Genomic DNA, 144179 nt, shown 5'->3' on the forward strand with positions numbered 1-144179 from the left:
CCCCGTACACATCAGGGGCAACATCTTCCCTTGCCGAACATGAGGCGCCTTGAGTGCCTTTCTTTCTGACTTGGTTTCTCGTGAGAATGCGAGCCAATGTGGACAGGTTGAGTCTCGGATGGTGTGGCTCCAGCGTTAGTGGTGGTTCGTGGAAAGTATTAGCTCGACATATTAGTGCTGTGTCTTGCAAACTTAATCGCTAGACTTATTTAACTGACAACCTGATGTTTGTTAGGATTAATATTAATCAAACACTTTACATTATCATGTTTATGAAACAAAATGATGAAGTATTCAAGCGCTGCGTTGTGCTTTTCATGTATCTTTTAGTCGGGATACTGTACACTCGTGCGTAATGGTGTTTATGATAAATGAGAAATGATATCCATCAATGTCGTGGCAAATAACAACAATATTGTTTGAAGTCAATAGCGGCGTGATGTTTTCATGCAATGATGGATAAATCTTTACTGGCTTCCACTAAATGTTTATTTCTAACACATGACTTCACCTCACCACTTTAAAAGTGCGTCGCCTTTTTGCCATGTCTCCAAAAAGCGCGTATACCAACTAGAAAGGTGGCGTAGCGCTGCGCACATTCTCACGGCAAGCTGTGTTTTTATAGGTCCCATACTGGCTGTGGGAAAACGGCGTACGCAACTTTTCGGTCCCATTTTGTGCGGACGCAGGCTTTATAGATGAGGCCCCTGGTCGTACACTGCGTGGCTCCAACTGTGTTATTTTTTTTTTTTTAATCAAAAGCATCCTATTAGCTAGCTAACAAAATGGCAACCGTACCCGGAAGTTACATAGCCCAATGATGTCATTAGAGGTTGACTCTCAAAAACGTTAACACAAAACACGTTTTTATAGATTTATTATTATAGTTTTACATGCATAAAAAATCTGGATGAATATAAATGACGAAGTTTAAAGTTAATTTTACACTCATTGATCCTCGGTTAGCGTCCGCCCTGGTTAGTGTCTTTTTAGGTCAAATATTGCCTCCACAATTTGTCCTCGGTTTTCGTGCATTTTCCAGTTAGCACACAATACGGTGCGCATCTTGTCGTGTTATTCATACACTGCGTGAGTCCAACTGTGTTCTTTTTTTTTTTTTATCAGAAAATAGCCTCCCCCGTTAGCATCCTATTAGCTAGCTAACAAACCCAGTTCACGCAAAACACGTTGTTATAGTTTTATCATGATGGTTTTACATACATAAAACGGTTCTAAATGCATGTAAATGACGACTGAAAGGGATAAATGAATATTTAAAGTTGATTTTACCCTCATTGAAGACGTGACTGTTCCCAAAGACACGATGTGGCAGCGAGACACCACACGGACATCACATCTTCCTGTTTTGTCATGAGTCATTTCCTGAATTCAATAGTGTTTCTCACCTTCGTTATCAAAACGCTGCCGCTCGCAACTGTCTTTGGCTCCATTTTGGGTTACAAAACCGTGATAGAGTGAAGAAGCAAAAGTCAAAGCACAAAGTGGCGGATTATTGTACTTAATGTTAAAAAATTCAATAAAAAAGAATCGTGAAAGCCTCCCTGGCTGTAATACGTGGTCATGCATCGTGTCAGTCCTGGGACTGCGCTGCTGCGCTATTTCGGTTCCGATAAACATGGCCAGTAGTGGACCTCTATCCATTAGCAGAAACTCATTTATGGCAGCAGTAGAGCAGGCCACCTTATTAAATAATTAATCACAGAGGAGTTCAAGGCACGCAATTTGATTAAAGCACCGTCTGTAGGCCGAAATGTAGCACTTGTAACGCTGCATTTTTATTGGCTTAGGCTGATCTGGCTTTCATTCCTCACTACCCCCCTTCCCTGTCCTCCATCCCAGTCGGGCCGTCTCTCTCTTCTTATCCTAAGTTTGAGGTTGTCAGCGTGTCAATTAACGTGAGCTGCTGCATGTTGTTTCATCACGTGGGACGTTTGATGTCCCGATAAAAGTGTTTGAAATCTGTTTATTTTGCCTCGGCGATGCTCTTTATTTAGCGTTCTTCTGGCTTGCTTGCTATGCTGTGGGGGTCCTCTTATCTTTTGTGCCTGTGAATTAAAGTTGGGAGGGAGACACAAAGCTATCTAGGAGTACCAGTGATGTCACATGTGGATGATGAAGACTTGAAAGCGCAAGTGCAGAAGCTCCACACGGACATGTAGACAAAGGAGATTAAGCCTATGTCCACAGAAACACGCATTTTTTCAAAAACGCACATTTTCCCCCACCCCGTGTTAAAGAAAATTCAATCCAGGCGAAAAAAAACACATTTCTATGCACAAAAAAATACATTCACCCGCTGTTGCTTGTTTGCAATAAATTGCTTACTCTAAAACAATTGTTGTCTGACTCTCATGTCTTCTTTTTGCATTCTCAACCTCCGTCAGATCCAACAGTGCAAAATGTAAATTCTTGCAAGTTTTCAACTGGTCTTAACATTTTGATCAGGAGTGTACATGCAGTGAAATGAACTGTGCTTATTTAGCATGTATTTCACTGCAGGTCTGCTGCGTGCAGCAATGTGAGGTGAGTTTGGCTGGTGAGGCACTTTTTTTATGTTAATACAGGTTGCTCATTAAAGGATAACAAGAAAAAAAAAGAGAATCATTCTCTCTTGTTAAAAACCTTCTTTTCATTCATTCATTGATTTTCTATGTCGCTTGTCCTCATTAGGGTCACAGGGGTTATGCTGGAGCCTATCCCAGATAACTTTGAGCGAGAGGCGGGGTGCACCGGGTACTGGTCAGCAGTCAATCGCAGGGCATATATCGGCAAACAACTATTCACACTCACGTTCATTCCTGTGGACAATTTAGTGTCTCCAATCAACCTGTGTGCGTCTGCGACCAACATTTGGGGAGCGACCCACCACAATACACCCGTCCGTCGCTACAGTAACATCACTGACACCTAGCGGCCCGTGCAGAACACCACATATCACGTCTTCTGAATGCCTTATGCTGTATGTAAGCCATTTTTATGCTCGAAAATGCTTAATTTAGGAGAAGAATACATGAAATTTGCAAAATTATGCATATTTCTTCATGAATAAGCCGTATTCAAACATGAAACAGTGATAATTTATTCATTTATTTTGAAAAATAAAAAGTGAAAGTGGTGAGGGACGACTGTATTCTTAACATGTATTTAAGGGTGCGATCCACTGTATTTTTCATAAACCATCAAGCCCAAAATGTATTGTGTGAACACATTTTGCTGCTTGATATTAACCTGGTTAGGAAGAAAATCCCTGGATTCTTATCGGAAATCCTGCTAATGTAATTCTATTCACCGTAGTTGAGAGAAGGTTCCACAGTGAAGACATAAGGCAGGATTAGACCTCATATAGCGGTGGCAAGATGAAAGAAGGTTCTTGGTTCTTGGATGACTTTATATATTTACTTCCCTCAAGTTACAATTGTTGAAAAGGGATTTTGCAGCAAATACACTTCAGACTGTGGAAGGTAATCTTTTTCAGGTGAATCATTTGAGTTTTATTAGCGTTCAACTGTAGTTCAGGACGGGTTAAGAGACAGAATTCCCTTTTTTGACAGTCTCCTGTGAGTAGATTATACCGTGACAATAACAATCTCTGAATTATTTATTTAAAATTTGTATCTGAATAAATGATCCTGTTGTTCATAAATCGTAGCCTTAAAAAGTGTCTGAAAATGTGACTCATTTGCTCTGTCTTAGTGGACCCTGCAGTCCCAGCCAAGTCCACTGAGCGGGGCCAACTCCAGTCTTTACCCTCTGCACATCAAAAGCTCCTTAAGGCAGATGTTAATATTTGCTCAGGTGCATCTCCCTTTAGGAGCACAGGCTCTTTGCACCATATAAATATAACAGAGGCCAAAAGGATGTCTGGCTGCACTGTCTGTGTGTGTGTGTGTGTGTGTGTGTGGGGGTGTGTGTGTGTGTAAACAGGAAGTGGACAACAGTGTCCAGTGTCGCCAAACACATATGCACAGCTAGACTCCACCTTTATTAAAGTCTGCAGCCTGAATTTAAAGCTGCTAAATGTCTTCTTCCCTTTCTTCTATCTTGTAGCGCTCACCTTTGGTCAAGGGGGTCGGGGTGACAACCCCAGGATAGCTGGGGACTGTCACGGTCTACATCCCGACAGACTCTTGTTTTGTTCAATTCCCGTTTTGCATCCGGCGTGTCCTGTTCTCTGTTCTTTGTTTCAGGCAGCTCGGTCTGTTGACGGGCAGGTGGCAATCATCACCAGCCGTGTGTCGACACCAGGAAGACTGAGGTAGAGTGTGGAATGGAGACGGTACAGGAGAGGAGGTTGGATGTGGCAGAGGTGAATATTAGGGATGCTCCGATAGATCCGCCACCGTATCAGTATCGGCCGATGGCCGTGAGAAGTGGTGATCGGCATCTACAAAGAAAGCAGAAATACCGTAAAAGCACAAATTCAAAGGTGATACAAAATCCAATGTGGTAGTGTTTTTAAAAATAAAATACAAATTCTGGCACTGTTACTGTTCTGGCAGTTTGCAGATGAGTGTGAAGCTTCTGGGATGAGACTCAGCACCTCCCAATCCAAGGGCATGGTTCTCAGTCGGAAAAGGGTGGGTCTTGGCCCACACCCAGTCAATGTATAATAATATAATAATATGCAGAAAGCCCACGGGACTATCATTACTTTTCTAATTAAACATATCGGCTTGTCAGAAACTCCAAAACATATGCACCATGACAGACTGTATAGTTTTCTTCTGTCATGGTCAGTATATCAGCAGGACCGAGAGGGACACATTTGAAGAAGTATTTTATCTGGTATCAATTTTTTTTCCGAATACCAGCTGCAGAAAATCCGTTAAGGCTGTGACTGTCCGTTAAACACCGATGAGTAAATATAGAAAAAAAAAATCATCAACAATTACTTAGTCTCGCTATCTAAACCCAACACCAGTTCAAGGACGTGTGCAGAAGGAAATGTCATTCTCTGATGTCATTTTCTTGTATTATCTGTGAATGATGATAACATTACCAAGCACAATCAAAACAGCAGTGTAAAATGACAATATTGATCCTCTGTTCTTATCAGTATGGACCAGACTCCTCGGTGTCCCCCACGCATAATTCATTGGAGAGAGTTCAACAATTTACCAAATAAATGTATTTGCTTTCCATCCATGTGGAGAAGGCAGGTTGAGTCAATAATACTCTATAAAAGTGAAGTTTAATCCTTGTTTTTGTCATTTTTCAGTGTCAAGTGCCTCTGATTCCTGACAAGGTTCAAAGGTGTCAATGTAAATCCGCTCCTCTGGCTTACTGCAATCTTTCCTTCGATATCAGACAAAAGTGTATCACTTGAAGTCTTGGTTGACACTCTGTTTCAAATGGCGCCATGTGTTTTTTTTGTTGTTGTTCAGAAGGCCAAGGGCTTGACAGGCTTGCTGTAAAAAGACATGTCCAAAATTAGTAAGAATTTTCTCTGCATCTACAAAGTCTCCGTGGATGATCTTAGTATGAAGGTACAGGAGAGAATTTTATGGTTGTAGATGTGGAAAGGTTGCCTATTGGACAAAGGGACGGATGTGTACATAAATGAGCATGTGACAAAACACAAAACCGACATGGCCAAGAAAGCATGTCACTCAAGGAAGCAGGAGGAAATTCAAGGCCCTTGGAGCGCTATAGATATTGTCATAGATAACAACATTATGTCAGAGCATCAGTCGACGCAGGCATCGAGTAAAATGCAAAAACCAGGGTCAGTTCTACCCATACATCCATCCATGCATCCATCCAACTATCTGTCGCACATCTGAGGTCGCGCGGGGGCGGCAGCCTAAGCAGGGAAGCTCTACTTCGTCCATGCATTCTTAATATATTCTTTTTATCAGAAAATGTCTATCCTTGTTAGCATCCTGTTAGCTAGTGAACAAAATGGCAATCAGATCGGGAAGTTAAGTGATGATGCCATCAGTGGTTGACTCTCACAAATGTTAAAACAAAACACGTTTTTATAGTTTTATAGTTATAGTTTTACATGCATAAAACAATTCCAAATGCATATAAATGATGAATCAAAGGGCTAAATGAACGCTGAAGGTTGCTTTTACCTTCAGTTATTTCTTGAATTCAAGAGTGTTTCTCACTTTCTTTATCAAAATGCTGCCACTTGCCACTTTCTCTGGCTCCGTTTTGGGTTACAGTATTGAGGCGACTGTACAACTCATGTCGAAAGAGGAAGATGTTGGTGGTTGATCATCATTGGAGGCATCCATTCATTCATTCATGTAGCGGGGGTCTGCTGGAGACTATCCCAGCTGACTTTTGGGCGGGGTCCACCAATCGCATGGCACATACTGTACATACAAACAACCTTTCACACTCTATTCGTTTTAGAGTCGCCGATTAACCTAACATGCATATTTTTGGAATGTGGGAGGAAGCTGGAGTACCCGGAGAAAACATGGAGAACATGCAAACTCCACACAGAGATGTCCAACAAAGATTCAAAACCAGATCTTCCAGATCTCCTGACATGCTAACCACTAGGCCACCTTGCGGCAACTACTGTGAGCGTTCTCATGTGTGATGCAATAGTTCCATTTAAAGAGAACCTTTGACCTCAAGCTTAGCAGCTAAAAGGTTTTTCTCTTGTGTGTGTTCTCATGTGTGATGCCGTAGTTACATTTAAAGACCATGGGGACAGTCGTCAAGAATCACGTCTTCAGTAAAGGTAAAAGTAACCTTAAATGTTCATTTATTCCTTTCATTCATCATTTATATGTATTTCTATTATGTTATTTATATTGGATTAGGCAATGCCCTGGTTTATTGCAGAATTCAGAAGAGGGAGACAGCAGTCCAACGTGGCCAGCAGCTGCCCGTCATGATTGATGTGGTGGGTAAAGCCGTGGCATTCTGACTGTGACTATGATTCACAACAAGGGAAACATCTTGCAGAAGTTTTTGGCTTTGCAAAGGCAGATGGATTGTTTATTGGAATGTGCCTACTCGCACTAACCCAAACAATGAAATTGATCTGCATTTGCCCTCCGCACCGGCACCGGCACCAGCACCGGCACCGGCCTCAGCCAAAGTCACTGCTAGAACAACTCCTCCAGGAGATTGCTGCAATGAGACATTCTGGATTCCTCCCTCACTTCCTTCACAGAAACCTGTTGATTGTTGACTATGTTGTTGTCTATGTACTTCCCCATAGGAGCATAGTTTGGAATTGATTTTTTTTCCTCCTACCCTCTCCTCTTGTTCCCCTTTTCTCTCCCCCTTTTATCACCCTGTCATCCTGTCCTGTCTACCCCCGTCGTAATGTATGGTATGTTGTATATGTGTGGATGGGTGATTGTACCTCTGTGTAAGGGACAAGTAAAGGCCGTTCTCTCGCTCTCTCGCTCTCATATGCATTTCCAGTTGTTTTCTGCATGTCAAACTAAACTGTAAAACCAAAAAAAAACATGTTTTATGCAAACATTTTTGGCTTTCTGCAGCGGATTAATTGGATTTACATTATTTCTTAAGGGGAAAAATTGATTCGGTTAGCTTCAGTTTCGGTTTGAGTCGGACCTTCTGGAACAAATTAATGACGCTAACCAAGGTTCCACTGTACGTGTAATATTTTGCACCTCTCATTGAGCTAAATATATCCATGCATCTCAGGATGAATCAGCATTATACAACAAAGAACTGCAACCATAATAATTAACATATTGCTCAAGAAAAAACAGTAAATCGAAAATGAGCATTATCATCGTTGTAAAGGCATCAAATCCAGCCCCTCAGATTGTGCTGGTGTAGGTGAGGGTTCAGCCAAAGAAGAAACACATGAGGCTTTGCTCTGTAGCTGCTGCCCTCGTTCTGTGTTTAGAGGAGTCACAGGTCGACCTACGCAGATGGAACTGAAGGGAGTCAAGTCTATCTGAGTTCAAACACACCCATGTGGGTGTCTAGTCTTTGGCATCCAAGAATCTTCAAATATGCTTTTAAAAACCACAGCGGTAAAGGCAAAATTGTGAAATCATTTTCCTCATAGTTTTTGTCCTCGCAAACAAGAAACAAAACAGTAACTAATAAAAAACAAATGAAAACTGACCAAATTAACTCACACAGAAATGATATTCAATCACATCTAGTTTCTTCTTGTAGACGGTAGGGACATGTTGGTTATATATTCAATCACAGCTACAGTATTTCAACTACGTGTGGGAACGGAGGCAGGGAGCGACTTACAGAAGCGATCCAATCACAATTACTGTCTGTGAGGTAGGGCTGTCACATTTTCCACCACAAAAACGTTATTGTATGCTGTAGTGATCGGGAAACTTCATTCCTTTTACTGACTGAAGTTCTTATGAGTCACTCTTTGAAGTGAATCGGGTACTCGAATCATTCAACTTACATGTCACAGAGTACAGAAAATTATTATTGTTATTCAAAACAAAGAAAATCTAACAGAAATGTAAATAAATAGATTATACTTGAATGGTGCCGCTTGTCCTTGCTGGGTGACGGCGGTATGCTGGAGCATATCCCAACTGACTTCGGTCGAGAGGCGGGGGTACACCCTGGACTGGTCATCAGCCAATCACAGGGCACAGATAGACAAACAGTCATTCACGTGTATTAAAAAAATTTTGAGTCACCAATTTACCTAACATGCATATTTTTGGAACGTGGTAGGAAGCCGGAGTACCCAGAGAAAACCCACAAAGGACATGCAAGGATGCACAGAGATGCCCAAACGAAGATCTTCCAGATCTCCTAACTGTGCTGCCAACATGCTAACCACTAGGCCACCATGAGGCCCTGGATAGTAAATAATTAACCTTAAATGAACTGTAAAATATGGCAACTCGAACTGTCCACAGGTATGAATGTGAGTGTGAGTGGTTGTTTGTCCTGGTTATGTGCCCTGCGATTGGCTGGCGACCAGTTCAGGGTGCACCTCACCTCTCACCAAAAGTCAGCCCGCATGAGGATTAAGCTGTTCATGAAGTCTATCCAGCATGTACAAGACTGAATTCTACTGTGTGTCACAGGCTCGATTGGACTCATCGGAAAAGGATTAATAAAAAAGACAAACGAGAGCAGAATATGGATAGCTTCATCATCATCATCAATGCCTGTTACCCCTTTTGGAGTTTAGACCATCAACAACGGTCCTCCAGCCATTGCCGTGCAGGGTAATAATCTCCAGCTGGCCCCAGGTGTATCCCATTCCCGTCATGTCAGCTTGGAGGTCACGCTGCCAGGAGTTCTTTGTGCGTCCTCTCTACCTCCTTCCCTGTGGGTCCCAGTTAATGCATATCTTGTTGTGTTGTCTATCATTTTTCTTAGCGTGTGTCCATATGTCTCTGGAGGATAGCTTATCAGCTGGTTCTTGGTTTGTTCATTGCCACAGTTCCTCGTTGCTTATAGTTTCAGGCCAACGGATAAATACGATATGGAGAAGAACTGGCGACCTCATCTGCTGCCATTCCTGCAAGACCACCCTGAACTGAGAACCTTTCAGCATGACAGTGCTCGTCCCCATGCTACTCGCTGCATTTTTCCAAGGCGAGAACATCAACACCATGCGGCGGCCTGCTCTTTATCACCTGATCTGAATCCCATGCAACTGTGGGATGAGCTTGGGAGACGCGTAGGTGGTAGGGCCAGGACACAGGCAGAGCTACTTCATCATTCATTGACACTGAGGACTGATTGGGAAAGAATCCATCCAAAGACTGGTAGCAGCATGTGCTGATGATATACTGCCTGTACCCAAAACAATGATGGCCACTGAAAAGGGGAGTGACATTGCACCCTGTTCCGTACCGAAGAACAAACCGATGGTGTATCTTGGTCATCAATATGATGCCAATGCTTCAATTGGCAACTGCTTTGTTTTATTTTTATAACATTTCAAACAAGTGATAGGTTTTTTCTGCATTTCAGTACGTGTTATGTATTTAATGCAGTAAATGGTTGACATATCTGCCAAGCACCACTTTTTAAAGCGCAGCTGTAATGGTATCACTGTCATTCCATAAATGTACTTTATTTAATTATTCTCACCACAAATACTCCCACACACACAGCACACGTATTGGCGTGCACGTGGATGCACACATTCAAAAGCAATTACGGGGCTGTTAAGATAATTGTGTCCTCTTTGACATGTTTTCTTTTAATAGCATACACCCATAGACACAGCTGAGAAAGGACTTTCTCTCTCATTTTCCCGTCTCGATCACACTGTGCCCTGCCCTTGAAAAAGACAAGGACAGGCTCAGACAGCCTGGGAGCGGCTAACTTCTAAAAGGTCCAAGCAGCAGACTTCAAAGGCCAGCCCTTTCGCACTGCAGCTTAAACACACCCACACATACACAAACAACGGCTTACATATTTGGGGTTGCTTCCTCTGAAGTTCATTACTAGTGACAGTACTCGTAATCTCTTTGACAAACATGCATGGGCATCAACTACAAAGAGAGGATACGGGCTCATTACCCAGCAAATAAAAGCAAAAAAGTGAAAGCTTTCTGTGTTTTTTAGTCAGGTTCGGTCCGATCGTTCGGTGAGTTTTAAATGTAGGATGTGAAAATGTTTAACAGTTAATAGCAGAAGCAAAACAAACCCCCAAAAAACAAGATTTTATGGCTTTCAAAGAAATTTTTCATGACTTGTGATTTAAGTTGGTGGAAAATAGCAAGAATCATCAGTATATGGATTAGCGCATATCTCCTCCCACTTCCTCTGATCTTTTACTGCAGTTTGCTTCCACAGTCATCTAGTACACTTAACCTCTTATACCCAGGGCCATTTTCCTCAAAAAAGACATGTCCAAAATAAATAAAGCTTTTCTCTGCATGTACAAGGTCTAAACCAGTGAATAAACCTGACAAGATTTCTCGTTTGGAGAAAAGCTGTATCGTGAGAACAGGGCAGCCAGAAGCCAATCAAGACTGTGAACTAGCGATGAGCGAGTACACCACTATCTGTATCTGCATCTGTATCTGTACTGTTCACCCATCGAAATCATCTGTGTCCGTATCTGTACTCGGGCGTGGGCGTGATTTAACCGGAAATGGGTGGGGCTTAAATCGGTAGATAATTTTTAGTCTGAAATTGACATGGATTGATCAGAAGTTGCTATATACAGTATATTGTTTATTTTTCAGCTACTGTATATGTGTACTGAGTATATGCGTAAGGGATCTACCTGCTACTTGTTGATGTCCAAGCAGAAACTGTAGCAATTCTACATTTCATCAAATTGCACGTAAGATTTGTCACATCAACCCACATATACGTGGGATCTTTAGTCACAGAGCACTTCTATTGACGCTTGTTGCATTTAGCTCAGCGCCAACGTTCACGCACCGGCGATCACCATTTCCGTTTCATAACACACCTCAAACATAGATGAGATCTCTGCTGACAATTTTATATTTAGCAAGTAAGGGTGCGCAGTTAAGTGTTTCTTGCATCATGCATTTATTTGGTAACTAAATACAAGCCATCAACAAAGGTGAAGAATCCAAGTAAATAAGAGAAAAACGGTGATCTATATTATTATTATTATTGATTTTTATTATTATACATTATTGTATAGTAGTTTATTTGGTCTTAAAAAATGTTGACAATAATATCTTTGCGTGTCTATTTGTCGGACAACAAACATTTCAAAACACACCTACATTGTTTTGTGACCCGGTTAAATAAAAAAGTCTGTTTGACCAGTCATATTTTTTTCATCTCTTCATTTATTCTACAGCATGACATTCTACAGACTGCATAATGTCTTTAATATAAGTGTAACGTCATTATTCTTGCTAATCGGACAATAAAATTTACAGAAATATAATATGGAAGGCACTTGCAGTACTCACTTCAACCTGAAGGGGTGGGGGCGCGCATGAGCTGGATGGTGCTTGTCACTGCCATCCTTCCATAGAGAGGAATAGCCAGTGTTATTTCATTTTTTTTGACACCAATAGCAGCAGCCGGAAAGCAGAACGTAAAAGATATTTTGAACGGATTTGACTGTCAAGATGAAGGATTATATATTCAAACGGAAGGTGAACAGAGGTTTTCCTGGAGAACGATACGGTGCATGTCTTCCAGTTACTAAAAAAACAAATCAATGGGACTTTTACCCAATTGAGTTATTTGCTTCTTTTTCTGGTAAGTTTGTTTGCTGGTCTGGGAGCGCTCGCTAGTTTCCAACATGTGCCTGTTTAAGTGCTTGCGGTCTGAATTGTCTTCTATTTTTCTTAAACTGGTTTTGTAGCCGACGTCGTTCCAGTTACGTGGATGTATACCACGTATACATTGGTACCAGTAGAAACATTGCAAAACAAATGCAACCATGCTTGGCCCTGTACTAAAAGTTAAAAGGTTCATCTCAACATAGCAATATAAGTACCCTGAAGAAATACACACAACTTGCTGTCCCCATAGGATCTTTGTGTTGCGTGTTGAAGAAAGTAAAGACAGAGATCTCACATGGGCAAAATGACTTGAGGAGAGTGGAAATGAAAAGGGGAGATTAACGTGAGAATGGAGCAAGGGACGATCATGTGGGAGGGAAAAATGATGAATACAAGAATTGGGATGATCCTTTAGGCAAGGATGAAAGAGTTGGAGAAGTCATTGAGTTATTACGATTAGACTGTAAGCAATATGATAATGACAGTGTGACTAAGAGAGCGGAGGTCGATGTGACATCAATAGAAGAGGGAAGCATGTGAAATTTCACCTCAAAAGTCAAAATGAATTCCAAGTCGCCTGTGGCACTTCTGTCTCTACTTGCCTCTACTGCTGTGGTTCAAACACGACATTGACGTCCACGTACTGTATGTCAGGAACACAGCTGTGGTGGTTTAAGAGGACAGAGGAAAAGACGTCATTGCCTTACTATGGTTTCCTAATACTTGGGACGTGATGATAAAACCATTCTAAGTGCATATGGACTGTGCACAGCAGGGGCGTCCTCCTCCCTGAACCAAACTTGCGCCTGGCCTGACACATCACTGGGGTTGTCTAGTGGGATCCTACTTTTATTAACGTTTTGCTGACTTGCGCACAACGTCTCCAGCTCAGCTTATCTGGCAGAGCAGTGAGGCTCTCTCCTCTTCAGCCATAACCACTGGCTACTCTTCTCTGCCGTCTCAGACATTTCGTTAATCGCCTGGCATAAAGATTGTCTCCTGGTCCCTAATCAGTCTTACAGTAGTTGTTGTGAGAAATCCCCGACCTCCACCTTCTACTGGGAAAACTTACTAGCCATCCTCTATCTTCAGCCTCTGCTGCAAGTTTGGAGTAACTGAGTATCTTTCAAAGGCCTCCACCAGAGCATCCTCCGAGGGAACTGTACTCGCCACCAAGTATGCCCTGTGCTGTGAGGTGGACCACAGGACCAGGTCAGACCTCAAGTTGGTTGTAGTTATCTCTGGTGGAACTGTGAGCCATTGGCCCACATTCACCAGCATCTGCCAATTCCGAGTTGCGTCCAGTTCACTCAATCTGGTCGTTCGAACAAAGGCAATTGGTACACTGGAAGCTTTTCTGGGCGGCAAGTCATTGATGGTGGCCCTCTTGCTTTCCAGGGTTGCTGCCAGGCATTTTAGCACTCGGTTATGTCACTTGGTGTATCGTCCTTGGGAGAGGCTTACTTTGTATTCAGTGAGGATTTGTAGCCGGTGTAGCTGGTGTTGAGCATCGGGGGCACGGTGGATCTTTAGGAGGATGGAAGGAAATCATTGGTGGCGCAAATGAGTAAACTTATCCTGCTCACCTCCATCTCCCACATGTCCTTCCAGCTGATCTTACACTTTTCCACACTCTCCCATCTCATGCACTGTTCCTGTTCGTCCCGCAACACTGCCTTGACACACCTGCTGGACTCCTCCCGTCGCCGGATTTCAGCAACAACCAGCTTCCTCCGTTCTGATGAAGATGATTTACGCCAGCAGGGTCTTCTCTCACGCAATCCAAACCGGCTTCTTCCACGTTGGACTTAGCCCATGATGTCACCGTGGTAGAGTGCGATTCTTGCCTGCTGGACTGCATCCTTTGGTGTACACTTCCTCCCTGTCATCAGGTTTGGGGCAGCAATTCAAATGCTGGGCAACGAAGTTTAGTTTGCATTCCAGTGTCCATTGTTGGCTGCATACAAGTCAACTCCCACATGTTGAAAGCATTATATGATGTCATGCTGGGATGATTTCTCACAAGCACCCGCATCTGTGAGAGAAAGTGGTGTCACAGGTTTAAGCCGGGCCCTACAGATGGTACTCCGATAGGACCAAGGAAGATATGTACTATAGATGTACTATTCAAACTATGCAATCAAACATATACCAGCATTGACTACGTAACTGAAGTGTTTGAAGATACTTCCCTTTGGGACACTTTTACTTTTACATATTTTTATATAACCTGGAACCTTGGTTCGTGTAACTCCTGTGGGCTCGAACGCAGGATGTTCAGAATGGGAGTCGAGGATGCTAACCGCCGGGCTAAAATTCCGGACAGTCAACCCGGCGTTCAGCACGGCTCTGAGGCTGAGGGAGTGGGTCAGGTTTACCAACGTAGACTGGCTGGCATCCGTTACACGCTCCTAGCTTGCATTTGATCTGTCAGTTTCAGAAAGTGAATCCCAACACGCTGTGGCGTCGATTCAGAAAACTTGCGTTCAGAAAACGCACGTGTCCAAATCACCACTTCATTTCACTCGTATTTCATAGTTGTTGACTTATCTATTGCAGCCGTATGACAAAAATGTTTTATTGAGTACTTTCATTTTCTTATTGTTTTTTTCCCAACTTTTTTGGAGTCATGAGTACTTCAAGGTCACTTTATCTTCACTGAAGACGTGATTCTGGACGTGACTGAAAACAATTGTGCCGTACATTTTCAATGTAAATCAAAAAATACGCTAACCGGGGTTGGACGCTAATATATTTATAACCAAAGCTTTGTGTTATGAATTAATTGTTAGTATCAATATTTCAGCCTTTTTTCTTTACATTGTGCCTTTTTGCTCTATTTTCATCATTTTTGCTGTTTTTTTGAGTGTTTCATGTTATTTCTCTATGCTTCTACAATAATAAACGAGACACTGGTTGCAGATGGCCCCCAAGCTGCATTTTGGACACCCCTGGTGTATCCAGTATGTAAAAACAAAAAACAAACAAACTGCAATTTATTATTCGTGTTTGATGAATGACCTGGGCATGTTCAATAAATCTGTAATCATCTTTTATATCGCAACAAAACCGTCACAATTGCATCATTCATCCAAATGAATCTTAATCCTGTTCATTATTTCTACAGTTTGTGGTTCATAGATCCAAATCCTTTATTTATGTACATTCCAGTCTTACTCAGTTAAAACCTGTAGCATGGTGGAGCAACATGAAACGGTCGGCAACAGCAAAAGCTGTATCACAGGCTTTCCAGTAACTTCGCCGTATACTCGGTGTACGGTGTGCCTCGTTGAGGAGCCACACACATAGATTAAAAAGCTAGCAACATTAAAGGAGTTGACCACCTGTCTCTCCAAGGCCCGAATGGGACCACAGGGAGATCCTTTTCCTCCAGCACACCACCTGCTACCACTACTTCCTCTTTAATGTGTGACACCTCTTTTAGGATCCAACAATGGCGCTTTGTGGGACTCTCCAACGTGGCATGTGCGAACCACACACACACAATACAGTATGCTGATGTGTTTGTTTCCCCACGAAAATCAGTCTTAATGAATAATACGGTTCAGACTCTTCATGACTCTTCGTGTTTCTTTGTTGCGATGTTCATATTGTTAAATAGCTGATATAGATAATACCTGTGGTGTGGCGGCACACGCCTGCACACTTACCTCCAAGTGTGTGGTGAAGCTAGTTGCTAGCCAGCTCGTAGCTTGCCGGTGTGGTGTGGCGACGTGTCACTACGCCAGTAACATAGTTCTTCAGCGTAACAATGTTAATAACAATAATAATCACAATGCCTCTGTAGCTCAGTTAATATGCAGGTCACATTAGATGTAAATTGAGCGTTGTTGGTGCTTTTTGGAGTTTTTTTCAGAAGGCTTTATAGGCGGAATAGGTGCGTCCCATTACGTGCATTCTTACGTGCCTCTTTTTTGTCTGTTTTTATATCTTTAGAATGCACTAAAAAGTGAAAGACGTGTGTTCATGTCTCACTGAACATCATTGTGGATGATGGGCAACATTTTTTATTCATTTTCTTGTGTTTTCTTTCTTTTTTTGGGAGAATGAACAGAACAAGAATTTCATTGCATAGCAGAACCACCTGTTTTACTGTGCATATGACAATAAAACTCTTGAATCTTGAATCTTTAATTTTTTAAAAAGTGCAATTTTCCTTTAAACTAAACTAAGTATAATAAATATTGATATTTATATATTATAATATTCATATTAATTAATATTACATTGATATTATTTATAATAAATATGTCTAAATACATTTATAAATATATTTTAATTTCCTTATATCCTTGTTCTGTGTTTTATTATAATTATAATCATGATCAACAAATGAAAGGTAAAATCACAAATTTAGTCAATAATCTTGAAAGTATTCTAGTAAAATGTGTCACTCGGCAGTACAGGCCCTGTATTTACTTGGTATAGGATTGATACCAAACTCGCCGGCCCCGAATAAATGACATGCAAGTGTAAACCATTGCCTTTTGAAGTAAATGCAAATGTACTCAAAGATTAACCAATCAATTTCCTTCATGTCAGAAGATTCTAGTAGCGATTCATCACTGCTTATTAAAAAAAAAAGAGCAGCATTTGCCCATTGAATGAGGTGGGCTGCATCAAATCCGGCACAGTGTTAATGTGAAAGTGAGTGGGGGAGAGGCATTGTTGAATTTAATAAAACAAATCAAAGGGCTTAACAGCATTAAAGGCAACGATATGCTGCTCTATCAAAAGCCAGACTGTCATCATCAAACTTTGGCCATACATTGTCTTTTGTGTAATTTCTGTCTACTGGCATTTAGGTCAGTGTCAGTGAATCAGATGTAACATACATGAAGGGAACAAATGAAGAGCCGTGGCCACACTCACACTGGCCATCTGGCAGTTCTGGCACATGAAAGTAGAGCCGGTCTACATTACGAGAGACACTGATGATGAGCCATTGAAACAGTCCAAGTCCAGAACCATCACTAACACTGCACTCTGCCAAAATAAGAAAAAAAAACTTCAGAAAATGTTTTTCTTCACTTCAGTCAGGTTGTGTTGTAGGGTAATCCAGAAATGTATGAACAATGACAGATTTTCAAATTTTGCCTTTAACTCATTCAGTGCCAAATATGTATTCATATGTTTTTATAATCCCAAACGCACCATCAACCCAACAACGTATTTATACGACTTTTACGTTTTTTTGCATGATAGGCAAAAAGAGGTGATGATGCAACTCTCCACTAATGCGTTCAGAGCACTTTTAAGCCATAAAAACGAAGTGCATTTGATAAGAGCTCAGCAGAGATTGTGTTAACGGACAAATCACACATGACAGGAAGGAAGAAGTGTAGTGTGCAGAAGGTTACGCATTGTAGGGAAATTCTAACGCATGCACGCGCACATGCGCACTCGTGTGCACACATACTTGTAAATAGTTCATGGTGTTATATTTGTAAATACATTGTAATTTTGATGTAAAACAACCCCTTTTTGTGTTCTTTATGTTATTTGTGGTATAGTTGTTTAGATATTTGAGCTGTCACAAACGCATAAAACATTTGTGTCAAAGTGAAAGTTATGCTTGAAATGTATGTTTTCACAAAAAGCTGTTTTTCTCCCTTTTCTAAAAGTTAATCGGCTGAGTTAATCGTCACCACAATTAGTCATGGTCACTTGTGCATTTTTTTTTTGGACATGCTAAACAAGTTACATTAAGTTACATCACCCGTCTTTGATATGACTATCCAAAATGTTAACCCAAAACACGTTTTTATAGTTTCTTTGTTGGTGATTGGTAATGCATGTAAATGAGTACCGAAAGGGATACATTTAAGCTTTTATAATTATTACCCCATATCGCCATACAATAAGTTAGATATGGTAATACCAAAGAACAGTAAAGGATGTGGAGTGATTTCTGGTCAGGAACAAATAAATTGAAGTAACAAATATTGAAGTATTTCTCGACACCTTTTGTTGTATATTTTTGGTATGAGATTTCCAACTCATTTTTTCATTTATTATGATCCCCAGAAATTTCTTTTCACTCACTCTTAGAAGGTCCATTCCGTCTATTTGTATTTGGTCGTACGTATCCTTTCTGCTATTTCCAAATTAATTTTAAATGAATACATTTCCTCCAATTAATTTAATGAAGTTGCAATTTGCACTCCAAGTAGCTTGGATCCTTCGTTGCTTCCTCAGATCTCGTGCTTTCGTGGCGATTTCAGCATTGCGCTTGGTCAGATGGTCATTCATGTAGACGTTTGTACCTTTCAGCTTCTTCCTTGTTTCAGCAGTGCAGTCTTGAATTTCCTGTTAGTGAACTTGACGATGATGACGGGTGTAGTTCTGTTACTGCCATACAGCGGGACACAAGTATCAATAGTTTGGATGTCTACGTCGACCTCCTTAGATTGCAAAAAGGGTGAAAACTTGTTGCTCCTTTGAAGTGACATCCATTTCGTCTGGTTTATCCTTATTCACAACTGCCCTGGCATAGGACCCAGGTTTGATCCGAAGCCCCGTCACAACCACGTCATTCATTCGCGTGTTCTGATCCATGTCATCTATCGTGGTTTTCGGTTGCTCAACCTTAAATGGATTTACATGGTTTCTTATGGGAAAAATTTATTCAGTTAACATCTGTTTTGGATAGAGTCAGACCTCCTGGAACAAAGTAATGACACTAACCAAGGTTCCACTGAAGTTGTGCCCAATGTACGAGTTCTGTCTTGAATTAACTAGTGTTTCTCACCTTCTTCAGCAACTTTTCTGGCCCCATAGTGGGTTATTTTGCCGTTGTACTCAGTAAAAAAAACAGACTTTCTGAACACTCAAATAAGCAGTCCGCTTGTACGCCTCATTAGCACAGAGTGCACAGTGCTTCTTCGGAGGATGAAAGTAGACAGGTACAGAGTTGTTCGTCATTATGTGTGCTTTTTATGAACAAATAAACCACCCCCACACAATAAAGGATTCCCTGGCCAGAATCTGTCTATCTAAAAAAAAAAACACAATCCATTCGTCACAGAGACTTGAGTCCCCAACACGTGGATGCTTTGTTTGTGCACCCAAAGGCTCACTGTTTGGCCGCACAATAACCGAGCCAGTGTGCAAGAATTAAGACTTTTTTGTGGCAATTTTTGTCCAAAACTGAATCCTACGAAATCGAGGTCAAGGTACCACTGTGTATAACACAGAAGATTGTACTGTTACACCCCTCGTTTTCATGAAATAGATGTATCCAGACAGGTTTGGAGACACCAGAAACCATGGTGTGATTATGGAGCTGCAAGGGAACGATTCCAAGGCCAGGTTCCAACCCCAGCACTTCTCAAAGGACCTGATTTGAAATTCATTATTTGTGTTCATCCCTTTTTTTTAAATTAAGGAAGGCCGTGTTCATTCATGTTTATTATAAGTTCAGGTAAAAAAAATTCTTAGTAAATCGGTCTCGCTCTGTGGAGCAAAGCGTTAATACTTCACTGGGATAGTTTTGAATGTTGAAAATGTTGAAAAAATGACTCAGAGCTATGCATGTAGTGTGGGTTTAGTCTGCCTACATTAGCATGCAAGGTTTTAAGGTTGTTAGGATGGGACTTTTCCCACTGGTAAGAATATCATGTACAGATATGTCTGCATATTATGCTTGTCAAACCAGTAGAAAGTCACACTGAGCTCTCTTTACCTACAGTATCTTTATACCATTGTTACTCCAAGTACCTTTGCATTTCCTCTGAAACTTGGCCATATCCCATGCAAAGCCCTGTGGGGAATGGCAAAGCCTCACGTCTGCAGCCGATTAGGCTGTGAGATTAAGGCCTGCCAGGAGAAACCGGGCCATGGTGGAGGTGTGGGTAGTGGGAGTGATGGAATGAATAAAAGACAAGTTCAAACCAAATAAGAGTTGCTGGGGCTTATCCACCATCAAATGAACACTTTCCTGATAAACATGCAAGGAACCATGTCAAGTAGGCATTGGTTTTAAGGCCCACCTGCCATTCAAAACCCGTCCAAAAGCCTGATTACTCTTTTCTTCTCATATCCAACAATGGCAGGGCCTCTTGGATTCCAGAATCATGTGGGTTGACAAATGAGATTTGCATCATTCCTCATGAGAAAATCTGTGTAATTCCCGTATTGATTGCATACCATATAGGTAGTTATTTTTAGTTTCAACATCTTTATCAAGAACCATGGTGAAAAGACCTGACTGTTCACCACGGCCATTGCACTTCGCCAGTGTTCTCACAGCTTGCAGTGGCTTAAGCCTTTAGCCTTCCTTCCTGTTGTTTTGGACCGCATCGCTATCTCAGAATTAATCAATGATCACACAATTTGAAAGGTTTGTAAGAATTTACATTTTGCACTGTTGGACTGTGCAAAAAGAAGAAACAGAAATGAGAGAAAAAACATTTTGAGTAAGCAATTTATTGCAAGCAACCATTAAACTCAAATATGCTGTTTGCCTCAAAAATTGGTCTGGGCAAGCTTGATGCCAGTGTTGCCAGGGCATCTACTGTCTGGAACTGACGTCCATTTATGTAAACTCCCTTTGCCATCCATCCCCAAATGTCCTCAATTGGATTAAAGATAAGATAAGATAAGACAAGATATGCCTTTATTAGTCCCACAAGGGGAAATTCCAGGTTTACAGCAGCAAAAGCAGAGGACAAAAGAACACAAGAGCATAGAAAGTGCAAAATCAAGGCAATAGAAATCAAGACGTTATATACACTATTTACAGCTACAGTATGTACATGTTGATCAGCCACGGTTATTGCACTTGTTTATTGCATTGTTATTGCACGGTTTATTGCACGGTTATTGTACAGGATTATTGGAGCATCTTGTATTATGGAGTGTGACAGCTGCAGGAAGGAAAGACCTGCCATATCTCTCCTTCACACATCAGATCAGATCAGCGGAACACGCAGACTGTTCCAAAAGAGTGAGTTTATCGCTCTGGAAGAAGTCCTTTGTCAGGCAGGCATTGTGAAGTGCAGTGCTGCCCTGTTGGAAAAGCCAGTCGTTACATCTCCACATAGCCAGCTGCCATTTGACACCCCTGCACAACCTGAAGCTCCATTGTTCCATCGAGGGATCATGATGGCGCTCCCTCCCTCACTTGACTTTTTTGTTCCATAGTTTTCAGGATTGTTGAATACGTTTCAAAAGTGTCAACAATCCCAAAGAGAGAAAGTTTTTTGCCTTTGCCATCAAGAGATCATCACCAATCCACATTTCATTTTTGCCAAGAGTTTGGTTTTTAAATGCTGTGGTCTTTGCAGTACATTGCTGACAAAAAAAATATTTTACTCCCATTTCTTGTTTTTGAATTTTACATCTCTACTCAGAACCTCCCTAAGATGCAACAGTGCAAAATGTAAATTCTTGCAATTTTCCAGCTGGTCTTAAAATTTTGATCAGTAGTGTGTATTTGGTTACAGCGCTGGACTCTATCACGAATGAGGAAGATCGAGGAAGAGCCCAGAATGAAAGTACACAGTCTACTTGGCAGAAAGTGAAAGTTAAGATTGTGTAAAAGTGAAAGTTAAGCTTGTGTGAGTGAGAACGATGCATCGATTGTGTATATTTGTCCACGTGTTATTTGTGAGTGTTGTGCAACTGTAGTTGTGCTATGTGAGTGCGTGCGTCAAGAAAGCCTTCTATGAGAAGCCATTAGACTGAAAATGCACTGAAGTATTAGACTGAATATATAGATATATAATATCTAACAGTATGGTCACCATTACCTGCAGTACCCATTTTTGTTTGTTTTGACTAAAGTAAAAATATGGGACATTTAGGGGAAGGAATATTCAATCAGAAAAAGGTGAAACATGCATTATGATGAGAATAAATGATCAATAATCGACATGGCGAAGGGGTAGGATTAAAGCCATATCCACACAAATATGGATATCATATGTAATAATAATTAATCATAATAAACTGCAGCCATGGGCTGCATCCCTGTGTTGTATTGCTCCAAACTGCAGACATTTGGTGACGGAGCTTTCAGTGTCACAGCCACCTTTTGAGGAAATGTTGGTAAAACCTAATATCTCATCTGTACGAGTTACATCTTTTTCAAAATGTGTCATTTATTCCTGAATTCTACTTTGCTTGAGGCACCTTATCTTCAATATCATAACTCTACCATCTGGTGGTTGCAGCTGCATGTGAACTTTCTTCAAATGCAACCGCTTCATTCACAGTGCAAGTCTGACTCCAGCGCAGAACAAGCACTCATGGTAAAGCTCATATCTGTAAGCCAGTCATTTGAAATTCATCCATATTGCAAGAATGAAGCTAATTACAGCTAATGACATAGAGGATCCTCTATTCTCCTTTCATGTGAGTCAATGCCTCCTTTGGACGGCACTGCAATCATTTTAGCTTCTCGGGTATGAGTGTGCTTTAAAAATCTAGACTAGGGCTTTTATCATTAGGCTAGTGGAGCAAGCCAAACACACCAGTCAGACTAGATAGGACAGCTCAAGTCTAGTTCATGCTCAGAGACTAGGTGGGACACACCACTCAGACTACAGCTGTCCTATCTACACACCAGTCAGACTCGAGAGGACAAGAGTGTGTCCCACCTAGTCTTTGAGAATGAACCAATGAAGCCTGTGAAACATCTTCTAAAACAACCTGAACAGTCCAGTTGCAGTTGATTGAATGAGAATGAGAATACAGTGACCTGGAATATTCACAGGCATTACTTGTCATTGTTTGAGCACAATAAAGTCAATAGTGCAAAGTAAACAGCGAAAAGTCGGTTACTGTTATTCAAATCCTTTGGATTTTTGCCCCCAAAGCTCACCTGTGTCTCAGTAGTACTGAAATTGTAAGTAATGTAAAATAACATGTAAAGGTGTAGTGGAGTATAGAAATAGTGAAGTACAAACATTAAAAAAAGACCTAAGTGCAGTAATTAAGTATTTATAACACTATAATTAAATAGAAAGTAATGTTTAAATTACTGTGGGGAAACAAGTATGGTTTATAAGGCAATGGTATTTTGTGAAACACTGACGTCCTGTGGCCATGACAGTATATCACAATGGTGTCCCATGGTTAGCAAAATGTTGCCAGATGAGAAACAACAAATGATCGTACCACAGGCTTATAATGATTGTATTATGAGAAAAAGTATGCTGCATAGCCAATTTGACATTGCCCAGGACCGTCTCCTACAGTGAAACACGAAAACACAGACCGTGTAGAATATAGCTTACAGTGCAGTTTTACCTTTTTATATAAACGAAAAGCAATGTTGCAAAAAAAGGTTCTTCTGGCAGAACAGCGCCTCAACCTGAGGTACGTGAAACGATGCACAACGTCAGGCCAGGATGTATCCCGTTTGTGTTTGGTAATGGCCATGTATTCAGCAGGTTTTATCGTACATTATGGGATTTTTTTTTAGTTATTTATCAATGATCATACGTCGTACAGAGGGTGGAATTATAGCGTAAACGCAACAATAATCATACTTCTGGCAACACTGACGGAGCTCAAAGAGTAGTGTTTTGACTTCTTCCACCGGGGGTCGCTAAAGTCACTTGCATGATTTGTTTGGCTCCATTTTGACGGACACCCTTCCTGAAGCAACTGCTCCCCCCCCCCCTCCCTTTTTTTTAAATTGGAGTTCGTTACATTGGATGTAGGGGAATATCTTTATTTGATCACACTGTTATGAGCATTGGTTATTGTATGCAACAACGTTATCAAAAGTGGGGAGGCTCGTGTCCAGTCAAACATGAAAAATGTCCCCAAAACGTTATTTCATAACGATGTCTGAATGGCGATATGACGCTGCTTTGCTCGTGGTTTAAATTAAGGACACTAGAATTCCTTTGATAGGGTCATAAATCGTAGATGATTGGAACAGAGTGTAGCAATGGAACGGGCAGTCCGCCATGATGGTGAGCAATAGCGGTGGGCGGGGCTAGGCGGGTAGTGTACATTTGTATTCACTATTTCTGAGCTAGGCTGCACGGTGGTCTAGTGGTTAGCATGTTGGCCACACAGTCAGAGTCTGGAGATTGGGAAGACTTTGGTTCGAATCGTGGGTTTTCTCCCACATTCCAAAAACATGCATGTTAGGTTAATGGCCGACTTTAAATTGTCCATATTTATGAATTTGAGTGTGAATGGTTGTTTGTCTATATGTGCCCTGCCATTGGCTGGCATCCAGTCCCGGGTGTACCCCGCCTCTTGCCTGAAGTCAGCTGGTATAGGCTCCAGCATACCCCCACATCCTAATGAGGAGAAGCGGTATAGAAAATGGATGGATGGATAGCTCAGAGCTGAGTATAAAATTGGTATTTTTAAAAAAGTTATACGCTGTGCGTACACTTTGATGAAATTAAATGAATATTATTTACTGACCTTCATGTCAATAAAAAACCTGAACAGCAGTATGAGAGAAACTTTCTTCTTTATTTGACTTTTTTCCTTCCTTACACTTCACAATCAACATACAAAATAATAATACTTATATTACATGGATAATAAACTAAAAAATTACAAATCTAGTCTTTTGGATCATCTATTCTATCGAGCATGTTTACAATGCAATGTTTCTGGATTCTGCTCACTATCATGGCGGCCAAACCCGCGCAGGGCATACAACGGAAGTGGCTACTTTGTTGTAAGCCCTCCATTTGTAGTGTCCTTGATTTCAAACCTTTTGGTTTCAACTTGTACTACAGTAGTTCATTGACGGCAAACGGCAGATTTCAAAATAAAGCACACCGCTTCCTGATGACAAAAAACAAACCTTTAAAATATGATACATTAATATGTCGCCGTACATGTTCAAAATAAATATATAAAATTCTTCAAATTAATAAAAAAATCGTATTTATCCACACGAGCGAGTGAATAACCAAAAATATAAACTACACGTTTTCTGGAAAATATAAAATCGTTGCAATACACGTTACTGTACGCTAGAAAGAAGCCGTAAATCGCATAAAATAAGGTACAATCAATATATTAAATATAATTAACTAACAAATCCGGGTGAATTCACTTCGTGTGTGTGTGCGTGTGCGTGGTGGGGGGATAAGGGTGTGCGCGCGCCTCAACCTTCCGCCTGCGTGCTCACCTGCTGTGGGATTTTCTAATCGCCAACAGTCGTCCTTGTGCAGCTTTATCGTTCATTTGGAATACTGAGTCCACTAACAGTGGAAGCTGAATTTGTTTCTTTTTCTTTCTTGTTTTCTTTCCTCCTGGACGCTGTAATAATAACTCCACGTCTGATGTGGTGTGGACCCCGTCGCTCTCCGGAGGGGATTAGAGACACGAACCCCCCCACCACTCGGTAAGGTCTTTAACTCATTATTACAAGGCTACCTAAAGTGATTAAGAAACTGTGCTCGAGTATGTAAAATACAGTACACGGTGTGTGTGTGTGTTCCTTTTTAAAAGTCCTGCTTGCATCACGGTCGGAAACAGGGTATACATAAAGGAGTGTACTGTACACCACATACTGTATGTACATTTTGCAGGACCAACTCGGAAGAAATATGACACCAAGCTGCAAAAGTACCAACAACAACAGCAGCACAGCTTCTGCTCCACTGAGCATGCATTAATGTACATCCCAGCTGAGCAGTTTTGTATGCTATCCACCAATATTTGGATAGAGAGTGCGGGTACAGTAGCAACTTTTGCATTGTGAATTAATACTACAACTCGAATGTAAGACCGTAAACCTACCACAAGTAACAAACATCACCATAACGACTTACAGAGTGATGAATTACCCATTAAAATGATTATAATTATATATTTAAAGTAGTACGACAAAAGAGAGATCCACGTTAATTGGCGACGCCGCAGTTTATTCGTGGATTTCTTAGCTTATAAAGAGTCTGGCGGATGGAATGTTCTGAAAAAAGAAAAGCTTTATCAGCAGGGTGATGTTAATGGCCTGGATGGCTTTCTGCAGTAAAAAAAGAAAAAAGAAAGTAAGTAAGCATTCTCTTTATTCAGCAACTTGATGAACAGTTGATGACTACGCAAATAAATCAAAGTCAGGGACAGATCGATAGTTTAATTCAAGCGTCTTTGCAAGTGACTGAGAGATGCTCCCTAGTCATGCATTTTACAGGAAAAGGTAGCTCTGATGAATATTTTGCTGCATCATGCCTCCCTGAACCAGACAGCCTGTATTGTTGCCATTTCATGTGCTCATCAGGGTGTGTATTTTATGCTGTGAGGTGTGAAGGCCCTTATTTACACAGCGTGTAAATGTGTATGTGAACTGTCTGTGTTGCGGCCATATTTGGGATGAAAGGGAGATGAAATACGAAACCTGCTGACTGCCTTACTAATTTATTATGTTATTTTTAGCCGCGGATACATTTTTGATGCATTTGCATTTGTCAGGTTTCATGGCGGTGATGGGTCAGGGTGTGTCTGTCACAATGAAACTGCTACAGTTTTCTGCACTGACACTCATGAAGAGTAATAGTGTCTTAAGGCTAAGTCTATGTTCTGTAAGTTCTCTATTTCATCTCCAAATGTTTCCTCCTCCTCAAACTGTTGACACATCGCTCAAATCTTCGCTATAATCACTGTAATCATCCTCTGTCTCATACACCGACATGTTTGTGTAGCTGAGCGGTGTTACCCAGATTACGTCACACCTGGAATAAGGCTGAGCTGCGAGAGCCAGTTGGTCATGGCTGGAGCCATGAACTACAAATTTCGGGTCATTTTGCATCATTTTTGCCAACTTGGCCGCATGGTGGCCAAGCGGTTAGCATGTTGGCCACATATTGCAATGTAGTAATTTAATTTCTAATACCTTACCTTGCGTTGCTCCTAACGAGGCTACACTCTTGTGCACTGTGTGCATGCTCCAGGCCCCGCCTCCACCCACCGAGACGAAGAGACTGTATTACTAAAAAAAGGGCTCACTCATGCCGTTGTTCTATGGAACAAACGTGCCAAGGTACTGAAAGCAAAGCACAGAGTGAACTCTCTCCCTGCCTGTTTGAAGGTGGGAGACGAGGAAAACAGACGCACATGCACATGGAAATATACTGAGGCCGACAAAATGATCAAGTTCATTTTCATTTATTGTGTGATTAATTGATTTATTTATGATCATCCCAGGCCTGGTGCCCACGAGACAGTTTTGTTTCTGTAAGAGACATTTTTTGTATCTTGTGAGCTCTTGTGACACCTCCACTCAGTATATACTGTACAGTATATATACAACACCTTCTCCGAACATGCTGACTAAAAACCTGACAACGGAGTCCAAATTTAATGTCAATGTGCACTCAAAACTTGCCTTTTTTTTTTTTTTTGCAGTGTCACCGCTATGTCATAAAAAATATGTAAAAAGGTAACTGCACAATGTTAAGTTCATGAAAAATACACATACATAATGCACATAGTACATATAGTCTGCTTGGGAAAACTGCCATGCACATTCCAATGTCCCAGTGAGCGATTAGAAATGATCCAGTGGACCTACAGCACTAATGAATAGCCTGAGGAGACACAGTACCTGTTTATTGAGTACCTGTGACCACAATCCCTTCAAATAAGTCTAGATAGAATGTTAGCACCTTGGCTGTGGAAGTGTTTGGACATTTTCTATCAGGAAACACAATCCGTCACTGCACTACACATATTTTTTCATGTGAATCAGTTGACCTGCCCTGAAGGAGGTTTGCATAAACCCCAACAACCTTCTGAAGTCAGATTCGTCTTCTTCTCTGTTCATACAACGGCCTGTATATTTTGGGATCTCCTTCCTCTCTCATTCCATGTCCTCATCTGTGTGTTGACATGACTGTAGGTCCTTGGCAAAGGGAAGCGGCCACATTATCCCGATACATTATTAATGCGTGCAGCACTTTGACTAAGACACATACACATTCACAGACCCTGACATGAAGTCAGAAACTAACCCAGAAAAAAGCACATTCACAAAAAACATCACACACACAAACACATACACACAAGGGGTGCAACGGTAAAGATAATCCACGGTACGGTGCTTTGGCGCAGCACCTCGGTATTTGGTTACGTTTTTGCGCGAAAAGACAACAACATTACCTATACCCTCCAATATATACAGTAATGCCTTGTTTATCACGGTGAAGTGGTTCCAGACCCGACTGTGATAAGTGAATTTCGGGGACATAGGATTCTTTCGTTATAAAGTGAGGATTTTTGTAGTTATTGTACCGAAAAACTGTTTACGACCTTCTAAATACAGAAGAGCAGAGCCCTTTAGGCATGAAATGACATACCATAGTCACCTTTGCGCTCGTGTTACCCAACATAGTAGATATAATCAGAGAAAATTAGCCACTTAAGAACAATTACAGACACCTAGTGGCCGATGTACTACATTGACAATTTGAAATCGTCTTAATTCCTTGTACAGTCGTCCCTCACCACATAGTGCTTCAAATTTTGCGACTTCACTCTGTCACAGAAAATTGTACCCGGTTTTTGCAGAACATTTTGCAAACATTTCCATGTATAAAAATGGCAAAATGATCTATATTACAAATATAAAGCATTGAAAATACGTAAAAAAGATGTTGATGAAATGTAGTATTCCACACTGGTCACTCAGTGTCACTAGTAATGTTAGTGTAATGTTTGGTGAGACACGCAAGCACAAGACTTGAAAGCCGAAACAAGATGCTTTTATAGCAGGTTTGAATGATCTCACAACAAGTACAACAATATTAACATAATAATAATAATCATAATAATAACATGGGCTGCTGTTGTGGCCGTAATCCAGCTCAAATTTAATTCTGAAACGCTAATGTCACTTCCTGTCCACACGTCTGGAACACATTTTTTGCAACACACACGAGTGTAAAATGGCTTATTTTCGCTTATTATGTCCACTATATTGGGTGTTAGGAGTGTAAAGGTGACTATAGGGGTGTTATTTCATCTCTCGAGGACCCTAATAATGTTAAAAAAAAACGTATTTAGAAGGTTATAAGCAGGTATTTGATTTATAAAAAAGGAATCTTTTTTTTTGTGACTTATGTTTTTGTTGTGTGTTTTATATTGTACTTCATTGTGAGTGAATTTTTATTTTTATAAGCTGTGTTGGAAGACAAATTTCTGTTCTATAGAACAGACAATAAAGTTCTATTCTATTCCATCCTACTTCACGGGTGTTCACTTATCACGGTCACGTCTGGAATCAGTTAACTGCAATAAGCGAGGGATTACTGTACAATGAATTAAGAAGCTGCATTCCATTCAACGTGTGAATGTAATATTTTACATTGGCCACTAGGTGTCAGTTATTGTTTGGTGAGACAAGCACAGACTTGATCGCCTGAACAACAGGCTTTTATTGCAGGTTTAAATGATCTTACAACAGGCACAATAATAATACCATAATAATCATAATATTAATAATAATCATACCGTAATGGCCGTAATCCAGCTTCCATATCTGGAACACATTTATTGCAACACACGTGAGCACGAGTCTTATTTATGTCTTAAATGTCTTATTTTCTCTGATTACATCTACTATATTGGGGAACAGGAGTGTAAAGGTGACTATATGGCTGTTATTTCATGTCTAGAGGGCTCTAATAATGTTAAAAAACATATTTAGAAGATCGACAAATAGACCGTCTTCAAGCAGCATGATTTATTAATAAATATATGTTTTCAAAAACTGTGATAGTGTGATGTGGCGAGGGACGACTGTACTCCGATATGTCCTCTGCCGCCGAATGCCTCGCCTTTTCGTCAGCTTTTATGCAGACTGTGTCTCAATTGAAATATGTACAGTATTCGGAAATGGGACGTTTCGTCCCAGGGAGGGCTTTTCGCCAGCCTGGATAGGCACGTGCGTGCAGACACACACCGTGTAGATTGCAAACCAGTCCAACTAACGATTATTTTCTTAGTCGATTAATCTGAAGCTAATCAGTTAGGCCCTAGATGGACCAAATCAACATGAACCAAACAGTTAGTGGTTTGTTCCGAGACATCAGAAAAGAGGCAAAAATGTCCATCGCTGTTTTCAAAGCTGAGTCAAAGTCAAAGCTGATGTGTGTGAATATTTGTTTTGCCTAAAAGACAACGATAATAATGTTATGGTTTTCATGGATGACTAAGGAAATGAGAAAAGATTCACATTTGTAAGATTTAAGTCAGAGGATATTTACATTTTAAAATTAAAAAAACGATTAATCAAATGCCAAAATAGCTGTTGATTAATTGGATAATCGATTAATCATTGATTCATCGATTAATTGTTGCAGCTCTAAGATATTCTGGAAAAAGTATGACATTTTGAAATGTCAAATCCGTAGGAACCCTGTATTCAGTAAAGCAGCGGGACAACCTACGCTAGGGACTAGTATTGAAATAACTGACAGCTGGGCTGATGAGACTTTTCCCAGGGCATTTTTCAAGGCCCTCATAAAATATGGATGGTGTTTGGAGTCGGGGCAAGTGCAACAGCACACGGAAAGCAGCCTTGCAGGACCAACATGCTTTTTCCTCGCCTGTCTCTCTGTCATTTTCCTGCTTCTTGTCTTTTTTTAACATCTTTGCTATTCCATGCTGACTACCTTTGTGTCTGTTGGCTCACTTTTTTCTCACTCCTCCTTGAACATACCGCAGTTGAGTAGATACGTTTTTTACGTGTATGCATTTGTCTTTCATATGTTTTGTACCCTCCCAACTCCAATTGATAACTTTGTGTTTGTCATCAGGTGAGGAAGACATGTCCCCTTGTTCCTCCGCAGTGCAATGATGGATGGAGAGACAGCAGAATGGGACTTTAACTGGCGACCTCATGGAGCCCTGACCTAAAGTGCTGAGAGCAGGTGTGTTGTTCTGCGAATGTGAAGCCATGTGTAGGTGTACACACAAAGACGGATGACCAGATGCGATGATTTGGAGAGTCCTGAGTGGGGCAGAGAGTGAGAGAGAAGTGAGTCGCAGATAAGAGACACTGTCTGTGATACCGTAGCTTAGTCTGTTGCCTTAAACTGACCTCGAAGGTTAAGGAGAAGCTCATTCTAATCTGGCTAAGTGCGGATGACGCACCAAGTCCCTGCCATTGCCTGTAGACATACTTTGTAATCTAATTTGTGTGACTGCGCCTTTGCAAATTCAGAACATTATGCAAACATTAATTGCAAGGCGAGATGTTGCACAAGATTGGGTCCACGAGAACGAGACGAGACGAGGAATAGGTGGTAGATCAAGTCAGAAAACAAGTCTTTATCTTAGTCAAAGGAACATAGAGGGGTGTCTGATACATATCAGTGTATCAGTGGTCAGTTCTAACTATATGCTTTAGCAAAAAGGTGAGTTTGAGTTGAGTCAGGGAGATAGTTCCATAACAGAGGAGCCTGATAACTAAATGCTCTATCTGCCATTCTACTTCTAATAATTCTAGGAGTGGCAAGTAAGTGTACATTGTAGGAACACATTGCTCCACTGGGTTGATAGGGTACGAGGAGCTCTTTAAGATATCCTGGTGCCTGACCGTATCGTGCTTTATATGTAAGAAGGAGAATTTTAAACTCAATTCTAAATCTGATAGGTAACCAGTGCAGTGAGGCTAATACGGGTGAAATATTATCTCTTCTTGTGGTTCCGGTTAAGACGCGTGCGGCAGCATTTTGGACCAACTGAAGGGTCTTTAAAGATTTCTAAGGGCAACCTATTAACAGAGACTTAATCATCCAACCTGGAGGTCACAAAAGCATGAACACGTTTTTTGGCATATGGTAGTGGCAGGAAGTTTCGTAAATGAAAAAATGCTGTTCTTGACACTTATCGTATTTGGGAACTAAAGGAAATATCTTTATCAAAGATGACAGCAAGGGTTTTGACCATACAGTGGGGGGTGAGTGCAAGGTGATCTAGGGCACTTATGTCATTTGCAAACTTGTCTCTGAGGCACTTGGAACCAGTTTAATAGTAAAAAGCTTGAGGTCATCCAGCTCTTGATGTCTTTAAGACACGCCTGGAGTTTGGACAGATGATTAGATTGGGTAGGTTTCATTGATAAGTACAGTTGTGTGTCATCTGCATAGCAGTGGAAGTTAATGGCGTTTTTTCTCTTCGTATTGCCTGGTGGACAAATAAAGTCTGAACAATACAGGCGCTAGCACGGAACCCTTTGATGGGTTGTTTAGTTGTGACGTGAAAGTGGTGGTATTAAAAGGTGGATTGAGTCAGTTAAATCCCCACGGAAGGCCCAGATGCCAAATACAACGCCCACCACCGATGTGTATTGGTGTAACTTGGAAGATTTTCATTGGCTCGTACTAGTGGCTATACAGTATAATGTGACCCAGGCAAATACATAAACACTGTGTCTCTCTGAAGTGAGAAGGGCGTGAGTGAAGAAGGGTCCAGAAATGTCAGGAAGTAGCACTGCAAGATTCAAAGGAGAAACAACAGTTTGAGGCAAGTGAGGGGTTTTCTAAGACAGATGGATAATGTGCTTATGGCACAAGATCCCACTGGAGACATTAGCAGCTGTGTCACTCAGCACTTGCATCCAAAGCCTTTGCCTCCTTGAGCTGTAATCAAAATATTTTCATTTTTATGTCCTGCTTTCTTGTTTCTCTCTGCTTTTTTTTTCAAATTAATGGGTAACTCCTGCTCTCTTGAACCGCGTGTGTCCTCTAATGGATGGCGCTAATGGCCACCATCAGCAAAGTGCGTCTATTAGAGATTGCTTCATACAGCTGTTTGGTACACCACAGCTTGCTAAGATTATCCATCTAACCACCCATCAATTATTTTAGTCATCTCAAAATATCGTTAATGGTTATTAAGGCCTGTAACGGTACGCCATGATTGTGGTTCATTATGTACTTCTGATTTAATGTCGCAGTTTGGTTGATATTAGGTACAGTAAGGGAACAAAATGCAAAACATAAAACTGCTTAGCTTTTGTGTTAACAACTTTAATGATTTTTGGAAAAAAAACTGCAGACAGAATAGAATCTGCCGGCTCTGCCCTCTCCTTAGCACTTTTGCTGGCTACGACTCCCACCTGGCCTGTCATGATAAAAGATTTTGCTGGACAGTAATTGTCCTACAATTTATTGCCGATAAACAATATGATTGTCAACATTATTTTGAGACGTTTTTTTCATAAATGTAATGATAATATCCATCCATCCATCTTCTACCGCTTATCCGAGATTGAGTTGCACGGACAGCAGCCTAAGCAGGGAGGCCCAGACTTCCCTCTCCCCGGCCACTTCGTCCAGCTCCTCCCGGTGGATCCCGAGGCGTTCCCAGGCCAGTTGGGAGACATAATCTCTCCAACGTCCTGAGTCTTCCCCAAGGCCTTCTACCGGTCAGACTTGCCCTGAACACCTCCCCAGGGAGGCGTCTGGGAGGCATCCTGAACAGATGCCCAAGCCACCTCATCTGGCTCTTCTCAATGCAACCCAATTCAGGTTGTCTTTGAAGACCTTTCGCCTGTCGTCCGAGCTGGTTTAGTTCATTCAGTTCATACTCAATGACAAGGTAAGACAGTCACTAGTCAGACTAGATAGGGCAGCTCTCCTCTGAGAAATTGGTGCAAGATCCAGTGTATGCATCCTCTAAAGAAGGAGGCATGTCCAGACAGGAATGGTTTTGCTCTTCAACGACCGTGATTTCACACCACGAAAGATATAACCATATAAATTACAACAAAAACACACCCAGGTACGCTGTCGATATTTGGATTGATCTGCCTACGTCATGCGTTCGTGAAATCTGCGTTCTGCAAAATCTATCTCTCATTCCTGTCTCCCATTCCAACATTTTGATTGTTTTAATTCCTTCTTCGTACATTAGGTGTACTTCCTCATCTGTGCTGCTTGATCTTGGTGCATATACTGTATCCGAAAATGTTTCTGCTTCTTCAGTAATCTAATGATTACTTGTGCTTTGGAAGTTGATTAGATTTGCTGCTAATCAATGGTGTCTAAGTTTTCAGCACGCTCTATGCACCCTCCGCCCTCTTGTGGTTTTTGAGAGCTACTGGCTTATTTGCGCTGGCCGCAACCAGTGTCACCAGTGGCCATTCAAAAGTCCATCGTCCTTCTCAAGATACTTAAGTTGTTCAGGTTGTTTTCCACTGATCAGTTGGCCGCATTTTGTATTGGCTCACCATACCCAGTATGCTGGAATGCCAATCTTTAACTGTGTATCCCAGCACGGGGAACACCACTGGCCTGGATTACTAGTCAAGGAATCAACAATTCTGTGTTGTATTGTGATTCTAACTGACTTCTCTTTTAGATAAATGGAACTGCAGGACAGGAGTTACTCCCCATCCCGTAGGACCAGCAGGGTCGAGCAGGTGGTAGGACGATGGCTGAGACGGTCCCGAGAGTTGGGCAGCAGGTCTTTAAGCAGGTAAACTACCTAACTTACTAAACATGCACAGATCTGGTGCTGATTTCCTTCATTTTGGGGTATCGGCGATCGGCTGATTCTTACATATGAAACCAATCTTATTTATCAATCTTATCTACCTCCGCAAAGGCGTGTCTGCTGTACGGGTAAACAACAATCAGTCGGAGCATGGCTATGTCGTCAATGTGGCAGTATTACACAGTAAAAGAAAAAGATCAAAGGATCGCTTTTTTTGGGGGGTGGGAAATTTATGTAAGGCCAGAATGAGTCGTGGTGGGGCTGCAAACAAAACGTTCAATACAACAAACCTCATTTGCCATTCAAGAAACCACCACACTAGAATAAGCAGAATTTGAAGCTAGCAATCAAGCTAAGGTTAAACCTAAAGCTAGCGAGTGTTTCACTCGACAGTCCAAAAGGAGTAAGGAAGAAGCAAAGCTTATGTAATCCTACCCACCATCTGTTTTACAACAATTGCAATGCATTTGTTCACTTCCTGTATTCCAAACACACTCTCTTCTGGTTGAATACATTGAAAATTAATGAGATGATGTAGTAATGTGATAAATAGTAGAAAAAATTGTAGTCAACTTTCAAATCAAATGTTCACATTGCATTCTCTGAGGATATACTTTGGAGCGGAATTCTGACATAAAAGTGTTTTTTTTAATCTAACAAATTAGACACCGGTCAATATCATCACATCAGGCCAATATCGTATGTCACGAGTTTGTGGAATACAGAAATTTTGAGCGGTGGGCACAACAATAACAACCAGTAGCAAACAAGCAATAACTCCTGTGCTCTTTTCTGCCCATCCCAGAGACAGAGTTGCAATAGATGGCAGGACAGCAGAGTGCGGGACCTCAGACCAGAGGAACTATCCATTCCGCTTGAATGTATTGATCCAGCAGGACCCAAACTTCAAATCTCATGGCCTCACTCTTTCCTCCCACACACCCATCCTGGTAGAAGAGGTCACCCCAGGTATGCCAAAAAATATGTCTTGTTTGCTTTTTGTTCACATTAAAATAAGTTCTACAAATATAGTAACCCTTTGTTTATCACGGGTAATTGGTTCCAGACCCGACCGTGATTTAGTGAAGTGAAAGTAGGATTCCTTACTTATGAACTGAATATATTTGTAGTTAAAGTATAGAAAACCTGTTTGGACCATCTAAAGATGTTTTTTTAACATTATTAGAGCCCTCTAGACATGAAATAACACCCCGTAGTCACCATTACACTCCTATTATTGTATTATTGTATCCCACAGCAGGGAAATTCACTCATATAAATATTACCCAATATTGTAGACATAATAAGAGAAACTAAGCCATTTAAGACATAAATAAGACCAGTGCTCGTGTGTGTTGGTGTAATTGTGTTACAGTGCTAAGGGAGCTTAGTGGGAGGGAGGGAGGGAGGGAGGGAGGACAGGAAGTGAGGTTGAGAGTTGGGTTTTAGCTTGCCGTGGGTTACGGTGTTACGGTGTATCATTCAAACTTGCAGCAAAACACAGTGGTTCTGCTGATCAAATCTGGTGCTTGTGTGCCTCACCCAACATTACAGTAACCTTACTGACACCTAGTGACCAGTGTAGAATACTACATATCATTATGTCTTTGAATGCATCTTCTGAGTGCCTTACATTTATATTTTATTTCATTTATCAATTTTTTGCTTAAAAATATTTAATAATTAATAATTTGTACAATTTGGTTAAATATGTATACTTTTGTTATTACATCAGTCCCTAAATGTGGTTAATTAACCATTACACTAGCTACATTAGCTACATTAGCTGCATTGGGGTGAAGAGGAAGCTAAACCAAAAGGCAAAGCTCCCATTTTACCTGTCGATCTACGTTCCTACCCTTACCTATGGTCATAAGCTTCGGGTATTGAGTGGAAGGACAATATTGTGGGTACAAGCGGCCAAAATGATTTATCTCCGTAGGGTAGCAGAGCTCTCCCTTAGAGTTTAGGTGAGAAGCACTGTCATCCGGGAGAAACTTGGACTAGAACTGCTGCTCTTCCGCACTGAGAGGAACCAGATGAGGTGGCTCGAGCAACTGGTCAGGATGCCTCCCTGGAAAGGTGTTCAGGGCACATCTGATCGTTAGGAGGCCTCGCCCTTTTCGAACTGACTGTGTCCACAGTCAACAGAATGTCCATTCCATTCCATTGAAGTAAATACCAAAATGAAATATCCAAACCTAATCAAAGCTGTTGCCCTGAATATTTGTTTGTTAATGTTGTGAAAAAGAATGCAAATTGAAAGAGACAACATTCACTAAATTGTCGTGCTCTGGAGATCTTAAAAAAATATGACAAATATTTCAGTGAGATGAAAGGATACCTGATGAGTAAACATATTTCGCAAGCTGCAATATTAACACAAGCAGTATATTACACTCCGCCAAACATGACATCACAAGGACATTTTGTGAACCCAGGTGGTCCTGCAGATGGCCGGCTCGTCCCTGGTGACCAGCTTGTGAAGATCAATAACGTCACTGTTGATGATCTGACCTCTGAGCAAGCTGCTGAAATAATCAGGTCTACACTCACGTTGTGTGAACAAGTATCAGTATACACACTTCATTCACACGAACAAGGTGTCTGTGAAATGTATCTGAACAGCTGCTCTCTGTTTTTCTTTTAGGGAGTGTGAAGATACGTTATCAGTGACTATTCTCAGAACAATGTTGGTAAGTCACAATATCACAATAAGTCACAATATCTGAACTGTCTGAACTATGGCATATTCAGCTGGAATAATGTATACAATCTTGGCGTGTAACGGTTCGCATGGATGTATTGAACCGTTTCGGTTCTGCATGTTCAGTTTGGTTATATTTTATACTATTTTTTTTTTTAGATATCAGCTCTTAATTAAACTCTTATGAGCTATATTTGTTGTCATCGTTATATTTGTCCGAACCAATGTAGTTTTAGTACAACTAAACTGAAGAAAAACTGAAGAAACAAGGGTGGTCTAATCATTTTTTACATGACTGTATGTGATTAAAGTTCTTGAGCCTCACTACGAAATACCATCACGTCCTCACTTTAGCCAGAAAGTTATACCAGCACTTCATGAAAAAGCTAAAAGTGAAGTCGTCAACGAGCTATCACATGTGTCCGCTATTTCACTTACGACAGATGCTTGGACTTCACTTGCAACAGAGAGCAACAGGGTTCTGTTTGCATTTTTTTAAATAAAAGCATTTGAAGTCATTTTTTTCTTCCTTTTTTGTACCGAAAATTAATCGAACCGAGCACTTAAAAAAAACTGAACCGAACCGAAATTACATTTTAGTGTACGGTTACACCCCTAAAACATTCCATATGATACTGGTAGTTTTGAGCACAGTTGTCACAAATATTAATAGTGGTAGTACCAGACCACAACAGTACCACATACTATAACGAGGGAAGGTGGGGACGATGTAGCAGTTGAATTAACACAATTTTTGCAGTTCAAAAGCTCCTTTGACATTCATTCGTCACACATACTTTGACAATTTTTCACATTTTAAGAGATACTGACTTTGGGGTTTTTATTACCGTCTCTAATTATTACAATTATTAAGAAGTACACTCTTGAAATATTTAACTGTGTGTGTAGTAGGGTTGTCACGAGACACCCAACTCACGAGACGAGAGGGTGGACGAGATTGGGTCCACGAGACGAGACAAGATTTTTCGGTTAATTTTAAGAAAATTACAATGAAAAAAATAGACGGTCTAAGATATCATTGCCTTACATTTTTTGCAATCAAATGAACCACTGTTATGTAAATATGTGTTTACTGTATATAATATCTAATAACAATAATACATAATAATATGTCATAATAATGCAATTTTTTTTTTTATATGTCATCTTTCACTCCGTAACGTTTGGCAAATAATTGTCATTTGTGACATGTATTTTCTCTCACGCATTTGGCACTGTCTGTCAAACATTTGCAGCATTTCTTGAAATGCTGGCTTTTCAATCGGGGTGTCGGCATTAATAGTTCCAACTTGTAGTTGAACAATGCCTGCTCACTGTTTTTTGTTATCATATTGTCAGGGCTGTCCAGCTGTCCTTTATTTGTATTAAAAAAAAAATTGAATAAGAAATCAACATTAAAAAAAAAAAATGGCAAACGGAAGTTACGTCACCCGTAACTTAAATTGTAAAACTTTAAAAATGTGCTATGTGTTGATATTTTTGGCTTTCTGAAACGGACGAATTGGATTATTACATTGTATTTCTAACAGGGAATATTGATTCGGTTAGCATCCGTTTTGGTTAGAGTCAGACTTCTGGAACAATGCTAACCAAGGTTCCACTACAATACAATAGAAGATACAACATATGCAGTACTGGTACATCAATACATGTTATGTGAGCACGTGCTCAAATTGATTGACATATGACTGGTCAACATTTCATTCCTGTTTTAATATTACTTATTTGTGCATCTCTTGGTGACACGTATGACGTTCACAAACGTTTTCCGACTGTGAAGATACTCATAAATCAACGTGTCAACTTGGCTTGGGTTTAAGTATCATACCGCCCCATCACCAAGGTCCTACACTACTGTATGTCTATATCTCTGCCTGGTTGGTGTGCAAGTGTCTAGGTCCTGCACTTCAATCAGCAGCCCCGAACCAGATTTATATGTTTCCACTTCGTTGAAGGAGATCCTAAATGAATGTGACTGAACCTCAATAATTCTCCTTTCTGCTTCTGCTGATGGAAGCAACTCTCATCTCATTTGATTCATGGCTCCCAGCCCATATAAATCCATATGAAGCTTTAAGTAATCATGGGCGTTTATACAAAGTATTTATTTTTGTTTAAGACTGTCTGCACAGTTGTAAATTAATGGTCATATTATATTTATTGCCTAGGGTAAGTGCATCTGATTATTTTCTTTGCAGGTTCACATTGTTAAACTGCTGAATGCCCACACAAAATCCAAAGCCTGTTCATTTTTGTAACTTTTATTTTACTGTACATGGGTGACTTTATGAATTGCTTAAAGCAGGAGTGTCCAGACTTTTTCCAACAAGGCCCATGTACAAAAAAATTGGTTACAGGTGTCAGGCTCCGTCCTCCCTTCACCTGTCTTTCATTCCCTTAATTGCAGATCTCCAAAGGATCCACCCTGATGTGGAATCATTGCTGCTGTCTTTCATTCCATTGATGGCAGCTCCTTAAAAGGCCCGCTGGGTAGGGCTCAGGCAGGGAAACACAGACTCACACACTAGTTGACAACAATCAAAGTTCCGCATCAGAGCAGGCCTTTTTTAAATAGCTGCCAGATTGTGGCGATGATTCCATATCAAGGTGGATCTTCTATGTCAAGTGGGTGGTTCTACAACATGGCGGGGTGCCCTCAAAGAGGAGATGATCATTCATCCCTTTTCCTCCCCTTGCCTGTCTTTCATTCCTTTAAATGCAATAGATTTTGTTGCTGGACTAGATCTGATTAGACTGGACTAGATTGTTTTTCCCAATGCGTACATTCCATCTCCCTAGAAAAGCTCCCTTTAGCCTTTAAGACAGCCCAACTCCTCGTAGATCATGTCTTCAGACATCATGGAATATCTACAGACATTGTCTCAGATTGGGCAGTCCAGTTCACATCCTTTGTGTGAAAGGAGCTAATTCCGGTCTCACTTCTGGTACAATACAATCACTGCTCATACGCAATGCATTGTGGGAAAACTTTAAAATATATATTTTTTTGATTTTGCACGTATTGGAACTTGTTTGTATATTTCTTACCTTTTGAGTGTTAAGTTGTTGTGTGATGAGTTTAGTGTTCTTTGTAAGATGACACCGTCGGTCAGTCGTGAGTCTGGAGTGCACTGATAGCTCATGATTGGCTCCTGTAAAAGAAAGAGCTACCGTTTCCTCACTGACTTGCAAGCGGCACGGTATTTAAATAACTAGTCTCTATAATCTGAAGTAAAGGAGACGTCACAAGATTAGAATTTAGCCATAAACTAGCCGCACCAACTGCAGGCTTAAAAGTTTAAGAAAAAAGTAGCGGCTTATACACCAGAAATTAACTTTCCGCTGTGCTCCTGTTAATGACATACATTACCTCAAATGACTGAAGAAATGACTCAAAGTGTCTAGATTTTGATTCAAGAATTGATTTTAGAGCATGAAGAAGTGGTATCAGAGTTATCGCACATCACTACTGCCCACCAAGGTTTCCATGGACCTCTATTCACAAACTCTTTGACGAAAGAAAATACTGTCTTTTGCCCACGCTGAAGTGTGTGCATTTTGGAGTTTAGTTCAGTAAACGCTCCTGACAGGGAACCATTTGGATATTTTTAATTTTCTAAAAAGGCTAAAGTGCTAAAAAGTCATATATAAATATAAATATAAATATAAATCATATAAATCAGCCTGCATCTCAGCTTTGCAGTACTTGTGACAAAGCGTATTATTATTATTATTATTATTATTATTAGTGTTATTAGTATCAACATTTCATCATTTTGTTCTTTTTTTCATTTTTCATGTTGTTTTTTGGAGTTTTCTTGTGTAATTGTAATTTTAGCGGGCTAATATTTGTGTATTTTCTAGGGCCCTAAGTCATCATTCATCACGCCAGAGAAGAGGGCCAAGCTAAAGTCCAACCCAGTAAAAGTCCACTTTGCTGAGGAAGTTGAAGTCAATGGACACGCTCAGGTGAGTGAGGCGAGGTTACTTTGGCCGTCTTCCACCATCACCCGAGTCCCCAGACTCCAGTTTGCTGTGTGTGGGAATTGAGAGTTTGCTGACATTTGCAGATGTGGCATTGATTTGTCACGTCACATGGAGTTTATCTTAAGAATGAAGAAATATGGCCAGTGTGACCAAGAGTACTGAAACACCTGACTGACAAACCCCCATTGGATCAGTACATTCTGCTCAACAGCTTGTCCTATTAGGCGTGGCCACAGTGGATCACGTGTTATCTGTCCTCTGCATCTTCCTCTGTCAGTCCTACCACGTGTATGTCCACTCTACCTACGTTTTATACGCCTCCTCTTTGGTCATCCCCTTCTTTTCCACTCTGGCAGCCCCATCTCCAGCATCTTTCTACCAAAATAATCACAATCCTTCCTTCTTACATGAGCAAACCAGCCCAGTCAGCTACATATACAATCAAATGGGCTGTAAATAGGCTATAAAAACCCCTTTACGTTCATTAAGAAGCCCATTTAAAAGAATAATTGAAGGATAAGCAACTAGAGAGTAATTGACACTTAGTATTCTGTGTATTACAAATGTTTCTTCCTCCTCGAAAACTGTTGACACATCGCTCGAGTCTTCGCTATGATCACTGTAAACATCCTCTGTCTCGTACACCGCTATGTTTGTTTACCTGAGTGATATTACCGCAATGGCGTCACTTCCAGAAATGAGGCTGAACTGTGAGAAGTTTGTGGTACCATGAATTATAAATGTCATTTTGTCGAATTTACAGTTTGCTTTCAAAAATCAAACAATGTAAAACATAATTACAAACAATATGTAACATATTTAAGCAAAGTTGATCAATCATGGCAGGGACCCTTTATCACGTTGGACCCCTGTTTTTATTTTTTTAATAATTACCTATTCTTTGGGACCCATGGCAGTCAGGGGAACTTGGAATTGTCCGTTTCCCCCTTATACGGCACCCCTGGCCAATAGCACTCATCATAAGTAAATTGAAAAATTTACAGTTAATCCATGTGATCAGTATGGGCCGATTTCATTCATGGATGATTGGAAATGGCAGCATAAAACCCCGATTGTAGCCTCCCTACTACAGACCCCTCACACCCCGGACACATACTCTTGAAACTCTTCCCCCAGGTAGGCGCGACACAGTACTGTGCGCCAAAACAACCAGGCAACAGCACTTGAATGCAATGTAATCCTGTTTTTTTTTTAATGCAGATAATGTCCTGGTCTTTTAATCACACGCCCACTTGGTTGAATTGTACTGTCATTATATTATCCCTTTTGAACATCTTAATCTTTCTTTTTAATTATTTATTTATTTAATTTTCTTTATTTAAGTAGATTACCGGAGTCAAATTCCTTGTCTGTGTAAGTATACTTGGCCAATAAAGCTGATTCTGAACCTTGAGTAAACTTTGAATCTTTCCTGTCCGAAAATTAGGTTGAGTTATCATCATGTACACTGTCCCTACAGTGTATGCGCTTCAGACGGGTAATGCTTGGCTCTGCCTGTTCCCATCCTGTTAGCGGATGTGAAATTAGCTGGATGGGGAAAACCACAGAGGCTGGAGTGCCCATTACTAATCCCAGAGAAAATGCTGGTCGATATTTGTCCTGTTTCCCAATAACGACTCTGATTACGTGACTAGAAGATCCTTGTTAGGAAGAGAGACTTTGAGAGATAAAGTGGGTGTGACGGCCAATTTAAATACAGGAATGGCAGACAATGGTACATCGAAATGCACTGGAAAAACAACACAACAAATACAAAATGAAATCGAAGAAGTGAAAAAAGTATTCCATATGAGCAAACACTAGTATTCCTCATGTCTAACCTAGCTTTCGGTTTGACAAATTTCGATTTGTAAAAATGCAGGACCGATGAACCCGTCGTCTCAAACACATGCAAATGCTGTTCTGGGAGTCTGTCACAGTGAATCTACTTTTTATGGCAGGTTTTATGATGCTCGTTTTTTAATCTCATCCTTTGACCGTGACTTCTTGTTTGGGTTGCAGGGCAACTCGCTGCTATTTCTGCCTAATGTTCTGAAGGTTTATCTGGAGAATGGGCAGACCAAGGCCTTTAAATTTGAGCCCAGCACAACGGTCAAGGTAAAGTGCAGTTAGTTCACCATCGTTTGCTTGCGTGGTTTTTCTCTGGGTACTCCGTTTTCGTCCCACAGTCCAGCAACATGCATGTCAGGTTAACTGAACTCTAAATTTCCCATGAGTGTGAATGGTTGTCTGTTTATGTGTGTGATTGATTAGAATATGCCCTGTCCGTTACAGCCACGGTTGCGGCATGCCGCGCGACGTTTGGAAGTTTGGATCCGATCGGAAGGGTTATGTTTACAGGGTTCCTACGCAAGTATGGAAAAGTATGGAATTAGATTTGATAAATTTCCAGGTTTGAAAAAGTATGGAAAATAGAAACTGAAGTATGGAGGAATATTCATGTTTACAAGACTGTTAACACTGTTCTGTTTTCGAAAAGATAAAATTATAAATAACTTAAAAAAAAAAGCAATAGATCAATCTGTTTTTCTAAGGCGCTTGCTAGGGCAGCTAAGTTGTTTGTGTGAGAGCACTCAGTGGGAAGATTGACAAGATGAACAGCCAGCCCTCTGCTCTTGTCCTCCTCTAACTGTTTGTATGAGCTACATTACCAAGCTATAATCTCCTGGAAGTACATAAGAATCAGAATAATGAACACAAACAATTAATTCCATAGTTTTTTTTACATGATACTAGGGCTGCAACTAGCCATTATTTTCTGAGTTGATTTAATCAGAAGTTTGTTGTTTCAATTACTCGAGTAATCAGTTCGGACCTGTCTCGACGGACCAAATCAATATCAGATATCAGAAAAGAGGCAAAAATATCCATTAGTCTTTTCCAAAGTCAAAGCTGATGTGTGTGAATATCTTGTTTTGCCTAAAACACAAAGACAGTTGGTCAGATTTCATGGATGACTAAGGAAATTTAAATATATTCACATTTGAGAGGCTAGAATCAGAGGATATTTACATTTTAAAATAAAAAAAAACGATGAATGGAATCCCAAAATAGTTGTCGATTAATTTGATAATTGATTAATCAATTTCATTCTTGATTCATTCTTGCAGCTCTACTATGGAATTTTGAAATATCATATCTGTAGGAACTGGGGATGTCCCCATCCCGCTGTATTTTGATGATCCGATAATATCGGCTTCCGCCACAAGATCGGGCCGATCCGGTTGCCATACAACGTTTGTAACTCTGGGCCACACTCCAACATGGTAGGTGCGGTAATGTGCCTCAAAGCTGGTTCCCACTCGACTCCCGCCACCCGCAAGAAGAAGAAAAGGCAACACCACCATGCAGACATGTCCGGGGTGTACCGAGCTGAAGTTAGTTTCACGTTGGATGTCGGATATTCAGCTCCATAGCTGCAGCGGTACATCCCCCTCACTGTGCCTGGACTGCTGTGTCATGGCACGGGGAGCTTGCACGGGAAGCGCTGCTCTCATCGCTGGTTGTTTATACTAGTGGCCGTCAATAAATTACTATTGCGTTGAAGAGTTTGTTAAAAAAAAGTCATATATTCTAAATCACACCACAAATTGATCTATAACCATTCCAAATGATTAGCCCAACCCCAAAAAGTACTTTGCATGTCCATTTTTTCCAATTTTATCTTTTATTTGATGTTTTTATTGGATCTTTTATTGGATTAGGGACCTGACTCACAGAGGTTTGTTACAAAAGCCAAACAATATTGTTGGCCATGCTGTGTAATAAAAAAGTCAATTCAGCAATACTTGGCTTGCATTATTTGTAATGCTTTGAAGAGCTAGTTTCATAATCATAGTCAATTACACAAATTTTACAAAAAAAAAAGGATCGGTATCGGATCAGCAGGAGTATTAAAAAAATTGGATCGGATCGGAAGCTGAAAAATGCGGATCGGGACATCCTTAGTAGGAACCTTGTATATATATATATTTTTTGACAATATCCAATCCAGTAAATTTGTCCAATATCACACCATCACTGATACTTAGTATTGGATTGGACCATCCCTAGTTTCTAAATGAATACTGTCTCTCCAACTTTTATTCTAATGTTATGTTTGCATCAGGACATCGTGATGACACTCAAGGAAAAACTTTCTCTGAGGAATATTGAACATTTCTCCTTGGTGCTGGAGCAGCAATACAGTGTCACTAAACTACTGCTGCTACATGACGAGGAGAAGATCCAACAGGTATACAAACATATAAATAATACAGTTCACTGTATATAGCACCTTTTCTTCAGGTGAATATATTGAGTATGCATACAGGCAATACAGTGCTGACCTGCAGTGTTTTTTTTTAGCATAATACATTTATGTGTGTGTGTGTGTGCGTGTGTGTGTGCGTGCGTGTGTGTATGGGCGTGTGTGTGTGTGTCTGTGTGTGTGTTCAGGTGGTCCAGAAGAAAGAGTCCCATGACTTCAGATGTCTGTTCCGTGTTTGTTTTGTCCCTAAAAAACCTGAGACTCTACTACAGGGAGATCCGACTGCCTTTGAGTATTTTTACCTTCAGGTAAATAGCACTGGGTGGGTTTTCATTTAAAAACATTTATTTGTTATTATTAATTGTTTTAATTGTTTTGCTTTAATATACAATAATTATCCCAGAAATATTCAAACTTTACCTGTTAATCACACCTTTGACCGCTAGTTATAATCTACTAAAGAATAGAACAAAAACAAATACAATATAATAGGTCCGTGTTGGAACATGTAAATGGAGTGGATTTAGATTCAGATTTTGATTTTATTTACTATTCAATGCTAAATGAATCCTCCTAGGGTTCCCTCAGTCATGAGGTTTGAACCAGACAGTTGAAAGGGGCCCATCTGAGAAATATTATCGGGATCAGCCATTCACGTAGTTAAAAATCAATAAAACAATCTTAAAATTAGATTTGTGGAAGACAAGTCCTGTACATGCTGTAGTTGTGGTAGCCTTCCTAAAGTAGACAGAATAGCCTGGCAATAGTCCCTCGTATTTAAGAAATAGGAATAGAAATAGGAGCATATCAAGAATTATGACACTGACTGTTGGAGTTACGTTTGTGTCAGGGAGTGAATGATGTTCTGCAAGAGCGCTTTGCGGTGGAGATGAGGTGTAACACTGCTCTGCGACTTGCTGCACTGCACATCCAGGAGAGGTTGGTGAGCTGTGGACTGCCACCAAAGACCAACCTGAAGACAGTCACGTAAAGACACACATACGTTTTGTCAGGAACTGTGTCCTGCATGCAGTAGCGGTTCAAGCTTCTATGGTGCCCCGTGCAAGCCCCCTCGCAATCCCCACTCCTCCCCCCCAAAGATTATATCGCATTAGCTTTGAAGTAATGTTGCGAGATTTGGATGAAAGTACTCACCGATGTAGGCAAAAGTTCTACTTGTCATCTGAAAATTATTTTTAAAAAGTGTCAGTGATGCGGCTCACAGTAATGTCCCACCACTCCTGGCTCCGACATCCACCCACATGCTCCTCGGAACAGACTTCGCAGCAAGTTCTCTACGAAGTGCCATAGTCAAAATTCTTGCCCTCTTTCTTCTTAATAATGTTTTGGTGAAGAAAATAATACATCCCGTTGCACAAAATCCTTGAAATTGCCACATACGCGCCAAGGCGAGACAATGTTTTCTTCTGTAAACACACGGCAATGCGTGTGACGTCGTGCTTTTGCGTATGTGCGTCACTCCTGGATGCTTTCCGTTCACATTGCCAAGTCACATTTTTGGGTAGTGTGAACAACCACATTAAAAAAAAATCAGATTTTAACAAAACCATTCTAATTGAACGTGACCAGTATATTTGAGACTCTATCTCGATCCCGCTTGAAGACGGCGCCAAAGAAGCACCCCTGGGCAATTGCCCGTGTGGCCCATAGCTAAAACTGCCACTGCCCGCATGTATACACCAATTAACAAAGATGAGTTCATCAACTTATTCTAAATTTCTGAGTAATGTTACTAATCAAGTTTCTGTGCTTTCTCCAGTAAGACGTGGGGCATGGAAACCTTTGTGTCCTCCACATTGTTGAGAAACATGCGAGAGAAAGACATGAAAAAGACCATAACCTTCCAGTTGAAGAAGAGCCAATCGCAGAATGATCCCAAACAGAAAGGACTGACAGTTGACCAGGCACGCATAAACTACCTGGAAGAACTAAGTGAGCTCAAGTCTTTTGGTGGAAAATCCTTTAGTGCAACTATGATGGTAAGACTTTAGTATTCTTATGTACTGTACACTGTACTGTATAGAGTCTACCCGACTGTCTGCATTGGATTGTGAAAGCTTCTACTTCTGAAGAGTTGGCAAAACATGTACCCTTACTGTGTTGTCTGCACTGTTATTTTCAGACAAAGACACCACATGGTGGCACTGTTATTAAAACCCAAAGTTTGAATCCATCAGTCAAACTGACTTGAAATTTCTCACACAGTTCAATGCACACACGTCTGAAAGATTGGTTGGACAGTACATCTTTCTAAGGGCATGTTGGGGCTGATCAACTAACTGCCCATCAGTCATTGCCCATTTGTCTAATGATAATACAACTTTGAGGACATCTGGATGACATGTATGGCGCTATGTCTTCCAAAGCATTTTGAGTAGAACCCATTGGGCGTCCCACAAATGCCAGTTACTGTGATGTGAAAAAAGTAGGACACGCAATGTTGTTATTCACTCCTAACCATACATCAATCCTATCTTCAGCTGCAGGACAGAGAGTCCACAGTAACCCTGTTGGTGGGGGCACGCTATGGCGTGAGTCAGGTGGTCAACCACAAAATGAGCATCCTGTCCACCCTCACAGAGTTTAACAGCATCACACGCCTCGAGCTCATTCAGGAATCTGACAAGGTCAGCTTGGTAAAAATATACCTGCAGGACATTAAGGTAAGACCGGGAGGATTCACACATACAGTTCTATTCAGAAGTTTACATACACTTATCATGGCCTTGAATGTCTTTTCAATTTTGGGCCCTTAATTATGTATTTCGATGTGAAGGAGAACGCGGCTCTACTCTGAGCTCCTCCCAGATGACTAAGCTTTTCACACTGTCTCTTAGGGTGAGTCCAGCCACCCTCATTCTTTCAATCACGACCCAAAGCTCATGACCATAGGTGAGGGTGGGAACATAGATTGACTGGTAAATTGAAAGCTTTCCGACTCAGGTCTCTCTTCACCACAATGGTGGTGAAGCTTTCACTCTCTTATGAACAGGACCTCGAGATACTTGAGCTCCTCCACCTGGGGTAAGACCTCAATCCCAACCTCAAGGGTGCAGTCCACCCTTTTCCAGCTGAGAACCATGGCCTCAGATTTGGAGGTGCTGGCAGGCTCCTGCTCTGGTTGTACAAAGACCAAATTGGGCATGCCACCAATCCTGTACTGTACTCCTGGAGCATCCCCCCCATAGAACACCGCAAGAGAGATGGCCGAATGCCTTTTCCAAGTTCACAAAGCACATGTGGACCGGTTGGGAGGGTGCAGAGGTGAGGTTTGACTGATATGGTCATACCCTTCTCTACAGCACTCTCGCATAGACTTTTCCAGGGAGGCTGAGGAGTGTGATCCCCCTGTAGTTGGAACACACCTTCCAGTCACCCTTCTTGAAAAGGGACCACCACCACGGTCTGCCAATACAGAGGTACTGTTCCCGACTTCCACACAATGTTGAAGACGCGTGTCAACCAATGTTGGTCCTTCATACCGACCGCTGTCAGGCTCTACAACACCTGCACCACCTGAACCATACCTCCACATTGACCACAACCGTATGACAACACATGAAATGTTACTTTCATTGTAGGTTTTGTCCTTTTTGTTGTTCGTAAGAACACTGTATAACCGGCCAAGCATGGTTTTGGAAGCATCATGCTTTATGACTGTTTTGCTGCCAGTGGTACTGTGCACTGGCCAAAGTGGATGGAATCATGAAATCACCTCAAATCGACAGCTAGGTGGCTAGACGTTTGTCTTAAAAGACACAATTGTGTGTTCCAACAGCACAATGATCCCAAACACACATCACAACTGGCTTTGGAAATCGATACAGCTGGCTAAACATAATTGGATTGGCCTTTATAAAGCCCCAACCTCAACCCTACAGAACATTTGTGGACTATGCTTAAAAGCCAACCAACCAATTTAAATTAACTCTTCCAATTCTGCCAAAAAGTGTGGTCCCAAGATGGATATGAGTTTGCCATGATGAGTGTATTGTATATACACTTCTGTTATATAATAGTGTTATATAATAGTGTTTATTAGTATCTACATACGTGACCATAGAGGTAAGTAATGTTTTTTGTACACATCTTTGTGTTGTATGTTATAAAGTACTGTGTAAAAGTAAGACAAAAAATAACTCTGGGATCTGTTAGCTAATGAAAAGATAGATAAACCCAAATACAGCAACCCACTACATTCTACTGAGTTACATCCTAGTTGTAAGTAGGGGTGCAATGGTACATATATTGCAATCTCGTTTTTTAGTACAGAACCTTCTGTTTGGTACCGAGTCGTAACGATTTCCCACATGGTACACATCAAAAGTGAGAAACAGGAAGTGTTTATAGCATCTACTCCGTAAACAAACAGTGCATAACACATAGTAGGAGTGCCACGAGACACTCAGTTCACGAGACAAGACGAGATTTTAACATTACTTTTAAGAAAAGCACAATGAAAAAATATTTAAAAAATACGTTACACTCTATTGTATATCTATTGCAGCTGAAAAAAGTGCATACAATACAATGGCCTTTGTGTTATTGGTCCTGTTTTCTCATCATCTTTCTTGTGCTCATAGCCCATTACGCTGCTACTGGAGACAGTGGCGGCCAAGGATATGTCATGCCTAATAGCAGGCTACTGTCGAGTGTTTGTTGACCCCAACATTAATATCTTTCCGTGGATGGATGTCCCTAAGAAGCACAAAGTGTCTGTTGAAGAAGGTACACTGAAAGTTCATATACACAAAAGTCACAAATACATTTCCCAGAAGACCTTATAGGCTCTGAATAATAACTGAGTCTGTTTAAGAAAAACAGTACATGCCTTCAGCTGTTCAAAGTGATGTTTTCATGAGCATTTCCATTGACAGGTTATGTGTCGCGCTGCGGCAGCGACTCTGACAACTCATCAGACCTAGACATGGAGCCGCTTGTCACCCACCTGTCTCGTGATGGCAAACGTTGCCCACGTGTCAGATCCTCGTCAGACACAGAGGGAAGGCATAGGCCTGAAAGGAACCCCAAGATAAACAAACATGACAGGGAAAATAGAAATGAAAAAGACAAGAGACAAAAAGATGAAAATGATGCTGACACAGAAAAGGATCCAACTGATACAATTGAAGAGTGTAAGAAAGAAGACAAACAGCTCACGAAGGAGACAGAAGCCCAGAATGGTGGACAAATTCAGATCGATGTGACAGACAAGGAATGCGGGAAACTTCAAAATGAGGCACAAGAATCCAAGACAGAAAGTGGAGTTACTGGGGACCAGGACCAGGACCATTCATGTCATACCGACTCCTGTGTTATAACCAGCCCTTCCAGTGACTCTCTTGACTTCCTGGAGGAAGACGACCTGATTTCGTGCTCCTGTTCCTCCCTCCATCCCAGTGCTTCAACACTAAGTCATGCCCAAACATATTCATCTCTTGAACTTCACCCTTATACTCGCACATACTCTGACGGTCACCTTCTTGTTCCTCCTCCGGCTCACTCCCATCGTCTTCTTCATGTGACATCCTACAGAAATACTGATGAAGGAGGCAGAAAGGCTTCTGACGATGGAGCTGAACTCCAGCACTTTGAACCTGTCCCCTCCTCCTTTGACATTCACCTCACCAATTATTCAACCAGCTCCTACTCGGAAAATGACACCATATGTTTTGCTGAGTTGTCGCGTCTTGCGGACCTCCTCCCAAGTCCACCTGAGGCTAGTGAGGATGAAGAGGAGGATGTGAGAAAAAGGACAACTATGCTAACTGACAACATAGATGAGGCTTTGAGAAGAATATGTGAAGGAGGAATCAGTAGTTTTCGCCGACACCCTCATTCCCCTTCCATAACCTCCGCCTCCTCCCACTCTGAGAATGTGTTTAACTTTGATCAGAGCGATGCACGCTGTTACTACAAACTTTGCTCCAACATCACCCCTGACAGTGCTCGCAGCCTTTCCCAACCTGTGAATGATACTCAAAGAGGAGAGGTTATGGAGGAAGAACACGCTGAAGCAGATGAACTGCGGCCGCTTCCCATTCTCCAGCCGCCACCTGGCTTTGGAGACAGTAGCTCGGATGAGGAATTCTTTGATGCCAGGGATCGCTTCACATCCCCTGACGATCCAGCCTCTGGGGCGGTGCCTAAAGGTGATACTGTCAAAAAAGTTCAGAGGTGTCCAAAGTGGGGGCCGGCAGCAAGCTTGTTTTTTCTTTCTCAAAATTCTTTAATTTATAGAAATATTGTTAGATATTACAGTGGTGCCTTGGTTAACGTCACTAATCTCTTCCAGAAGGTCCGACTCAAACCAAAACAGACTCTAACCAAAGCAAATTTTCCCATAGAAAATGATGTAAATCCAACTCATCTCTTCCAGACACCCAAAAATGTTAACACAAACACATTTTATAGACAATAGTTTTACGTGCAGAAAAAAACATGAACTTTTTACATTACTTTTACCTAGTTTTGTTGGGAAAAAAAAGACACAAAACCATTATTTAACAAAATAACACAGAAGTTGGAATGCTTATATTGTGTTGCCGGAAGCAGAAATGAGTCTTACGGTTGTAAAATGATACAGGCAGAAGAGTGTAACCCTCACCCTTGATAGACTGTTACGCGGGACGCTGTGTATGCATGTACTGTACAGTATGTGTGTGCACATTTACATACTGTATCTCTGAAGTGACGACGGTCTTCTCTTTAAGACGTACAATTCAAAGGTCATGCACCCTTGTCTCGGTACAGTCCATTGCCTTTCTCTTTTGTGCAGTCCATGTGTTTGTTGTCATGTATCTCGCTACAACTCGGATACTAACGTCCTAAAATGTCACCCACGCCCCACAATGCATTGCACGATCGCATGCAAGTATCGCATGATTTTGTCTTGTGTGTGTGATCCACGATATAAACAAACCGACTGTATCGGCAGTATTTTGGATGCTAAACAAGCAGGCGAACAAGCCAAGCAGAATTTTAGCAAAAATTTGGGTCGTTAACCGAAAAACGTGCTAACCGGGGCGGACGTTACCCGAGGTGCCACTGTACACTAAGTTGCTTTGTCACCTATAACGCAAAGACAAAATGTATCATCCTTCCATCGATGGAAAAGGTTTGGGCACCCCTGAAATAGTCTTTGTCTTCTTAAAGTCTAACTATTGGTCATAAATAATCAAAATGATATGACTAATATTTTAACCCATAAGAACATATGGTGACACATTGTAACGCCTTTATGCCCCTGTAATTGTTAATCCATCCATTTTCTATACCGCTTGTCCTCGTTAGGGTCACAGGTAAGTTGGAGCCTATGCCAGTTGACTTGGGTTGAGAAGCGTGGTAAACTCGAGACTGGTTGCCAGCCAATCACAGGGCACATATAGACAAACAACCATTCACAGTTACACCTACCGACGACGTGCATATTTTTGGAATGTGGGGGAGAAAACCCACGCACGGGGGCCCAGTGTGTGCAGTGAGACATGAAAAGACGTCTTGCGGTGTGCTACCCCAGCGTTAAGTTATCTATAACCATGAATACGTCCCTAAAAAGAAAAATCTGATGCATTTAGAATTGCTTTATGCATTTAAAACTATAATTATAAAACCATAAAAATGTGTTGTGAGTTAACAATTTTGATAATGACATCATAGACGGACAAAAAGCATTTTGAAAAAGTAATTTATTGAAAACAACAATTAAACTGAAATAGGCTGTTTATCAGCTGATCAAAAGTTTAAGACCACAGGCTATAAAAGCCTAAGTCTGCTCAAAATGTTCATTTTCTGTCAGGCATTCACACTGTCATGCCCTCCTGATGGCTAAAGCTAAGAAGCTTTCTCTTTTTGAACGTGGTTGGATTGTCGAGCTGCATAAGCAAGACCTCTCGCAGCGTGCCATTGCTGCTGAGGTTGGGTGCAGTAAATCAGTCATTCAAAATTTTTTGAAAGATCCTGAGCATTATGGAACAAAATGTGGTCTTAAACAGCCTATTTCAATTTAACTGTTGTTTTCAATAAATTACTTTTTCAAAATGCTTTTTGTCTCACTCCCCCTTCTTGCTTTTGCATATTGTAGCTCTACTTACAACCTCATTAAGATCCAAATGTGCAAAATGCTAATTCTTGAAATTTTTCAACTGGTCATAAGATTTTGATCAGCCGTGTATTTAGTATGATATATACATTTTTGCAAATTTTGGTTTGGTTTTTTATTTTGTGTTATTTTGTTAATTTGTGGTTTTGTGGAGTTATTTTTCCAACAAAACTAGGTAAAAAAGATGTTAAATGTTCAGTTGTCCATTCATTTGTCATTTGTAATTATTTTTGCATCATTTGGTGCATGTAAAACTCTAATTGTCTATAACATGTGTTTTGTTTTCACATTTTTGGGTGTCTGGAACAGATTAATTGTATTTACATTATTTTCTATGGGAACATTTGCTTTGGTTAGAGTCCGTTTTGGTTTGAGTCGGACATTCTGGAACGGATTAATGATATTAATTAACCAAGACACCACTGTAAATAGAATAGTGTATGATTCCAACAGAGACTGAATGTTTTGTTTTGTTGCCATCTAGTGGTGTAAGTACATACGGTGCCTAATCATTACAGTGTCCTTATCAATAGGACAGCTCTCACACACATTTATGTTGGGTGTAGCATACAGAAAGGAATAAAATATCAAACATTTATTTAATAATGTTTGATATCCATTTGTCCTTCATATCAGTTAAAAAGACAGCAAAACATGTTTTGCCCTGATGATTGTCAATATTCGTATTCGCTACTGATTGTTTTTTGGGACTATAATGTGAAGACGCTTCAATTTTAAATTCCGTATTCAAATGCAGAAACCATGACATCATGATAAACAGTAGATGTATTTTGTGCTGTATGTTGAATATATGTATGTATATTTTTACTTTTGCAGATGATTGTGCAAAGATGAAAGTGGATTTTGTCAGCACACTCCGTCTGAGTGGCATCAGAATCTCTGTGCCAGATGCAAACAAAGAAGCGAGCCAACAAGGGGACAAGGAAGGTGGAGGCAGGAAAGCATTATATGATCACAGAAAAAGATCCCGTTCGCGTCGTTCCTTCAAGGAAACTGATGGTACCTCTAGGATATCGTGTCCAGAACCTGATTCATCATCAATGCAGGACACGGTCTATTCCAAGTTAAGTAAAAACCTTTTGGCAGAAGCTAGTGATGACACACTGACTTCTGACCCTGAACCTTCAGAACAAACAGAGAATCCCAGTCCTACTGTCTCCTCTCTGAGTCACTCTGAAGGAGAACCAGCCCAGCTTGAGACGAAACCCATTCTGATCACTTATGAACCACACTCTTCCTCTTCCCTTATTGGATCCAGTGATCAAAGTGGAGACCCTCTGGCCCCCACCAGGAAAAGGAAACAAGAAATGGAGATGGAACCTGATGCAATGGAATCTAAATCTGTCACTGACAACATAAAGACCGTATCTCCTTCCATCACTGTTGTGCGATGCAGAGTGGACCCAGATGGATGGGAGGGCGCTGATCGTAGAGGTGATGGAAAGGTGGAAGAGGGTAACCAGGACGAGAAGGAGCCATCTGTGACACTCGAGGGTAACACTTCCTGTCTGAGAGAGTTGAATAACAAGAGTGTCCACCTTATTGCTCCTGTTCAAAACTTCTATACAAAGGATGATGACTCAATGCCTTCATCATACTCTCCGCCACCGCCTCCACCATCATCCCCACTGCTTCCAATGCTGGTTTGTCACAAATCACAGAGTGGCTGTTTACACAGGGATAGCACAGAGACATCTGTCAAAATATCATCATTCAGCGCTGAGGAAGAACAAAATCCAATCAAGAACCCACAGTTGAACTTAGAAATCGCAAGCACTGAAGGTGAAGCTGCTGGTGTGGTTTCTTCTGGTAGGAATGCCAGTGACGAGGTTACAGACAGCACCAGCTCTGATAATGTTTTTGAAGATGATGACGTAATAAATGCTTCAGGTGGAAAAGATGTTGACATAGATGACTGGACAACAATTTGTAACAATTGTAACATAAGTATTAATTCAGACACAGAAAGTGAATGTCCTAAAAATACCACCACTGAAGCCAGTACAAAAATGAATGCTCATCCTGAACACACACATACTGCAAACACCATCATAGTAGAGTTTGGAGCTGCAACAAGTGCCGTCTCTCCTCAATCAGAGGCGGGATTGAAAACTGAAGTTTCAAATGCTTTATGCACGGCTCCAACTGTGCATAAAGCCAGAGGAGAATCCTCTTCAGGTGCTGATTCACTTCCAGCTAACACTGCCATGATCCACAATCTTGCCAAAGGGTCTCCTCCGCCGACTCACTTCCTCTTCCAGTCCTGTTCCCCCAACATCATGGGCCGTTTGTCTGCCTCCACACTTAGAGGAAAGATTCAAAAGTTGCCTGTGTTTCTATCACATTCCCAAGAACCCCTTAACCAAGATGGGTTGGACAGTGATGGGCAATGTTCTGTCAACACGAACATCATGCACACAGTGGTGGACGTTCATGATGTCATGCATTCCGCAGATACAATAGAGGCAGAGGAGTCTGATGATTCAGATGCGACTGTTACAGGGTCAGAAGTAGAGGGCGAGTTTTCTGTTCCTACAGCCTCGGACAAGAACTCTAATTTAGTATCAGAAGTGAGAGAAACACCAGAAATGTTGGAAGATGACAAAACCAAACCCTTGCCCATCCAGGCTGAACCCCAGCCGCAACAAAGAAATGCGCTTCTGCAGCCCGAATCTAACAAAGTACCAGGACCAATAACAGAGCCTCCAGTTTCCATAGTGGTTAACCTCCCAAGATATTCTACAATTCTGACTGTGGACACTCCTGGCCCTGTAAAAAATGCTCCAAGATCCCAGATGAAAGACACAACTCCAGCTGAAAGCATTCCAGGTTATCAACTAAGGTCTCAGTTACCCTCCACCCCTCCTGCAATTGTGGTAACTACACAAAATCTAAATGGGCCAGGACTACATTTTCATGGTACCAGCAGTAACAGGCACTTAATTGGTCTTCATAGGCCACCTGAACAGAGCATGGACTCACTGCACCCACTTTCTTCAGGCTGCAGGGTGTTTCACGCATGTGAGGACCCATCTCATTCAAAGGTATCATCAGAGGTAGGGACTGCTTTAAACTTGAAACCTGAGATTGGGTGCACATCTGCACTGACATCTAGGTGTGAGTCAGTAGCGGAGGGGTTGAACATGGATGCTTGTGGTTGCCCAGCAGTCTACACCAACTGCTTCAGCAGGGAGGGCAGCTTTGATGAGGATATGACCATCTATGAGTTCTCATGCCAAGGCAGTGGTGTGGCACCAAGTTCGAGGTTAACTCTTCCTCTCATGACTGATCCTTCTGTTTCATCCTTTCTTACTCCCTCTTCCGCACACCCTCCGCCCTTTCCACACTCCATTCTGTTGTCCTCCCCAACATATGAGCTTAGTCCTCTCCACTCACCATTCGCCAATGTTTGTATGCACTGTAAAACACAAAAGGACACGATCAATCGACTAGGAAAGCAGCGTTACCCAAAACCACCCACTGGATTCCACGTTCTCTGTGCGGATGTAGACCAGCTCCTTTCTGTCTTGGAGAAAAGCGGTGTTGACCGTTCTATGGCTGGTCAAGGAGGTCGCCATCCAAAGGATGCGTGTGCTTCCCACTTCACAGAGAACAATCAGGTGCTCCAAACTGAAGCAAGGCGGCTTACAACATGCTGCCAAAAGGTGGTGGGTATTGACCAAAGTCCGGAGGAAATGCTCAGTTTACTGGCTGACAGTTTCCGGACCTTAGTGGAGTTAGCAGGCATATGCATATGGTTTTCTGGTTGTGACAGATGCGAGCGAAGGAATGCCGAAGCTGTCGCGGGTTTGGCAGATGTGGCCCGCTCATTCAGGGACTTGTGTCTGGCAGCAGAGCGTGCCGGCAGCAATCGTAGCTGCCACGACCTGAGCACCAAGCTGTTAGCCAAACAATGCACCGCACTCACCGCTTCCGTTTTCTGCCTCACTCAGGTCTTCCGTACTCTAACAGCACTGTGAAGGGGGCGCCAAACTGTGGTGCAAAATCTCAAACTGGCATGTTGATGGAATGGTCATGTGCATGTGATTACCCACTCTATGACGTGCGCAAAGCCCAACAATCCTACGGTAAACAAACTGCAAGTTGCCTCAGCAAATGTGCTTGCATTCCTGTGTTGATTTGACTTGAATGTATTCTGTATTATGTTTATCAAATAATTAAGTTATGAACATCACCACAGCGTGTTACAGTGTGAGCAACAAATGGAAAGACAAAGAAAGTATTCATGTAAATGTAATTGTTTACAGCCTTAGTCTGAGGAGTTGTGGCTTGCAACAGTGGTAGGACTTTTGCTTCTACAGCCTTGAAGTCCGAAATAGAACAAATAAAATGAATAAAAACCCAATTCTTAACAAAATGTTGCATAATTGTGTTTAGTTTTGTACTACTTTAGGGCCAAACATGTATTAAAAGTAGTGTTTTTTTTTATGAGACGTGGAGTGAAGACTTCTGTGAATATTATTTTTATCAAAAATAAAAACAATCACACAGATCAAGCCTGAGGCTGTGTTTGCAATTTTGCAAAAGGTTAGAGTGAAGTCTATTTATCTCCACATTATTTTCAGAATGTTTTTGGTCTGATTTCGGAAAGACTGACGTTGTGAGTTCAATAGGTCTTGCTTTTTCTACCTCCAGTTATGGTTATGTTTATGTTATTCTCAACCACCAATCTTTTATGTGAATTGCACTTTCTGAGGAGTGGGGGCACATGGAAGGATTTTTTGTCCACTGGCAATGTTGTCTACATTGTCATTTACATGAAGTGCATTTTAAGAGCAATTTTCCGGTGTTGCCACAAACTTATGATCGATCTGAACACTTAAATTTACTGTAACATCAGTATGATATCATAGATGATGACTGGAACTGTTCCTTTCATATATAAATGAATGTTTTTATCTATATCATATGTGCTTAAAGGGTCCCTTACATGATTCATCATCTTTTCTTAAATATGTTATATATTGTATATAATTATGTTTGACATTGTTTGATTTTTGAAAGCGAACCTTGTATTCAAAAAGTTACATATGTATAGTTCATGGCGCCAGCTTAGCATCGCAGCTTAGCCTCATTAATGGAAGTGACGCCATCGAGGTAATATCACTCAGCTACACAAAGACAGCGGTGTGCGGGACAGAGGATATTTACTGTGATTATAGCGAAGATCTGAGCAATGTGTCAATAGTTTTCGAGGAGGAAGAAACATTTGGAGATGAAATAGAGAACTTGAAGAACATGGACTTATAGATTATTCGTCAATTATTGTTTTAAATTGACTTCTTAATGAGTGTAAAGTGGTTTTTATAGCCTGATTTATTTTATATGTGGCTGCCGCCGCCCCCTCACAGTGACCATATCGCTGTCAAAAGATGTTTACATAACATGTCTAATGCTTTACAGCCTTCTCACTACCATGGAATAGTGTTTAGAAGACTATGTAAACAAGACAGGACTTACTCTCTTGTGCCAACCTTGAAGTAATTGTTGTTCTTGTTTTTTTTCCTGTGTACCGGCGGAATGGCATCCTTTTTCAAAATGCGTTTGTACCGTACTCTCAAGCCAAATGCTTCTTGTAAAGGTGTTCATTCAAAGCAGTCATCAGTGAAATGATCACTGCAAAGGACATCGGTTTCTCGCCCTTGCTTCATCCATTGTTGTCTTAAACCTTCGTCTTTCGGAAAAGAAAACAAACTTACAGTATCACCCGGATACTGTGAACATTCAGCAGCAACACAACGTTTTGACATGACTACTATTTTGATGAAAAATATACCTGAATCAAGTTGAGCATCTACCTCGAGAAGTGTGCGTTTAATCTGCTTCGGCTGAGAGGTGTCACCCCGATGACGTCACTTCTGAGCTGCGAGAGCTAGTTCCTCATGGGTGGCGCCATGAACAAATATAATTCTTGCAAATTTACCGTTTGCTTCCAAAAATCGAACAACGTAGAACATAATTACAAACAACATATAAAATACTTCAGCAAAGTTGGTGAATCATGTCAGGGACCCTTCAAGAAGCATGCAGTGTTAAGCCACACCAAGCAGTGTTTAATCAGGGATTGTGTCTGAATGGCTAAATGATGACTGATTGCTCTTGCTTTGTACTGCTCTGTTCTGCTATTAAAATTTGCATTGATACATTTATATGGTATTTTACTGTGATTCAGGTCAACCCTTATCCATCTATCTATTCATCCATTTTCTATAGCACTTGTTCATTGACTTCAAGGGGGGCGTGATCAAGGGGGAGCGTGATCTCCATTTAATACCATTTGTCCTCTCTGCGGTCGTGAGCGTATGCTGGAGTCTATCCCAGTTGACTTCAGGTGAGAGGCGGGGTACACCATAGACTGGTCACTAGCCAATCGCAGAGGCATGATGTCATAATGAAAAATTTAAAAATTATAAACATCAAATTCAGTGTATTTTCTGTATAATTATAATTACATTTTCTGAAGTAAAAATTGCTGAATTTCCTGATCAAATACCGGGCAGAAATCTAAGGTCATCTCCCTGGCTGAGTGCGCGGGTCCTGCCAATCGTTTGGAGTGCACTCAGTGAGTGCACTGAATTGGCGCCTGACGGTTTCTATTTGCCACCCTGTCGCCAATAATAGAATGTTGCAGTGTGTTTGGTATCCGGGCCTTCAGTGGGGACGTAACTGACTCAGTCCACTTTTTAATACCACCACTGCCACGTCACAATTATACCATCAATAAGATACAAAACTGCAAGGGGACTCTGAAATCTGATTGGTTAAAGAAACAGCCCCATTTCTAATAGTGTTTAAGTGACATGGGCCAGCACTCGTGATTCTGAAGGCCCTGGGCAGATTACGTTGACATTTCAACACATAGAAGCTGAAATCTGATTGGACAAAAGAAATGTAACATACTGTAAAAGAGGCACACTACTAAATGATGATAATAGACATTTGGGAATAAATTAATGCAATTTCATGAAACCATTCTAGAATTTAAGTTTTAAATGCAGGTCAGTGCTTCTAAGTGCTTGTGTTAAGGCCAGCAGAGAAGGCTTTGCTGGCTTGCTGACGGCACGCCACTGTGTTGCAGAAACATTTATGATATACATCAACTTTCTACAGCCTCCGTAACGTCTTTAATGTAAGTGTGACATCTTTATTCTTCCTAATCGGACAATAGGCTACACAGACGTCATACGTATAGGCGCTGCAGTACTCTCCTCATCCTGAAGGGGCGGGGACGTGAAGGGGCGGGGACGTGTGTGAGCAGGAAGGTGCCGTCCTTCCACAGAGAGGAAAAGCCAGCGTTTTTTTTTTTTTTTTTTTGATAACAGCAGCACGGGCTATCACCAGTCAAATGTATTAAAGCTATTTTTATGCTCCGCTGAATGAATGCATGAATCTGACTGCCAGGATTGGAGCGCTATATAGCTAAGATCACCTGGAGGTGATCAGACTTTTGCACCAAAGTATTTATTTAGTTTAGAATTTAGTTATCCTATGAGCAACCAATCAGTGCCTCACCAGCCATGAACCTCACCACACGTCACTGCTTTACAGTATGGTTCCCAAATGTGTTTGTGAACTAACAATGGTACCCTTTCAGCAAAGAAGGAAAAACCCACAAGCATCACTGCAATAGTTGAAGAGAAACTGACAAAAGGGACAATACCGAAAAAGGTACTAAAAATGAGCAAATAAAAATCAGACAGTGATTTTGAAATTGTGGTGCAAAATGACTTCTTTTTTTTTTTAACTAATGAATCTGGCCTGAACAAAAATGCTAATGATAATATTTTGTTGTTTTTGCATCTATTGACGAGCATCTTGGCCCACTTCCTGTGGCGCTTTTCCCGTGGCTAGGCCCGGATGTTTTGTGTTGTACTTTTTGCCTTTTTTGTTCCCTTTTGTATTTTGTGTGGACTTGTGAGATTTTTGTTACATGGGCACAGTCTCTTCTCTGCATCTTGGGATCCTAAATACTGGCTACACGCCACCCGTGACAGCCCTGTGCCTATCAATGAACATCTAAGGTTACTTTTACCTTCATTCAAGACGTGATTCTCTCCAAAAACACGGTGTGGCAGCCAAATCAACCGCCCGGCACCTTCCTGTTTTGCCATGAGTTGTTTCTTGAATTCAATAGAGTTTCTCACCTGAATACTGTAACCCAAAATGGACCCCAACAAAGTTGCAAGTGCAATAAAGAAAGTAAGTCGTGACAAAACAGGAAGATGGTGTCTCGCTGCCACCTTGTGTCTTTGGAGAACAGTCGTCTTCATTCATTCATTTTCTATGCTGCATGTCTGTGTGCTGGAGCCTATCCCAGCTGACTTTGAGCGAGAGGCAGGGTACACCCTGGACTGGTCGCCAGCCAACCGCAGGGCACATATAGACAAACAACCATGAACACTAATGGACAATTAACCTAACATGCATGTTTTTGGAACGTGGGAGGAAGACTAAGTACCCGCAGAAAACACATGCATGCACGGGGAGATTTCATCACGTGTTTTGTTTACATTTTTGCTGGTTACGTCATAGACGGGTGACGGTGGGGCATTCCCAAACCCCAGTACCAGGACTGGTCGTCAAACGGTGGCTGCTTACGTGCAGATGTTGCAGCATCCCTCAAGGATGAGGGCCCTCGTCTGTGTGGTAACAGCTGGGTTCTTCAACAGGACAACGCTGCTGTTCACAATGCTCGCTTGACCAAGGACTTCTTCAGGGAGAATAACTTCACTCTTTTGGACCATCCTGCATGTTCCCCTCATTTAAATCCCATACAGAACATTTGGGGATGGATGGCAAGGGACGTTTATAAAAATGGTCATCAGTTCCAGACAGTTGATGCTCCTCGTGAAGAACATCTTCACCACTTGGAGCAATGCTCCCACTAGCCTCCTGGAAACACTCGCATCAAGCGTGCCCAAACCCATTTTTGAAGTGATGAACAAGGACGGTGGAGCTCCTCATTACTGAGTCCTCCTGAAAAGATTTTTTGTTCTGGTTTGGAGAGTTTTGTAATTTTTTGAGCGGTGGTCTCATACTTTTGATCAGCTGGTAAACAGCCTATTTCGGTGTGTTTTCAATAAATTACTTTTTCAAAGTGTTTTTTGCCTCACTCCCCCTTCTTGCTTTTGCATATTGCAGCTCTACTTAAAACCTCATTAAGATGCAAATGTGCAAAATGCAATTTTTCAACTGGTCTTCAGATTTTCATCAGGTCTGTATCGTACCTGAGGCCATAAGTGTCTGCCAGTCACCGAGATTCAAGTAATGAACGTCTGTGCGCGTGCAGAGACTTGCTTGCAATGAATTTTCTCACCACTAGAGAGTAGCATTTACACATGTGTCCTGTTGGATGGCGGTATGACGCCTCTTTAAAAGACACAAATGCAAAAAAAAAAACTAATTAAAAACCGGGTCATTGATTAGTTGCAAAATTAAAAATATCTCGGGGCACTGAGACATTGATGCAAAGTCCCAACTGGACTGCTCATTATGATGCGGTGTGTCTCGAGTGCAGATGTTATCTTATCTCATCTTTTTATTACTTGTTGTGTGGTAGGTTTTCTAAAGGCGTGCCTGTGTTTTTCCTGTATGTTAACTGATGTCTTGAGCTGGCTGGTTGCAGAACAACTTTATCTAACCGCAGACACTGTAATATTTAGCTGGCGTTAGCTTCCCTAATGACACAAATTCGCTGTGGCATCGTTCCCACAAACACCTGTTGTGCCTACTTTTTTTTAAAAAAACAAACTTTAACTCTATACACAGCTGCCACAATACCATCGGTACTAAAGCTTCTTTGAATGCATAGCTACGGATACAACCACACTTTCATTTCTACTAGTAATTTCAATACTTAAGTACAACTTTTTAACAGTTTTGCTCCGAACAACCAATTAGAGCTAGCTGTAATTTGCACGGGAAAAGTCAGATCCAGCCAATATAACCCCCCGAATAAGACCATCATTCCAATTGAATAAAAATATAAATGATCTTGTTGATTTTATTCATTTATATCGTTTGCTAGCAAAACTGTAGCATATTGTAATCATCCAGTAATGTAACACCCCCGCTCTTATACGAATACTTGGTATTACCCAACCCGCTTCCTTTGTCTAATGTTTACTATTTGCTGTATGTCTGGCATGGACGGACACAGCTGGACCGCGGAAAAATGAAAGAGCACTAAAAGGCGGACAGACAACCATTTTTCGTTGTTGGTCTACACCTGAAACTAATAAAAAAAGAAAAAATCCTGCCAGCCCGATTGCCAGTGTCCTGTGAGGTGAAGCCAGAAGGTGTCAGGGATGCAATGTAAAGGACCAATGTCAGTTTTGCTGACTTTGCTCCGATACAGTGTTGTCTTGAATATCTTGAATATCATGAATATCTTGGTATTTTACTGATCAAATAACGTGATTGCCTACACAGAAGCTCCATTTAAGCAGGCATTTCTACATTTTAAATGCAGCAGAGTTTCTGCTGCGGTCGGAGCGGTAACCATGGTGATGACAGACGCTCCTTCGAGCGACATCACGTAGCAGTCCTGACTCCTGCTGCAGCGCGTGGCAGTGAACGAGAGGGGGACGGAAGAGTAGAGCGACTTCATGTCGTGAATCTTGACAAGCTGTGGGAAATACCTGAATGTGTTTCCTTAAATTGTGCTTTGACGTCACTTGTCATTTTGAATCGGCTTGTTACCATTTCAACACGAACTAAGCTTTTTTAAATATAAGGTTCAAGAATGTGATTGCCGAACAAAGAAAGAAAATGAAGGAAAGGACCAAGGACGCACAGCCTAATCACAGTAAAAGTATCCAAAATAAAGTGAATGATTCAATAAATAAATAAACAGGCAAAGATTTGAACCTTATATGCATTCAGTCTCCCTCAATTACAATAAATCTACCATTTGAAAATATTATGGACGGCTGCTATCTTAGTAGGGGGTTAAAAAATAAAATACTTATTTTCTCCACTGTATTTAGAGTATATACTGTACTGGGGGTGCCACAAGATCTCTCTGACGAGATTAAAACGTGACAGGATTTGTCATTCAGAAAAAATGACATGCAATAACAAATCAATCCTACATGAACTCTTTCAATCCCAGCCATTTTTCACAAGACAACCCCTTCAGTGCCGGCAATTTTAGACGAATTGGACTCATCTTTCAAGCCACACAGAATGTTGTGTTCTATGGCTATGTGAACATGGAACCTACCAAAAGAAACATTAGACTCCCGTCTTTCATCAGCGAAAAAAAGGTTGTTTTTACTGTTTTGCGTTCTTTAGTAATCAGCAGTAGAACATAGCTAAGTTTCAGGAAAATATCAGCTCCCGACTAAAAAAGGGAGAAAACCAGCTTTCTGTGAAGATACATTTCAAGCATAACTTTCACTTTGACACAAATTGTTTGCTTTTGCGACTGCACAAATATCGAAACAACGATACCACCGCATAAACGACACAAACAAGGATTGTTTTACATCAAAATCATTTATTTACAAATAATACCCCATGAACTATTTACAATTTTCACATTTGGTACTGAACTGTGTGTGAGCTCGTGGGTCGTGTGTGCATGTGTGTGCATGTGCATGCGTTAAGATTTCCCTACACGCTAGACTCCTCCGCGCTCTCCCACGTCCTCCTTCGTAACGTGTGATCCTTTCACATGATCTCTGCCGAGCTCCGAGAAAATGCACTTTGTTTTTATGGCTTAAAACTGCCCTAAAAGTGACATCCATTAGTGTGCAGTTGCGTCATCACCTCTTGTTGCCTCTTGAGCAAAAAACGTAAACGACGTATAAAAAAGCCTTTGGGAACGGGAGTTCGGGTTTCTAAACACGTCTTTGGTCTTAAATGAGCTAACAATCAATTAATACATGAAAAAGAACTTGCCCACCTCAAACACATCCACCTGACCCAGTTTCCCCATCCGGGGGAAAAAAATGACCCATCAAGATGCAGAGCCTACGTCCCGACAGTCAACACTCACTGACGTTTGGCCGACAATGTAAATACAAACGTAAGAGCGCAAAATTGTGTACGTTCGCAGAAAGTCATTGCAAAAGAAATGCTGCTCTTTAATACAGTTGAAAAGCCAGCATTTCAAGAAATGCTGCAAATGTTAGACAGTACGAATTCCCTGTGAAAAAATACATGTCCCAAACGACAATTCCACAACGTTACAACAGCGTAAGATGACATATTAAGAGGAACTGTTCCATTATTTTTGTATATTACGATTATTATTATATATTATCATATCTTAGTGGTGTATTTGGGCTCCAAAAATGTTGACAGTAATATTGTTTAGCCTCAATTTGTGGTGCAATAAACATTTCAAAATGCGCCTGCATTGTTTTGTGACGCAGTTATATCAAAGTTTTTGTCCAATCATATTTTTTTTTACTGTACTTTTCTTAAAGTTAACGTTAAAATCTCGTCTCGTTGCGTTCTCTTGGACCCAATGGACCTCGTGCATCGTCTCGTCTTGGTCGAGGGACGCCCCCAGTATACACAGTATGTGCCGGATACCGTGTTGTCTAAAGTTGACTCTTCGTGCTGTTTTGTTTCATTTACGTTGCTTTGGTAGCTTCATTTTGCTTGCTGGCATAAATGACTTTCAGTACAGTAGCCAGCTGGCTCGCACACCAGGATGTAATAATAGAGCTAAAGAAAGATTAACCCTTTCACCTTACACTGTTAAATAGTTTACAGTGGCTACGCCTCCATTTCCTCATTTCAACAAGGACTTTGAACTTGGATCTCAGTGTTTGTTTTTGTCCTGTTCCTGGTATGAGTGCTTGAATGACTCAAATATGATTAGGAATTGCCTACGTGACGTCTCATTTTCCTATGGAAGAGGTTGTTTGCACCTTTCCTGTAGTGTGACACGATTCAGCAAACAAACCCTCTTTCAGTTACTTGTGAGCGTTGGGCTGGTAGTGCTCAGGGTAATGAAACAAGTGCAATTAGTCCAATATTATAAGTGATGAAACATCCTCTAATTGTATTTGGGGATATGTGATTGTGTTTTCGACCTTACTGTATGTCGTCAGTCCCTTGCTGCGCTTCAACAAAAGGTCTTGAATTACAGGTTTTCCCACACACACGTGATTTCATCCAAACAAACACTGGGTGTGGAGCGACGATGCATTTATACTGCTGGTTCTGCCTCTTCCAGTCTGGCTGTCGTTCCTGACAAGATCCAGTAATGAGTCACCGACTTGTGTCTTGGTGACCCGGGATCCAGCTGTGAGCTACCTTTATTGCTTACTCGCACAAGCACACAGCGAGGATGGCTGGAGAGAGTGCGCCAGAAGGTCCAGACCTGAAGGAGAAGGGCGAGGAAGAACTGTGGGAACTCCTTAATGACAATCGCCATCGGATCTCCTTGGGCGTGCAGCCATGCATCGTGATGCCATACCTCAGACAAGCCAGGGTCCTCACTGAGATGGATGAGGACGAGATCCTCTCCTCCCACAACCTGACCAACCGCTCCATGAGAACAAGTACGATTTTTTTTTTTTACTAGCTGCATTTGTAAAAAGTCCATATACTGAGGGGTGTCCAAACTTTTTCCAGCGAGGGCCAAAGTGGAAAATGAAAGGATGCAACTGTAACATGCTGAGAATTGTTCCACTGTGGTGTGAAAAAGTGTTTGCCCACTTCCGGATTTCTTACTTTTTTGTTTGTCACACTTACGTCTTTTGGTTTGGTTTGGTTTAATTTTATTTGAACATGCATGAAGGTTCCAATGGAATACGTCTCATGAATCAGCATTTCACAGTTCCACATGTCCAAAAGGAGTAGGAAGAAGCAAAGCTTATTTAATCCTACCCTTGTGAGTGAAGATTGCTTTTAGAATTCTTGCCCTATACTGTATCTCCACACAATAAGTTACATATGATAATAGCAAGGAACACGAAAGAGTGTGGAATGTTTCAGATCATCAAACAAATGTAAATATTAGTCAATGACAACACAACTCAACACAAAATGCAGTTTTTAAATGAAACTTTGTATTATTAAGGGAGAAAAAAAAAACAAATCTACATGGCCCTGTGTGAAAAAGTGATGGCCCCCTAAAGCTAATAAGTGGTTGGCCCCCCCTTAGCAGCAACAACTGCAATCAAGCGTTTGCCATAACTTGCAATGAGTCTCTTCCAGCGCTGGGGAGGAATTTTGGCCCACTCATCTTTGCAGGATTGTTGTCATTCAGTTTTTCACACAGGGCCATGTAGGTTTGGAATTTTTTTCCTCCCTTAATGATAAAAAGTTTCATTTAAAAACTTTGTTTTGTGTTCAGTCGTGTTGTCATTGACTAATATTTACATTTGTTTGATGACCTGAAACTAAACTTAGTTTTAAGTGTGACGAACACTTAAATCTCTTGTGATAGAACTGAAAAACGCTCATGAGCATCAACAGTCTTTTTTCCCATTTTTGCTGCTTTTTTATTTTCAAAATTTTTCAACTTTCTTTCAAAATTAGCTTTTCGTGATATTTTGATGTTGCCATAATATTATAACTTTCCCCCAAGCAAACTTTCCAAAAAGTGCACCTTTTTTTGGTTCTCATAATTTTGCGACTTTTAAAAAAATAATAGTTTTTCTTTACTATTCAACTTTATGCTGTTAAAATATTCTCCTGAAATTGAGTTTTGTCTCTCTCTTTTTTTCTCTAAATATTTTATTCTTGTAAAATCACTCCTGTTTTTCCCCTTTTTTCCAGTTATTTTGACTTTCTTCTTGTAAATTTTCTCCTTGTAATTATGACTTTATTCCCAAATTATTTTGTCTTTATTCTCATAACATTCTAACTTTTCCACAACCTAATTTTCAAAAAAAATACCACCTTACTTGTTCCTATGTTTGTTTCTCATAATATTGCGACTTTTTTTGAATATTTCAAGTTTATGCTCCCAAAATGATGTCATCTTTCCTCATAACATTACATTATTCTCGTTAAAATCACGAGTTTTTCTCATTAGAATCCAGCTTTCTCCACTTGTAAAATTACTATTGTTTTTTTTTTACATTTTTGCTGTTGTTTTTTTTTTTTAGTTTTCTTGTTAAATTATATTTTTAGAATGAGCCGTGGGCCGCACTTTGGATAGCCCTGAAATACTGTATTGACCAGTGGCGTGCGGTCATGGGGGACACGATGAAAAAAAAATAATAATAATAATAATGATCACATATAATAAATATGACTCTTTGTCCATTGAACTACATTATTAATGTTCTGTAGAAAGTCTGTATGAACTAAATTAATTCTGTACGATTCTTAAGTAAAAAAAATCACAGAATTTTTACACTTCCTGTTCAATAAGTTGAGGCTGCAGTGAGCCTGTCTCTCCTCGGCTTCGTGTGCAAGCCCCGCCTACCTTCTGAGTGCACTCAGTGAGTGAGAGCTGGGTCATGGCACCTGCCAGTTTGTGCTCATCAGCATGTCGCCAACAATATAATGCTGCAGAAACATTTACTGTATGACACACCATGACTTTCTACATCCTGTGTAATGTCTTTAACGTACGTGTGACATCATTATTCTTCATAATCAGACAATAAAATACACAGAACTGCAGTAATCTCTTCATCCTAAGAGGGTGGGGCCGTGCGGGAGCAGGCAGGTCCTTGTCACTGCTGTCCTTCCATAGAAAGTAAAAGCCAGCGTTTTTTTGTTTTGTTTGACACCAGGAGGAGAGTCAAATTTAAAGATTATTTCATGAAAGATATTTTTATGAATGAATGAATTTAACTGCCAAGATGGAAGATTACATAGCCAAGCTCACCAGAAGTTGATCAGACTTTTACAACAAAGTATCAGAGCTCTTTCTGGACAAGGATAGGGTGCATGCACTTCCTAAGAAATAATAGAAGGTAAGACCACACATTTTTTTCAGCTCATAAAAAAATGAATGAATCGGGCTAATATGTATATCGAAAACCTTTTTTTCAGTGCCTCACTAGCCATGAACCTCACCGCACGTCACTACACAACAGGGTGTTCGACGGAGGTTTAGGGCCACAATGAATAATTAGCATAATAAAAATCATTCAAACGTAAATAAAAAGACGTTAATAATATCAAAGTGGTCCCCGCATCTTCTAAAGTCTATGTAGCCCTCGGTGGAAAAGCGTGGACACCCCTGGTCCTGGTGTACAGTGACTTGCATTGGCAAGCATTTCCGGTGTGTTGACCTGAAAATAACGACTCATATTTCTGAAATGTAATTGCAGTTATTGCATAATTCTATTCATGGATTTTCAAACTGAGATATTGTAAAGTTGCATTTTCTATTTGTGCTGTGATAATTGGACCTCTTTGACTTTAACGAGGCGACGTGCCCTTGTAGTTTGGAAATAAGTATGTTCTGATGTTTCCAGGCCATATGATGGATATACTTCGCACGCAGGGTACAAACGGTGCTGTGGCTTTGCTGGAAAGCCTCATGATCCACTACCCGACCCTGTACACTCAAGTCACTGGACACAAGCCCAGCACTGAACCATCAAGATTCAGTGGTCGGTGACTTCAATTCTTTCTGCGGAAAATGTGTGTCATTGGCTTTGTTTTGACTTGCCCTATGTGTGACTCCTGACAGGCCTGATAAAGTATTCAGACCTGACTGAGTACCTGATCAGAGCAGTAACCGGGATGCAGAATGAGCTTCAGGAAGCCCGTTGTGAGGCTGGAAGAATGAATGCTCGCTGTGCCTCTTTGGAGTCTGAGATCCAGCAGGTCATGGAGCATGAGGAGAAGTCCAGAAGCCTTCTGTCCGAGTATAAGCGCATACAGAGACACTTGTGTTCGCTGCAGCGCGAAGTCACCAACCTCAAGGACGAGAAGTGCGACTTGTACGTGCGCTACACGACAGCCATTGAGGAGAAATCGGCCATGAATATGCGCCTCCATGACCTCAACCTGCAGGTAGGTTTGCAGCCATTAATAATATCTGTTTCAAAAAATTAGCATCTGGTATGTGCATCTGCTTGGTGGTCTCACTAGAAACTCCATCCATTCATCCATTATCCGGGTCGCGGGGGCAGAAGTCTCAGTAGGGAAGCCCAGACTTCCTGGTCTCCGGCCACCTCTTCCAATTGTACCTGGAGGACACCAAGGCATTCCCAGGACAGCTGTGAGACATAATCCCTCCAGCGTGTCCTAGGTCTGCCCCAGGGCCTTCATTGTTCCTATTCTATTTGCACTTTTGTGATGTGTGCCGACTGCGACTATGTTTCAGCTTGGTCCTGTTTTCTGTGTCACTTAAATAAATGAAGGCTCTGGTTTCTCTTAGTCTGTTTCTTCGAGGTGGAAAAGCTCGTAAATGAGATCTGTTTATTCGTAGGGATCGCCATAAGCTCTGCTCTTGAAAAAACAAAACGGTTGGCTATAAGTCGACTATGGACAAAATCTAACGAATCAGATTTGACTCTGAAAATCCTTAGTGGAAGACAGCCCTACAGACAGTAATCCAGTAGGTCCAGCTATTTAACCTATTAAAGCCACCAGGAAAAAAAACAACTTAGCAAGTACGCTATGAGTATCATTCCAAGATTATCCATGTAGACCTTGTAGCTGCAGAGAAAAATGTTATTGTGTTTTTCTAGCGAGCTTCTCAAGGCCAGTGTTTGAAGAGGTTAATCTGCCTGTCCTGTGTAACGGTAGATATATCAGCTTCAAACAGAACTGCAGAAGGCCCAGACGGAGAACGACTTCCAGAAACGCCGCTCTCTCAGATGTGTCCCCCTTGCTGAGGCATCTCAACTGCAAGAGGAAGTAAGGAGTCTGCGCTGCCAGCTGCTGAAGATAGAAAAACTGAACCCAGTAAGAATAACGGCTTTACCGTTCGGTGAGTCCATCACTGTTTCAGTCGACACGTTTGTACTTCATCTCCTCGCACACTTTGTCAGGCTCATCAGGATATTCTGGCCCAGGACCTAGCCGAGGCCATAGACAGCCAGATGGAGCTTGCGGAGCAGCTCAAATGTTACAGAGAAGAAAATGAACAGTTGCACAGAGAGAAACAAAAAGTAAGTGTCATGATTGTGCATCTTGTCCATTCCTCTCGAATGTCGCTTTAGGATTCTGTGGATTCCTGGTTCCACCAGTCAAAGTTCCCCAGAGACGGAGGTGTACACATGACTGAGTATGATTGGAATCGGGGGAACTTGTGCAGCAAACACCTTGGTTGCCAGTCTCACATTACTGTGGTTTCCGTGCGTGGTTGATAGGGATGCTCCCATCAGGGTTTATGCAGCTGATTGCGATACAGGTCAATTCCAAGGTCCCCTGACTGCCAGGGAGCCTAAAAAATAGGTAATTACTAATAAAATTATTAATTAATTTTTAAAAGTCCTCCCGCCCCTTTTTTAGGGTGATTTTTTTTTTCATGGGTCCCAGAATTCCTGACTGCACCCCTGTTGTAGGCTATATGATGTGAAAGAAGGAACCATAACATCACCACTTACTTTTTCAAGAGAACATATATCACTCATGAAACTTACAGAGGATGAGACGCCATCTTCTTAAGGAGACTTGGGATGTGAGAGTACATTGGTGGAGCCCTACCGGGACTTCCAGGTAGCACAAAGGTGGGCTCCAAGTGATGGAGCAGTCGGCAAACCCGGTGTCTTTCACCGCTGGCGAAGGCTGGTCATCTCGTCCGATTACATTATTTTTCAGGTTATTTGCTTCGCTTTCTGACTGTCACGCAAATACGGGCGAGTGTTGGCCAGCGCTTTGGCTGATGATCACACCGTCAAGTGTCTGTTCTTCAAATGTTGTATTAAATTAAAGCTTTTTAACATGCTACACCTGCGAGATAGTTTTCGTGGCATGTGTTGGCAGGTAAATTCCTCATGGCAGACGTGATTGTTTTTGTTTTGGCACGCCTACGCAGTGTTAACGAAAGTGGGAGAAGGATGCTACACAAGACACTGCACTGCATTCGGTGATCTTTACAGGCTGCAATAGTACGATCGGCGTTGAAAGGCATTTATCGGCATGCAGTATGCCGGTCACGTGATTTTTCACGGAAATCGGCCGATGCCGATCGGTGGCCGATAGATCGGAGCATCCCTAGTGGTTAAGCATGATAGTGTGTTGACAATGTTGACGTCAGTTTCTGTGTGCAGAATCCCCACTGCCGCATTGGTGATTCATGTGTATTGTTGTTTAGCTTCTGGATCAGAGCGAATGTCTGACCCTCCAAGTGCAGCAGCTCACCCTGGACTGTAACATGCACCAACAGAAGAGCACTGTGATCCAGAACCAGATGAGAGAACTGCAGACAGAGAGAGACCAGGTAAGAAAGAGAAAATGATGTAGTCCTTGGTGGCGCATTGAACTACATTTGTGTATTTGCTCACGTTGGAGAAAATGGACATCACCCGCCTCACTGTAAGGCAGTAAGACCCTATCCTATGATGTAGACAAGAATGGTATTAATCGTAATGAAAACAACATACTGTATAATTAAATTGATTGACTGGCGACCAGTCCAAGGTGTACCCCTCTTCTTACCTAAACTCAGCTGGGCTAGGGTCCAGCTGACCCAAGACCCTGAACAAATTAAGCCAGACATGTCGAGGAGGTCGTCTGGGAAGTAAACGAGGGACGTTCACATACTCTCAATGTTCAGAGTTTTACAGTGTAAATCCCAAATCCTTTATTCCTGCACATTCTGAGTGTCTTAAAAACCTAAAAACCTGCATGATACTATATTGAAGCAGGCAAAATTACCAAGTTTAACGGATGCCAGCCTGTGAGGCTGTGCGAGTGTACGTTGGTAAACCTCACTCCCTCTGCCTGAACACGCGGCCGACAGTCCGGGCTTTTAGTCGCGTGGTCAGCGCCCTCGCCTCCCATTACAAAGGTCCTGCGTTCGGGTCCCGGTGCGGGCAAGTGCGAAACAGGGCGGGTTTTTAGAGAGGTCTGACTCAGGCAAGTCCTGGATTGCTTAGTCATGCTGCAATTATGATGCTTATTTTCTTTATAATAATATCATTCTTACTGCTATTGATAGAGCTATTGTTCCAGGAGACACATAGTACTGTTTTCTCATGCCCACCCTAGTATGCTACTAACCTGATCACCCTTCCCCCAAGTCTGTCTACCCTCTGTTCCTCTACTCTGGGTCTCAAGACAGTTATGTCTAAAATAATTCAGTAAATGGCCCCTCTGTCTCGGCAGGCATACCTCTCCAGAAACGAGGCTCAAACCCAGATCGCCTCTATCCTGGCTGAGAAGGACACCCTGAGGTCTCAGATGATGGCGCTCAAGGAAGCCTTTAGTTTGCATGACAAAAGCCATAAAGACTGGCAGAGCCCTGATGTAATTTGCGACTCAACAATAGTTGGCATATAAACCAAGAAACACCGTAATGCAACAGCATTCTTTTTTTCATAGGAGATAGAACTTGACTGGGAGTGCTCCAGGTCCAACTTTACGGACTCCTCGCTCCCAAGCAGACGCAGACTATGCCGCATGGACGCAATCAACCCTTCATCATCAAGTCCCTTTAATTCAGAGGTGTGGTTTTGCTGAGCTACTAAAACATCTGCATTGTTAAACGTTCAAGTTTTTTCAAACCCTATTCAGACCAGGATAGTATAAAACTGGCTCGTCGTTATATTTATTATACTTTTGAAGTCAACTAGTTTTTATCAAGGAAACAACCACTGGTAGCAGTTACAAGATAAGATTTGGATTTTCACGATTTACAATTTTCCCTCACCTGGGAATCGATTTTCATCGTTCACTTAAAAGAGTTGTTCAAAAGACCTGGCTTTATTCTCTGATGAGAAAAAACCTTGATGGTCCTGATGACTTCCAACGTTACTGGCATGACAAGGAGATCCCACCTGAGGGGGTGCCATCATGATCCTTCAATGGAACAATGGAGCTTCAGGTTGTGCAGGGCCGTCAAACGGCTATGTGGAGATGTTGCAGGGGGCATCCCTCATGACTGAAGGCCCTCGCCTGTGTGGTAATGACTGGCTTTTTCAAAGGAACAATGCTGCAGCTCACAAGTGCTCCCAAACAGGAGACTTTAATGATGGAAGAGGTTCTCCAGATTCTGGAGTCTCCTTGGCACAATCGCTAACCATGACTCCTGCTAGCTAGAGGCTGGTCTGCACTATGTTTGTTTACCGACTACATGCGTGACAAAAGGCACACATTCTGTCCCTCGCTCCATGTGTACGATGTGTGAAATCAGTACGCCCTCTGTACCAAACCACAGGTTCCTTACCGAAAAATCAGTTTATGACTACATGTCCCGTTCCACACCGACTAATATTAAATACAGTATAAATGAATACCTCTTTGGCACTTATAATTTTAACTATAATTTTACACTTGCATGCATTTTGCCTCCGCATTGCCCCGCAATTTGCCATGGCAATACATGTCACTTATTTAAATTAATGGCACGCCTGAAAAGCGTGAAGACATCTGTGAAGCAGTCGTGGAATTATTTGGTCCTGCTGTAATTCCTCTATTTGCAAGGAACCTAGCTCATGCTAAAAATAAAATTAGGTCTATATTTTCTCGCACCTGCAGACAAAGAATGTGCAAAGAGCAGGAAGGAGGCAATAAACCAGAAAAAAGGAGGCGCCAGGACAACTTACTATCACTTACTAACAGGAAATACAGAAATTACTTGAGAATTCCCCCCAGCTCGAGAAGTGGTGGAAAAATGGACCCATTCGTGTGAATGAGACATGCAGGAGCTCGATTTGCTACGCACCGCCCACATTGTTTGCACATACGTTGCGGTGTGTCCGTGGTGTAGTCACATTGCATTCACGACTAGTTATGCATGCCATAAAACTGTTTACCACCATTTTACTCACTGGCACGCCATTTCCACGCAAAATTGCATACCACTGCGGGGACAAAGTACGTTCAAGTGTAAGCACCGCTTAACTTTTTTGGATTATCTTTGTCACGACAAATAATAATATGTGCATATATCCTTGTGTATCTGACAGTGTGAAGACGTAATGGCAAGTAGTATTCGATCCCGAAATGCAGAACCTCCCAGTCCACAGTCTCTCCGCAGAAGAGAGGGAGCTCTTTATGAAGAAGAGAACAGGTGAGTGTGTTTATGTGTGTTATATTTAGCTGGCTTTCCATTGCTTTCTGAAGGTAAACTATTTGTTCAAAAGCCCATGGCAAGCTATGAGTGACATTTGCCAGAGGGTAAGACTTTCTGTCACGGTTGCGCTGGCACAGCATCCAGTCTGTGACATAGCTAGGAAAGAATTTATTTTACACAATGTGATCACGCTGGCTTGTCAAACCTGTCTGAGCTGCTGCACAGCAGATAGTCATCTCATGCTCAGCACTACGATGTTTAATAAACATGTGTTTGTGTGCATGTTTGACTTCCAAATCTGACACAGATGTTTTCTGGTTTGTAGCCTGGAAACATTGGAGACTGACGATTTGTCACTGGACGACGACTTTGTGATCCTCCCCAGCGGTGCGTTTTGCAAACCTTAGAAACATATCAACAGTCCAACACTTTCATAGTGGTTTCATTGCCGATGATAGGCATAAAAAAATCTAGAAAAACAACCAGGGTGAGGTGCTCAGTCATCCGAGAGGAGCTCAGAGTAGAGCCTTGCTCCTTCACATCGAGAGGAGCCAGTTGAGGTGGCTCGGGCATCTAGTTTGGATGCCTCCCGGACGCCTCCCTGGTGAGGTGTTGCGGGCATGCCCAGCTGGGAGAAGACCCTGGGACAGACCTAGGACACGCTGGAGGGATTATGTCTCACTGGCTGGTCTGGGAACGCCCGGTAGAACTGGAAGAGGTAGCCGGGGACTGGAAAGTCTGGATTTCCCTACTGAGGCGGCCCAGACCCGGATAAGCAGAAGACAATGACATGGAATGGAATGGAAAAAAAACAACCATTAAATAAAAGTTATAAATGAAGTTCTATTTTAGCCAGCAAGCATTCTGAGCCCCTGAATTACACGGAAGGAGCTGGTTAATGATGTCAAGGGAGGTGGGAGTACAGTCAACAAGAAAAGCATGAGTAACACACGTTGCTGTCATGGGTTGAGATCCTGCAGAGACCATACATACAGGAGGTCCTACCATTCCAAATGAAGTTTTAGTATAAGACAGAATTTATAGCTGAATTATCTCCCTGTGGTTGTCGTGCACACTGGAAGGGGCGTTGCAATGGAGGGAGAAGACAAGCTTAGGGAGAAGAGGAAATCTCAATCATGAGAGCACTACCCTGCGTAGTTATCACTGTCCATTTCATAGGAGCACATTGTTACACGTGTTCAAGGATATGACCTTTATGCTTGATGACGGCCGCAACAGTCAAACAGCTTATGATGGTCAGCTTTTCTCCCCTTTCTGAGCATTTTACCACATCTAACGTCAATTTGTCTTCTACAATGACCTGGCTGAATATTCACAGGCATGAAGTCAGACTTAAAAAATTTTAAAAAGTCAACTTACATCACAGTTGCTGGAATGGAACTTGTCCGTAGACCGAGGACCACGTGTATTTGGCTTTACAGTGTCCTAAGTGACACATTACTATCATTTTCATGTAGACCACCTTGATAGCCAAACATTTAACATCCTCTCTTCTGTTCAGTGTTGAATGACGACAAAGACACATCATCACAGTTTGCGCTCGGTGGAACCAACAACATGTACAGGTGAGGTGATCCTCAAGCCGACAAGATGTCTCACACAGCCTACTTTTTTTTAATGTGTTCGACTTGAGGCATACCACGCGCTTTCTCGACCAGACATAACCGTAAACCATGTGCAGAGCATGTAATATCTACATCAGGGGTGTCCTTGGCCCTTTTTCCAGCGAGGGCCATGGACCTGTACTGAGGAATGAAGCAATGCAAGGGCCACTTTCATATTTTGTAGAACATGTAGATATGATAAGTTATATATATTTCAAGACAAAAATGCATCTCACTTTTGTTATATAGGTGAAAAAGACTATTATTAGTATCAACTTCACTCTTTGCTATTTTTTCCCCCATTTTAGCTGTTGTTTTTTTTTATTTTCCAAATATTTAAACTTTCTTCTTCAATAATATTTGTATATTTTCTTCTCATAATAGTATGACTTTATTTCCATTATATTTTGGTATATATCTATTTTTTCTAATGATATTTATTATTATTTATATTTATATTATTACATTATTTATTCTTTTAAAATTGCAACTTTTTTCTCTTTAGAATATGACTTTTTCTCTTAATATTTCGACTTAATTTTTGGAAAAATTGAAGCAGTTTTTTTTCCACTTGTTTTTTTGTTGTTTTTTTTTCCTAATATTGAACTTCATTCTTGCAAATTTTCTCCGCGTTATATTATGACTTTCTGTTAAATTTTTGGATATATATTTTTTCTCATAATATTTACTATTTATTATTATTTAGATTTATATTATTATATTATTTATTCTTGTAAAATTGACTTTTCTTTTTTCTGCTTCTGCTTGTTTTTATTTTAACTTCATTCTTGTCCTTTTTTTCTTGTACAGTAATATGATACCTTTATTCCCACAATATTTTGACTTTATTCCCATAATATTATAACTTTTTTCACAACCTAATGTTCAGAAAATTACAACTTTATTTTGTTTTGTTTCTCACGTGTTATGTTTCAACTTTTCAACAATTTCTCACCAGCCTGGACAAGAATTCTGCACCTCCCTTCCTTGTCCGTTCCCGTCCAAAAGCGATTCGCATCAGCGGCCGCGTGGTCACCATTTCCTTCCAGGGAGATGCGCTGCTAACTCAGATTGCAGTGGTAGGAGGTAATAAGACCGGAGTGTTTGTTCATCAAGTCACAGAAGGCAGTGCTGCACATACTGTGGGAATCAGCCATGGAGCGCAAATAGTGGAGGTGAGATGAAGGTCAATTCAACAACGTAACCGCTCTTATGATGGTATGTGTGAAGAAGTCTGACTGTGCAGTTGTCATTTGCAGGTGAAGTACCAACAGAACCAGAAAGCTCTACGGGTAGTCCTGGAGGACTCCACTTTAGAAGAAGCTATGTGGGCGCTTGGCCAGGTCACTGATCTGTGCCACCTATGTCTTCGGCCCAGGCAACATGGTATGTTCCACAGTATGTACAGTGGACCCTCGGTTAACGCCCCCCCAGGTTAACGTGTTTTCTTGGTCGAAAAGCCACAATTTTGCCTCGTTTTGTGTGTATTCTCTGGTTAGTTTAAATCAGAAAACATCCTTCCTTGTTAGCGTCCTATTAGCTAATGAACAAAATGGCAGCCAGAACCAGAAGTTACGTCGCCCGTCTATGATGTCCTCCGAGGTTGACCCTCAAAAATGTTAACACAAAAACACGTGTGTTTATAGGTTTATATTTATAGTTTTACATGACTGTCACAATTGTAAATGCATATAAATGACAAATGAACATTTAAGTTTACTTTTACCTCCACTGAAGACTACTGTTCCCAAAGACACGATGTGGCAGCGAGACACCACACGGACACCACCTTCCTGTTTTGCCATTAATAATTTCTTCAATAGTGTTTCTCAACTTCTTAATCAAAATGCTGCCACTTGCAATTTTCTTTGGCTCCATTTTTGGTTGCAGTATTGAGGTGAGAAACACTATTGAATTGAAGAAACAACTCATGTCAAAACAGGAAGGTGGTGGTGGGTGATCTTGCTGCCACTTCATGTCTTATTTAAATACCTTGAGCAGAAAACTCATAGCAAGTCAGTGTGACATTAATGTGTATTTTAGGATATATGTTTTTAGTGCTTAATTTAAAAAATCCATCCATCCTTTTCGCTTCTTCTTAGGCGAGGGCAGCAGCCTAAGAAGGGAAGTCCAGACTTCCCTTTCCGCAGCTGAAAATGTCCTGGGTCTTCCCTGAGGCATCCTAACGTTCAAATGCGCGCTGAACACCTCCCCAGGGAGGTGCCCGGGAGGCGTCCTGACCAGATGCCTGAGCCTCCTCATCTGACTCCTCTCAAGTCAGATGATGGATGACAGTGCTTCTCACCATATCTCTAAAGGAGAGCCCAGCCACCCTACGGAGAAAACTAATTTCAGCCACTTAACCCGCGATCTTGTCCTTTTGGTCACTACCCAAAGCTCATGACCATAGGCGAGGGTAGGAACGTAGATCGACCAATAAATAGAGAGCTTTCGGCTCACAATGGACCGATGCAGAGTCCGCATCACTGCAGACGCCGCACCGATCTGCCTGTACATCTCGCGTTCCATCCTTCCCTCGCTCGAGGTACTTAAACTTCTCCACTTGGGGCAGGATCCACCCGTGTCTGAGCGAGAACCATGGACTCGGACTTTGAAATTTTAACTAATGTCAGTAAAAATGGAAAAATGGACACAAAACATTTTACCAGTGCAATAACAAACCATATTTTCTTGAATTTCTGTGTCTTCTTAATGAATGCTGTTGCTGTTTTTCAGACTATGACATCCTGCTTCAGCAATTGCAAAAGAATGAAATGTCATCAGGTGACTCCTTCTATGTACGCATCAACGTGACCATCCCAGCAGGTCCGAAAGGGTCTCTGGCAGTAGCCTGCGACGACATTCTGCATGTGACCAACACGCGCCCTTCGGACACTGATGGCTCATGGTACGCCAGTCAAGTTCACCCCTGCCAGCTTCTGGCCCTCCATAGTGGACTCGTACCCAACTATTACAGGTATTCATACGCAACATGGACAGATTGGACATGAAATCTTTAGGTGCAGAAAAACCTCTTCTTGATTTGTGTCGCAGAGCGCAGAGGCTTCTTATTCGTGCCATTGAAGAAATGAACTTTCAAACCCGGAAGTCTCAAAAGGTAAGACGCGATGGTCATGACGCGGCTGTTTTTTTATTGGCCAGGAGCACTTTCTAAAAGTATAATAAAAAACTACCAACAACAGCAAAAATGGAAATTTTACAAGAATAATGTCAAAATATTAAGAAAAAAAGTAGTAATCTAACAACAAAAAGCTGTAATTTTTACTAAAATAACATTTTTTTGGATGACCAAGGAAATGAAAACATTCACATTTTAGAGGCTGAAATCAGAGATCTACGTTTTAAAATCCAAAAACAATTACTCAAATACCAAAATGGTTGATGATTAATCATCGATTCAGCCATTAATTGTTGCCGCTCGACTTGTGTCCTCTTAAAAGGAAGGGCGCATGGAGGCCCAGAACAGACAGAAAGCAGTGAGGATCGTAAGCACGGGGCGGCAGGGCCGAAACCCTCTGTGGGTCAGCGTGGAGAATGAAAAGACCAAGAGCACAGAATCGGGTACAAGAACACAACGTTTGCAAAGAAATCGGTGCTCTTCATATTGGTCCTAATTCTGTTCTATTCCCCCTCCTGTAGGTGACACATCAGCAGCGAGAAGTTGCGTAACCCTCATGCCCTATACACTGGTCACCCCGCACTTCCCCCCCATATGCAGACCAGTCCTGTTGCTGCCCTCCATTCTGGGACGCATCCTGGATAAGAAGGTAGCAGGCTGGCAGGGCTTCGAGCTCTGCGAACCGGGTAAGACACATCGTGTATAATAAAAGTTTCAGCAGTACACAGCAATCCTTCGTTTATCGCGGTTCATTGGTTCCAGGCCCGTGATAAGTGAATTTCTGCAACGTAGGACTCCTTATTTATAAATGGAATACTTTCATAGTTAGAACATAGAAAACCTGTTTACGACCTTCTAAATATGCTTTTTAACATTATTAGAGCCCTTTAGACGTGAAATAGTACCCGTATAGTCACCTTTACACCCCATCACCCAATATAAGACATAAAAAGACGGCCTCATTATACTGCCGTTTGCATGCATGTCTGTTTTCCTCGTCTCTCGCCTCCAAACAGCCAGGAAGGGAGTTCACTCTGTGCATTCACTGCATTCATTGTTTCAGCACCTTGGCGTATTTGTTCCATAGAACAACGGCATGAACGGAGTCATACAGTCAGCGGAGACGAGACGAGGGGGAAGAGAGAGACACTCAACTTCTCACAATGCAGTTCTTCTTAAAGGGCCAGGCTCGGCCTGTAACAGCATTCATAGGCTGTAATAAAAAAAGAAGCACAAAAAAATTTCCGCGAATCTGAGAAAGGTGAACCGCGATAGAGCAAGGGAAAAGTGTACTGTGCCTGTTGTGAAATCATTCAAACCTGCAATAGAAGCCTGTTGTTCCAGTGATCAAGTCTGGTGCTTGTGTGTCTCACCCAACATTACAGTAACATTACTGACACCTAGTGACCAGTGGACAATACTACATATCACCACAACGCCTTTGAATGCTTCTGAATGCCTTATATTTGTATTTTAGTTTATTTAGCTATTTTTATGCTTGAAAGTGGTTCATTCAGGCAAATAAAGAAGTACAATTTGCTTAAATATGCATGCTTTTGAGTAATAATAGGATCTTTTTTTTAAACCGTGATAGAGTGAAGTCGCAAAATTCAAAATTCAAAGTGGTGAGGGATTCCTGGGGTGCAATAAGTCAAATTTTGTAGAACAGGGTTATTTGAATTCAAACACGTCATTCATTGACTTTGATATTCCTCACCTGCTTGTTGCAGAGATGTTGAGCGCAAGTGATCATTCAGTCCGACTGCAGAAGTCCGAGCTCCTGGAGGAGTGTGAGCAGGGAAGAAACTGCTGTTATACCCTGCAGTGTGTGGAGAAAGTCATGAAGAAGGTCAGCACTTCGTACACAAAATACCAGACGAGTCATCTTGTTTGACATCATCTTCTTGAAGGAATTGTTAGCACCAGGTTTTTGAATAAGACTGAAGGCAATTTGCTTTTGTAAACAACTCATTCAGCGACAATAGGCGACTCGGCGGTTAGTTGAATCGAGGCGTTAATTGGAGCATGTGCGGTATTATTCCAATTTCCTGACTTTCTGGATTATTTGCGCTCATTTTATTGTGAGAAGAATCATCGAGTTAATTATCATGTTTCCCATCCTTTGTTGAGCGAAAGCAAAGCACAAATTTGAGATGAGAAAACCAAATGGCAACAGGTGGATACACGTGTTATGTACCATGTAGTGCAGGGGCGTCCAACTGGTTTTCAACGTAGGCCACATTGCAGTTATGGTTACCCTCAGAGGGCAAACCTGTAACTGTGAAACCTTATTCATGTACAATTGCCTCATGATATTATGACACATTTGATTATGATCATTTTCACTTGCATTATTTTACCAACAAACTTACATTGTTACTAATAATTAACCATGAATTATGTGTTTATTAGTCATTTGTAAATAGGCATAATTCACAATAAATTATTTGAAATTAGAACTTTTCTCAACAAATATATTTAGCAATCACAATTAAGAATCTTTTGATTTAAAATGGTTTTACTATTTTTTACTTAATATAAATATATTATACAGTATTTATTATGTTATAGTAAAAATAAATACATCCAAATGTTTTTACACTATTAAAAAAAAGAAAATAAAATACAACTATATTTAAAAAGTTAAAAAAAATTAAATAACAATATAATGAAAATGTATATACACATATAAAAAAATACTAATAATCTTTTGATTTAAAATGGTTTTATTATTTTTTACTTAATATAAATATATTATATTATACAGTATTTATTATGTTATAGTAAAAATAAATACATTCAAATGTTTTTACACTATTAAAAAAAAGAAAATAATAAAATACAACTATATTTAAAAAGTTTTAAAAAAATTAAATAACAATATAATGAAAATGTATATACACATATAAAAAAATACTAATAACATAAATGACTTTTTGAAGTGCGTTGTTTCCAGACTTTTGCGGTCCACGTACAATGATATGGCAAGCCAAATCCAGCCGCCAGGACTTGGTTTGTGTTAGTCGAAGAGCATTTCATTGTTCTGCCTGTCACTGCGTGTCGCTGGCATAGATAAATGAGCAAATATACATTATGTGTATTTTATAAATGATAATTTTCCAACCAAATGAAATTCATCATTTCCCAAGGCACACCTGGTGATCTCTCATGTGCCGCGCCAAAGTCGATAGGAATCACTAAATTATACGACACACCTGTGCTGCACTTGCACATGTGCTTGCGAGTTTCTTAGATTTCTTTTGTGTGTGTCCGAATCCTACAGGGTATTCACTGTGTACTGCCACTTGGACTGGACTGTGTACGTCGTCTGCACAGGGCTGACATCTTCCCTATCATAATCTTCATTAGTCAGTGTGTCAGCAGCGCACGTAGACTCAGGTAAATGCTCTTTCTTTATCCAAAAGCTGAGGCATGACAATAGAAGAAAATATTATATATTTAAGGAATTTAACTCCTTGATACTGTTACTGTCCAGTCAGTGTCTCATGCATCTCCGTGTGAGGGGATGAATGAGCATGTAGAGTGGGTTGCTGTACCCTATAGATCCTCAATATGTGGCCCGTGGGCCACGACAGTAAACATCACCCAAATAATATAAACCAGTGGTTCTCAACTGGTTTGGCTGTGGGACCCACCATCACCCTTCAATCACAAGCTGTGACCTAAATTGCGGAAATGTCTCAACTCAAAACTTCTTACATATCTTATATTTAAAGGGACTGCTTGCAACACATCGTGAGCTGCAACGGTGAGACGCTGTCTGTCTCTTCATGGCGCGCTCTTCTCCAGCAGATATCTGCAGCTGTGTGTCTTACGGATGGCATATTAAGTCCCTGCTCGATGTCCTTGACCCTCCTGATCACGCGTGGCGGCATAGCAAGGGAATAGCATAGCGTTCAGGACGGGGAGCAGAGCCATCAAACTACTGACTTTTCTTCACCCAAATTTTTCTACAGAACTTTTTTATAGATACATGCATCTTACTGCTGGGTTAGTTTATCCGTAGTCTGAATAATAAAGACAAGAGTTGCATTTCCATGCGACACTCGAGGCCCTGTCCTTCACCACTTAATCTTTGCCGCGGAGGACCAACAGCAAATCAGGAGGAAGGGAGCTGTCAGCTGACTGACGTCATATGACATCTACAAAGTGATGTCTGTGACATCAAAGCTGATGTTTGTGAATTTGCATAAACACAAAAATAATAGGTCTGCTTTCATGAATGACTAAGGACATTAAAATATATTCACATTTGAGAGGCTGAAATCAGAGGATATTTACATTTTTAGATAAAAAAATAAAGATTAATCGAATACCTAAATAGTTGTCGATTTATTGCATAATGGATTAATCATCAATTAACTGTTGCAGCTCTAATTAATATCCTGCCTTTTTTCAGGTCAAAGCTTCACCGTCAGAGCTGGTCGGAGGAGCAGCTGCTGGTGTGTTCAAAGAGCGAAGAGCCACTATTGGACAAACTGCCATGTTTGTTTCACAGGGTGGCTCCTGACTCGTGGTGTGACCAGGCGTCACTGCTGACCAGGTTACGCACTGTCATCTGGGAGGAGCAGAAGAAGATTGTATGGGTGGAACCTGACCTGTGGTAAAATGAAAAAGTAGGTCATCAATTTAGATTTCTTTTTATGCTTATTACAAATATTTGTAAACATGAGTATGTATCGATGATACTTCAACATTGTAAAATAAAGACTCCTGTGATGTATATTTTTGTAACTATACATGCACTCACAATATTTTGATTACATCTGCACAATCTGATGAGGTACTACAAAAGTACCTCGGTTTCTGTACGCTTATCGATGAAAATTATTGCCAAAAATATCCATCCATCCATTCATTTTCTTCCGCTTATCCAGGTGCGGGTCGCAGGGGCGGCAGTCTCAGTAGGGACGTCCAGACTTCCCGGTCTCCGGGGCCTCCTCCCGACTGGGCATACCACAAGATTCACCAAAAGCTATAGTTAGGCATGCACATGTGTGGTCTCTGAGCGCCACATTTTGCTTCCTGTTTGTTAAGTAGCTTTTCATCCAGTTCAGAACCACCCCCTTAATTCCGTAGCGTTCGAATTTGTTCAGATATTCTGGTTAAATTGTAGCATTTATTTTGCTCAATTGTTTTAAAATCATTTGCCCTCCATGGACCCCCGTCATGCAATTTTTCCAAGGAATAGATGTGCGTAGAGCTGGGTTTTAATTGTAGTTAAGGGGTTTTCATGTTGAGAAGAAATTTGTGAAACAACTGCGGTGTGACAATACAAACAGTTGTTTGTCAGGAATTGGTCAATAAAAAACGAATTTACTGTTAAACGCGGAAGGTCACGGAAATTGACATAATGTGAATGAAATGCTGTCACCGTGAGGAGAAGGAACGTTTGTGTGGGGAAGTATTTCCCTGGCGGAGCGCTAAATCATGGCGGAATCTCATCACAAATAAACCGCCCCTTCCTGAACTAAACACGTCAAAATGGCGACCTAAAACACGTGAATATAGCGTGAATCGAAGCTAGCAGGGTCAGCTTAATTTAGCAGAGCATACTATTGCAACTGTGTGTGTGTCACTCAGGCTGGTTGAGTGCATTTGGTCCGTGTTGTGTTTTACCTCTTTAATGTAAGGAGCGTTTTCACAATACCCGCTGACGATGTGCAAGGTCTGAGTGAAAAAAGACGAGGCACGTTTATTCTTGCATGCAGCTCACCTTAACTGTACACAGACATTCTCAACACACACAGAACACACTACCGGCCTCCAAAATAAGAGCGCCGTTTGCCTTACATCTTGTCTAATTGTGTAAACAAAATAAGGGTGTCATAGATATCGTACATTAATAATCCAGTTGGAATTCCATCGGTGACTACATCTTCCTTAATCAAAAGAACGGGCCTTGGTTCGACTTACTGCCGGAAATGCGAAGCAGCTTTGGTTGTAAAAGGACCGAATGATGTTACCCAAGAGCACAGGGAAGGGACTCTCTTGGCCACTGTGGATGACCCAGCAGGTAGGCAGTGAGCCAGCGAGCTAGGACCCCCAGTGGCTGTCCCAGCAACTCCGGAGTAGAACGAAGCTCAGCCCCATATCCGATTCAGATCTGATTTTTATCGTATGATTGAGCCCTGATTCGATGACATTTATTAACATGGAAGAAGAAAACAATTTAATTAAATTAGCATCAACATCAGCCACTGCCCTTGTCTTCACTGCTGCTTATTTTGTCCCCTCATTGACTGGCTTCTGCCTCAGCTTCCGTGTATTCTGCCAGTGATCGCAACACCTTCCAGAGACATCCTTGGTATTTGGGCATCTCTGCCCACACACGGTGAATGATTGTGCTGACTTTGTGCACTCGCTCCATCTCGCTCTGAAGAGTCACTTCAAGTGAAGCAGTGGAAGCTGGAGTGCCATCCATCATTTCCTGAATCTTCTTTGACTTCCTATGGAATTCTTCCTGGAAGCAAAAAATGTAGATAAGCGTCAGGAAGGATGTCCAAAGAGACTAGAGCTGTGTCTCAAATCTAATACTTCCATCAGTACACTTCAATAAGTATACTGTGTACACAAGGGGTGCCCATTACATTGATAGCGATCTCCCGGTCGATGGCAAAGGTACAGTAGTGTGGGTCAATTGCATGTGTCACCCGCGTCATCAACGTCACTTTGTAGATGTCCTATGACATCAATCCAGACAGTCCACAAAGCACATGTTGGCCAGTCGGGCCAACTCCCATGTACTCCAGTACCTTTGCAAGAGTGTAGAGCTGGGCCAGTGTTCTGTGACCAGGATGAAAACCACATTGCACCTCCAGGCTCGACTAACGGTCGTACACTTCTCTCCAGAACTCTGGAATAGATTTTCCCAAGGAAGCTGAGGAGTATGATCCCCTTATAGTTGGAACACACCCTCTGTTCACACCCTTCTTGAAAGTAATCCAGAGGTACTGTTCCTGACTTCCAATGTTGAAGAGACGTGTCACCCAAGGCAGTCCCCCAACATCCAGAGCTTTGAGGAATTCAGGGCGAAACTCGTCCACCCCCCGGAGCTTTGCCACTGAGACGTTTTTTGACTACCTGAGATACCTCAGCCGCAGTAATGGACCATGGTAATGGAAATACTAATCATTAGTATTTAGTATAGTAGATTCAAAGTTTATCAGTTAGATTATTTTTTATAATAAGAGGTATTTTGACTTGTAACTTGCTGAAAAAAATGCTGAAAAAGTGCGTGCCCCTGATATATACGCACAATGTACATCGTCATTATGTAAATATGCTAAATATATATATTCTCTATATTTATACTAGGAGGTAGATCTTTGGGACTTGGTCATTTTAAAAGTAGCTGACAGGCTGAACAAGCGTAGACACCCCTGAATGTACACTAGAGTATGTACTTAGTTCATGAGGGCATACATTTTGATAAGTGAAGTGCTGTCCCAAATGGATCACTGTCGTTGCACACTTACGATGCAAATGACGCATCTTCTTCTTTTACACACAGCCTGGTATTCTTGATTTGTGGTAAGAATCTATGAATCTTATATTTTATAAATATTTGGCCCTCACCTGCAACTTATGTCAAAAAATACTTCATTTGAAATGAAACTTTCCCAACAGTGGAAACAATAACAACAATGGACTCGGATTTAGAACATTACAATACCATAAGACTTACATGGGCCTCCTGGAGTTCCCTGATCTCCTGAGAATACTCTTTCACCAGCTGAAATATACATAATCTACGTCAGCCAATTGCACAACGGTTCTCAGCGCATGTATGCCTACATTCATCACCTTCTGTGTTTCCTTGATCTTCCGTCGCAAGCCGTCATTCATGAGATTTAGCTCGCCCTTGATGATTAGCTTTTTCGTACTGCGAGCTAGGATCTCATTGCGCTCGATGATGTTTCCTCTCCTTTCCACCACTGCTACGCTCTCCCTGAGGAGCTGCTCTTGCTTCTTTGTCAGGTGGTAGAGCCACCGCTGAAATGATAAAACACATATGCAGAATATCCCACTGGTAATCAAAGGTTTATTAGTAGTGAGATAATGCATGAAATATGGCACTTTTGTTTCTACAATAACCAGTCTCAATCTTCATATTCCTCTTGGTCTGTAGCAGGTAACCTGGACCCTGGACTACCTGGGTAGTCCTGGGTTACACCATTATACACCAGTACAACCAGTACAACAGTAATACACCATTCTGCTGTATTACTGCAACCTGGACTAACCATAACCTGGATTCTCCAAGCCGGGTATATGAGCTGAGATACTCCTGCCTAGGCCTGTCACAATAATCAATAAATCAATTAACCACTCGATAAATAAAAACAAATTCCATCATTTTGCCGGGCTCGATATATTGACATGTGCAAGTGTGTTTGTTTTCCTCTCCTCTCTCTACAAAACAGGCTGGATGACGAGGGTTCACTCTGTGAATCTGTCTCAACACCCGGGCACATTGGTTCTGTAGCTGAATGAACAGAGTGGGTGAACCCTCCTATCAGCCTTCTCCTGAAAGCGGTACCAGCGACAGTGCAGTTACTTTGAGGGTCATGACACACAGACTACAGTGATTTGAAGCCATAGCCATGTGAAAATATACGACAAACCCTGAGTAAACGGGGGAAAGTGTCGAATACTTTCTTCCTGCCTGTTGACAGAGACAAATAAATAAATAATACAAAACAGTGGAACGTTTTGGCTGCCGTGATTCCCGAGATCCCCACACCTCATTGTGCACCAAATGCATTTTGTTGCATCCAAAACATGTACTTTGACCAAACGTAAAAGTAAACAGCGTATTCCACACACACTATGTTGCTAAAAGTGAACCAAGGAAGTGTATATGCCATTGACACATTGGCAAAGTCCCACCACTCCTGCCACCCACGGAACAAATGTTGCAGCAAGGTCTCCACCAACTGCCATAGCCAAAATCCTTGCTTCTTTCTTTTTAATCTCCTATGTGGAATAATTTGAGTGAGAAAATGGTGACTCCAGTTGCACAAAATCCTTGAAATTTCCACAAATGCATTAAGGAGAACACAGTGTGCACACACAGCAGCAAGTCTTCCACATCCGTAAATGCGTGTCGCTTTTTTGCGCCTGCACGTGACTTCCCGGACGCTTTGCGTTCACATTAACATCACAATTTTTTGCTAATGTGAATGACCACATCAAAAAACTGGAATCCAAATTGAGCATCATGCCCTGCCGTGTGAACATGTACAGTATTTCTGGGTTATTTCTCTATTTTTTTTGCAATATTCAGACAAGAACAAAAGTGACACTCATTCACAATCAGAAATATTGTGATTGATTGTGATTTTTATATAAGTGCCATTTTTGCTGAGAGACTGCAAGTCAATGACAATGTTAAATGCTCCTGAGAAATTAAAGTTTATTGCTTTTGATACGGTGTTATTCTCATTATTAAGCCATATATTATTATCACATTCATGAAAAAATGGTCTCAAAATAATGTTGACAATAATATCGTCAGTATATCGGCAATCATTTGTGGGACAATTACCGTCCAGCAAAATTTGTTGTCCTGCCCCCGCTAAGGGTAATTTAGGGACTGCATGTGCTCCAGAACACAACGTAAAGTAAGAGTGTACTCACACTTTTACTGTGCTGGACGTGGGTGTGATTCTCCCTTGCTCTCCTGGCCTGAGCTCACATTGAGCAATCATGCTTGTCCCATTACTTCTATTCTGCTGTATTACTGCAATTTCCTTGACTTTGTGTATTGTTTCCAATCTTATTTCAAGTCATATTTCTTTTATGCAAGGTGGTGTCTGTCATAAATTGCTTGCTAGAGGCGCGGTCACATTAATTAAAAGGTACAATTATTACGCACATAAACGCAATCGCTGCAAGTGTGCTGTGGGTTTGATTTTCTTATTATTTTGAATATATTTTATTTCCATTTATTGGGAATTGTGTCATGTTATTAATGCATGCATGCATGTGTGCATGGACTCGTGCTGTGCACTTTTAATCAAGCCAGAGGAGGGGAAGCGTGCCGTGCTTTGGTGCGGATCAGTGTGCTCACACAAGCTCAGGGGGTGTCCAAACGTTTTCCACCGAGTGCCACATCCTGAAAAATGACAGCATGCAATGGCCATATGCCAAGAACTTAAATATTTAAAGAAAACACTGCATGTCAGCTTTGTGATATAGGTGGAAAGCATATTTTTAGTTTGAACTTTGCTGGTTTTTTTTCCAAATATCTCAACTTTCTTCTTAAATAATAGTTGTAAATTTTGAACTTGTAATGTTATGATATTATTCCCATAATATTTTGACTTTATTCCCATAATATTATAACTTTTTCCCCAACCTATTTTTCCAGAAATTACAACTTTGTTTTGTTTTGTTTGTCATAATATTACGACTTAAAAATAACATTATTTCTTTAATATTTAAACTCTATGCTACTAAACTTACATTATTTTTCCTCGTAATATTAAGAGTTTATTCTCAGAAAATGTTAACTTTTTTCTCGTTAGCATATGAGTTTTTTCTCTCAATATTTTTACTTCATTTTCGTAAAATTACAGCCTTTTTTTTGTCATTTCTGCTGTGTGTTTTTTTATTCCACTTTCTTCTTGTCAATTTTCTTCTCGTAATTATGACTTTAGTTCCATCATAATTTGACTTCTTCTCGTAACATTGTAACTTTTTCCGAAACAAAATTTTCCAAAAATTACAGCTTTATCCATTGTTTTGTTTGTATTGTATTGTATTGTATTGTATTGTATGTACTTTATTGATCCCACAGCGGGGAAATTTACTTGTTACAGCAGCAAGCAAGCAAGACAAGTAAAGAGAACAGTAAAGTAAAGCACTACAACATGGTTCAGGTGGTGCAGGTGTTGTAGAGCCTGACAGCGGTCGGTATGAAGGACCTGCGGAACCTCTCCTTCTTACACCGTGGGTGTAACAGTCTACTGCTGAAGGAGCTGCTCAGGGAACCCACAGTGTCATGTAGCGGGTGAGAGGTGTTGTCCATGATGGATGTCAGCTTAGCCAACATCCTTCTCTCCCCCACTTCCTCCACGGAGTCCAGAGGACCGTCCAGGACAGAGCTCGAAGAGCTTATGTATCTCATAATATTACGACTGTACATTTTATGTTACTAAAATTATGTTATTTTACCTCATAATATTCCAACATTATTCTTGTAAAATGTAAAACTTTTTTTCTCTTAATATTTTTTACTTTAATCATGTAAAATTACTGCTGATTTTTCCATTCTTGCTGTTGTGTATATATATATTTTTGTAATTTTCTTGTTAAATTCTATTTTTAGAATAACACAACAGCCACGGGCCGCTCTTTGGACACCCCAGAATTAGTAAACCCGTCGTGCTTTAGGTGAGAAGCGAGTAGATGCATGGCACCATCAGCCTAACACCGAAATCTCTCAGAAACGCTTTTCGTGAGCATAGTCATGCTTTCAGGTGTTTATGTGTGTGATGAACTCCCAACCCCAGATCATATACTGGTAATTGCATCTTTGCTGTCCAGGCCCACTATGTGCTGGGCAAGACCCGGTCCAACTAAATGTCGATACCGTGCCGGTAGAGAAGGAGAGTCTCTACCTCCATACGATGGATGTCGTCCTTCATTATCCGAATGTCTCCCTGACCCTCCTCCACAACTAAACGTGTCTCTTTCATTAGATGGGTCTTCTTCTCCCACAGCATGATCTGACGCCTGTAATGAAAAACAGGCATATAGATAAAGCTGAGTAGAGGTATAACGGTACATGTAATCGTAATCAGATTTTTCGGTATTGAAATTCCTGTTTGATACAGCAGAGTAGGGGTGCAGCGGTACATCATTTTGTTTTTATTTTACATTTTTAAATTACAACAAATAATAACGACATCAAGGTACGGCTTGGTATTTGGGCTACTGTTTCGTTATGTTTTTTGTGCGTAACGAGAACAACATTTTTTTTTGGTAAAACATCTCTTTATTTGGTAAAATTTTCCAAAAACATAATATTGATATAGCATATAGAACAATTGAATGCTGTGTGCCACTTTGATGTGTATGTTAATGATGTTGAATGGATTAATTGGATTTACATTATTTTCTATGGGAAAAATTGCTTTGGTTAGAGTCCCTCTTGGTTTGAGCCGACCTTCTGGAACAGATTAATGATGTCACCGAATGCCTTGCTTTTTTGGCCGCTTTGAGGCAGACTGTCCCTCGCTTGAAATATGTACACTGTGGGAAATGAGACATGAGGGCTTTTTTTGTCACCCTGGACAGGGACACACCGTGCAAAATGTATTGCAAAGGCGCAGTCAATAATGTTGACCGAACGGTACACGGTTTTACCGCATACCGATTTCCCTTAAAACCAAGGTACATACCGAAACATGATTATGGTGTAACTTTCCACCCCTATAGCTGAGTAATAAATGTGTTACACGCGTGAATCCAGTTCAAGCCGATTAAAAAGAAACTTGGATTGAGAGCAAGAAACTGACTCGGTCTCCACCAGACTGCTGAGAAGTTTCTCCTTTGCTTCCTGGGTGTTCTCCACTTTCAGCTCCATCTCTATGGACTCTCGCTCTGCATCCTAAACACGAGATGTTATGGAAGATTAGCATTTGGAAACAACTAGTTGAAAGTGGAACTACAAGTATTAGTGTGCGAACCAACAAGGGCATGCCTTAAGTTTGTGAAGGAACTTGGTTTCCATGATCATGTTCTCCTGCTCCAAAGCGTGGCGCAGCTCAGCGTTCTTGCTAAGAAGAGTGTTGAGCTTCAGCAGGTCTCTTTGAAGCATCTTCTTGCTCTTCTCCACGTCACTCTCCTCACGGTGCAAGACATCCAGCTGACCTTGAAGTGTTCACCAGGAATTAGGATTTGCAAGCAGTGCAGATCAGAGTGAGTTTCATGGCATATGTGACCTACACTGCAGGTAAACCTTCTTCTGACGGATCATGGTCAACTTTGCCTGCAGTTTGTTGTATTCCTTGGTGTGTGCCTGTATCTCTAGGGTTAGCCCTACAAGCGTTCCTTGGTGCTTCAGCCATATCTGCTGATCATTCTTGATTTTCTCTGATAATTTCTCAATCTCAGAATTTATTCTCTCAACCTTAATTTGCAGAGGACTGAGGTCTTCATGCTGGGAACACAGACATACAAATATATTATACATATATTAGGCTAATGATATATCTGTGAAATATTCAAGATTTGAAAAAAAAGGATTTATTACCCCAGTACGAGCTGCAATTAGATCAATTTTTTTGTTCATGTTTGCGATGGTGGTCTGTTTCTGTGAAATGAGTATATCAATTGAGGAACTGTTAGCCTGGTTGGATGTGACCACCTTGTTGTACTTTGTGATCTCCATATCGAGCTCCTTCTGAGTTCGGACCAAGTTTTCCAGTTTCTCATTGATCACATTGCTCTGCAGCGCTGCAGCCATTACTGAACTCTCCAAATGCCACAGCTGGTACACCTAATCAGAGAAACGGAATGAAGAACATGATTCAGATGGCACATGTACAGATGATTAGATTAGATTACTGCTATTTTTTCAATGCTAATGTTGCAGAAGTCTGTATACTATGTAGGGATGATTCCATCGATCGACCACTGAATAGTATTGGCCGATTTATATAAAAAACGTGATCTGCGGCAAACTGTACATGTGTGCTGTGTCACGTAGCGTCACCAACACCCGAGCTGACAAGGATGCACTTTGTCCCGTATTGCTGCAAGAGTCAAAACTAGTCTGTAAAACATCAGTGGCTTCAGTTTGACAGTTTGGCTACACCAATCGATTCCAGCATGTTTGAATACTCCCTTATTCACTCATCACTCCCTATTGCTGTTCGACTTTTGTTGCACTTTTGTTTACACGCTCAGCCTAGCTGTCACTGCCGGCAGCTAGCGAGCTTGTTAGGAGTTATCCTAGCTTCTTTTCTTTGGACTCCAAATGTGACTTTTTATCACAGTGACATTTTGTTTTTAAAACAAAGCATGGGGTACGTACTAACTTTTTCAAGGGTCACTGGACAGTTGTGCTCTCTTGTCATTATAACGCATCTGACCTCACCTGCTTATTATCATGAAAATGTTTCCACACTTGAGTGTTTGAGTTTCTCCTGACTTTCTACTTCTTCCCCTCTAGCGACACGTCGACAATAACATCTCTATTGGCAAATTTTTACAATTGACGTTGATTATTTTAATTCAGCCTTACAAGAAAATAAAGTTCTTGGCAGCAATCGTCTCTGTTTCCATCCCCAAACACATTTGCTGCTTATCCTTGAAGTTAAGGTTGTGTACACATTTGATTGTTTTTATGTTTTGCTATTTACAGCACTTGCCTTTTTTCACTTCACGATAAAAGAAGCCGTGATCATGACTTACCTTCTTTTTCTTGACTGCGGCTTTCTTGCTGGTTAGCCGCTTATAGTACTGAGAAGCCTTGCTGTCCATCAGCTTCTGCAGCATTTGGGTCGTGATGTGGTCCTCTAACTCCAGATGCTTGTTACTGTTTTTCTCCAGCTTTCTCCTCTGGTCAGTCAGCTCAGCTTGAAGGCCGTTGTCCTCCTAAGGACAATGACAACAAGGCATGTTAGCTTACCTTCTTGAGCCCTCCACCATTGTTCTCGAAGACACAAAATCCCAATGAATAAGGTTTTTCACTGCCAGATGTTCATGGTATAAGAATAACAGGGAGATTTTGATGGATTGATATATGTGGCGCCGCACGGTGGCCTAGTGGTTATAGCTCCATTTGAATCTCCAGAATCTCCATTTGGCATCTTTGTGTGGAATTTTCATGCTCTCCCTGTGTGTGGGCTTTCTCCGGGTACTCCGGTTTCCTCTGACATTCCAAAAATATGCACGTTAGGTTAATTAGAAACTGTAATTGTCTATAGGTATGAATGTGAGTGTGAACAGTTGTTTGTCTATATGTGCCCTGCGATTGGCTATACCCCGCCTCTGGCCCGAAGTCAGCTGGGATAGGCTCCACCATACCCCCGCGTCCCTAGTGAGGACAAGCGGCATAGGAAATGTACGCATGAGTGAATGATATGTGTGACAAGGAAGTCTAGGCTTCGCTACTGAGACTGCTGCCCCCACGACTTGGATACACAGAAGATGGATGGATGGATGGATGGATGGATGGATGGATGGATGGATGAATGGGTAAATAAAACAAAATTCTCCTTGTAAATATGCTGCAGCAGTAATAAAAACTCAGTAAATTCTAAAAGCATCTGATTGTCACCTGTGCCAAACCTGTTTCTCATAAAATAAACCAGAGCAACGTTAGTAGAAGCTGTTCTGATAGAACTCATTTCAGTGTAACCCCAAACAATGGAATAACGTACAAAGCGGTTTGGATAACGTTAGCTTCAAGCGAAGTGACATTGATGGTTTAAATCTTATGATATTATGGACTTATTCATGGCATACGCTGGTGTCGGTGAGTGATCCCTTGCTTTTGACCCTTGCCCATTGAAGTTCTTGTGGTTAGAATTTTCCTAAAATTGGAGCTGATGTCGATTGTGTTACGTAGATCCATAGCATAGGGATGATGGCTGTAATTATTATTAATATAGCAGTATAACCAGAGCCTTGTTGCCCACGGTACCAGGGTATTTCAGGCAAGTGAAGTCATGGATGCTTTCTCAGAAGTCTACCGTCTACCTTAGTAAGGTCTGCAAGGGTGCGCTCTGTCTCCCCAAGAGCACGGATGTACGTGCTGTATTGGTTTTGCAGAGCTTCGTGCTGAGTCTGCTTCTGATTGATCAGCTTTTTGGAGACATCACAGTCCATCTGGGCACAGTTCAGCAGCATAGTCAACGTCTCGCTCTTCTCCTGCAGCTCAGAGATGGACTTCTTGTTGCCTTCAATCTCTCTGTCCAGCACGATCACTTGATGCTCGGCCATGCTGTGAGAAATACGCATATTTTATGCAGAGCAACAAATTTCAATTGAATTCACTGCACGGCAGGAATAATTCAGGCCCAACTAGTTTGGTCCCTAAGAGGCAGACTCAGAAATTAAACCGAAAGTAAACATGAATAATCACTGTATGGGACTATTCTGTGTGTACCCCGCACCAGTCCTGTCCAACTCAAGGCCACAGATGACATCACACCAGTCACACCAGTGTATTCTCAAGTGTTCATTTTTTGACTAATCATTTTCGTCAACAACCTTTTTTCCCTGCCGAAAAACGACACGATAACTAATAAAAACGACTGCACATTGACAAAATCTATGACAAAATTATCTTGGCAATTTCGTCAACAAATAAAAATGACTGGTAAATTTTGGCCGCAATGATACAATCATATTGAATTTTGTCTTGTAGACCGTAGGGACAAGTTAGGAATACAGTCAAACTGTGGTTAGCGTTCGCCCCAGTTAGCGTGTTTTTCCATTACTGTAACTTTTGCCTCTGTTTGCATGTTTTCAGGTTTGCGTACAATATGACACGCGTCTCGTGGTGTTATTAATGCCCTGCGCGAGTGCAACTGTGTTCTTAATGTGTTTTTATTGCAAAACATCCTTGTTAGCAGCTAATCCATGGAAAGTCCTACGTGGTCCTGTATGGTGTACTTATAAGTGATAGCAATGATAAGTGATAGCAGACAGCAGAGTTTGGGGCTCTGGAGCCATATGAAATCCCACGTCTCCGGGAACAACTTTTGCGTTGGGCGTCGTCGTCGATAACGACGCACGAAGAATACGTGGAAACAGGAAGCGGACGTCAGCTCTGCTGTTCGTCTCTGATGTCATCACCGTTGACTCTGTAGTTGTTAGCTAACTAACACAGTTATGCCACGAGTCTCAAAAATGTTAACACAAAACACAGTTTTATAGTTTCCTGCCGTCGCTATCAAAATGCTGGCATTTGCAACTTTTTTTTGGCTCCATTTTGGGTTATTTTGCAGTCGTAATCCAAAGAAAAGCAGAGACTTGAGGTGAAAAGCACTATTTAATTCAAAAAATCGAATCAAACTTTATTTATAAAGCATCTTCATACGGATAAAATGTAACCCAAAGTGCTTTACAAAGTTAAAAAAAATTCCCTGATAACTCCCCCTCATATACCTCATCACCCCAACCACACGCACACGTATACACACGCACATTTACCCGTAGAACTGAAGTATGGAATTAAAATATGGCTGAGCACAGAGCACTGAGCCAGGTGAGGAAACACGATCACAGGAGCCCATCAGACCACAGCCACCAGGACACTGACACAGGGGACTGATTAAAAGTAAAGAGTAAAAATAGGAATAAAAATGGCATTGAGATTTTAAATAAAGTGGGATAAAGGTAACAAATAAACAGGATACCATTATAATATAAATAGAAGAGAAATAAAATAATAGAAATAACAGTATGAAATAACTCATGGCAAAACAGGAAGGTGGTGGCCGTGTTGATCTCGCGCCCACATTGTGTCTTTGCCAACACTCACGTCTTCAATGAAGGCAGAAGTACCCTGAAATGTTCATGCATCCCTTCCATTCACCATTTTTATGTATTTATGCGCATTTTGAATTGTTTTCTCCATATGAAACTATTATGTGCATTTTTAATTGTTTTCTCCATGAGAAACTATCATTTGTGTTTTGTGTTAACATTTTCGGCTGTCTGGAACGGATTCATTTGATTTACATTATTTCGTATGGAAAACATTTATACAGTTAGTGTAGGTTTAGGTAGGTTAGGTGAGAGTCGGACCTTCTGGAATGGATTAATGTTGCTAACCAAGGTTCCACAGTAGTTTATAATGTAGTTGGCTAAGTTTACTTATATTTTACTTGACTAAAACTAAAGCAAAATGAAATTAGATACTTAAAAAATGACTAAAACTAAAATACATTTTAGTAAAAAGAAAAAAAAAAACCTGATGAAAATTGACGATCTCGCACAAATTGCAACAGTTTCGATGACAAACATGCCTTTGCACAGTACTGCTTGTAGAGAATGTAAAGCATTCTCACCGTACAGCCTCCTGTATTACGCCAAATTCTTCATCTTGCCTCCTCATACTCAGCAGGCTGCTGTTCCACTGCTGCAGTAGCTGTTTCTGTGCCATCGCCAGAGATTCCATTTGCATTTCGGCCTGAACACACACACACACACACACACACACACACACATTAGTGGGGTGACTTTGGTATTTTGCGTTTGTTATTTTATGTGTGTGATTTTCTTTTGTGTGTGTTTTTTTTATCTGTGCCATTTGCCATTTTACTATCTCACTAATTCATCACTAACTAACTGATGAAACAACAAAAAATGTGTACAAAAAAGCATTACTGACCTCTCTGGTCAGGTACAAATAAACACTATGCAGTAAACACTTTATTTCTCTAGTGTGGAATTTATTTACAATTTTCTCTCATTTATACATTGTCAAAATTATACATGCAGTTTTTAAATATACATAGTGCTGAGACCTCAACTAATAGTTGCTTGAATGTCCCTTAGTAAGTTTCACCTCGATCAGATGATTTTTGTAGCTTCTGTCATAATTCTGCCTGGACATTTGACCACTCTTTGGCAAAATTGCTAGAGTTCATTTTGATGAGTTTGTTTCCTGACAGGGCCGCACGGTGGTCTAGTGGTTAGCATGTTGGCCACACAGTCACAGTCTGGAGATTGGGGAGACCTGGGGTCGATTCTCCCTTGGGCATGTCTGTGTGGAGTTTGCATGTTCTCCCCATGCGTGCGTGGGTGCGTACACTTCAAGTGTACGCACCCACGCGTACACATGGTCAAAATATGAAGTCATGGCAAGGGCGTTGTGATTAATTGAAAAATAACCGAAACCGACATTGCAAACCATGCAGGTTAGGTTAACTGGAGACTCTAATTTGCCCATAGGTAAGAATGTGAGTGTGAATGGTTGTCTATATATGGCTGGCGACCAGTCCTGGGTGTACCCAGCTGGTATAGTCTCCAGCATACCCCCGCGACTCTACTGAGGATGGATGGCCAAAAACATTGGTATCTTTGGCATGCCAGTATTTTTGACCATGTCTGTATACGCTTACACAAATTCCAGTAATAGTTAGCTATAAGTCGTCAACCACCCGTTATGTTGACTGCCTTATAAGCCGTATGTCAAGAATACGTCAGAATACTTTGTCATGGCCATTAGGTCATGAAACTTGGCTGGTATATTTCGCCATTATAGTAGTCTGTTCATTAAACTTTTGTCCAGAAGGCATCGGGCATGTCCATGTGGGCAGCTGCAGATTTCAGTCTAGTTTTCGGAACAGGGGCTTCTTTCTCAGTCAGCACCCTCTCAGTCTAAGGCAATGTACAAATGGCTTCAATGGTGTTTTAGCAGTTTCCTGTTTATGGCGGGCTTGAGCCTTGGTGGTTCCTGGATTGTTCCTGAATGTAACCCACCTGGTTCAGCCAGCCCCATACACCGCCGTGGGCTGGAACCCAGGACCTTCAGAATGAGGGTCATCATGGCTCTGAAGGTTCAGGGAGTGAGGTTTACTCACGTACACTCGCACAGCCACACCACCTGACATGCGTTGCATGACCATTGTAGCGAATTTCATTCTCATCTGAGGGTGACAGTATGGGTCTTCTTCCAGACCTTGGCAAAGTGGCAAATAACTTGCACTTTTGTACAATTGTTTGAACTGATCTTGAAATCTGCAGAAATGGCTCCAAAACGCTTTCCCAACTTGTATAAATCTACAATTCTCTTTGTGCTGTTCTGTTTATTGGTCGATGCCGTCAAACAAATCCTTTTATGCTGCCAAAGAGACACTGTAAGATTCAGTCATGATCACTATCAGTATGTTAATTGGGCTTGGTCTTGTCAATCAATCAATCAATCAATCAATCAATCAATCAATCAATCTATCTATCTATCTATCTACCTGTGTAGTCAAAAGATAACATGTAAAACTTCTGCCTTTAAGAAAGCCAACATACTATAAAGATAAGTGACTCTTGCAATGAGTGACATTCTATTTGGTCATGTCCCATTTCACAGAGACAAGATTTGTAGGTACAGTATGTTGTGCAGTCGATACCTCAGAAAGAGCCTCTTGTGTTGCATGTGTTGTCTCTGCCTGGGCGTTGGTCTGGGCTTCATATATGTCCATCTGTTGTGTTAGTTTGTCCAATTCTTTCGTAAGGCGTTCTACATACATATCCTGTTGGCATAGCAGGTTTTCCACAATGTTTAATCAATGATCATTGTGGATGGAGCAGATATTGTTAGTATACAGTCGAACCCTGGAACTGGACCCATTCGGTCGTTAAATGATTTTGAATTCAAGAGGGCCATTGGTAGTGTAGCGGTTCACATGGCTTATTTACAGTACCTGGAGCTGGCATCGGATAAATTCTCACTTAATGCCCCAGTTCCAAATACTTTGCAATCAGCTGGTGACCCATCCAAGGGTGCAGTCAGCCTCTTTGACTACCGTCATCCTGAACAGGATAAGTGGTATAGAAAATTCATACATGAATGGTTGAAAGAATCTAGATTGCAAACAAAAGCAGAATGCGATCGCATGAGACGAGACAAAATGAAGTGGGACTAGCTGATGTCACTCCCTCGTTTTAGTTTTTTTCTCGCTTTTGTGGGTACACTTTCACAAGAGTAGTGAAATAGACGATTGAACAGCCTCATTGGAATGGATTGTCTTTCGAGGGTCCTCTGTGTTGTATTTTAACCTGTGCACCTGCTTGTGTTTCTCATCTTCAGCCTGAGACTTCTTGGTTCCTACTTTGCGTGTAGCACTCTTAGTGGCTTTTACATTGGAATGCAGATCTTCAGTGGCTTCTTGTGTGAAGACGACATGCAACCACAGTTTTTCTAGCTCTGTCTGCAGCTTGGAGACTAAGCAGCAAAAAAGGCATAATTTAAAGAGCCAGTGATATACTGTAGATGGTAGATGTCCAATGCTGAAATATTGAATACTATGTGCTTGACAGTTGACTTCAGTAACCTTAACAGTCTTGTGTCAAAGCAATATAGTCATGGTAACTAAACTGTTTAGTATCCGACATTGGGATTAGAACCCTGCAGATTATATTGGATCCAATTTGATGCATATAGCCAAGGATAAAAGTAGCATCTGTGCCTGATTTTGAACCAGAAATATTATTTACACACAGCTAATGCTCATGTGGTCTTGGGTTTACGTTGATGCATAACAGTTTGATATAAAAATAGTACAAGAGATGGCACTCAATTTCAGCCTGTTAAAACACATTCCAGAGCAATGAGAGGGTCTCACCATTGGCCTTGGTCTTGGTACTCTGACTGGCAGTGCTGGAATGACAAGCCTTTATTGCCGCCAGTTGATCCTGAGCCTCCCTATGTTTGCTTTCAGCCAAGACCTTGGTCTTTTGTTGGTCCTCGAGCCTTATCTGGAGTGCTTTTAGTCTTTGTTGTTCCCTGTACAACCTCGTAAATATTTCGTCTGTTTCGTTTGATTCAGCCTTCTCATTCCCCGTCTGCAGAAGTAGTAGAGAGCAACATTTTTGGACTTTTCAACAAAAATTTAAATGTGTACATGAGAATCCAAACCCATTTCTGATGAAAGGATCCAGACCAAGTGGAAAACAAATAACATATGCCTGATCTTTTTCTTCTAAAATACTACTAATTCATTGTCAGAGATGATAGTGTAGTATGATGCTGCATATGTTACATATGTAACCATGAATAGGCGTTCATGGTAAAATGTATGTAGTCTACTTGACACTTTTTTGCGCTTAGTACAGGGCGTCAAACTTGTTTTCACCGCGGGCCACATCACAGTTATGGTTGCCCTCAGTGGGCCGCAGCTTTGCCTGAAATGTGTAACTGGACTGTTCAGGTTGTCTTAGAAGACGTTTCACCTCTCATCCAAGCAGGCTTCATCAGTTCATTCTAGAAGACGTTTCACCTCTCATCCAAGCAGGCTTCATCAGTTCATTCTCAAAGAGCAGGACAGCTCTGTTCTGAGGGGATGGTGCAAGATCCAAGCATTTATTCTCTCAGGATGAGGCATTCCCCAACCAAGACTGGTTCCACTCATTTGTGGCGCAAAATGGAAGTCATTAAGATGTAGTGGAGTGAGACCTTTGTTTGCCAACAACAGTCTTTTGGGAGGAATCAGAGTGATTCCACTTTAGCTCGCTCCCTCACATGCCAATTTGGAGAAGATAGTCACAAGACTGTCACATGACAACCATTGCAAAATGATTTGTATACGTCACTTCGGGACTTAATGAATTCAAGCCTGGCACAAAGCTGTGAAACGACCATTGTAGGACATTTAAAGTGTTGCTGACAGGCGTGTGGCCATGGCGTCGTATGAGTTATCACAAAAATGCCTCTCACGTCTTGTTGTAGTTGCACGGTCAGCCTCTCGAGTTCCGTAATGAGTTGATGCTTTAGTGCAGCTTGCTTCTTTGCAATCAAGGGCTGTCAAAAAAATCACATAAAAGTCTATAAATGTGCAGTAGCTTGCAAAAAACTATTAAATAGCTCAAGACTGGTCATCTGTTTTGTCTATTCTGAAAATAAATCTACATTGGAATGCAGGTTGAATAAATTCAGGTGCAACTGTGTCTATTTGTATCTGCACAAGTACTACACAGTTTGTCCTCACCCGATCACTGAAACAACAAATTGTTTTATTTACTACAACTAACAGTAATAACAAATACTGGAAAAAAAAATACGCACATGATCAGCATCAAGAACAACAAATTCTTCCTCCTCGTTCGAATCCATAACTGACTCCTCATCTTCTTTTTCCTCAACTAAGTTTGAAAGTGGGACTGGTGACAGTACTCGGGGAACGGTTTCCAGCTCTAAAACAGAAAATAAAATATGAGTATCTTGGAAAAATATCTGTGTTAAAAGATCATTGTTAAACAGACCAGTATGTATGGTTTCTGCAGCTTCCTCGTCAACACCAACGTTGTCAGCATGAGGCTGTGGGATCAAATCACCTGCAGGTTCTGATCCTGGCTTATCCTGTGAGAACAATCGCAAAGAAACGTCATGCAAACTGATCAACTTTAATGCATGCATTATCCTCCAAAATTAGTTCTGTTAAATGGCTGAAAAGTGTACTTTTTGTTGAGCTAGAAAATGCAATTTCTGTAGAAATTGTGTGTGAATGCTGAAGAGCTGAAGCTGAATTTAAATGCTTTACGGAAAATGAGGAATTGCCAGCTTTGCCTTCCCGAGCGCAGTCCTGACAGGACGACATGGCCAGTAATGGACGCAGTGGCGTTGGAACCTGTTCATCGGGCGCTCAGGATTCATGTGCAGCGACTTGGCCAGCAGGAGGAACAGCTCACAGCCCCAGAGTCATCCAAAGTGAACAAGAGGATTACAGTACTTCCATACGCCTTCAGCTCGGGGAAAGGGTCCTGACTGTCATGTCTGCGTATGCATCCAACGGTAGCTCAGAGTACCCAGCCTTTTTGGGGTCCGTCAGAGGGATGCTGAAGACCATCCCCACTGGTGACTCCATAGTTCTACTGGGAGACTTCTATGCCTATGTCTGAAATGACATAGGCAAGCGTGATGCGGAGGAACAGCCTCCCCGATCTGAATGGACGAGTTTCACCCAGAATTCGTCAAGGCTGTGGATGTTGTGGGACTGTTTTGGTTGACCCGTATCTTCAACATTATGTGGAAATCAGGAACAGTACCTCTGAATTGGCAGACCGAGGTGGTGGTCCCCTTGTTCAAGAAGGGTGGCTGCAGAGTATGTTCCAGCCACATGGAAATCACAGTCCTCAGCCTCCTTGGGAAAGTCTATTCCAGACTGCTGGAGAGAAGGGTACAACTGTTAAACGTCAGCTACAAGAGGTGCCAGATGCTTTTTGTCCTGGTCATGGAACACTGTCCGGTAAAACAGTTGCTGTCACGAGTGATGAGCCAGAAAGCAAACCTCTCGATTTGCCGGTTGATCGCCATTCCTACCCTCACCTATGGTCATGAGCTTTGGGTAGTGACCGAAAGAACTCAATTCACGCTAAGAGAGACGGTGAAGAGCTCGATCATCCAGGAGTAGCTCAGAGTACTGTAGAGCCGCTACTCCTTCATATAGAGAGGAGCCAGTTAAGGTAGCTTATGGGGCAGCTACTGGACGCCTTCCTGGTGAAGTGTTCTGGACTTGCTCAGCCAGTAGGCCTCGGGAAAGACCTAAGACACGCTGGAACGATTATGTTCTCGTAGCTTGCCTGGGAACACGTCGGTGTCCCCCCAACGGAACTGGAAGAGGTGGCGGGAGACGGGGAAGTCTGGGCTATTGAGAAGGTTTGAGTGAAACTGTGTCTATCTGCACCAGACAGTGTGTCCTAAGGCGTACATCACTGACAATGTACATTGTTTTATTTACCACTACCAACAGTTGGGACAGTACTGACGAAAAAACTACTCACATGTTCAGCATCTACAACAACAAGTTTTTCCTCCTCGTTCGGATCCATTACTGGCTCCTCATCTTCTTTTTTCTCAACTAAGTTTGGAAGTGGGTCTGGTGACAGTACTCCGGGAATGTTTTCCTGCTCTGAAACAGAAAATAAAATTTTAGTAGCTTGGATGAAATCTTTATTAAAAGGTCATTACTAATCAGACCAGTATGTATGGTTACTGCAGCATCCTCATCAGCACCAAGGTTGTCAGCTTGAGGCTGTGGGATCAAATCAGCTCCAGGTTCTGATCCCGGCTCATCCTGTGACAACAATCGCAAAGAAATGTCATTCAACTTTAATGCACGCATTAGCTTCCAAAAGTAGTTGTTTTCTGTAGAAATTCTGTAGAATGCGTGTCAACGCTGACGAGCTAAAGCTGAATTGAAATGCTTTCTTGAAAATGTGGAATTTCTGGGATGTGATTTTCATCTCTGCCTTCCTGAGCCCAGTCTTGGCAGAAGGAGCTGGACAGTAATGCACCTCGTGGAGGTGGAACCACTTCACGTGCTCAGGATTCAAGTCCAGCAGCTGCACCTGTACAGCGTGGTTGGGGTCATCCCCAGTGAACAAGAGGGTTACTTCCCTATGCCTTTGCACGCCTTCGGGTCAGCAAAAGGGCCCTGACTGTCATTTGTGTGTCCGCACCAAATGGTAGCTCAGAGTCACCATCCCCACTGGTGACTCTGTAGTTCTATAGTTCTGACCTCCCCAATCTAAACCCATGCTGTGTTATGTTACTGTATCTGTTCTAACCACAGCTTGTCCATAACAGACACATTATGTTTGAACATAAGGATGTCCATAAGAGCACCTGGCACCATGACACCCGAGGCTGCCAGTCTGTGATCAACTTGGCAGTCATATCATCAGACCTGTGGCCGCATGTTTTGAACGTAGTTGTAACGCATAGTTTTAACAAACACTGAAGGAAAAACTACAAACATGTTCAGCATCAAGAACGACAAATTCTTCCTCCTCGTTCGGATCCAACACTGGCTGCTCATCTTCTTCTTCCTCAGCTAAGTTTGGAAGCAGAACTGGTGACAGTACTTGGGGAATGCTTTCCTGCTCTGAAACAGAAAAGAACATTTTAGTAGCTTGGAAAAAATCTTGTATTAACTCCTTCAATAGCAAAGATGTATTTGTATGTTCTTTTTAAACCCGAACGCTCTCTCCCAAAACTTATTTATTCGTCTCTTACGTTTTTTTTTGTGCGAGAGGCAAAAAGAGGTGATGATGCAAGTGCACAACAAAAGAGGTGACTTTTCATGCAGTTTTAAGCCATAAAAACCAAACCAAACCACAAGGTGGCAGAAGTGCATTTGATAAGAGCTCGGCATGTCTTTTGCATGTCGACAGCAAGGAGAAAGTGAGAGTGCCTGGAGTGGAGCGTGCACAAGGTTACGCATTGCTGAGAAATTTTAAAGCATGCACACACACACACGTGCAAAGGTGTGCAAGCACACTGTTTAGTTCCAAATGTGAAAACTGTAAATACTTCATGGTGTTATAGTTGTAAATAGTTATTTGGATGTAAAACAACCCTTTTTTGTGTTGTTTATGTTGTGATGCAGGTATTTAGATATTTGACCTGTCACAAAAGCAAAAAAAGTGTCCCAAAGTGAAAGATATATTTGAACTGTATCTTTTCACAAAAAGCTGTTTTTCTCCCTTTTCTAGTCGGCAACTGATATTTTGCTGAAACTTACCCATGTAAGTTACTACTGCTGATTACTAAAGAACAGAAAAAAGTAGAGGCAATCGAATCTTTCCTTTGGTAGGTTCCATGTTTATAAAGCCATCGAACACAATATTCTGTGTGCCTTGAAAAGTCAGTCAAAATCGTCTAAAAAGGCCGGTAATGAAGTGGTTGAATTTTGAAAAATGGCTGCCGTCTCACCTATTTCTCCTAAAGCATTTTAGGAGAAATAACTGTGAAACATTTTGAGACAAAATAGAAAGTAAAATGAGCCTGAGATGAGAATGTCAAAATTGTCTTCTGAGCTGTAGAAGCGCAAGCTTTAGCAATAAAGTTTTCCTGTGGGCGGATGTCTCACCTTATTTCTCCTAAGGCATTTTTAGCAGCAATAACTGAGGAACATTTTTAGACAAAAGAGAAACTAAAATGACCCTCAGCTAGAGCTGTAGAAGAGAAAGCTTTGAGGAATAAACTCTTCCTCTGGGTGGGATTGAATGAGTTAAAGGGTAATTATGAAACAGACCGGTATGTGTGCTTATTGCAGCTTCCTCGTCAGCCTCAAGGTCGTCAGCATGAGGCTGTGGGATCAAATCCCCTGCAGGTTCTGATCCCGGCTCATCCTGTGAGAACAATAGCAAAGAAACGTCATGTAAACTCATCACTTCAATGCACTCATTAGCTTCCAAAAGTAGTTTTAGGACTCTAAAGGCCATTTCTGTAGAAATCATGTGTGAAAGCTGACGAGCTGAAGCTGAATTTTTGGGACGTGGAAAATGATTAACCTGAATATTTTGATGTTGTAATGGTTTGAATTGTTTGAGAAATGTGAGACGTTCACTCAATTCATGGGAATTTTTGGCCAGGAAATGTGGAATGTGGACTGCTAGGAAACTTGGAATTTTAGAATATGGAAAATAAATACGTCCTGAATATGCTGAATCTTATGGCGTTGGTGTCAAGTCTGATGGTCTTGTCCCCGGTGTTCCTCATTGGCACTCATTACTTGCCCCCCCCCCGTAGCTTCTCAGTCTGTTGCCAGCAGGGGTGTCTTGGAATAGTCGACTATTCCATGATTCAACTCGTAGGAGTCTGATTCAACTATCAATCTCGCCGTCAAATCATCAAGCGTGATCAAGCGTGTACCGTTATGACTACATGGGGGTGGCCATGGCTGCTGCTGAGCACACATTTTTACAAAGAATGCTTTTGTTTTGTTATAAATACCAAACTCATTTGTGTTAATAATTAAAAAATTAGGTGTGTTTAACAGAAGATCTGCACAATCCAAAGGAGCAGAGGTGAGCGCTAGCTTTGAATGCTAGGAAGGACTAATTGGTGCATAATGGCTACTAAAAACCATCCAAATTGTGGAAGTATTTAGTATTTGTGTCAGCAGCTTCTTACGTATGACAGGACACAACCAGCGTATCATTTCAAACAGGTAAGGCCGTTATGCCAACTTCATTTTACATCCCCACAGTGAATTTTAATGCAAGAAATGAGGCCGTTAACAGAGTTTTGGCAAGTTGTTGTTTTTCAATACATGTTGTTCCTTTTCTATGTGCAGTTTTCTGATGTGTGCTGATCACGACTGTGTTTGGGTTTTGTTTGTCTTGCTTTCTGTGTCCCCGAAATAAATGAAGGTACCGCTGTTGCGGCCCTACCACGGATTTTTTTTTTATCTGAGTGTTTTAGCTTGTTTCTTTGAGGTGGAAAAAGTCACAAATGAGTTTTTTTTTATTTGTCGGGATTGCCATTAAAAAAAACAAAACAACAACAGTCCTAGTTGACTGCGGACAAAATCCAATGAATCAGATTCGACAATGAAAATCCTTAGTCGAAGGCAGCCCAAGTTGCCAGTTTGTCATATTTCATGTCTTGTTCTAGTGTTCCTGTTTCTTGCCTCTAGTTTACCGAACCCCACCTGCTCTTTGACCTTGTCAGCTGCCTGTCTGTGGATTCCTCTGCTTTGTTGTACCGACGTCCTGTGGTTTTTTGGATCAAACATACATGTGATTTGTTTGCCAACTCTGCCTTTGAGACCTTGTTCCTGAGCGCAGCCTTGATAATTGGAATGCTTCGATTTATCGAGAATTGTGGAAGTAGGAACATTTTTTAAGATCAAGGGAATTTGTGTTTCTGAAAAGTTGGAATTTTGGAAAAATTGGAAATTTGGTGGATGTTGAAAATAGCTCTGTTGCAAATCCTTAATGAGCTGAACATTTTTATGTTGGAATGTTTTAAATTGGTTAAGAAATGTGGAAAAAGTAGTTGTTCAAAAAAAGGGGCAGAAAAAAAATAAGGTCGTTAAAAGAATGCTCTTGAGCATTCCCACAATTCACAGTCAAGACATGTCATGGCATAGCAACACACTATATAAAGGTAGATAACAGCCCTCCAGTTGTTAATAAAACAAACACAAAACAACTCATTTACCTGTAGTGAAAGGGGCACATTCTCCCCAAGGTCCGCTGCCGCTTCGTCATTTTTATCCTGCTGCTGTTCAGTTATTTCCTTTTCTGCCTCCACTTCCTCCTCCCCACCTTTGAACTGGTCATCTTTCTCCATTGGGACTGAACAGAAGGTATGAATTCCAAACAATCAAATGACGTTGTTATGATGTCATGTAATCTGTGACAACAACAAGCTCGTGCCCAAAAGAGAATGACAGTTTCTCTGTTAGGGGCGTCACGGTCCATATCTTCGTAATCAGGTTTTTCGGTGCGGAAGATTCGGTCCAGTACAAGAAATGCGCTGCTCATCATGCATGGACAAATTCAGTGGAGCCTATTATTAGTATGAACTTCGCCCTTTGCTCTTTTTTTCCCCATTTTTGCCTTTCTTTTTTTTATTTTCCAAATATTTAAACTTTCTTTTTAAATAATTTTTGATCTTTGTTCTTCCCTTAATACTATATACTCCCATAATATTTTTACTTTATTCCCGTATTATAACTTTTTCCCCAACATAATTTTCCACAAATTACAATTTTTCATTTTCTTTCTTATAACATTAGGGCTTTAAAAATATAACAATTTTTTTTATATGTATCAACTCTATGCTACTAAAATGACATTATTTTTTATAAGTTTATTGTCTTAAAATTGCAACTTTTTTTCTTGTTGGAGTATAACTTTATTCTTGTAAAATTACAGCTCTTTTTTCCTTTTTTTGTTTTTTTTTTAATTTTTCCCACTATTTCAACTTTCTTCTTGTACATTTGTTTTCTCGTAATATTTTGACTTTATTCCTACACTTTTTTAAACTTTTTCTACAACCTAATTTTCCAAAAATTCCAAAAATCACTTTGTTTTGTTTGTTTTTGTTTCTTGAATATTTCAACTTTATGCTATTAAAATGACCCTATTTTTTTTGTCCTAATATAACATTATTCTTGTAAAATGTAAACTTTTTCTTACTAGATTAACATTTTTTTTCTTAATATTTTGACTTTATTCTTGTAAAATTACAGCAAAATTTTTCATTTTTGCTGTTGCTGTGGGGTTTTTTTTTGGTTTTCTTGTTAAATTATATTGTTAGAATGTGCCACGGGCAAATAACCAAACCGCTGCGGGCTGAAAGTGGCCCCCGGTAGACATTACATATACACCCCAATATAGAGAGTATATATCCAAATTATCTCCTGACTGTGTGGCCGACATGCTAACCACTAATCCACCGTTCAGCCCCTTTCAGTAAATATGACCTCCGTATGCTGCACATTCAACAAGTGACCATTTTTGGTTTTTAACCAGTGAAATGCTTTGGAACTCTGTTGTGCATACGTCTGTGTAGGCTCTCAGTCGTACAGGAGTTGTCCAACGAGGGAAAGGCTTCTTGAGACGTCATCTGTACTTCTGTGAAGAAGGTGTCGGACATTTCGCTCCTCATCCGAAGAGCTTCGTCAGCGAACTAACAAGTGCTGGTAGCCTAGGCCTTAAATACAGTAAGAGTGGGCGGAATTGGTGTGCCAACACCCTCCTCCTATTGGTTCCTTACACTAAGACTGGGAGGAGTTGTGGTCTAATCCTCTCCTTCCATTAGCACCTCCGATCAAAGGGAAGTGTAGCTCCCTGTATTTGGGTATGAACGACTCTGATACTGGCTTGTTAGCATCTATTGTTCTTCACAGAAGTACAGATGACGTCTCAAGAAGCCTTTCTGTTGTGCATAATAATGTGGAACAATGCATTTTAAGTTTTTATTTTTGAAAAAAATACTGTTATCATTGGAAGGTTTGTTCAATAACATTCAAACTGCACTCTAAATGTCGGTGACGTGAAAATGATGATGACTGTTTCATAAAAGAATTTAACAGGCATGATCAAATTTAAGACAGTATAACATAAAAACGGATCGTTTCAGTGCTTACCCTGTGTTCTCTGGTGGTTCACTTTAAATGTTCCTATTTGGAACCACTTCTAAACTACGGTGAACTACCAAGTGACATAGTACATAATGTCACATTTGAAAGAGCGACATCATAAAGAAAAGTACAACACTCTTTACAGCATTCATGACTGTGACATTTTGGAGTCGTCACGAATCAAACTGGGCACGATCAAAAAACAAGTGTGAAAGAACAATGCTGCACAAAAAATCTTTCATTTGACATTCATGCTATTAGCCACAGCACAAAAATTCCCACATCTTTTTCTTCCAGAATGCAAAATGCCTTTGATCTAAAGAGCTCTAGCTACTTCCACATTTCTCAACCGATTCAGACTGTTCCACCATCAAAGCATTCAACTAATTAAGGATATTCATGCCATTTTCCACATACCAAAATGCCCACTTTTCTTGACATTTCCATTTTTCGGAATGCAAAATGCCTTTGATCTAACGATTTCTAAGTACTTCCACTTTTCTCAACTGGATTCAGTCAAAATTCTCAACTCATTCGGGACATTTAGCCTTACTGATTTCATTGCGCTATCATGCTAGGTATCTTGCTAATGTTAGCATGTTAGCATTACTAGCATTTTAACATTAGCATGTTAGCATTATTAGCATTTTAACATTAGCATAACAGCATTTTTAGCCATTTTCATTGGTAGACACTTATATAAAGAGTTAGCACTACCATGCTAGGTGTTAGCATGTTAACATTAGCATAGTATCATTTTTAGCCTTTTTCATAGTTAGACACACATATAAACACTTAAGCTGCACAACACAGCACGATTATCCTACGTGTTAGCATGGTAGCGTTAGCATGTTAGTATTGCTAGCATGCTAACATTAGCATTGTGCCATTTTTAACTATTTTTATAGCTAAACAATTATATAAACACCACTATTATACTAGGTCTTAGCATGCTAACATTAGTATGTTAGCACTGATAGCATGCCAACATTAGCAGTCGAAATATGTAGATAAACTAAATGTAGGAGTAATACTATTTATGGTGTAAACTACAATATGGGGGGACTCCAGTGCTTGGCGGACGTCTGCGCTGAGTTCTTTTCTAGCTTGTCATGTGTGCCAAAATCAATACAAATGGTTTCATTTCTAACCAAAGTCTTTCTACAAATGACAAATAGAATGTTGAAATATCGTTTGGTGAGTACGAAGAGTAGCTCATTGCTCCTGTGTGGTGAAGACGTGCAGGTGGGAAGCTTTGTCCCGTTCATAAAAGCAGAAGCATCGATCAGCTGACCTGCTTTCAACCCAACTCGGAAACAATCAATACACGCTGCTAATGATCTCATTCAGCTGTAGTGATACTAACAAGACTGGACGTCTCCTATTATTACCTCATTTAATGGCTTTTGTCTGAATGTGGGCATACCTGATTTTAATTTGTAGAATTATGTCATGCCTTTAAAGAAAGGAGAGCAATAATGAAGAAATTAATGGCAGACCAGACTTCCAACTTGCACAGTTCAGAGGTCAAACTTGGAAATTAATAATTCCACTGAAATAATAACTGGGAAGTTGGACCAATTACCACACTGTCTTTCTAGCAGCTGTGAAATGACGTATGATGAGAGGGGCTGATTGGACAGAAAGATCTATGAGGGGGGTTTTCAAAGTCTAACATCGTGAACCACCCCTTATCTAAAGCAGTGCTTCTCAACCGGTAGGTCGGGACCCAAAAGTGGGTCGTGGATCCCTTCTGGGTGGGTCGCATTGGTGTTTCGATGATAGGCCCACTGGCACCTCCCCCTTGACTATTAAGACGCTTTGTGTCTTATTCAGCTTGATTTTCATCCGGGCCCATCTGATGCTCACCTGCAGCTGCAGCTGCACCTGCAGCCGGGTGCATGCTGCAGTAGTGGTCAGCATGGTCATGTCATCCATGAATGCTCCGATGGGTGGAAGACGGGTTCCGTTTTTTGCTCGCTCACCTCCCACCACCCATCTAGAGGCCCTGATGATGATTTCCATGTCCTTTGTGGATGCCAGGGGTGAGACTGTGCAGCCTGCCATGATGCCTACTTCTAGACGCTGCCATGATGTTGTGTAGTCGGCTGTTGTAAAGCACAGTTGCAGGTCTTCAAAGTAGGCTTTCATGTGGAAGAAGTTGAAGGATTCCCAGAGGAGGTTGTGGGGAACAGATCAAAAGACATTAGCCAACTAGAGGAAGGTTACATGGAGGTCTCTTTTGTCCTTCTTAGCAGTTTGGATCTGGTGCCAGATCATACTGGTACACTCTCAGCAACCAGAGAACCCTGGGATGTCGGCCCTCTGTATAGGTGTATCAATGTACTTGTTCTTCTCCAGATAGATGGACAGTCTCTGTGCTATCACGCTGAAAAAGATTTTCCCTTCAACGTTGAGAAAGCAGATTGGCCGTAATTGACTAATATCTGCTGCATCCTTCTCTTTGGGAATTAGCATGCCTCCAGCCCTTCGCCACACCTTGGGTATTATTCCCTTTTGCCATACTACCCTCATGAGCCTCCACAGATAGCGTAGAACATCTGGTGCGTTCTTATGAAGCTTACTCCATTTGGTCCAGGGACTGATGCCCATCTTGCAGGCCGTACTACTATCTACTTCCTTCCATTTTGGATGGCCAGTCTCCAGATGGAATTCGGGAGGTTGAACAGGTGGGATATTATGTGGGATGACTAGTGGTTCGTGCCTTTTCATGTCATGGTGGGGCTTTTCCAAATGTTCTTCCAGTTCTTGCTTTGGAGTTTTGAGGGTTCCGTTATTTTCCTTAGCAAAGAAATCCTTTACAAACTTGAAAGGGTTTTTATAGAACCATGTTCTTGCGTGTTCCTTCCTCTTTCGCAGTTTCCTGACGTTCTCTGCTCTTTGTAAGGTCGCCAGCCGAGATTTGATGTCTCCCTGGAGTGGTGAGAGCCCATCTCTGGCTGCATCAAAAGCCTTCTTCCACTGCTTTCTCAGCTGCCTTCTCACTCTGATCAGTCTTTCGATGTCTTGCTGTCTCCTGGATTTGACTGGTGTCGGTGTTACTTAATTGCTCTTCCCTATGTTCACTCCAAAGTGTCCTTCTCCATACCTCGTATATTATGTCTCCCATCTTGCCCAACTTTTTCTCTGCTGTGCCCCCTTGTTGTTCCAGGATTTTTGTCAGATCATTGTTGATGGTTTCCCACTCACTCTTCTAGAAAATAACGCATTCAAAAGGCATAAGACAGTCAAAAATGATCATTTTAACTAGCAATCCATTAACCGCCCAATCCACAACTGCAAACTCTGCCAGGTTACACATCTGGCGGATTGTGATGTTTTTAAATACTGCAGCTTTTGCCCGAATGTTGAGAGGATGACGAAGAGGTGGTTGATCAACATCTAATGAAATGTACAACCACAACAAAACAACTGTAGTCGAATAGTCTCAGCTGTCTCCCCCTCTCATTTTCCTGGATCATCCAATCAGAAGTCAGGATACATCCACGGTCGGGAAATTTCAAGCAGGAATGAACAGACACAAACACAAATATTTTCAAAAATGCACATTTTCCCCACTCTGATGTAAAAAAGAATAATAATAATTGGTTCCAGACCCGACCGCAATAAGTGGATTTCCACAAAGTAGGATTCAATATTAAAAAACTGAATATTTTTGTAGCTACAGCATCCAAAACCTGTTGATGGCTTTCTAAATAAGGGAACGTTTTTAGAGACCTGTAGACATGAAATAACACCCAATAGTCACTTTTACACTCCTGTTATTCTTTGTTTACACCACATTACTCAACTGTAATGCGCAGCCTACGAGATCACTGGAGGGACATAACATAGCAACGAGCGAGCTAACTAGTTAGCCTCCAATTTACTTATTCTAAAGTTAAGAAAGTGTTGCAAACGGAGTGGGGAGGAAGAACAAAGGAGCCAGAAACTTACCACTTCCACATGGAATGAGAGGATAACCTTTTTTTCATATCAGCCTTGGCATTTGGGCTCGGCTCTGCTGGCTTAGTAGCCAGTCTCCATGCGATGTGAAAGGTAATGTAATCTAACGTCATGTCTCATAACACTACTGATGCCCAGTGACCAGAGTATGACATGTGACTTGTCTTTCAATATTGACAAAACAGCCATAATTTATTAATTTATTACTTTTGGAAAAACCTCGATATAGTGAGGGAGTGATACTCGAACCGCTATAACTCGAGGGACGGCTATTTTTTCTTTAATATTTTACATTTTGTAATCCCGTGTAGATATGCTCAGACATTTAACGTGGCCCACGAGTATGCGGCCTTCGATGGAAAAAGTTTGGACACCCCTCTACTACACCAATGAGTATAAAGAATCAGCATGTGCTTTCAGCCAGCTACCCCCTCCATGTTTTATTGTCGAAATAAACACACACGCACATCTGTAGCCCTCCCCTGTGTCCTCCATCCTTCCTCTCTTCCTCTCTCCTCCCTCCAGGATGCAGGTCAAAACAAGCAGCCTGGAGTGGCTGTCAGTGGGAATCAAATGCTGGCAGACAATTTGATTTCTTTGTCTCCAAGACCTGCTTCTCCTACACACACACACACACACACACACACAGGCAGCACTGTGTAGCAACCAACAACGTCCAAGGTAAAGGTAAAATTGCCTCACAGAAAAAAAAAATGTTGCAGGAAGTGCTGGAATTCTTACTTTACTTAAGTAAAAAAGTAAAAGTACAAATAACCGGCAAAGTGAAACTACTACGTCAATAACCGTACTCAAGTAAAGGTAAGTGAATACTTGTGTTTATCTGTACTTAAAGTACTAAAAGTTCAAGTACTTGTCTACAGTGTCTATATTTTAATGCATATACAGTGGAACCTTGGTGAGCGTCACTCATTTGCTCCAGAAGGTCCGACTCTATTAGATTTCTCATAAGAAATCAGGTAAATCCAATGAATCTCTTCCAGAAAGCCAAAAATGTTAACAAAAACACGTTTTTATAGTTTTGCAATTATAGTTTTACATGCAGAAAACAACTGGAAATGCATTTAAATACATACAGTATATATGATGAAGGAAAGGGAGAAATGAAGATTGAAGGTTACTTTTACCTTCTTTGAAGACGTGATTCTTGATGTGACTGTCCCCAAAGTGCGGCCTGAGGGGCATTTGCGGCCCACAGCTGTTTTTTTTATTGGCCTGCAGCACATTCTAAATTTACCAAGAAAAAAAACCCCGGAAAAATCTGCAGTAATTTTAGAAGAATAATGTAAAAAATATTAAAAGGTCACTGACTGATTTTTCAGTTTTGCTTAAATACAGTATGTTCTACATTGATCTATATTGATTGTTCTATATGAAATTATGTTCAACATTGTTCGTTTTTTTCAAAGCAAACATTAAATTAGTAAAAATTACATTTTTGTATGTCCCAAGCCTCCATTTTGGTCAGAGCTCGTAAGAAGGTGACGTTTCCCAAGTGACGTCAGCACAGTTGAACATCAGTAAAGTAAGTAAACAAAAACATGAGAGAATGGACGGGACGGAAGATGTTCACAGTGATTATAGCAAAGATTTCAGCGATGTGTCAGTAGTTTTTGAGGAGGAAGAAACATCTGGAGATGAAAGATAGAACTTGCTGAACATGGAATCAAGTATTTATTGGAACCACCGACGATGGTACTTTATGTCTGATGCTGAGGTGGCAAAGACATGGAGGTGAAGATTGGTCTGCTTCAAATACAAAACGGTAAGTAAATTACCTTGGAGTTGCTTATCCTTCAATTATTGTTTTAAATTGGCTTCTTAATGAGAGTAAGGGGCTCTTTGGAGCCTTTTTTATTGTTTGTTTGTTTGTCTGCACCCCACCACCACCGTCAACATATCGTTGTAAAGTAAGTTTTATAACCTGCGTTGAATGCTTGTCGCTATAGTGTTTACAATACTGTATAATAATATATATATGTAAATAAGACATGACTTACTGTGTTCTGTAGAAACTTTTGACACCATTCACCTCCTTCAGTCCTGTTGCTGTTACGTTCTGTGTCTTGTCGCTCTGCTGCCACCTGTCGGCCTTCTGGTTGCAATGCACTCCGTCCGTCCTAGGTATGGGCCAGTCGATAACCTTGGCCAAAAATATCACGGTTTGACTGTATTATAATTACAGCTCTAAAATGTGTTATTTTGAAATATCTTTATTGAAAAGAGAAAAAAAAGTCAATCAAAAGGGTCATTTTAAAGGATATAACAGAATACGATGAAAGTGCAACACATGTCTTTAAAATAAATATCAAAATATAACGGAATTCTTTCAAAATAAATAATAAATTACAAAACTAATGTGGCTAGTCCTGCAACTCAAGTCACAACACAATAGGGTCGTACATTATAGCAATCTAATTTATCTTATTTATTATGTATTGTGTAAAACTAAGACATGAATAACAAATTAAAAGCACAAAATGAGTGCCGACCCACCATCCACCAGTTCAAGTTCCAGCCAAGTTTTTCCAGAGAGATGATTACATCGCTGTTTGACGTGTGTGGTAAATGGCAGTGCGCTAGCATGAATTAACTTGAGACAAATCTGCACTTTAGCACTCAATAAGTCATCAAAACTTACCTTTATGCATTCCCACATAGTATCAGCCTTTGAGACCAAATATGAGGTGAAAGAAAAATGGTAAAAATAAAGTAGTAGTCTATCTGTGCAGCATGAGATAAAGTTAGCACACGCACAATGGACATGTGTCAAGTGAGACGGATGTAACAGAGAGAATCCGGCCACTTTTCAAAATAAAACATAAAAAAATGAAATAATGGAAATTATTTTTTCTTTCTGTGCGGCCCGGTACCAAATGGCCCGGTACCAACCCCCAGCCTGGGGGTTGGGGATCTATACCACTACCGCTCCTGTCTCCTTCTCAGTCACATCTCCACATTTGATGACCCTCGACATGAGTGATATGCCGACCCACGGTGACGACAGTGCGGCCATACCGGCGCCGCTCAATGCTAACGCCAGTGGTTTCAACACATCGAAGCCCAGTGCAGGACGTGACAAAGGATTCTGTCGTAGTGGCCGCGCTGTACTTCCACTTTCTCTCATGTCGTAGAAATGGTATGACGCGACATTTTAGTGCTTTTGAAACCGTGACTTTTTCATACCGTGGTGTTCCTTTAAACCGGTAACCAGCCCATGCCTAAACGTGGCCCGTGCATCCTTTCATTTTTCACTCAGTGACCCACGCTGGAGAACGTTTGGACACCCCTGTATTAGTGTATTATCTTGGAGAAAAGCAAACCTGTGGCTTAAAAATCTGACCTCATATATCACCATGTTGCTGTGGCATCTGTAGTTTCACACTATCAAGTACGTAGAAATCGCACATGCACAGTGCAAATTACAGTAAGAAACGTAATATGTGCTGTATTCATAGTATGTATTTGAAGCTGTGTCTATCTACTCCCCAGGATAAAAACACAGAAAGACATACAGGCTGCACCCAAAGGCAACAATCCGGTGTTTACACGTTGGCTTCAGCAGCAGTTTGTCGTTGAAGTTTCCCGCTCAGTTTGTCCGCGCTGTGGGGAGACAGAAATAAAAAAGCTGGAGGAAAAAAAAAAAAAACACAGAAAAATGTGTTGTTCAGGAAGATGCCTGTGAATATTCTCATTCATCCAGGGCGTTGAATCGATCGCAACTGGACGCTTTGCTTTGCATTCTCAACACATTATCTTGTACACCTGCTTTCCCACATGTGGGTTGCCAGATTGGGGAGAGCAGCCTGAAGAAGGTTTGAGGCTCTTGGCTCTGTACCGCTGCCACGCTGGGCCTACTTATTATCTCCACATGACATCAGCCTGAGGAGATGCCTTTTTGGCCACAGGGACAGAGGAAGCGAGCGAGAGATGTGTGCGTTTGTGTGTGTACGTGAGCACGCACGTATGGCTGTGCATGCTGTTCAGGTCTATTTATTACCTCCCCCACTTACAAACCACGTCACTCACTGACCCGTAATTTTACATGGCTTAAAATAGCACCATTTGTTTGTGCAAATAATATGAACGTTTACACAACACACGCAAATGGGACTATTTTGGATTAATTTGATGCAAATGGGGGACTGTGTGAACTTTGACCTGTGAAATAATAATAATATTCAAAAACAAAAGCAGCACAAACGGTCATTTTATTTGCACACAACAGCACAAATGCAGGACAAACAAACGGGACTGTTTTGGTTTAATTTGGAGCAAATGTAATAAGTGTAGTAACTAAAAAACTAACCCAGCAAAATCTGTATTATTTTATTGCACAAACGAAGAGGGACAAAAATTTGACTATTTTGGTTTCATTCTGAGCATGTCGGAGATGGGGACTGATTATGTAATAACCCGATACGTAAATCTTGAATAACTCAGAAAGTACAACAGCACATACAGTGACAGTTCCCCCCTCACGGCGCACCGACTGCTGTGTCATTGTGCGGGGAGCTCGCACGGGAAGTGCTGCTCTCCCTGCTGGTTGTTTATACTAGGGAGCGTCAATAAATTACAAATGTGTTGAAGAGGAAAAAAGTAATATATTCTAAATCACACCACAAATTGATCAATAAACATGTCAAATGATTAGTCCTACCCTCAAAGTATTTTGCACACCCATTTTTTCCAATGTTATCTTTCATTGGATGGACTTTTATTGGATCTTTTATTGGATTATGGACCTGACTCACAGAGGTTTGTTCCAAAAGCTCAACAATATTGTTGGTCATGCTGTGTAATAAAAAAGTACATTAGGCAATACTTTGGTTGCATTGTTTTTAATGCTTTGAAGAGCTATTTTCATAACCATATTCAATTCCACAAATTCATGTTTGTAAGAAAAGCTTATTATTTATTTTTTTTTAAATCGGAAGACAAAAATTGTGGATTGGGACATCCCTAGTACTTGTTTATTTTTGATTTACCAACCAAACACACACCAGAGGCTGTAACAAACAAACGCATGAGTGCAGTGAGTTCGAGCCAAAACAAGCAGGTTGATGGAGAGTGAATATTTATGAATATTTCACCGGTGCACTTGTGCAACAAGCACACACAGCCTGAGTGGAAAGTAGTTGCATAATCGCACTTTCAGTGTCTTAGCACAAGGTTCCATTGTGACTTTTACACAGCAAATAAACACTGTGTGTGTCCATGGTATGGATTTGTGTCAGAGCATCTATGAATCTTTGCCAGTGTCCACGGAACAAGCAGACCTGCATTTCCTCCTCTGTATTCATTAGCCCCCTGCTTGTTTCTCGTGGGATGGAGGATTAGCCCAAGAGGGGAAATGAATGCTTTCTGGGTAGTTGGCGTTCTCTCCAGCAGGAGGTCCATTGTTCGGTTTGATGAGACATTTGATCTAGCATGAAGTGGCACACGTGAAGCAGGGCTGGAGGACCTCCATCTTGTAGCTGCTGTTTCCGTATAAGAGTGTTTGTGAGATTTCACTGGGAGCGTTTACAGCATGAGCTCTGGTTCTGATCCAATGTTCATGCAATCAATGGCATCGAACAGGAATGCAAATAGGTTTCCATAAAACATGGGCCGCTTCTTGCATTATTCCTCCTCATTACTCGATACTACAACATCCCGTTTTTTTCTCCAACACCACCAATCAACTTTTTGCCAGTGAAGCCCATCAAGGGCATTTAAGTCACTGATAATTACTTCCTGTCCCCACTGAGAGGAGGAAGCTTTGCTGTGGCGCAAATCCTCTCAGCCGAAAACCAAATCAGCCTGCAGCCCGCAGCAATCCAGGGACCACTCTGTGTTCACACTGGAAGATGATCCCGTAAATCTGTGGTCTCCGGGGGCTTTTTGAGTGCTACTCCAGGGAGTGGGGGGAAGGGGTTTGGAAGGACGTGACGACGGCATTGAGGGATTGGCGGAAAGGCGTTAATGTCCCCAAATTGGAGCCCAAATGTTATATTAGTATTGGTTCTACAGCCCTAAAAGGCACGAAGCCATTAAGTCAACACAAGAGATTACCTGTCTGCTTTGACAGATTCACCCACAAAAAAAAGAAAAACATCGCAAAATTAGACTTGAGGCGAGGAATATGCTTGTTGGCTATCGTTATTATCTTGATAGAATGTGCTCAAAATGGTTCAAAAGTACTGATCCACACACTGAAGTCTATTCAGGTTTTATTTAAAAAAACACATATTATACTTTCCTTGGCAGATGATGATGTAGCTGTGGCAGCTTTAGCCTTGAATTTGCTGCTGCACGCCCACTCTGTAAATAAGGGGAAAGCAAATCTATTATTATGACTACCCTTATTATTATATGATGATTATTATTACCATCTTCCAGACACACACACTAACGTTGCTCCTGTAAAAACAAAACATGTTGCAGTGTTGCCACTCGGATTTGTTTTTTAACTTGGAATGTTTTTATTCTCAAAATGAACCGGATCTATGTCAGACTTTTTGTCGCACTCGATGCATCTGCCCGAATTCGGAAGCGGCATCGGCAATAATGAAGTAGCAGCTATCGTACACAGCAGAAAACCCACAAACAATAACACATTTTGTATCAAGTATCCATGTCGTGTACACACACTACTCACTGTCAAGTTACACTTATGTTACATGTCTCATGAACTTGAGCGTGTTATATATTGGCTGTAATTATGTTTGACGTTGTTTGATTTTTGAAAGCAAACGTTAAATTTGCCAAAAATTCCATTTATAGTTGACGGCACCACCCATGATAAGCGCGCTCTCCGGAAGTGATGTCATCGGGGTGGCATCTCTCAGCTAAAGCAGAGTAAGCAAACGCTTGTCAAGGTAGTTTGTCAACTTGGTTCAGCCTAGTTTTCATCAAAATAGTAGTCATGCCCAAATGTCGCGTTGCTGCTGGATGTTTATAGTATCCGAGTGATACTGTAAATACTGATACTGTTTTTTTCTTGCTCATTTTGCATCCCATGCCTCAGACACACACAGCTGAGCTGACCAGAATAGACAGAATGTTAACAAGCCCATTCAGAAACATCCACAGGGGGCTGCAGTCTTTATTTTCTAATGGGTTATCTTTGAAACAGTCAGCATATGAAAGTATGCCCTGGATATCCTCATATCATCATACAGTATCTGTTTATTTTACACTATGGCCTATGATTATGAATATTTGGATTCAATAATTCAATAATATTAACCTATTCATGTTTTCATGCATGGGGTTTTATGTCACCCCTATTTGTATGCTTAGGCGTGTTATACTCAGAGGCGTCCAAAGGCCCGCGGCACATTGTACAAATATAATAAAAACATTTTTAAAATTTTTTTTCAAAAAAACAACAGCAAAAATGGAAAACTCAGCAGTAATTTTACAAGAATAAAGTCAAAATATTAAGAGCAAAAAGTTGTAATCTAACAAGAAAAAGTCGTAATTTTACGAGAATAACGTTGTAATGTTATGAGGAAACAAAATGTCATTATACTAGCATGAAGTTGAAATATTAAAGAAAGACGTTATTTATAAAAGTCATAATATTATGAAAAACAAAGAAAACAACAAATAAACTCAAATAAATTAGGTTGTGTTACAAGAATAAAGTCGTACGTACGAGAAGAAAATGTACAAGAAAAAAGTTAACTTGGAATGTTTTTATTCTCAAAATGAACCGGATCTATGTCAGACTTTTTGTCGCACTCGATGCATCTGCCCGAATTCGGAAGCGGCATCGGCAATAATGAAGTAGCAGCTATCGTACACAGCAGAAAACCCACAAACAATAACACATTTTGTATCAAGTATCCATGTCGTGTACACACACTACTCACTGTCAAGTTACACTTATGTTACATGTCTCATGAACTTGAGCGTGTTATATATTGGCTGTAATTATGTTTGACGTTGTTTGATTTTTGAAAGCAAACGTTAAATTTGCCAAAAATTCCATTTATAGTTGACGGCACCACCCATGATAAGCGCGCTCTCCGGAAGTGATGTCATCGGGGTGGCATCTCTCAGCTAAAGCAGAGTAAGCAAACGCTTGTCAAGGTAGTTTGTCAACTTGGTTCAGCCTAGTTTTCATCAAAATAGTAGTCATGCCCAAATGTCGCGTTGCTGCTGGATGTTTATAGTATCCGAGTGATACTGTAAGTTTGTTTTCTTTTCCAACAGAGGAAGGTTTAACACAAAAATGGACGAAGCAAGTGCAGAGAACACACGGATGCGCACTTGGAGTTCTGTTCTTTGCTGTGATCATTTTCACTGACGACTGCGATGAAGGAACACCTTTACAACAAGCATTTGGCGTGAAAGTACGGTACACTGCAGATGCATTTTGAAAAAGGATGCTATTCCCCCGGTTCAAAGGAAAAAAATACAAGAAGAAAGACGTCAAAGTTGCCACAGAACAGAGTAAGTATTTCATCTCCAAATGTTTCTCCCTTCTTTTCTCCTCGAAATCTATCAACACATCGCCCAAATCTTCGCTATAATCGCTGTAAACGTCTTCTGTCTCGCACACTGCCATGTTTGTGTAGCTGAGTGGTAATACTCCGATTGCGTCACTTGCGGAAATGAGACTGAACAGCAAGAGCTAGTTCGGAATGGTTGGTGCCATCAACTATAAATGTCATTTTTGCAAATTTACCATCCGCTTTCAAAAACTCAACAATGTAGAACATAATTACAAACAATATATAACATATTGAAGCAAAGTTGATCAATCGTGTCAGGGACCCTTCAAGTTTCCTTTACTGACAAAGTACAGCAACGTTTGACAGGCAAACCAGGCATTCAACTACAAGTTTACTTCCCTTACACTCGCTGAAAACGTGTGGGTGGTGGTCACGGAGATGACTCATCATATTGGAAGTGTGAGGCCCATTCGCTGAGGTTGATTGTCTTCAATTATTTCCCCCAAAGTCCTTTGCAAATCCAAAATAGGTCAAGACCTAAGATCATGTTCTTCTCAGGAGCGCTGATCGTAAGGATGCCGCAATGTTTTTACCAGCCACACGTTGCAAACCACGCATGCGCATCCTCTGTTGCAATCACGCTTTTACAGTATATAATTATATTTTATATAAGTATATTTGATATCATTTTTATTTGAAACGCTAATACTAACCATCAAGAATTTTACCACGGTTAATCATTAATACCGGTTATCATTACATCCCTAGTCAATATACAGTCAGCCCTCGTTTATCACGGTTAGTTGGCGGTAAGTGGATTTCCGTGAAGTAGGATGCAATATTAATAAATGGAACTGTTTCATAGTTAGAGCATAGAAAACCTGCTTCCGACTTTCTAAATACGGTTTTTAACATTATTAGAGCCCTGTAGACGTAAAATAACATCCCTACAGTCACCTTTGCACTCCTATTATTCTTTGTTTACAACGCCTTGCTCAGTGTTTATGCTGCAGGGGAGGGGAAAAGGCTCTCGTAGTTGTTGGAAGTCGATAATGACGTACAATCCGGCATCTTCCTGCCGCAGCCGATGAGTTTACAGTTTTTTTGCGAATTGCTAACTACGGAACTATTCCATTTATAAAATATTGAATCCTGCGTCACAGAACCAAAACGGAACCAATTAAACGCCATAAGCGAGGGCCAACTGTATGAGGTCTTTTGCGGCTCGGGCGTGTGGTTTTGTAAGTTGTGTTGCGTTTCTGATGAAATGAGCGTAGTGTGCAAAACAACTGTGAAACAATACTGAGCTTACTTATTGTCTCTTTATATGCTTGTGCTCTTTAGTTGTTTTGTTCTGCATGCGTGGTTGTGCTGAGGAATAGTTTATTTATGATTGTATATTTTTACGAGGTCATCTGTGGGTTAACCGCAGCAATCAGTAAAACCTTTTTATGTTTGTGTGTGTGCGTGCGCGTGTGTGTGTGTGTAAGCGATAGAGAGTGGTGGGGACGTGCTCCTGTGGTGGGGTTGCAGGGACCGCTGTGTTATTGCTCTTTAATTATCAATTACGGCAGCCCCCCCATCATCCTGCATGTGCGGAGTGGGGGTGTGGAGGCGTATGCCGAGGTGATAATGAATACAGAGCTTCCATTAGGACTGTAACCGGGCTCACCGTCTGGAGCAGGGGTGTCAGCGAGAGGGAGGAGGAGGAGGGGTAACAGGCTGGTGTGCTATAATGAAACAGACGGCAGCTCAAGACAAAAGAAAAGTGCCCCATCCCCCCCTTCCTCCCTCACCTTTACTATCTTTTACATCTCTCTCCCATTTTGATCAGTTTTTATTTCATGGCACGTTTTTTTCTTGCTCATTTTGCATCCCATGCCTCAGACACACACAGCTGAGCTGACCAGAATAGACAGAATGTTAACAAGCCCATTCAGAAACATCCACAGGGGGCTGCAGTCTTTATTTTCTAATGGGTTATCTTTGAAACAGTCAGCATATGAAAGTATGCCCTGGATATCCTCATATCATCATACAGTATCTGTTTATTTTACACTATGGCCTATGATTATGAATATTTGGATTCAATAATTCAATAATATTAACCTATTCATGTTTTCATGCATGGGGTTTTATGCCACCCCTATTTGTATGCTTAGGCGTGTTATACTCAGAGGCGTCCAAAGGCCCGCGGCACATTGTACAAATATAATAAAAACATTTTTAAAATTTTTTTTCAAAAAAACAACAGCAAAAATGGAAAACTCAGCAGTAATTTTACAAGAATAAAGTCAAAATATTAAGAGCAAAAAGTTGTAATCTAACAAGAAAAAGTTGTAATTTTACGAGAATAACGTTGTAATGTTATGAGGAAACAAAATGTCATTATACTAGCATGAAGTTGAAATATTAAAGAAAGACGTTATTTATAAAAGTCATAATATTATGAAAAACAAAGAAAACAACAAATAAACTCAAATAAATTAGGTTGTGTTACAAGAATAAAGTCGTACGTACGAGAAGAAAATGTACAAGAAAAAAGTTGAACTTAGTGGGAAAATAAATAAAAAAAACAGCGGAAATTTAAATTTTACGAGAATAAAGCAAAATATCTCGAAAAAAGTCATATTCTAAAACAAAAGACAATTTTATGAGCATAAACTTGTAATGTTATGAGGAATAATGATGTCATTTTAGTAGCATGCAGATGAAATATTCAAGAAAAATTATAGTCATAAAGTCAAACATAAGTTGTAATTTTTGGAAAATTAGGTTTGGGGAAAAAAATGATAATATTATAAAGTCAAAATATTGTGGGAATAACTTCATAATGTTATGAGACGAAATGTATTATTTGATTATGATAAGATTATTTGAGAAAGTTGACATCATTCTTACACAACCAATAAACTTGTGTTTTTGCCGTCGCTCACCTGAAGGCGGGAACAGGAGTGGAGGTGTATGCGTGTATGTGGTGCCGTGTGTGTGTCTGTCACCCGCCACTGATGACGGAGCCACTCCGTCACAGTCCTTCCACGTTAGCATCTCAGTAGATCGCTAAACAAAATGGTAACCGGAAGTTACGTCGCCCCGCCTATGATGTCATCAGCGGTTGACTCTCAAAGATGTGGACACAAAACACGTTTTTCTAGTTTTACAGTGATAGTTTGACACGCATAAAACAATTTTAAGTGTATATAAATGAGGAATGAAAGGCGTGACTGCTCCCAAAGACACGATGTGGCAGCGAGATCAACCACCACCACCTTCCTGTCTTCAGCAACATCAAGAATCACGTCTTCAACGAAGGTAAACGTAACCTTAAATGTGCATTTATCCCTTTTGTATGTATTTATTTGCATTTAGAATTGTTTTATGCACGTCAAACTATTTTTAAAAATGTGTTTTGGCTTTCTGGAATGGATTAATTGAATTTAAATAATCTCTTATGGGAAAAATGGATTCGGTTCACCCCCGCTTCAGTTAGAGTCGGACCCTGCAGAATGAATTAATGACGCTTTCGCTGTAAACCATTACCATTGATGTGTCAATGTAATGAATTAGCTGCTGACTCACCAAAGCTTTCACTTATGTAAAGGACGCCATTGCAGAAGTATCTATTTCTATTGCTGCTAGCATCCATGGGTTTCATCAAACGACATACCACCACCTCGATCTCCTGCCAAGGACGACAGGCAGGCAGATTGTGCGGCAAGGGTGAAGGGGTGTTTAGGAGTGGGGATGGCAGCGATGTGCTGGTTGTCTTCCTGCCAGCCTCCAGATGTGCAAACGGAGGAAGAGGAAGCCATCTCCTTGTCCTCATGTCTGTGTTTCTGCTGTCTCCATCGCCCATTTCTCCACTTTGTGGATTGATTAGCACGTCCTCCTCCAATCACCCACTTTTGCAGCTTGGCATCAATTCCGTTTTATCCACGCATCCTCCACCCCTCTCACAAGGGCAGACAAAAATACCCCCTCCACCCCATCTTTATCTCGGAAAATAGATGCTCATGCTTGCCAAAGTGCCTGCGGAAAGCCTGGATGGGGTTTTCACAAAGCTCAGTGCAGCGTAATAGGCAGACAGAGGAGGGGGGAAACACCGTCCAATTTGGTCCATGTGTCTTTCAGGAAATTGCTTTTTGCAGGGCAGCAGGTATTCTTGCACTCAGGCGTAAGGGTGAGAAACCTTGACCTACACACTTGGCTACTTGGGAATATCCTACTGTCAGTAAGCGTGAAGATCTGACCTCTGCAAAGACAAAAACACCAGATGTTCCTCACACAGCACAAACAAACTGTGGGCTATTTATCCATCTTTAAGCCTGCAGTCATGCTGCAACACAGATAAATGCCATTTCACAGGCTGTATTTCTTTCCTTTTTGTGATCATTTGTGCCTTTTTTCAAAGGAGCTTCTGTTTCGGTTTGTGGGACGTGAAGCCTGCAAGGCATGGAGACCGAAAACAACGAAAAACAAATGAGCATGCAGCAAATTACAAGGGAAACACGCCATTGTTGCACCCGCATTGTTGGTGGATAAAGACATTTCGCTCATGTTAGTCACTTGTAATTTTGCTTTTGTTGGCAGCGGCTTGGCTGGCGTGTCACAGCACTAACGGGAGACGGTGCCAGCCTCGTCATCGTCACTATCCATCACTGGAACGTGTGCCAGGTAGTACACATCATGCACCCTGGTGCCTGCAGTGTCAGTGAATGTGTGTGGCGAATGATCCTTTTTGTCCCCGTCCTGCCTGAGCTCCACATTGGTTTTGGGCTATTTTGGACATTTCCTGACCACAAATCTTGACCACAATCACAGGATTGTTTGCTGACACCCTCAGCTGGAATACTGTCTGACTTGAAGTATGGCTACGTTGAAAAAAAACGAGTTGCGACAGCCAATGGCAAGCCAGGCGGACCCAGACTGAGCTTGGTGTGGAACAAAGGAGTGAGATAATAAAGGGAATGTCAATTGAGAACGAAAATGACAGATCACATCAAGAAGCAGACGCATGAGGCAGCCAACCAAAAGAAAGACCTCCTCTCAGAGACGGCAAAGCATAAAAAGCAACTTCAAAATTTCATGGACAAGCAATACAAGGATTTTTGTTTCACTCATTCGATCCCAGCCAATTTTCAAAGTGCCGTCCATTTTAGACGATTTCGAGTGATCTTTCAAGGCACACAGAATATTGTGTTCTATGGAACCTACCAAAAGAAAGATTAGACTCCCCTCCTTCATCAGGAAAAAAAGTTTGTTTTTGCCTTTTCCCGCTCTTTAGTAATCAGCAGTAGAACATCGGTAGGTTTCATGAAAATATCAGTTCCCAACTAAAAAAGGGAGAAAAACAGCTTACATTTCGAGCATAACTTTCACTTTGACACAAATGCTTTTTGTTTTTGTGTCAGCTCAAATATCTAAACAGCGATAGCACAACATAACACAAATAAAGGGTTGTTTTACATCAAAATAACAATTGATTTACAAATATAACACCATGAAGTATTTACTATTTTCACATGTGTGTGCACACTATGTGTGTGCATGTGTGTGTGTGCGTGTGCGTGCGCGTGCATTAAAATTGCATTAAAATTGCGTGCATTAAAATTTCCCTACAATGCGTAACCCTCTGCACGCTACACTCCTCCACGCTCTCCCACATCCTCCTTCCTGCCATGTGTGTTTCCTCCGTCCTCATGATCTCTGCCGAGCTCTTACCAAATGCACTTCTGCCACCTAGTGGCCGTTTTGTGGCATTAAAATTGTTCTGAAGCCAAATGCATTGGTGGGGAGTTGCGGCATCACATAAAAGACGTAGAAATACGGGTTTATAAAAACGTCTTTGGTATTGAATGAGTTAAAAAAGCAAAAAAGCAAAATAAAAGACAACCACAAATCCCAAGACTGTCACCGGGGATCTGAGAGATGACACCACAATTATTGTGATAAAATGTCAAGAAGAATGAAGAGAGGAAACAGATCACAGAACAAATGATACACAAAGACCAGTGAGCTGTATTATTATTATTATTGTTTGTTTATATTATTATTACAGTGTATTATCAGAACTGGTTTATTTGGTCTGAAAGACCAAATAAATAATAATAATAATAAGATATTATTACAATAAATAATATCTTTGAGGATAAGCAGCATAAAAGATGGGTGGATAAACATTTCAAAACACACCTGCATTGTTTTGTGACTAAAAAAGTTTATCCAGTCATATTTTTTTGTTGTATTTTTCTTAAAACTAACGTTAAAATCGCGTCCCGTTTCAGACCAAGGAACTGACCAAATTAAGAGTTTGTGTGCAAATAAAAGATCATATTTTTGCAGGGCTGAAATGTGACACTGGGAGAACGATTGTGAGGTGAAGAACTATCTTGACCAAATTGAAAAAAAAAAAAAGTCTGATTTGGTTTGGTTTTATCCCAGCCTTCATTTTGATCATTTCCCCAAAGGAAATGAACAGACAGATTCCTCCTGACAGACAGCTGTTCCTCCCTTGACACACGCACGCACACACACACACACACACACACACCGACACACACACACACACACACACGGTCTCCCAAGAGAAGAAATATGCAATCAACTGGGCTTATAAATAGCCATGACACGCTTCCCACCTCCCACCTTTGCTCATACTTAAAAAGCTGCTGACACGCTCTCCAATCCGCTCTCAAAACCAGGCACATTTTAGCGAATAAACACATTACATTGTCTAATTAAAGTAATTAGTCCTTCCCTGCACATTAGCCCTAATAGCTTTCAGGCAATTAGCCATTCAACCAGATTAGCCATTCCTTCTGACTCCCTGTGTTTCCAGCCTCAGCGACGACCACGAACCTCCGCAGCTACACTTCCTGCTAGCCTGGGCTAATCACCTCATCAGTCAGCAGGCTTAATGATGTGTTATTGAAGTCGTTACTGTATTGGTCAGGAGCACATGCATGGACTACACACTTGAGTCATAAATAAAAGGTTTGTGTGCGTGGGAATGGCTTCACGTGATTAAAAAATGAAATCAAATACATTGTTAAAATTGTTATGAATAACAGCACCGCAGGGGTGTCCAAAGTGTGGCGAATTGTAGGCCATAATGAGGTTTTTTGTTTGTTTCTTTTTTTTACTGGGCCGTGACCTGCACTAGATATGAAATTATTAAACATGATGAAGGAGTATTTGGACCGCACAGAAAACAAAAAAAGGTAGAGTGTTGAATTTGAGACCCCAAAGCAGAGACAGACAATTGAGCAAAATACAAGGTTTATTTATACCCTCGTTGCATCAGAGGCCTGGTTTATCCCTGGATATTCGAAGTGCGACCTCACTTCCTGTTCGCCCCGCAAGCTTTTCCCCGAGGGAGCACATTTACAGCAACACACGCGAGCACAAGTCTTATTTATGTCTTGGATGTCTTATTTTCCCTTATCATGTCTACTGAATTGGGTAGAATGTTCAATTTAAAGATAAGGAATCCCGCTTGGGATAAATAAATTCACTTATGACGGTCGGGTTTGGAACCAATTAACCGTGATAAAACTTACTCCAATTCTGAGTCCGTGGTTCTCTCCAAGAAAAGGGTGCGTCGGGGATCCTGCTCCAAGTGGAAGAGTTTTAGTACCTGGGGAAGGGAAGGATGGAACATGAGCAGGACAGGCGGATTGGTGCGCCGTCTGCGGTGATGCCGACTCTGCATCGATCCGTTGTGGTGAAGAGGGAACTGAGCCGGAAGATGGAGCTCTCAATTTAGCAGTCCATCTACATTCCTACCCTCACCTATGGTCATGAGACGAAAAGACAAGACCGCGGGTACAGGCGGCCAAAATGAGTTTTCTCCGTAGGGTGGCTGGGCTGTCTTTTAGAAATAAGGTGAGAAGCACCGTCATCCAGGAGAAACTCCAAGTAGAACCGCTACTCCGCCACATCAAGACGATCCAGATGAGGTGGCTCGGGCATCTGGTCAGGATGCCTCCCGGACGCCTCCCTGGGGAGGTGTTTAGGGCATGTCCGACCGATAGGAGGACTCGGGGAAGACCCAGGACACGTTAGAGAGAGTAAGTCTCTCAACTGGCCGGGGAAAGGTGGAGTCTGGGCTTCCCTGCTTAGGTTGCTGCCCCCGCGACCCAACCTCAGATAATGATCTCTAAATCGACATATGTTCAATAATGGTAAATTATTTGAATCCCGTTTGTCATATTTCAGTGAAGCAAACATTATTTGCCAAAAGTAAATCAATTCCAGACAAAAATGAATACAACCAATTTGTTTTGTTGCGTATCAAAGGAAGAAAGATATCGTTGGATTATTACCATCCATCCATCCATTTTCTATGCCGCTTCTCCTAATTAGGGTGGCGGAGGCATGCTGGAGCCTATCCCAGCTACAAATACAATAAAACTGTGAGTCCAAAAAAATGTTGACAGTTTGTCTGCAGGTGCTTTTTGTCAGCAGGTAGATGTGTGTATGTGTGTGTTTTTGTGCATGTGTGGTTACTGCCTGGCCACCAGACCCCTGACCTTTCCATGTCCTGATAGCATCCCCAGGGAGCGAGGGAGGGGCTACCGGATGTCTTGGGGGAGGAGAAGCTGGAGGTCTTTGTGGTGGAGTCCTTAATAATATGACTACAGCCTGTAGTTTCGTAAAGCAAACCAGCTGCTTTGTCACCCCGACGACACAACAGAGGCAGCGCCGCATGAAATCCAAATAATGGCATCTAAATAAGACGATGTTTGCTTCGTGCCAATTGTGTAAAGCACACGCCTCACAGACAATGACTGAGTGTGTGACCACAGCCTCACATCACTTTTTCCCCCTCCTCCTCCGCCTCCTCCCCCCCAATCTCACACGCAGCATTGGCTGATCCATCACCATCCTCTCATCTTCCGTCACTCCGGCCAGTTCATTTAGTCATCCACCATCTTTTATATTCCATCCAACCTGTCCCTCACCCAGCCGGTGTTGACAGTGCGTTTGTGTCCTTGTGCGTGCGTGTGTGCGTGCGTGTGCGCACATTCCTCCATGCCGTCTTTTTTAACACATAGACCCATGCTGACATGCTTGTGCACTTATTTTGGAATTTTGCCCATCAGCCAAAATCTTTATGTAAGACATGAACACGTCTTTCTCTTTTCTGTGCATGCTAAAGCTACAAAAACAGATTTAAAAAAAAAAGGCAGCTAAGAATGCACGTAATTGGATGAACCTTCCGAAAAAAACCTCCAAAAAGTGCCAACAACGCTCCGTTTACATAACGTGACCTGCACATTAACCAAGCCGCAGCGACATTGTTATTATTAGGGCTGTCAAATGACTACAAATTTTAATCAAATTAATCCCAGTTTTCAAATTAATCAGGATTAATCACCATTTGCAACTATGTGTGAAATGTGCCCTTTTTTACTGTAGTTTGTGAACAAAAAGATAAATGACAGGACTCAATGTTATGTGTTTGAACGTATTAACAGCTCCAAATGAACTGAAAATGGACATCATGCTACAGGATAGCACACAAAATATAAAACACCAGTCTGTCTCATAGTAGCAGCACATTTGAATCACACTTGGTCATAGGAGCCCTGAGGTGTTGCATTCAAAGACGCCACATCGTTTTTTAAGTTGAATTCACTGACCGACCGCTGCAACACCAACTCTCTTCATCCACGCATGGAAACACGTTTCACCAAACATTACAGGAACATTACTGACACCTGGTGACCAGTGTAGAATACTACATATCATAATTTCAATGTGTCTTCTGAATGCCTTATATTGGTATTTCACTTAGTTTAGCCATTTTTATGCTTGAAAATGCTGCGTTTAGGCAAAAAATGTTTTGCTTAAATATGCTTTCTTTAATAATAAGCCATAATGAACCATGAAAAAGCATGATTTGTGATTAATATGATTTTGAAAAACCATGATAGAGTGAAGCAACGAAATTCAAACAAGCCTGTGGCGAGGGATTACTGCATACAAACATTCAACTCACCGGCCCAAACACGTGCCCTCTCCAGCCATGCAAGCCCTCCATGCAGACCCTCCTCCCACCCGTCTTTGTTCCCCAGGCTCTCGTTGCCACTCATTAGCCTTGTCATGTTCATGCTCTGAATTGATGATATCAGTGGTGCATCTCCACGCAACAGCAAATGCAAACATCCTCACCAACCGGCTCTTGCCCTCCTCTTCCATGGCTGCAGGGACTGCCCCCAGTGCCGCTCTGCACCCTCATTATTACAAGCACTATGGTGGCTAGCTGAAGCACTGTCGTTTGACCTAGAAGAACCCAGACCTGTTTGTGCTTAAAGGAAAATGATGGGGGCCACAGAACACACAAGACATTTCTGATGGTTTTTCTACAAGACAGTCGTCCCTCGCTACATCGCGGTTCAAACATCGCTCCCTCACTCTATGGCGGTTTTTCAAGAATGTATTTAGAAATGACAAATCAATATAAAGTTGTAATTTTTGAAAAATCTGGTTGCCGAAAAAGTTACAATGTTACGATAATGAAGTCCAAATAGTATGAGAATAAAGTCATAAGTCTGAGCTCCTCTCTGATGACCGACTTCCTCCCCCATCTCCTAGGGGGAGTCCCGCCACCCTACGGAGGAAATTAATTGCGACTTCTTGTTTTTCTTGACTTTTGTGTTTTTCACACATCTAAGTTTAGAATAAACTTGCTATGCTAGCCATCTTTTGTCCCTGCAGCGATCACGTGGCCGGTGCAATGTGATGCAAACAAAGAACAATAGGAGTGTAAAAGTGACTATAGGGGTGTTATTTCATGTCTGCAGGGCTCTAATAATGTTAAAACTCGTATTTAGAAAGTCATATACACGCTCTAACTACGAAATATTCCATCTATTAATATTGAATCCTACCTTACTGAAATTCACTTATTGCGGTCGAGTCTGGGACCAATTAACTGCGATAAACGAGGGACGACTGTACATCCATATCAATTTTGCTCAAACGGAGGAAAACCACAAACTGACTGACTGTAGTTTCAAAAATTCTTCATTATCGCCCATTTTCTTTACGCCTCTGGCGAAAGAGACAAGCAGCGGTTATTTCCGGTTACGTCGCCATGAGTTAGCCGATCCAAACGGGTTCCGCTGTACCTACATTTGAGCTGTGACCGGTCACCTGCTTGTTGCGAGTGCAGTGTTTCCACGCTACAATGTGGGCACGGAGGATGGCGCGTGCATTCGAAAGGAGGACAGCGGGTTTTAATGATGTTTTTTAAGCAGACTCCAAACTATTGGAGCGAGACAGAGGTGACTGTGGGTCTTGTTGCTGTCTTTCTCTTTGTTGTTGTCTGTGTGTGTGGATGATAGGACTGGGAGGTGTGTATCAGCTCTTTAACCCACTGGGGGGACAGGAGCGTCGGTGAGTAGGCGGTCGGCACTGACCAGGCCTTATTTAGCACAGCAGAATTCTGACTGCATTCACAAAATTCCTTCCCATTCTTAACACAGCAGCTCCTCTCCCTGTCTTCCTCCCTTCTACTTTCCATCATTCTGAAGCATATCCTCCCTCAGCCTCTGAATCAAATCTAATTTCTCTCAGGTCCATTCCTGCTAATTTCGGCTTAGTGCTCCAAATGGCAGCTCTTATCTGTCTGCAGCTCTTTTACTCACAGTGAAATTCAAGTGTAATTCTAAAACCTCCTTCTGAATGTAATACAATTCTTCTCACTCTAATGTGTCCTTAAAAAGATATCACGCTATACAATACGTTCTCTCGGTAGCTCTGCTTATCTCCCTGCTCCCCTCTATCCATTTGTGCCTATCAAGATAATGTTTGAAAGGAAAAAAAAGGCAGTTTTAAGCATGTGAACCGGATTTATGATGCCTGTTTAGAGCTGAGCAAACAATGGCCAGCCTGTCTCATGGCGTTATAACACCTTCATTACATGATATGCACTAAAAATGAAGCATTATGATGTGAATTCAGTTGAAACCAGCTTTTTAAAACACATGTAAACACCTTCATCAGATTGGTCTTTTAAAGTTCTGAGGACTATCGGGAGGCGTTTGTTGATCGGATGGCTACCTTGCGCGTTTTACTTCACAGGCCACGTATGAAAAGCGTACAGATGTTCACATACTCACCCCTGTTTTGATTTAGCATTTTTACATTGTGCTGTGACATGGAATCAGAGAAAAAAAGCTTCCCACGTATGTGGACGGACATCGGCGTGCTGAGAAAAGTGTCAAGCCAGGGGTGTGCAAAGTGCGGCCCGGGGGCCAATTGCAATCCACGGCTGTTTTTTAATTGGCCTGTGGCACATTCTAAAAATATAACAAGGACATTTTGGGGGTAAAAAACTACAACACCAAAAATGTGCCAATCAAGTTTTAGAAGAATAAAAGGAAAAAAAAGTCATAATTTTACGAGAATAACATCGAAACAAACAATAAACTTGTCATTTTTTTACATTAGTTTGGGGAAAAAGTCATAATGTTACAGGAGAGAAGTCAAAATATTATGGGACTAAAGTCAGAATTACAAGAATAAAATTTACAACAAAAAAGTTGAAATAGTTGGAAAACTTATTTTTTTAAAAAAACAACAGCAGGACGGAAAAACAGCTGCAATTTTATAAGAATAAAGTCCAAATATTCAGAGGAAAAACTTGTATTTTTACAAGAATAAACTCATCATGTTATGAGAAAAAATAGTGTCATTTTAGTCATCGAGTTGAAACGGTAAAGAAAAAATACGTAAAGTCGTAATATTATGAGAAACAAACAAAAAAAAGAATAACGTTATCATTTTTGGACATTCATTTGGGGAAAAAGTCATAATGTTACAGGAATGAAGTCAAAATATTATGGGACTAAAGTCAGAATTACAAGAAAAAAAAGAAACAAGAAAGTTGAAATATGTGGAAAACACAAAAAAAAAATGTAGAAAAAAAAACGAGCTAAGACAGAAGTTTTTGGAAGAATTTCCAGACTATAAGTCGCTCCGGAGTATAAGTCGCACCAGCCAAAAATGCACAATGAAGAAGAAAAAGACATATATAAGTTGCACTGGACTATAAGTCGCATTTTTGGCTGGAAATGCATTTTATAAAATCATAGACCAAAAGCAAATATTTCATCATGAAATGCAAGTTATAGTAATGACAATAAAATGGAGAACAACATGATAGGCATCTGTTAACAGTTATTCAGGTAACTGTAGCCTAAACAACATAACATAACTATTTTACGAGCAGCTTGTCATCTGCAGTTTATGATTTTCGTTTGGGGGCATTTGTGTTCCATCTTTCTCAGTTGTCTTTATAAGTTGACGTTCACATGGTACATTTTCAGTGGTACAGGAGGGACAGGAGTAGCAGATACTGGCACACAAGCCGAGAGAGCCTTCAGTGTGAAAAAAAACAAATATGTCGCTGCGGAGTACTTGTATAAGTCGCAGGACCAGCCAAACCATGAAAAAAAGTGTGATTTATAGTCTGGAAAATATATCACAAAGCTGAGATGGAGGCTATTTTTTCTTGAAATATGTATAACTTCCAAGCATCTACATCTGTTGATTTACCAAATATAAGTGGCCCTTGCGTCCTTTCATGTAACCCCTGTGTTAACCCATTTGGATTGTTAGCTAACAAGCAACAAAGTTATCAGTTTGCTAACCACTAATAGTGTTCTAGTAATAGTACTATTAGCAGTAAGTACTAATAGTGTTTCAGAAGAATGAGCGAGAAGGACAGACATTCCCACCCCTCAGAGGACATGGAGGATCAACCCAAGCAGCAGTTTGATGACCGCTCGTCTCGGAGGATCAGAAGATGTAACGTGTCCCACCACTTGACTTGTAGTTTATGGTTTTGATGCTGTCAGATTCTCTCCTTGCTCTGTCCCCCAAAGACTTGCTCCAATCGGTGGCCTCGCTCCCTCAACAGGGGCCTGCAGCTTGTAATTTGCATGACATTAGCACACAACTGATTGCATATTTCGCACGCACACTCGCCACTCCTTGTGACAGAGTATTAACAAGGGATGATGATAACGCAGTGAGAAAGAAAAAAGCAGGAATAGAGGAAGTGGAGCTCATCCTGGAGAAAAGCGATCATAAATGGATTCTCAGGGCATTGAATCGACCGTGACTGGGCTGTTCAGGTTGTCTTAGAAGACGATTTGCCACCGAGTAACTGATGACGCCTGCTTGGATGATGTCGTCTAAGAAACCCTGAACAGTCCAGCTGCAATCGATTCAATGCCCTGAGAATACAATGACCTTGCACAAGGATGCTTTGACAGGGTCATGGGAGGACTGAGAATCGAACCAGCAACCTCCAGGTTTCTCAATCAACTCAAACCATTCCGAAATCCAAATGTTCAGCCTAGTCAGGACATGACAGCTATTTTTTGACACAGTCCGAAAAATCCCACATTTTTCCCGTAATTTCACAACTTTGGCGACAACATTCCCATCGACAATGATACTGGTTGTACATGCGTCACATGGCTCAGCTGATTCAAACCACTCCAACGTTCAGGACATCAAACTAGCAATACCACAAGTTCCACAAGGTTTGTCTTTTATTCATGTTTACTGGGGGTGCCACAAGATGTCGTGACACAAGACCTTGCGAGATTAAAACGTGACAAGATGTCTCTTGGGCACTAGGCCCGGGACAATGACGAATACATGAATTAATCACACAATAAATGAAAATGAACTTGATTGACTTAATTTTTCCAGCCTCAGTATAAAATAACCATGGTTCAGTTCCTGAGTGAAGCTGGCCCCTCACCCCACTCAAAACTCAGTCAAATAGTCTCATTTTTTAGTGCTACATTAGTGTTGTTTTGTGCAGTTAAGTTTATAAGGTGCATTTATTTGATGCTAAAAGAAGCACAGCCACAGTCGGCACACAAGCACACAAACGCACACAATCTCTCCACTGTGGAGCAAACGAAGGGCAAGGAAAAGGTCTGGACATTTGGCAGCTAAGTGGCTCAACAACATTATCGACTAGCTCACCGTGGCAACCTGCAAAATTCCACCGCCTCCCCTCAAAAGCCTCGCAGACTATCTCTTCAGTCCTCAATTTCTCTCCCTCTCAACCATCCCCCACTCCGAACAGGAGCAGGAAAGAAAAGATGGAAATCCTCCCTCTCTCAGCGCTGGTTGACAGTGACACTGGGATAGTCATTTTGAGGCAATGAGCCAGAAAACACCGAGCGGCCGCTGGCATTCATTCACAAGACGTCCCACAGTCACATTTATCTCAGGGAGAAGAGCAAGTGGGCGATGAAATGTATGGCAGCCTTATTAAAACTGCTCTTTTGGATGAACAGACTCAAGCTCCTTTTGGTCAAGACTCATCGCTGCGATTGTATTTCAGTCACTCCTCGCAATATTGATTCGATTCAATTCGATTCGATTCGATTATCTCTCCCTCGCTATATCGCCTTTTTTCCTTACTTCCTGTTTCGCAAGAAAATTTGGAAATGTTCAGAGTTTGTGGCAGGCGTAATTTCCGTCAACTATTGGCGAATGCGACGTGAACGCACCCACAGCAACCTATGTGCAAACAATGCGAGCGGCGCTTATTAAATCGTGCTTCTGCGTGTCTCGTTCACATAAATGGGTTAACTTTTCCACCACCACTGGGAGCAAGTTGGGGGGGAATTCTCAGGTAGTTTCTGTAGCGTCCTGGACCTTCCTTGTGATTTGCTAATCATAATGCCCAAAGCGATGTCTTCTAGTCGGCAATTCCCTCTCCCACACTGTCCGTGTCTCTTTTTTTTTTGTTTATTGCCTCCTTCGTGCTCTTTGCACATTCTTTACCTGCAGCTGCAAGAAAATAAAGATTTACATTTATTATTGCATGAGCTTCTTTTCAGGAGTTCAACATCTTGTAGGTCCCTTGCAAATAGAGGTATAAATGAAGCTCGGGGTGATGCCTGCTGTTGCACGGCGTCATGCGGGACACAGCAGCAAATAATGCCACAATCGCAGTAACATTACTGACACCTAGAGACCAGTGTAGAATACTACATATCATCAAGGTCTTTGAATGCGTCTTTTGAATGCCTTAAGCCTCGTTTACTCTTGCACGCATTTTGTTCCCGCAGTGGCACGCAATTTTGCGTGCCAATGGCGTGCTAATGAGTAAATTGATTGTAAACAGGTGTGAAGTGTGTGTAAACTGTGTGGGGGTGCGTGCCAGCTTGCAAAGAAAAATTTGAAATGTTCAAAATTTGTGGCACGCAAAATTTCCGGGAAGTAGTCGTGAACGCACCGCAACCTATGGCTAAACAATGGCAGTGGCAGTGGCGGTTCTAGCTGTCTAACTCGTTTTCTCTTGTTAGAACGTACAGAAAAGGGAAAGAAATATGTGTTCATGTTTCACATAAGGTTTGTGAATGATGGGCAAAGTTTAAAAAAAATGTTGTTTTCCTTTAAAGAGATGAGTGTTAGGTAAACTACATTTTCAGACGTGTGTATCTTTAAGGATGATTTCAATTTTCAGTTCACCAAACCAAGTTGGTTTCAGCTTGAGGTCACCAACAGATGGATGGACATTCTCCTTTGGGATTTTTTGGTTGACAGCAGAATTCATGGTTCCATTTATCACAGCAAGTCTTTCAGGTCCTGAAGCAGCAAAACAGCCCCAGACCATCACACTACCACCACCATATTTTACTGTTGGGATGATGTTCTTTTTCTGAAATGCAGCGTTACTTTTACGCCAGATGTAATGGGACACACACCTTCCAAAAAGTTCAACATTTGTCTCGTCAGACGACAGAGTATTTTCCCAAAGGTCTTGAGGATCATCAAGATGTTTCCTGGCAAAATTGCAACGAGCCTAAATGTTCTTTTTGTTCAGCAGTGGTTTTGGTCTTGGAACTCTGCCATGCAGGCCGTTTTTGCCCAGCGGCTTTCTTATGGTGGAGTCATGAACACTGACCTTAACTGAGGCAAGTGAGCCCTGCAGTTCTTTGGATGTTGTTGTGGGGTCTTTTGTGACCTTTTGGATGAGTCGTTGCTGCGTTCTTGGGGTCATTTTGGTTGGCCGGCTACTCCTGGGAAGGTTCACCACTGTTCCATGTTTTAGCCATTTGTGGATAATAACGGCCTGTTGTAACTTCCCCTGAGCTCACTTGTAAACAAACATTCACTTTCCAAGGAAGTAATTTTGCGTGATTGTTGTACCAAATGTTTCGCGATAAGGGAGGGGAAAAAAAACCATCGAGCATACAAAAAACCTTATCAGCCACCTGAAACGCCAGTGCTGAGCTGTTTGAAAAGTGCAAAAGGTTTGCCAGAGACCTTCGTGGCTCAGAGCGTGTGCCCGAACACAGTGCACCTTGCTGGGCCACGCCAGGTTACTCCTGCCAGTCTATACTCTGGTTCTCCTGATAGTATTGATGTGGTAGTAGTAATGTCATGATATTTGATGAGGACAAATCAACAGCTACAGTTGGTCAAATCCTGAATTGTTGGAATCATTCTGACCCCCAGGTGTGCACATTCAACAATTAAATCTAAATTGACAAGCCTAGACAAGCAGGAAGTTTATTTTTTATAGTGCAAATATAGTGCATCTCTAATATGTATTATTATATATTATATATATATATACTGCTCAAAAAAATGAGAGGAACACTTCAAAAACACATCAGATCTAAACTGGGGGGAAAAATGATCTTGAATATGTTTCCTGATAATAAGTGGGTGATGTATTAGTAACAAAATGATGCCACATCATTTGATAGAAATGAAAATGATCACCCTATAGAGGGGGGAAATCAAAGACACCCCAAAAATGAAAGTGAAAAAATGATGCAGCACACTGGTCCATTTTGCCAAAATGTCATTGTAGCAACTCAAAATGATTCTCAGTAGTTTGTGTGGCCCCCACGTGCTTGTACGCATGCCTGACAACGTCGGGGCATGCTCCTAATGAGACTAAGGATGCTGTCCTGGGGGATCTCCTCCCAGATCTGGACCGCCAGATGGACCTAAACATAATGTTCCCCTAGGTGTTCTATTGGGTTTAGGTCAGGTGAACGTGGGGGCCAGTCATTGGTATCAATTCCTTCATCCTCCAGGAACTACCTGCATACACTAGCCACATGAGGTCGGGCATTGTCGTGGACCAGGAGGAACCCAGGTCCCACTGCACCAGCGTAGGTTCTGACAATGGGTCCAAGGATTTCATCCCGATACCTAATAGCAGTCAGGGTGCCATTATCTAACCTGTAGAGGTCCGTACGTCCTTCCAGGGATATGCCTCCCCAGACCATCACTGACCCACCACCAAAGCGGTCATGCTGAATGATGTTGCAGGCAGCATAACGTTCTCCACGGCATCTCCAGACCCTTTCACGTCTGTCGCATGTGCTCAGGTTGAACTTGCTCTCATCAGTGAAGAGCACAGGGCACCAGTGGTGTAGTTGCCAATTCTGGTGGTCTATGGCAAATGCCAATCAAGCTCTACGGTGCTGGGCAGTGAGCACAGGGCCCACTACAGGACGTCGGGCCCTCAGGCCACCCTCATGGAGCCTGTTTCTGATTGTTTGGTCAGAAACATTCACACCAGTGGCCTGCTGGAGGTCATTTTGTAGGGCTCTGGCAGTGCTCATCCTGTTCCTCCTTGCACAAAGGAGCAGATACCGATCCTGCTGAGGGTTGAAGGACCTTCTACGGCCCTGTCCAGCTCTCCTGGAGTAACTACCTGTCTCCTGGAATCTCCTCCATGCGTCCAGGTACCGCAGTGATTCCCTGGTCCAGATCTGGGAGGAGATCCCCCAGGACACCATCCGTAGTCTCATTAGGAGCATGCCCCGACGTTGTCAGGCATGCGTACAAGCACGTGGGGGCCACACAAACTACTGAGAATCATTTTGAGTTGCTACAATGACATTTTAGCAAAATGGACCAGTGTGCTGCATCATTTTTTCACTTTCATTTTTGGGGTATCTTTGATTTCCCCCCTCTATAGGGTGATCATTTTCATTTCTATCAAATGATGTGGCATCATTTTGTTACTAATACATCACCCACTTATTATCAGGAAATATATATATATATATATATATATATCCACCAGAAAATTGGCGCCGAAGAACGGCCATTCCCACGTGAGCTTGACTCCTTGATGTCATGCGCAGAACAGCTACGATCTGCCATTCAAACTCCTGTCACAGCACAAGAAAAGGCCTCGCAAGGTTGCATTTTACACACGGACAGCAGGGCGAGTTGGGTGGGGGTTGCATTCAATGTCTCATCTGAGCTCGTATTTTTGACCGCCGCCTGGTGCTGTGCGAGAAGATGCCAGCGGTTGGTTGAACACAAATGGCGGATGACGTCTCAAACTCCAGGCTGATTTAAAAGCGCGTCTTTTCCACCAACATGGAAGCAAATAAAAAGAAGACGTAAGAACTTAATAATTTCACTCCTTTCTGTTTATAATAACTTCAACTCCTCTACCCACCAGCATGCACATTATAGTCACACACAAACATGTCATACCAGAAGACTGTATGAGTGAACAAATCAAATCATGTTTAATTATGGCAGTATAGTCGAAGTGGAGTAGATTGGGCAGGTTGCATGTTCAACTCCCACTGTGGAAAAATTGCTACTGGTTGTTGGACAGACGCTGTATACTAGGGATGTCCAAACTTTTTCCAGCGAGGGCCACATGGTGAAAAATGAAAGGATGCAACTTTGACACTCTCTTATGACTCTATTCCCATAATATTTGGACTTTATTCCCGTTTTATAACTTTTTCCCCAACCTAAATGTCCAAAAATGACAACTTCAGTTTGTTTTGTTCATTTCTCACATTTTGACTTTAAAAACATAACCTGTTTTTTGTTTAATATTTCAATTCTGTGCTACTATTTTTCCTCATAATATTCCAAGGTTATTCTCATAAAACTGTGACTTTATTCTTGTAAAATTACAGAAGTTTTTTCCATTTCTGTTGTTGCTGTTGTTGATTAAATTTTATTTCAACTTCTTCTTGTAAACTTTCTTCTCGCAATATTTTCACTTTGACTCAGTTTCCAAAAATTCCAACATTTTGTTTTTTCTCATACTAAGACTTTAAAAAATTATTTTTTTTCTCTAATATTTCAGCTTTATGCTACTAAAATGATGGATTGTTTTTTTCACATAATATTACAAAGTAAAATTATGACTTTCTCTTGTTAGATTGCAACTTTTTTCTCTTAATATTTTGACTTTAGTCTTGTAAAATTACTGCAGATTTGTTCTGTTTTTACTGTTGCTGCGGGCTGCACTTTGCATACCCCTGCTGCATGGATACAGCAGAGTGTAGATTGAATGTATCCTTGACGGATTATAATGAGTATATTAACTTTTGAAAGGTGTAAATTCGCCAGAAACTTTTGGAAACAGGCAGAATGTGGCTTTTTTTTAAATTAACAATTAATTCAAGTTAAAATCGTTCTCAGTCGTGTTTGCAAATATTCCCAC

At 41.3% G+C, this 144179-nt stretch overlaps 3 protein-coding genes across 13 annotated transcripts; 2 read left to right on the plus strand and 1 right to left on the minus strand.

The window, feature by feature from the left end:
• Positions 1–25285: 25285 nt before the first annotated feature.
• Positions 25286–57910, plus strand: LOC129183084 (FERM and PDZ domain-containing protein 1). 3 transcript variants are annotated; one of them, XM_054779927.1, is made up of 16 exons: positions 25286–25548; positions 30962–31182; positions 34512–34628; positions 35452–35615; positions 37088–37190; positions 37297–37342; positions 41239–41343; positions 43384–43479; positions 45491–45616; positions 45820–45939; positions 46482–46618; positions 47412–47631; positions 48133–48315; positions 50236–50380; positions 50530–51804; positions 54591–57910. In XM_054779927.1, the coding sequence occupies exons 3-16, from the start codon at positions 34516–34518 to the stop codon at positions 57752–57754; spliced, it is 5997 nt and encodes a 1998-aa protein (XP_054635902.1). In that variant the 5' UTR covers positions 25286–25548; positions 30962–31182; positions 34512–34515; the 3' UTR covers positions 57755–57910. The 3 variants fall into 3 exon arrangements, with proteins under 3 accessions (XP_054635902.1, XP_054635901.1, XP_054635904.1); XM_054779926.1 differs by having other exon boundaries at positions 30962–31075; XM_054779929.1 differs by lacking the exons at positions 25286–25548; positions 30962–31182; positions 34512–34628; positions 35452–35615 and having other exon boundaries at positions 37117–37215.
• Positions 57911–66943: 9033 nt separating this feature from the next.
• Positions 66944–90030, plus strand: card14 (caspase recruitment domain family, member 14). Of its 4 annotated transcripts, none has more exons than XM_054779869.1 (21): positions 66944–67315; positions 70196–70333; positions 70414–70739; positions 71487–71636; positions 71723–71842; positions 72991–73116; positions 74004–74144; positions 74220–74342; positions 75806–75909; positions 76238–76299; positions 77435–77498; positions 78496–78712; positions 78797–78923; positions 80274–80514; positions 80592–80655; positions 80999–81119; positions 81198–81362; positions 82407–82525; positions 83960–84075; positions 85097–85313; positions 85575–90029. In XM_054779869.1, exons 1-20 carry the CDS (start codon positions 67102–67104, stop codon positions 85302–85304), a joined length of 2946 nt encoding a protein of 981 aa, XP_054635844.1. In that variant the 5' UTR covers positions 66944–67101; the 3' UTR covers positions 85305–85313; positions 85575–90029. The 4 variants fall into 4 exon arrangements, with proteins under 4 accessions (XP_054635844.1, XP_054635842.1, XP_054635843.1 ...); XM_054779867.1 differs by having other exon boundaries at positions 71478–71636; positions 85575–90028; XM_054779868.1 differs by lacking the exon at positions 85575–90029 and having other exon boundaries at positions 71478–71636; positions 85097–85420.
• LOC129183057 (coiled-coil domain-containing protein 40-like) lies at positions 85092–118024 on the minus strand. 6 transcript variants are annotated; one of them, XR_008570742.1, is made up of 26 exons: positions 117886–118024; positions 117245–117387; positions 109331–109467; positions 107418–107514; positions 106138–106265; positions 105359–105455; positions 105163–105290; positions 103645–103741; positions 103448–103575; positions 103100–103183; positions 102009–102228; positions 101451–101608; positions 100794–100916; positions 98733–98854; positions 96415–96658; positions 95125–95307; positions 93962–94207; positions 93655–93868; positions 93410–93579; positions 93225–93316; positions 92325–92439; positions 88504–88692; positions 88385–88432; positions 86317–86367; positions 85496–85644; positions 85092–85295 (listed from the first exon to the last, which is right to left on the minus strand). XR_008570742.1 is itself a non-coding variant. In XM_054779862.1 (24 exons), exons 2-24 carry the CDS (start codon positions 117270–117272, stop codon positions 86933–86935), a joined length of 3276 nt encoding a protein of 1091 aa, XP_054635837.1. In that variant the 5' UTR covers positions 117273–117387; positions 117886–118024; the 3' UTR covers positions 85502–86932. The 6 variants fall into 6 exon arrangements, 4 of the variants coding, with proteins under 4 accessions (XP_054635837.1, XP_054635838.1, XP_054635839.1 ...); XR_008570741.1 differs by lacking the exon at positions 85092–85295 and having other exon boundaries at positions 85554–85644; positions 86317–87160; XM_054779862.1 differs by lacking the exon at positions 85092–85295 and having other exon boundaries at positions 85502–87160.
• Between the last annotated feature and the right edge of the window lie 26155 nt (positions 118025–144179).

The sequence above is a fragment of the Dunckerocampus dactyliophorus genome, chromosome 6 (genome assembly GCF_027744805.1).
Source record: "Dunckerocampus dactyliophorus isolate RoL2022-P2 chromosome 6, RoL_Ddac_1.1, whole genome shotgun sequence".
Lineage (NCBI taxonomy): Eukaryota > Metazoa > Chordata > Actinopteri > Syngnathiformes > Syngnathidae > Dunckerocampus > Dunckerocampus dactyliophorus.

Coding starts and splice junctions, on each gene's coding strand:
- LOC129183084 (XM_054779927.1), top strand. CDS start 34,516: ATGGAACTGCAGGACAGGAGTTACTCCCCATCCCGTAGGACCAGCAGG. Junction 35,616..37,087: donor GGTAGAAGAGGTCACCCCAG/GTATGCCAAAAA, acceptor TTGTGAACCCAG/GTGGTCCTGCAGATGGCCGG. Junction 37,343..41,238: donor CTATTCTCAGAACAATGTTG/GTAAGTCACAAT, acceptor TGTATTTTCTAG/GGCCCTAAGTCATCATTCAT.
- card14 (XM_054779867.1), top strand. CDS start 67,102: ATGGCTGGAGAGAGTGCGCCAGAAGGTCCAGACCTGAAGGAGAAGGGC. Junction 70,334..70,413: donor TGAACCATCAAGATTCAGTG/GTCGGTGACTTC, acceptor GACTCCTGACAG/GCCTGATAAAGTATTCAGAC. Junction 75,910..76,237: donor CTTTATGAAGAAGAGAACAG/GTGAGTGTGTTT, acceptor TCTGGTTTGTAG/CCTGGAAACATTGGAGACTG.
- LOC129183057 (XM_054779862.1), bottom strand. CDS start 117,272: ATGGTGTCAAAAGTTTCTACAGAACACA. Junction 103,742..105,162: donor TTGTTGTAGATGCTGAACAT/GTGAGTAGTTTT, acceptor TTGTTCTCACAG/GATAAGCCAGGATCAGAACC. Junction 98,855..100,793: donor CACAAGAGGCTCTTTCTGAG/GTATCGACTGCA, acceptor GTGTGTGTTCAG/GCCGAAATGCAAATGGAATC.